Source organism: Phascolarctos cinereus, unplaced genomic scaffold (assembly GCF_003287225.1).
Source record: "Phascolarctos cinereus isolate Bilbo 61053 unplaced genomic scaffold, phaCin_HiC Scaffold_8;HRSCAF=390, whole genome shotgun sequence".
NCBI classification, from domain to species: domain Eukaryota; kingdom Metazoa; phylum Chordata; class Mammalia; order Diprotodontia; family Phascolarctidae; genus Phascolarctos; species Phascolarctos cinereus.
In genome coordinates this window covers 26,503,928-26,648,106 of record NW_027556291.1, presented here as the reverse complement: position 1 = coordinate 26,648,106, position 144,179 = coordinate 26,503,928, and the positions used below count along the sequence as shown (strand labels likewise).

Sequence of the window (144,179 nt, the reverse complement as noted above, 5' to 3'; positions counted from 1 at the left end):
TCTAGTACACAAATACCTATAATATGAGGAAGAACATGAGTGGAGCTATGAGAGGTACAAAGCCTGGTCAATTTGTCCTGATATTATTTTTGAACACATTTACTTCCTCATCTAATTGTGCAAGAGCTTTCAACTCATTTTAGATAGGAACACAACTTAAGAGTCAGTCCATCTGGCTGATGTTGGAAAAATGGTCCTACTTAGTTTTCAGTAAGGTGAACTCTTGGAATAGATGGAGTTAGAGCTGAGAGGTAGCTTAGAATAAAGCATGCCAGAGCTGGAAGGGGTCTAGAAGTATTGGAATGGCAGAGTTGGAAATGATGTTAGAGCAGACAATGTCAGAGCTAAATGGGACTTTGAAACATAGAACACCAGAGCTGGGTGGGATGTTGGAACAAATGATGCTAGAGCTAGTAGGACCCTTGGAACTGAGAATGGCAGAGCTGGGGAAATCAAATGGAGGTCGTATGATGTCGTAGCAAGAACACTTTCTGAAATCAAAAGAATCCTGGATCTACTTCCTCCAGTGTCCCTTTAGCCAAGTCTCTTCTCCTCTTCAGGCCTCAATTTCCCTAGTTCTAAAATGAGGCCCAGTTGTCCCCATCCTCTTTGTTACTCTGTGGCCTTCTTCGAACCCACCAGAATCAGAAGTGACCCCCGGCTCCATGGTAAGAGAAGGATTGGACACATTTGGCCCCAGACAGCAGAACTAGGAGTAATTGTGGTGAGGGGAGGAGGGACTACTTAAGGCAAATCTAGGCTTGAGACAAAAGAAAAACACTTTCAATATCTGGTATTCTTTTTATTTGCATAGAATTTTTATTTCATTTAGCCTTATTTTTTTTCTTTTTTAAACTTTTTTATGTTTAACATTCTTTTCTTTTTAATTTTTGAGTTCCAAATCCTCTCCCTCCCTCCCACCCTTCTTCCCCCACCCACCAAGAAGGCATGCACTATGATATCAATTATATATGTGAAATCATTTGAAACATTTCCACATTAGCCATATTTCAGAAAAAAAGCAAGAAATATAAAGAAAGTGAGAAAATTATACATCAGTCTGCATTCAGAGTTCATCAGTTCTCTCTCTGGAGGTGGATAGCATTTTTTCATCATGAATTCTTCTGAATTGTCTTGGATTGTGTTGATCAGAAAAGCCAAGTCTTTCACAGTTAATCATCATTATGACCAATTGGTGTTTTGTTTTGTTTTTCAAAATACAATAGGCTACTTTGGGAGGTGATACTAAGAGTTTTTTCTTTGCTTGCTCATTTCCTCAGTCTCTCCCCTAGTCCCCTACCAGCCTCCTCCCCATGTTGACAACTCTTAGCCTTCCCTAATGAGGGGCAGAAGTGTTCCGCTTGGAACACGGTGGAGGAGAAGCTTTGCTTGCTACCAGTGACTGATGAAGGCATTTGGTGAGGTGGGAGCTAGATAGTTCCATATCTGACAGTCTGGGACTGGTTGAATAGCCAGATCCAGAGAGTAATCATTAATGGTCCCACGTTTGCACAGATGTGTCCCAGGGATCTCTATTTGGCCCTGTGCTAATTAACATTTTTATCAGTGAGTTAGATCATGTTTATCAACTTGGAGATGACACACAGCTGGGAGAGATTATCAATACACTGAAAACCAAAGTAAGGATACAAAAACACCTAGACAAGCTGTGATGTTGAACAAAATCTAACAAGATAAAATTGGCTCATGTGAAATATAAAGTCTTAAACTTGGGTTCCAAAAAATCAATTTCACAAGTAAAAGATGGGGGGAGTCCTGGCTAAGCAGAAGTCAATTTGAAAAAGATCTTGGGGTTTTCATTTAACGTTTTTCGTTTTGACAACATGCTACAATTTGTGGGGTGCATCTGAGGAAGCCCTTACACTATTGATCTGGGCCCAGGGTGAGCTCAGGCGTTTAATCCCTCCAAAGAGGTAAAACAAAAAACCAAAGTAGAGCTGAACCACCAGGTTCTTACTCCTTACACAGAGCCCAGGCTTGGGCAAAAGGCAGAAAGGGACAAGCAAGGAAGTGAAGAGGCAACAAAAAAACCCCTAGAGAACCACCAAATGAATCATCCTAAAACAAGCCCGTATATAGAAGACCTTAAAAAAGAGAGAAAACAAAACGGAAAAAAAAAAGATATTGACATGCTAATTAGAAGAGCTATTTTTTTTTTAAAGGACAAACAAAGTAAACAAACCATTACTTAATTTGAGAAAAACAAAATAGAGAGTGGAAAAGGGATTGAACCTGTGATTTCACTGGAATAGGGGACTCCCAGGTAAGGATACACCCTATCGATAGCAATATGGGTCAATTGCTCTCAAACACTAAGACAAGGGTGGGCCACATGTGGCCTTTTAGGTCTTCAGGTGCAGACTTTTGACTGAGTCCAAGTTTTACAGAACAAATTCTTTTATTAAGAGGATTTGTCTGTGCAGTTTGGATTCAGACAAAGAGCCACACTTGAGGACCTAGAGGGCCACATGTGGCCTCGAGGCCACAGGTTCCCCACCCTTGCAAAGAGATTGTCACTTACCCCGGGTCACACAGTCAGTGTGGATCAGAAACAAGATCTGAACCCAGTTCTTCCTGGCGGTTCTCAATCTACTATACTATATTACCTCTCTAAAAAAGAGAGAGAGAGAAAAGCCAAATAATTGAAATCAAAAGTTAGAGTAAGAATTCATAATGAATGGAGAGGAAAGAAAATTATCAGAAACTATTATACCCAATTACATGCCAAGAAAACTGCAAACTTATGTGAAAGAGATGAATATTTACAAAAATATGGGGCATCCCAAAAGTCAGTGGAGTTTTAAGCTATTAAAGATGTGGATTAAAGCTCAAAACTACATTCAGACTTTTGAGACAATCTGTATAAAATACCCAGGTTAACAGAACAGAAAATAGAAAATCTAATCAACCTGATTTCAGAAAGAGAAATTAACCAAGCCATAAATGAACTCTCCAAGAAAAGAAAGAAAAAATCAGGTCCAGATGGATTAGCAAGTGAATTCTATAAAACATTTAAAGAACAATTAACTCCTATTCTATATAAACTTCACAAAAATAGAGAATCCACCTTACCAAACACTTCCTCTGAGACAAATATGCGCTAGATATTCAAACCAGAAGAGAGAAAGCAGAGGGGAAATAATTGTATCCCACATCACTAATGAATGTTGATGCAAAAATAATAAACAGAATATTACCAAAGAGACTATCACAATATATTTTTGAAATTCTTCACTATGTTTACATTAAGTTATACCAGGAATGCAGGTACGGCTCAATGTTAGGAAAACTACAAATATAACAAGTAATATTAATTAAAATAGTTTAAAAAACCTCATGATTACACCAAAAAGCTTTGCCACATACAGCACCCCTTTATGTCAAAAACACTAAGAGCATATGAACAAAAGGAATGAACCTTGATATGATTAACCAAATCTCCATAGAATGCAAAGCTAGGATAATTTATAAAATGTAATGTAAAATGTAATTTGAAATCCCGAAAAGTTTCCTTATAAAGAATGGGGCAAGAGAATGGTGCCCACTATTTCCACTATTATTTGATATAGCATTAGAAATGCTAATTGTAGTCATTAAATTTTTTAAAATCTGGGGAACAGACATAGTCAAGAAGGAGGTAAAATACCTCTATTCGTAGACAATATGTTGATTCACTTAGAGAATCCCCAAGATTCGATGGAAAAAAAAAAGAATCAAAACAAAGTATCAGGATACAAAACAAACTCCCAGAAATCATTGACCTCTCTGTATATTATTGACAAAACCCAGGACAAAGAGATAGAAAGACAAATTCCATTCCATTAAAAAAAGGCATAAAACCTTTGGGCGTTAACCTACTAAGCCAGAGGACTACAAAAACAAATAAACAAAAAACAAACCCTCTTTACAGAAATAAAGACTGGAAGAGTTGGAAACAGAGATTGGTTGCTTATGGTTCTGTGACACCAACTTAATGAAAATGCTGTTACTCTTTAAATGAACTTACAGATTCAGGGCTATATTAATAAAATGACCACAGGCAGCTTTGTAGAATTAGACAAAATAATAACAGAATTCATTTGAAGGAACAAAAGGTCAAGAACTTTGAGGGAAATAATGAAAAAAAAAAGCAAGAATGAAAGGGGCCTAACATTACCAGACCTCAAGCTATAATATAAACCAGTAGTTGTCAAAACTATTTTGTACTCATTAAAAAATAGACAAGCAAAATGCAGAAACAATTAAAGACAATAGTCTAGTGTTTGATAAGCCCAAGAACACAAATTACTGGAGGAAGGTCTCCCTATTTAATAATTACTGATAGGGAAACGGAAATACAGCATGGCTGAAAATAGATTTAGACCAACATCCTAACACTATGTACCACAATAAACTCCAAATGGTTATACAACTCAAGTATAAAAGGTCACATGATAAAAAACAAATAGAGGAGTGTGGAAGGAGGTATCTTTCATAACTTTTGCAAGGCGGGAAATTCGTAATCAAACAAGGGATACAAGGGATCACAAAGGACAAAATAGCCGATTTGAGTTATATAAAAATAAGAACTCGATGTACAAAATGAGTGTGGCTAGAATAAAAAGAGAAACCTTTGAGTGGGGAAAAGAAAAATCTTTGCATCAAACATCTGATAAAATCTGAAATCCAATGTTTAGGAAATTGAACCGAACTCCTAGACTAAGGTTCATTCCCCAATGGATAAGTAACCAATAGTCTTAAGAGAATTATTATGAACTATAAACAATCAAATGAAAGATTGCTCCAAATAATTAACAATAAAAGAAATACAAATCAACATTTCCAAGGTTTTACCTCACACTCAGTGAATTGGCAAAGATGACAAAAAATGAAAATAGTCAATGGTGGAGGCACTGCAGAAAGACAGACACACTAATAGACTATTGGTAGAGATATAATACCATCACTATTCTGGAAAACAATTAGGAAATATGGTGTTTTTTTTAAAAAAGTGATTAAATTAAGCTGTGTGACCCTGGGCAACTCACTTAATCCCGACTGCTTCACCAAAAAATAAAAAAAAAGTGATTAAATTATCTGTATCTTTTTACGTAGAGATCCCATTGCTAGGCATATAACCCAAGCAGGTCAAAGACAGAAAGGTCCCACATATATCAACATACATATTTATAACAGCATTTTTTTCGTGGTAGCAAAGAACTAGAAACAAATAGATTCCCATCGATTGGGGAACAGCAAAACAAATTTTAGTGCCTAAATATAACGGAATTTTTTTTTAAACTTACAAATATGAAGACAAATATGGGAAGATTTATATGAACTGATACCGAGTAAGATGAACAGAACAAGAAAAGCAATCTATGCCATGATCAAGAGAATATAAATGTAAGAAATAATAAAAGAGAAATGAACGCAGTGTAATTGTAGTAACTGAGCTTGGACCTAGAGAAAAGTTAAAAAAAAAGATACCTCTCTTCCTTCATCATGAAGGCCAAGGACCACACACGTGTAATTTTCTATATACTGTTAGACATGTCCAATGTATTGGTTGTTGTTGAACTGGGTCCCCACCCCCCCCCACCCCCACTTAGTTTTTATTTGAAATCTTTGTTAAAAGGGAAGACTTGCTAGGTAATGGAGAGGAGAGAGAATATATTTAGAAATGAATGTGATAGGGGGCAGCTAAGCGGCAGTGGATAGAGTAGCTGCCCTAGAGTCAGGAGGACTTAAGTTCAAATCTGGCCTTGGACACTTACTAGCTGTGTGACCTTGGGTAAATCACTTAACCCCGATTGCCTTAAAAAAAAAAGAGAGAGAGAGAGAGAGAGAGCAAGAGATGAACATGATACTCTGGAATACTGATATGAAGCATGCTGCTTGCTTCTTGATAGAGGAGTGATGACCTCCAGGTGCTGAGACATACATTTGTCCACATGGAAAATGTTTTAAGCTTATTTATTATGAGGATTGTGTTTTTCTTTTTTTATTGGGGGAAGGATATTGGTGGTGTTGAGAAAAAGGAAGGAAAAGAAAGGAAGAAAAAGGAGAAAGAGAAGTAAGAGGAGGAGGAAGAAGAGGAGGAGGAGAAAGGAGAGTCATTGAAGTAATTTTTTAAATGCACAGATGAGAACAGAAATTCAGAAGGAAACAGGCAAGCAGGACAGCTCTGAAAGTAACATGCCAAATCTAATACACACACATACACACACACACACACACACACACACACACACACACACACACACACACATGAATATTTAAGTAAACCATATATGATAGGGATTTGTAGTTTAACAAATAACCCTCTTTCTCTGTTTTGTTTTATATTTAGAAATATTCTTTTTTTTTAGTGCTCATTAGGTTGAGGATAACTTTTTAAAAAAGAAATGAATGTGATGTAAAAACAAAAGGCATCAATAAACAAACTTTGAAACCAAAAATAAGCTCTATAAACTGTCTATAATTATATGAAAAAATGTCCTAAATAGCTAATAATAAAAGAAATAGAAAATACAAACTTCTGAGGTTTTCCCTCTCACCCATCAAATTGGCAAAGATAGAAACAGTCAATGCTGGAGGGTCTGTGGGAAAACAGACATTCTAATACACTGCTGGCATAGCTGTGAATTGGTCCAACACTTCTGGCAAGCAATCTGGCAATTATTTGAGAATAGTTACAAAATGTTTCCTATCCTTTGAACCAGTGATCTCCCTTCTGGACGTGTATCCTAGGGAGGTAAAATCAAAACAAAAACAAAACAAAAAATAAAGGTCCCCTATATACCAAAATATTCACAGCAGCACTTTTGGGCTACCAAAAAATTGGAAACAAGGGGAGCGCCCATTGACTGGGGAATGGATGGACTAACTGTGATACATAAATGTAAGACATAATTAATACTCAGTGAAACATGGGAAGGCTCGTATGAACTGATGAAGAAAAGACAGAAGAATCAAGAGAATAATGAAATGTGCCAAGCACTGTACTATAGACTGGGGAGACACAAACAAAAGCAAGAAAGTTTCTGCCTTCAAGGAGCTTGCACTCTAAGAGGAGGAGACACCACCTATAGACAATACACACATATATACACTATATATATACACACACACACACAATAGCCTCAATAATTTAAACAAAAACAACACATAGAGGTGGTTCGGTGTTAGTGGATAAAGTTCAAATCTTGCCTTTGACATGTATTGGTTGCGTGACTCTGAGCAAGTCAAAGTCACTTTAGAGATAATAATGGCACCAGAGCTGTTGAGGACCCAATATATGTAAAGCACAACATAAACTAGCCATTATCGTTATTTTATTAACACAAAAAAATCACAATTGAACAATCTTGATTCCAGGAGAGCAGCTAGGTGGTGCTGCAGTGGACAGAGTGCTGGGCCTGAAGTCAGGAAGATTCATCTTCCTGAGTCCAAATCTGACCTCAAACACTTAGTAGCTGTGTGGCACTGGGCAAGTCACTTCACCCTGTTTGCCTCAGTTTCCTCATCTGTAAAATGAGCTGGAGAAGGCAATGGCAGACCACTCCAGGATCTTTGCCAAGAAAACCCCAAATGGGGTCACAGTGAGTCAGACATAACTGAAAGGACTGAACTGCCTGCCTGTCTCACAGGGGTGTCGTGGGCACGACTGAAAACGCCTCAAAAACAACAACAATCTTCATTCCAGATGATGAAGCACATTTCTTTACTCTCAGAGAGCTAGAGGACCGCTGGTACAGACTGCTATATGCACCATCAGACATAGTTGTGAGGGTAGTTTGTTTTGCTTAACTCTTTGCTTATTCTAAAGACAGAGTTTTGTGAGAGAAGGGTTACGGGAAATCGAAAAGGGATGAATTAAGAAAAAATATCAGTAAAACTTTTTTTAAAAAGAAAAAAGTATGAAGAGAAAAGTTGGATGAAGAGGAGAAGCATGAAGGGCATGGAGAGGAGGAATAACAAGAGGGGGATAAAGGGGAGGAGAAGGAGCAGATGGGGGGTTCTCTGTGCCCTGGACAATATCTATTTCTCACTGCAAGACAGCCATCTGAAATCTCATAAGGATATTCCTCAAAACCCAACCATTCTTTCTCCAGCCTGGGCCAGCCCAATCTGACAAAGCAGAGGAAGGGGGCAAAGGTTGAGGCTGCCATGCATTTTGATGTTAAAGGAAGAATATGTAGGCAAAGCACCAAATAACCTGCAAATGAGTAGGTGTCATCTTGGAAACATAAGCCTTGGTCCTTGAACATAGTAAACACTTACTAACTTGAATCATCACAAATTGACAGCCAGCCAGATCCCACACCAATACTCAGCAGGAAAGGCCCAAAGCTCCTCTTCCTCTGAGTTCCTGGGACCAGCTGCTGATATCTCCCCTCCTTACTCTCTTCTCGAAATCTTTGAAAATTAAACTGGGATGATTCGCATACCCTTCCCCAGCTGCTCTGGAGAAAGAACAAAGATGGAAAAGCTAAATGGACACAGAGAGAGAGAGAGAGAGAGAGAGAGAGAGAGAGAGAGAGAGAGAGAGAGAGAGAGAGAGAGAAGAGAGAGAGGGCTTCTTCAAACCCCAAAAGACTCAGTGGCATGGACTGTTGGGGGCAGGAGGTGGGGCACACAGACCCTGGAGGAGGAAGGTAAACAGGAGGGATTTAATCTATTCAGAGGTTAATTATGTTCACATTAAGAGACCCACTGTGTTTCACATGAAGCTGTGGGACCCAGTTGTAAAACAACAGGTTTCCAAAGACTGTGGCCATTCTGGACCCAGAGGCATGAAAGAGCATAACGCCGTTGGCTACGGCTCTTGGGCAGGGTTATCATTCCTTGGCACTGGCTGCCCAAGAGCTAATTCCTTAGAGAAAAGGAAACTAGCACAATTTACTAGAAGAAAGCTAGAATCAAGAGGCACCATAACATTTGTCAGGAGCAAATGACAGTCACAACAGATAGGTAGCGGCCTCTAGAGGGAGAGATCCCAGAGAAAGAACAAAATGTGGGGCAGACACAGGGAGCTTTAGGGAGGGGCATTGATCTGGAGAGGCATCCTTCGGCAACTCCCCCCAGTGCTGGCCCCCTCCCCCACCTAGCTCAGTACCAGAAGCAGGGGTATGCTGGAGCCAGCTCAAACTGGCTCATAAGAGCCAATTTCTAAATTTCCAGGGTGATCATTTACACCGAATAAATCAGCAACCACCACAAATCAGGACTTGATTTGTTTCCTTGATGGTCTAGATTTAAGAAAGTAATGAAGAAAATGTTAGTAATGCAGATTAAACTTTTAAAATGTGTCATGATTTTCAGAGATGCACTTATTAAACATTTGCCAGCACCTCTCTGACTATAAGCCGTGAGGACTGGGTAGCTGGGAGAAGGAAGGTGTTTCCCTGGAGGGGCCGGGGGCTTCTCTTTATTCTTTATGTGCTTGCAGTCTAGTCCTTTTTGTATATAAATAAAACTGTTCAATGTTTTATGAAATCACAGGCCTAGATTATTTTTTTGCCAAAGCCTTGAAAGCCTGGAAATGATAGAGCAAAAGTGGTTAACAGGGACAAGTAAGGAGATAGTGAGAGTACCTGGTTACCCTTGGTAAATTCAAGTTTCCTGGCCCAGAAGGGGAGAACAGCATGCTCAGATAGGGAACAAATGCACAGATATGATTGCTAAGCCCCTGTCAATGCTATCTGAAAGTTCAGGGGAGAGGTGTCATGAGATCAGAGAAGGGCAAATGATTTTCTAAAAAGGGAAGCAAGTCTGTCAACTCTAAGCCTGTGAGCTTGCTTTTGATTCCAGGGGAAATTTGAGAAGGGATCAATAAAGAGATGTTATTGGAAAGGAAGCAGTGATTACAAAGGTGTCACCAAGGGCAGGTCACGCCAGCCTAACCTTATTTCTTTTTTTGGATGGAGTTATTAAACTAGTACATCAGAGAAATGCTGTAGATATAGTTTACCTAGACTTCAGCAATTCATTTCATAAAGTACCTCATGGAACAGCTGGAGAGATCTGAACTATATAATTATATGCTTGGATGGTTGAATATACTGTTGAAAAGAGAGTAATCGTTAACAGTTTGACGTCAACTTGGGAGGAAGTCTCCAGTGGAGTGCCCCAGGGATCTGTGCTTGGCCCAGTGCTGCCGAACATTTGCTGTCAGTGACTTAGATAAAGGCTAGGATGACATGCCTGTCAAATTTACATATGACACAAAGCTGGTAGGGATACCTAACACACAGGATGGCAGGGTCAGGGTCCACAAAGATCTTGAGAGGCTACAATACTGGGCTGAATTGAAGAAGATGCAGTTCACTAGGGACAGATGTAAAGCCTTGCATTTGGGATCAAAAAATCAACTTCCCAAGGACAGGATGGGAGAGGCCCAATTTGTCAGAAAATGATCTGGACTGCAAGCTCAAGATGAGAGTCAACAATGGGATGTCACAGACAGAAAAAGCAAACGTGACCTTGGGCTGCATTCAGAGAAGCTGAGCTTCCAAGACTAAGGAGGTGGTAGTGGTCCCTCTGTCCTTGGCTCTCCTCAGACCACATCTAAAATCTTGCACTCAGGTCTGGGTGCCACAGTTGAAAGAGGACACTGATAAGCTGGAGAGCTTCCAGAGAAGGGCAGCCATTATGGTGAAGGGTCATGAGCCCAGCTCCTGCAAGGATAGGCTGAAAGACCTGGGGGTGAGAAGACTTGGGGGTTGGGGTCAGGAGGGGGGATAGGAAAGCTCTTTTCAAGTATGTGAAGGGCTGTCACGTAGAAGAGAGTTTTGACTTTGTTTGGACCCAAAGAGCAATGAATGGAAGGTGCAAAAGGGGCCAATCCAGACTCCATACAAGAAAAATGTCCTTGTGTCCAAAAAAAGAAGGGGCTGCCTGGGGGGGTGGCGGGCTCTCCCTCAAGCAGAGGGTGGATGGGCACTTGAGTTTACTATAGTGGCAATTCCCTTTCAGCTCAGGCATGGGCTGAACTCGATGGCCCTTGGGGTCCCTTCCAACTCACAAGTTCTGCTTTTCTGAGACAATGCTCCTTCTACTACCTGCCTCAGGGCAGCTAGGTGGCGCTACAATGGATTGAGTGCTGGGCCTGGAGTCAGAAGGACTCATCTTCCTGAGTTCAAATCTGGCCTCAGACATTTACTAGCTGTGTGACCCTGGGCAAGTCACTTCACCCTATTTGCCTCAGTTTCCTCATCTGTCAAATGAGCTGGAGAAGGAAATGGCAAACCACACCATGATCTTTTCCAAGAAAACCCCAAATGGGGTCACAGTGAGTCAGACATAACTGAAAGGACTGAACTGCCTGCCTGTCTCACAGGGTTGTCGTGGGCACGAGGAGAACCTTAAGGTGCTATAGACAAAGGAACTGGTATATTTTCTTTGCCTCCCTTGCTTTCTGAGTAAGTAATGCTACTGCAGAAGTAGCCAGGTAGCTGCTGAACACTAGAACCTGAAACATTTCCATTTGTGGTTCACCACCAAGAGTCCACTGGAAACCTGCAACATCTGGGCTAAAGCTTGTCAATAAAATTAGTCTGAGGTTTAATTTCCTCAAGTAGTTTTAAGAGGCAAATGTTAATCACCACTTCTTAGAGCATTAACTATAATTTCAAACATCAAATTAGAAGGGTTGCACAAATGGATAGAGAGCAAGCAAGCAAATTGTTTTGTTCTTTGCAGCAGAGGCTTAAAAATCCATGAATGTTCCATGCATTCTGCCCCAAACATCCAGAGAAGCAACAGCTCTAAGCCTGTGCAGACAGCATGACTCTGCAGAGGTTTCACATAAAGGTTAGACATGAATATTACTCTACAGTTTTTTGAAACCAGAGAAGCCCACAAAGGGGCTTTGCAAGGCCACAGGTGAAACAGGGTTCCTGCTGTGAGTATCAAATGCTGCATTCAGTCAGAAGCAGAGGCTGGGATCCTTTTTAGTGTCTCAGTTCCCAGATTCTCTATGCCACGTCAGCAGGTACCACACAACTTCAGGGATGGAAGGAAGCTCAGAGGCCACTTAATCCAGCCCTTATCTGAGTGAGAATCCTCTCAACAACATAATGGACAATGGGTCATCCAGGCTGTGCTTGGAGTGCCCCTCGTTAGCTTCTGGATGGCTCAAACTGTAAGTAAAGAAGCATTTATTAAGTGTTTACTGTGTGCCAGGCCCTGGAGATACAAAGGGAAAAAGCCCCATTGTCCTTTACCCTGCTCTGTGGGGCCAAGCAGAACAGGCCAGATCCCTCTTCTGTGTGATAGCCTTTCAAATATTTTGCTTTTTTTTGCGCAAGGCAATGGGGTTAAGTGACTTGCCCAGGGTCACATAGCTAGTGTCAAGTGTCTGAGGCCGGATTTGAACTCAGGTCCTCCTGACTTCAGGGCTGGTGCTCTATCCACTGCACCACCTAGCTGCCTCCCCTTCAAATATTTTGAAGCTAGGCCCACTCCTCCTCAGTCTTCTTTTCTCCAAACTAAACATCCCTATTTCCTTCAGCCGATCCTTAGGAGGCAGCTAGGTGGCACAATGGACAGAGCTCCAGGCCTAGAGTCAGGAAGGCCTGAACTCAAATCCAGCCTCAGACATTAATTAGCTGTGTGATCCTGGGTAAGTCACTTAACCTGTTTGCCTCAGGTTCCTTAACTGTAAAATGAAGATGATAATATCAACACCTATCTCCTAGGGTTGTTATGGAGAACAAATGAGATCATAATTGTAAAACAAATTGTAAATAATTGTAAAGTACCTGGCATGGTTAAGTGCTATCTAGACATTAGCTGTTATTAGCAACACGTCTACATCCTTCACCAAATGTGAAGGATGCGCTGCTTGAACTGAACCCAGTACTCTAGATATGGATGGACTAGGGCAGAGGACAATAGGATTACCACCTCCCAAGTCCTAGGCATCTATTTAAAAAAATTCATTTTTTTCAATTAAGGAAAATGTATTTTCTCTCCCCCTCACCTCCACTCCACTACAAAAAGAAAAGTAAAACTCTTGTAATCGATATGCATATTCAAGCAAAAATAAATTACTGCATTGGCCATGTCCAAAAATATGTGTCATGCTGTACCTCGAGTGCACCACTTCCCTTCCAGGAGGTGGGCAGCATGCTTCATCACAGTTGGTCAGTGCATGGATCAGAGTTCTTCAATTTTTCCAAATCATTTGTGCTTACAGTGTTGCTGTTCTTCTACCAAGTGTCCTCCTGGTTCAGCTCCCTTCACTCTACAGTTCACCACATCTTCCCAGGTTTCTCTGAAATCATTCTTTTCATCATTTCTTGGAGCAAACTCATATTTCATTACAGTCATATACCATAATTTGTTCAACTACTCCTCAACTGATGGGCATTCCCTTAGGTTCTAGTTCTTTGCCACTACAAAGAGTTAATGTGTGCATACATATGGGTCCTTTCCCTCTTTCTTTGATCTATTTGGGTAGAGGCCTAGTAGTGCTGTCATTGAGCACATATTAGCAACTTTTGAGACATATTGTTTTCCAAATTGTTTTCCAAAATAGCTAGGCCAATTCACAGCCCCACCAGCCAAGTGCATTAATGTGCCTATTTTCCTACAGCCCCTCCAACATGTCATTTTCCTTTTTTGCCGACTTTGCCAACTCGATGGACGTGAGGCAGAATTTCAGAGTTGCTTTCATTTGAATTTCATTAATTGTTAGTGATTTGGAACATTTTTTCCCTATGGCTGTTGATAGCTTAGATCTCTTCCTTTGAAAGCTATGTGTTCATAATCTTTGACCATTTATCAAATTGGGGCATGGCTCTGATTCTTAAACATTTGAATCAGTTCCTTGTATACACTGAAAATGAGATTTTTGTTAGAGAAACTTGCTGCAAATATTTTCCCCAGTCAACTGTTTCCCTTCTAATTTTAGCTACATTGGTTCTGTCTATGTAAAAGCCTTTTAAGTTATCCATTTTATCTTCTGTGGTCCTCCCTATGCCTTGTTTCATCATGAACTCTTCCCCTATAACCATAGATTAAAAAGACTGGAAAGGTAAGTGGGGGCTAGCTTATGAAGGGCTTTGAATGCCAAAAAGAACATTTTGTATTTGCTCCTCTAATTTGTTTGTGAAATGTAAGTCATGTATCTATTTGGAACTTATCTTAGCATATGGTGTTCAATGCTGGTCTAGGCCTTGTTTCTACAGGACTTCTTTCTGGTTTTCCCAGCAGTGTCCATTAATGGCACTAGGCCTCTTAATGCAGCCATACTCTGAATTCATTTTCTTGGCTGCCACATCACACTATTGTCTCATATTGAGCTTTCTGATCACAAAAACTCCAAGATCTTTTTCAGAGGAATTGTTGGCTAACCATGTCTCTCTTAGTTTGTATTTGCAAGGTTGATTTTTTAAAACCCAAGTGCAGGACTTTCTCATTTATCCCTGTTAGATTGTCCCTCGTCAGGACCTTTTGAATCCTTGCATCTAGCTGTGTCCCCTGCAAAGTTGACAGAAGATACCATCTATGCCAGGGGTGGGGAACCTGGGGCCTCGAGGCCACATGTGGCCCTCTATGTCCTCAAGTGTGGCCCTTTGACTGAATCCAAATTTCACAGAAGAGATCCCCTTAATAAAAGGATTTGTTCTGTAAAACTGGGACTCAGTCAAAAGGCTGCACTTGAGGACCTAGAAGGCCACACGCAGGTTCCCCACCTGTTTTATGCATTTATCCATCTCTCAAAGGTGCCAGGATTTTGTCAGTGTGTGGAATTCCTGATGTGGGAACTCCCTCACAGGATGGAGATGACCAGAAACCTATGATAGGAGGTCAATTTTAGAGTGCAGCCCGAGGCCCACAGAGGCTGGAACTTTCCACACTGCTAACATGTGTCAGAAGAGAAATTTGAACCTAGGACATCTTGAGTCCAAGCCTGGGACTGCATGCATTATGTCACCTTGCCCCCGCCTTTTTCCTAGTCATTGTATAAAATCATAGAATCCTTCTCTTCCTTCAAGATGCAGCTTCAACACAACCTTCTATGTGAAGCCTTTCATGAATCCTCTCCACACACCCCCACCACCAACTGCTAGGGACCTCCTCCCTCTCCAACTACATTCCACTTATTTAAATTCCATGTGTTATGTTCAGATAGAATGAGTATTTGCATATCCTTAGAAGAGAAAAAGAGGATTGTACATGAAACTGCAGACTATCGTGCATAGCTTGCTTTTCTTTTAAAAATAAACTAAATTCAACCTGTAGCTTTCGAAGCTGTCCTGCTTGTCTGTGCTTCTTTCTGGGAAGGGAATAAGAATTTATCTAGCACCAGGCTTGGTGTTAAGAGCATTTTACAAATATTATCTTATTTAATCCTCACAACAACCCTGTGAAGCCTTCCTTTTTGTTACCCTTTTCATATCCCCTCCTTGCACTCCCATTGTATCCCCCTTGGAAAAAAGAAAAACAAAGCCTTTGTTAAAAATATGCATAATCAAAACAAAACAAATTCATACATTGGCAGGTCCAACAATGCATGTCCTATTCCTCATCTTCAGTCCATCGCCTCCAGCAGGAGGTAACTACTCTGTATAGACCTACTTTATATTCCAATCAATTAATCAATCAACCAGTAATTATTAAGTGCCTACAATGTGCCAACCACTGTGTTAGGCATCGGGAATGCAAGTGCAAAGAATGAAAAACAAATCCCTACTCACAAAGACCTTGTATTTTAATGGGGGTAGACAAGTATATAGAAAAATACATACAGCATAAATGTAAAGTTTATATATGTAAAGTAGTTAAATATAAGGTGGCTGCTAGGAAGGGGACTGGCAGTTGGGGGATGGGGCGGGAATCAAGCAAGGCTTTCATGCAGAAGATGATGCCGAAGCTGCAGCTTAAAGGAAGAAAGACACTCATTAAAGCAGAGGTTAAAAGGGAGGACATTCCAGGCATAGTACAGCCAGAGCAAAGGCATGGAGATAGGAGACGAAGTATTAGGAGTGTGGAAAAGAGGGAAGGCCAATGTGGCTTATTTCACATAGTGTGGGAAGAGAGATTAATGTGCAATAAGGCTGGAAAATAAGTTGAGGCCAGGTTGTATAGGGCTATGAAAACTAAACAGGAGTTTTTAGTTTATTCTAGAGGCAATAAGAAGGCCCTGGAGTTTGCTGAGTGGTCTGACCACACGGTCAGATCTGCACATAGGGCAAATTATATTGGCAGCAGTGAGCAGGATGACCTGGAGTAGGGAGAGACTTGATGCAAGGAGTCCAACTGGGAAGATGTTGTAATAATCTAGCTAAGAGGTGATGAGGGCCTGAACTGAGATGGCAGCTGTATGCATAGCAAGGAGTCAGATGCAAGAGATGGGAGGAAAGTAGAAACAGCAAGATTTGGCAACTGATTGGGCATGTGGGTTGGGGGAGAGTGAGAAGTCGAGGATAATATTAAGAATATAAACTTGAGACATTGGAAATATGGTGGTGGCTTCAACATAGACAAGTTTGGAAGAGGGGAGTGGTCTAGGAGGAAGGACCAAGTTGTCTTAGACATGTTGACTGAAGCTGGGGGAAGAAGGAAAGGAAAGGGAGGGGGACTAGCTGGGGCTGGACAAGGAAGGAAGGAAGGAAGGAAGGAAGGAAGGAAGGAAGGAAACATTTATTAAGCTCCTACTATGTGCCAGGTACTGTGCTAAGCACTTTACAAAAATGCCATTTGATCCTCAAAACAATCCTGAGGCAAGCACTATTATTAGTCCATTTTACAGTTAAGGAAACTAAGGCAAACAGAGATTAAGTGACTTAGTAAGTGTTGAGCTCTTCCTGAATCCAAACCCAGTACATGGTTCCCTCACATCTCCCTAACTGCCTTTAGGCTCCTATGGATCAGGGAGTCATCTGCATAGAGATGATTGTTAAACCTATGGGAGCTGAGTGAGGATAGAAGAAAAAGAGAAGAGGGCCCAGAAGAGAACACTGGGGAATAAATGCACACATTTATTATAATTATTCTGCATATACTTATATACATACTTATCTCCCTTTTCAAGCTCCTAGAAGGCATTCATTGTATTTTTAGGCACCCCCCCACACACACACACCTCCCCAGGGCCTAGCCCAGTGCAACCAAGCTGTATGGATGTAGCAATGGATCGCCATCTCAGGAGTAACTTAAGTGCAGAGAGAGGGCTGGCTGTCAAGTGATGATTAGTTCTGGCCACAGCAATTCACAAAGACCACCTACTAAGTTGTATAGGGGTCTGTGGTCAGGTTCCTTAAATGTCCAATAATTGAGGGATGCATTCACTCTGAGTGTTCACTCATAGAAGCTGGAAAGGATCTGAGAGTTTGAGTTCAACTCTTTTCTCTTACAGATGAGGAAACTAAGGCCCAGAAAAGATGTGTCTTGCCCAATGCCACATTTGCTTTTCCTGCTGATCACATGTATTTGACTCCTGGGCAAGAAATGGGCTGCCCACATCACCTGGTGCCTGATGTATCTTTCCTCTTAGAACTGTTATTCTCTAGCCTATCAATGGGCTTCAACACTGGAACAGATTGCCACCCCTCCGTGTATTCTCATTCTATGTAATTCCTACCATTAAGGGGCAGCTAGGTGATGCAGTGGATAGAGTACCAGTCCTGGAGTCCGGAGGACCCGAGTTCAAATCTGGCCTCAGACACATGATACTCACTAGCTGTGTGACCTTGGGCAAGTCACTTAACCCCTACTGCCTCACCAAAAAAAAAAAAGATAGTAATTCCTAACCTTGTCTTTCCCTAAGAAAAATATGTTAAAGTGTTGTAAAGAAGCAGAATTGAATTCAGTGTAAAGAAAGTTCATCAACAATTAGAGGTATGAAAAAAAATCAGAGGTATGCATGAATTGCTTGAGAGGTCGGGAGTTTCGTTCTTCCAGCAAAGGCTGATCACTCATTAGGGATACTGTCTAGAGTTTCCCTTTGAGGATATGAGTTTGAACTAGACAGCTTCTGAGGTCCCTTGTAACACTGAGATTCAACTTCCAGAATATCTTCCAGAAAATCCATCCAAAATGCTGGAATCCTTCCTCTGGCTATTTCATGGGTACCAAAAATAGCAATAAGGTTATCCATGTAGGAGCCTTCACTCTTGCTACATGGTGGACCCACCTTTTCCAGGCATATGTGCTCTTGAGTTCTTGGGTATAAGTCACTGTAGGGCCTTTCCATTGCCATTTGCTGCAATTGTGATCATTAGCATCACATCATGAGTATTCATAAGCTTATATAGACCTTGGTAAGAAGGTCAGAATCTAACCTAGGCCAACAGGTTTATTCCACTCTTATCCTGAGCTCTCCACCCTAGGAACTCTCCCCAAACTAGAGCAACATGGCTGGAGGTGCTTGAGATAGACTGAGTACTGAAGTTCTATCAGATGGGTGTCAGCCCTCCTCTCATGGAGGGGATAGACCACATCCCCATTTGTTTTGTATTTCCCCTAGAGGTTTCATCGTTGTCTAACATATAGTAGACACTAAATAGCTGTTAAGTGGAATGACTGACAAACATGGGGAAAAGTGAGGACATGAACAGGAAAGATGGCACAGGGCTCTGGTATGTTCACAAGTGTTATCCTGCTAGATTTCCTACAGAAAGGAGAAGTGGGAGGATATTCTAAGATGTTCTAAGAATGAAGCGTGGGTGGAAGCCAGCAGTAACTCCACCTTCAGAGACCAAATTCAATCTGAAACTTGGGGTGGAGAGAAGAATCAAGGCTGCCTACACTTTTACAATGTTACAGATCCTCTGCTTTGCCAGAATCACATTTGGTTGGATTACATAGGTTTATGTACAATAAATTAAAGGGAATCAACTAGGTCAGTGAAGCTGCTGAGATGGGCCAAGCTTTTCCAAGGGTCACAGGATGGCCCACAATCCTCTGGACTAGAGCCTCCACCTCACCCCAGCACACTGAATCAATGACATGTATCAGACACATAACCTAGTAATGCCAAACCCTAGGCTGAAGTTCCTCTGAGGTCAAGATACAGTCAAATGGATCACAACTTCACCCCGACATCCTTTGTTCAGAGGGAGAAGTGTCTTGAGTGAGAGAACCTTTTTTATTAGCCTGATTCCAATTAAAACGGCTCATAACTTTGTTGAATCGACTGCTGCTCTTAGATTGTAAAATAGCAACCACATTCCAGACTCAGAGTCAATTCCACATTTATTGAGCACCTACTATGTGTTAGGCATTGAGCTAGGCCCTGATCTCTAGAAGCTTCTACTGTAATTGGGTGTGGTGAGGGATGCAACGTGCACATATAAATCCAAGGTAATTTGAGGGAGCACACATTAACAACTGGGAGGAGGGGGTTAGGAAAGGCTTTATTTATGAGGTGTCACCTAACCTGAGCCTTTAGGTATAGGTATAATTGTGTGTGTGTGTGGTGTGTGTGTGTGTGTGTGTGTGTGTGTATGTGTGTGTGTGTGTGTGTGTGTGTGTGTGTGTGGTGTGTGTGAAGAGGGAGTATATTCTAGATATGAGGGACAGACTGTGCAAAGGCAGAGGCAGGAGATAGAATGCCGGTAAATAGCTCATAGGTCAGTTTGGCTGGAATGTTGAGTATGTGAAGGGAGTGATATAAATGAAGTCTGGAAGGTTAAGTTGTAGCTAGATGGAGAGCTGAAATGATAGGCTGAGTTTGTATTTTATCCTAGAAGCAATTGGGGAGCCACTGTAGAGGGTCAGATCTGGGCTTTAGGAATATCATTTTGGCAGCTGTCGGGAGGATGCATTGAAGAAGAGATCCTAAAAACAAGGGAGCCAATAGTAACAGTTCAGGTAAGAAGCAATGTACAGCAGTATAAGTGGAGGTCCAAGAAATATGAAGAAACAGGATTTGCAACTCATCAAGGGAGAGGGAAGAGTCCAGGATAATAATTCCCGAAGTTGCCAACCTGGATGTGATACCTTCAAAAAAAGGGGGGGTGGGATGGAAAAGAAGCAGGTTTAGGGGGAAGATCATGAGTTGCACTGTGGACGTGTTGAGTATGAGATGCATGTGGGTCATCCAGGCAAAGGACAGCATGCAGCTGACAATGCAGGACTGGCAAGAATTATTAGGGCTGGACCTATTGATTTGGAAATCATCTGCATAAAGATGATAACTGAACCCATGAGAGTTGACTAAATCAACAAGGTAGGATTGAGGAAGAAGAGGCTCAGGTACAGAGCTGTGGGAAATACCAAAGCTTTGTGGATGCACCATGGATGATGACTGAGCAAAGGAGACAGAAGAGTGCTTAGGCAGGAAGAATAAGGAATGAACAAGGTCACAGAAGCTAAGGAGAGTATCCAGAAGGTGGCAGCTAGTGGGGGGGAGTGGTTGGTGGAGAGGGGCTGGCAAAATAGATCAAGTAGAATGAGAACTGAGAAAAAGTCAACACATTTTGCACGTAAAAGATTATTGGCTCTCTAGGTAGAGAAAGGGAGAGATGTATTTGGAAATTAATGTGATGTAAAAACAGAAAATATCAGTGCAAATGTTTTTTTAAGAGTTCCTCAGTGACATCAGTTTCAGGAGAGTACTGGGATTGCCAAGGGGCTGAGAAATGATAAAACGGAGGCAACAAAATGTGAAGATGGAAGAAATGAGTTGGGAAAGTAGATGAACTGGGAGGCAAGGATTTCTTCCTCTCTAGACCTGAGGAGAAAGCAGAGTGTATACAGACCATTGTGGTATACTGCATGGAATGCTGGAACATTCGAAGTCAAATTCTAGCTCTGACATTAGCTTTATCACTACGGGCAAGTCTAAAGCTCAGCCTCAATTTTCTCATCCCTTGTAGTACCTACCTCACAGGGTAGCTGTTTGGCTCAGATTAAATAATGTAAGTGCTTTGCAAACTTCGAAGTGTGATAAAAGCATCAGTAGTTATAATACTGAAGAAGTCTAGGAAGAAGCCAAAGTTGATGTGATAAGAAAGGCTATAAGCCAGTCACTGAATTCTGTGCAAAAAGAGTGACTTGGAGTAACTATAACAAGAATCTGGCCTGGGTAATATAGAAGAACGGAGAGACCTTGAAAAGAGGAAAGATCATTGAGTGACGGCAGCATGGAGAGGGCCTGGAAGTGGTGATGAAGAACAAAGAACAGGCCTACTGCCTCCTGACTGTCAGGGAGAATGAGGAAAGCAAGCAACACACTCACATACATTGCATAGGGTTACCATGTGTCTATAAGCAGAAGAAAATGGGAAAAAATGTAAGGACCAGATCTACAAGGGAAGTTTGTTCATTAATACAGGGGTTCCTGAGGGTAATGGAAGAGAAAGGTACCATTGATTGGGAAGAGGCCACTTAGTACTTGTACAAACTTGGAGAGGTCCCTTCTAGCCTTACTATCCTCTGATTCCCCTATGGCTCATTCTGACTGATGAGCTCTAAGGGAAAGGATATCTCTTTTTGTAACATAAATCCTAAAGGTCAGTGTGTTTTGTACCCTGGTGGCAGCTGATGATCACTACTAATCAGCCGTAGGGCTGACCCAAGACAAAAAAGAAAATGTTATCAGGTGACTCAGCTCTTTTCATGGTTGCAAATTGCTTGTAGGGATCTCACGATATGGGCAGTCCTTTCTCTGGTAAAGGTGGTGAGTCCATCATGTCTTCTCCAATTGCGAGTTTTTGGTTCACATCTTCCCATAGATCTCTCATACGGAATTTATCAGGTGGTGTGCTACAGTGCAGAATGCTGAATTTGGGAGTTCCACGCCCTGAGTTCAAATCATGATTCTTACAAGTTAGTAACTGCACAGCATGAGGCAGGTCACTTAACCTTTCTTGGCCTCAGCAGAAGGCTCTCTAAAGTTCCTTCCAGGTCTAGATCTGTAAGTCTATGATCTTACTAATGCACAGGCGGCCTTTTAACATTTAATATTCTATGGCTGTCTGTTTGTTACATCTTGTTCCTGCTACATGCCAGAGCATGGATTTTTCCAGTTGTACCTGGTTTTTACATTTCTCACACACAAGTCATCACTGGTAATATGCTACAATCTACTCATACCCAGTGGGTCCAAATAATACCTGACATTCAACATGAGAAATGCAAGCAGATAATTGGGGGCTAAGACATAATCAGAAATACAACCAGAAATACAACCTTTAAACTGTTTAAACAAAACTGAATCATGTGGCCTGTCTCAGTATAATTCCGTGCTGAAAGTAGTCCCTTGTGTAAAACCCTGTATATAGCTGGCCATGTTCTGTTATGGGTCTGTTTTGGGAGATAACCTAACCTCCAGTATTTGTTAACTCATTTTCTTTTATTTTCTACAGTTAAGGGCAGCATCTGTAGAGCTTCTTTGTATCATTATCATTAAAAAGATTTTAAACGTGGTAAATGAACCTTTGGAAATAACAGTTGGAGGCTCCTATAATCAGACTCAGAAGAGAAACTGCTCCGGGACATAATTCCCTCTTACTCCAAAGGCATGACTTTCTTTGGAAGGCATTTCAGAACCCAAGTGAAATACTAGTGACAGAGAACACAGTTCAAGTATGGGTACACTGGACCACTAAGGTGACAATACAGGCTACAGGCGATGCATGAATCATAGAATCAGTGGTTCCTTTGAAAAGGATATTAAAAATCAGGAAAAACTTGAGGAAAAGACATGAAACTGGTTGTGTGTGAACCATGAAAATGATTCATTCTTTTTTAAAAGGCCAAAAAAATTCTCAAACCTGTTTTTAATTAGAGGATGTACGCCCTTCTAACTACCTAGCTAATCAAAATGTTGGTCTAATGCTTGATTTGCAGCCAAGATGTTACCCCCCACCGCCATCTCATCTCCTGCCCCTTCCCACCCCCAAATCATTAGGACTGAGAAACTGGGAGCAATCGCAACTTACCTTCCACTGATTGGTCATCAAAAATGTGATTGCCTAATACTAACTGCAAGCACTATAATTTGCTATCACTTTACCCACATTACTGAACACTGCAAACAATGACTTTCTCTCTGAAACAATTCCAAGTTCTCTCCTCTTGCATGGATCTGTAAGGCCATACTCCCAGAGTGTCTATTTCATCATCTGTATTCTTATTCTGAGTGTGTCACTGACAAAATATCAGCTTTCTCTGTGAACTGCAGAAAGAGTTGTCATTTATTTAGTAATGATCATCTACACAGATTACCATAAACAAGAAAACTGTAATAAACGGCTTCCCTAGGTTTTTTTTTTTAAACCAACCAGTTTTAGCCAGCTTCTTTGGCTTTTAATACTGTTGTTTACTGTACAGTTTACATTCAATTCTCCATACTGGAACAGGAAAGAGCTTACAATTATGAATTCATAATACATAGTCCTGAGATAAAAGATGTGAAACAAACACAATTAAGAAACAAGTGTTGCAAAAATTGCTGCTCAGTGATACATTGAACAATCAGGAAAGCAGGGAGAAAAACATGTGAAAGCTGGCAATGAGATGGGCAAAGTTTGGACAAGTTGTCCCCAAAATACAGGAACTGTAGGACCTTTGGATACCCTTGCCTTTTAAAGCATGCTGTACTTTGAGGATGACCATCTTCAAAAATTGGGTTCTGTCAACAGCTAGAGAGAAAGAAAAAACAAAAACTTTATCTGAAGGTATAGAAAAAAGTGTGAATTCCTCCAGAGGAAAAGAGGATGCACATTTTAAGTTCATGTCTTTGGGTTGCAGATGCCAAGGCAGGTTTGTGCAATTCTAGCACTCTGATCTGGTTTTCACAGGTGACTCTTACATTTGAGCCATTCACGTTTTTCCAAATGAGCTCATTGACTCACCCATTATCAAGAAGGTGTCCAGACCACGCCTTACAATGCAGAACTCTTTCAGGGTCAGTCCAGTTACAAACTTAGGGCTCCCAGGGATGGAAGGGGATTGGCCTGGGGTATATTGGAGGTAATCCCAAGTGAAACATCCTCTGTTCAAAATCCAGATTTCAAGGCTGCAGCATATTCAGAGAAAATACTTTTTATAAAAAGCATTTTTGTCTGCAGCTCCGACTTAGAGACAACCTCCCTTTTGCTTGCTTATATATTATAATGTAAAATTACTTCACTATGGACCAAGTGCCCTTTCCTTTGGCATTTACTCTAATTACATGATTCAAAGAACCTCTTCTTTCACTTTACCTTGGGAAGAGCTTTTATGTCATCATACTGAACTATGATAATTACCAGCTGGGTTGGAGGATGGCCTCTCTGTCACTGTCCTTGCCCATTCCCCACGGGGACAACAAGGGTGGCAGAATGGAAAGAAGACTGCACTAGGAACTGAGAGCCCTGGATCCAAGTCATTGCTCTGCCACTGACTGACTGTGAAACTGGGCAGCTCACTTGGCAGGGTAAGGGGAGTAAGAGACACGATGCCAGTCATAGGGTTAAGTGACTTGCCCACGGTCACACAGCTAATAAGTGTCTGAGGCCACATTTGAACTCAGGTGCTCCTGACTCCAGGGCCAGTACTCTATCCACTGCACCAGGCTTGCTTCATTTTGAGGGACCTGAATGTTCTCATCAGGAAAATAATTAAGGGGTTGGCTTCAGTAGACCTTTAAGGGCCCTTACACCTTAAAAATTCTAAAAATCCAATGTGGCCATTGTGATACATCTGCAAAAAGAAGAGGTTTCTCTCGATTGTACCAGAAGTCTTTTAAAATTCTGGCTATTCTGTGAGAAAAGACATTTTCTTCCAAGTCATAGTTCTGACCCGAGGACAACTGCATTTTTCAGGCCACGTACTGAAAATACTGCCTAATTATCCAATGAAAATGCCCAGCAACCTGACTAATGATCTAGGATCACATCTAGACAAGCTTTAGATAACCTCTGGGGAACAAACCATCACCTACTTGCAATATTCAAACCAAGTGTCCCATTTGTATACTGAAAGATCTTACTCCAAACATATATGTGTGTATTTAAGAAAGGCTACTTCATTCCTACCTTCTTGATTATTTAACTGAGCTTTATCTTTATAGGATCATAGTCTCAGAGCTAGAAGGGATCTCAGAGACTAGCATCTAGTCTCAAATTTTGATTTTACAGATGAGAAAACTGAGGTCCAGGGAGAGAAAGTCATTTGCCAAAGGTCACATGCGGTGGTTAACACTCAGAGGAAAGATCTGAATTCGGGTCCTCTGACTTCCAAGTCAGGGCACTGTACATGTTGCTTCCCTTTCCTCTGAGCTAAAGAAAATACCCAGAAGGGAGGGCCAAAGGAGAACAAGTGACATGGAACCACTTACCACATTTCCAGCAATGTGACTGATTTGTTTGAAAAAAAAAAAGAAAAGAAAAGAAACAGTGATTTTATTTCTCAGGATATCAGTAATGCCTATGGCTGTAGAGGATGTAATGTTTGAATAACATTTTACAGTTGATTAAGCACTTTTTTCTTAATGCCAACCTTAAGAGCAGGTTCTTGCTTCACATATTTCTGGTGTCAAAGACTACCCCTTAAAGTACTGGCTTCCAGTTACTCATCTCCCTAGATTTGCTCTGACATAATAAAATTGAATACCTGATTTAGGTAAGACCCAGGTACCTATCTACTGATTCAATACACATAAATAAATCCATACGAACTCCCATATTTCCTCTTACACAATGCACATTAAAACCTTAAAAATAATAACAATTAAAATAGTCTGATTTTTTTTCTGAGAAAAAAAATCTTATTATATACAACTCTGTGTGAATTCTTCCACACTATAGGAGATCAAAAAGTTTTATAAAACGAATAATGACCATCCATGAGAATAAAAGAAGTGCACAATAGAAAAGATAGTCCAGTTATCAACTGACATAGGTATCGAAGTGTTTTGCTAATTGTTTCTAGAAGGTAAAACTTGATTACCTGTTGGGGCGCCTCCCCGCTAGAAAGCAAAGTGTGAACACATTTAATTGCTGAGCCAAAGGGAAGACCTTACCTAGAACCTGAAGTGTCAGCTGAGATTAATGACCTTTGTTCCTCACCTAGAGAGTAGGACTAATCCTCCCTGGGTTCCTAATAGTCCTTAATGATTTTTAAATGGAAGCTGCTTGACTCAAAAACCCCATCTTCCCCCTGCATAATTTCAGATGGTAAAAGAAAAGAACATTGAGAGAAAGAAAAAGTTTAAGTTTCCTTAAATCTGAACAGTTGTTTTCAGATTCTGCTGAAAGCTCTAAGAATCACCTGCCCACCTGCCAAAACTATACATTTCAGCCTAGGGCCTCAGTGGAACATCCTCCTTGCCAACATTGGTTCAAGGGAATTTCTCCACCAAAATACTTGAAACAACATAAGGTAGGTAGGTGTTTTATCGACTAGCACAGATGACCTATAAAGCAGGCCTGGAAATCTGTGGCTTTGAATGTGCTTATTAATTAGTTTTCAGATCAATGCAATATATTTCAAGAAGGCAGGCAACTATGAGACATTTTTTTCTTTTTTCTCTCTTTTTCTTTAAGGATCGAAACTCTTTTCAACCAAATTGTCAGCGTCAAGAAACTTTAAATATTTTATAGTAATGTGTAAACCCATGTGATTTAGCTGGGTATGCAGATTAACACTTTAACAAATCAATCATGGTGGGGGAAGTCAGAATGTAGAGAACAGTAAATCAGGTTTAGCCCAGTTCTAGTATGACCATCCAAACAAGTGAAAAACACTAGGAGTGGCTGGTGGTGTTTTACCTTCCAATGGTAAATGTTGGAATAAAAGGATACTAGAAAAAAAAAAGTGGGATGGCTTTTTTTTTGGGGGGGGAGGGTACAGAGAAAGGAAGAAGAATACAAAGACAGACTGAGAAAGATTGAGAAAGAAAATCCTTTGGCCAAAGAACTGATACCTCAGAGAAGAATTTTACAAGAGGGAAATGTAAGATTTTCTGCTTTTGTTGTTAAATAAATCAGGAATTCTGCTTCAGTGCAAATGTGTCACTTGAAGTTTTCTTGTTTGTTTTTTAAAGAAACAATTAAAATGCCTTGCGGAATTTAGCAGGAACAGTTTCCACAGCCTTTAACACTGTTGATAATTTCTTCTTGGAGTTTCTTCCTCTCCTCCTCTTTGGATATCTGCTGTTTCCTTGCTTCCCACCTGGGATTGTTAATATTTGACATACGGCTGCTTTGGGCATGCCACATTTCTGAATAGATGCTCCCAGGGCTGGCGAGGAGACTACTGTGGGTTCCCCGCTCAGCTATTTTACCCTAAAACACAAACAAAACAAATTAGGTCAAATAACTAATAAAAAGTGAACTTACATACCATTTTTCCTGCTAAGCATTTTGCAAGACTTCAGGAAAATATCCCCTTTCCATTTTGTAGGCAGAAAAACTGAGGAGAAGTGGGGTATTCCATGCCAGACCTCCTGGCTACTAGTCTAGTAGAGGGCCAAGTCCTGGGCACCATTTTAATTGAGAAGAAACATGTTCTAAGTGCTGTATTCTGATGAGGAGGTGGGATGGGAAGGGATTTTTAAAAGTTGAAATTTGTACACTTGATCAATAGTTATCCAAATCAAGCCTCTTATCATTTTATAAAACAGGCTTTCCTGTACAGAAAACAGAAATACCCCAAACCTGCACATGAACTTCAAAATGAAAAGATTTCTGCATGATGATTTATTTCTTTTGCTATCTGCCTGCCTTTGTTAACAATGGCTATTAACCTGAACACTACGTAGACCTGGTACAGATTCCAAAGTTTTATCTCTGGTTAATTTGCTTTGTCTTGACAGCCACTAGGCAACATGGTGGGAGACAAGATGGATGTTGTCTCTTTTCTTGCTGCTCCTGGTGCTAAGTGACAGGAACTTTACAAATATGCCTGTAAGAAACAGAAACTTGGGATCTGCCCTGGACCCTTCTGAGTGCAAGCTGGGCACTCCACGAAAGCATGATTTGATATTGCTTTTGAAATTCCTATCCACCCTGAAAACAATGGTCCATGATCTTTTCTCAGTCCAGGAACCACTTTACTGAGATACAAGACTTCATGGATCATTGATCCCCATTGAGTCCTACCCAAGAAAATAAAAAAACAAAAGACAAATACAAAAGCCATGGGAAAGTGATATTTTATCAAAGAGTAAGAACAAAGAGGGCTGTCCTAAAAAACTTTAATTTCTGTCAGAATCATGTTTATAAAATCATAGATTTGGAGCTGGAAAGTACCTCAGAAGCAGTCTGGTCCAAACTTCTCATTTTACAGTTATGGAAACTGAGGCCCAGAGAGGTTGACTTCTCCACTTAAGCAAGGATGTAAACCAAGGTCCTCTGACTCCAAATCCAATGCTTTTCCCCATACTATAAGAAACTGGCCCTCAAATCACCTGAAGGACCCCTGAGAGCCAGGGCTCCTCCAAACATGCCATGAAGTATGTTCCTCCTAATCAACTGAACATATCATCATCTTTAATATTTCAATCTCTGACCTCATCAATCTAGATATCCTCCCTCCAAAGATGCAGATTAGAATCTACTGAAGCATTCTCATTTTGTCAGACCCTGCCCTCCCCAGAAAGCCCACCAAACATGTCACTGATCTTCTGCATTATATAGATACCAATGGAGCCTAAGGGCTGTCCATTGGTTATACCTCACCCTTGCCACATGGCCAGCCCACTTCCTTTTCTGGTCAAACACCTCTCCAATGACATCCTTTCCATCACTACTCCTGTAGAATTCTATGACAGCCTACTCACTCTCATCATGTACCTCTCCACCTTCCTTTGACGAACCACAACTTTCATTCTTTGGAGATTGTATTCAATGACTTTTGGCCATAGAGTATCAAGAGAATACCGATGTAAAAAATATGAACAGACCTCTGTATGAGGAGCAGTTTGAGGGTCATTAAAAGCACTGTATAATTTCTCAATCTAAGTTGATCTACTATTTTAAGTCAATTCTGGGCCCAGTTCGTCACCCATCTATCTACAGGATCTGCCCAAAAGGTTCAACTGCATATAATTATCTGGAGGTCTTCTTTACCTACTTGGGGAGACAGGACAAACTCTTTTGAGTGGCTAAAGTCTCATTAGGAGATGTCACAATGCTCCAAGCTTGATGCAATCAGCACAATGCTAGTCAATCAACACTTCCTGTGTGTGCCAGGCGTTGCACTAAGCATTGGGAACACAAAGAAAGGCAAAAGCTCAGTCCTGAATTCTAGGGACTCACACTCTAATGGAGGAGATAGCTTGCAAACCACTAGTAAATGGGAGGTAATCTCAGGAAGGCCTGAGCAATCCAGGGAGGCCTGGAAAAGGCCTCCTGCAAAAGATGGATTTTGTACTGTCTTACAGGCAGGGAAGCCAGAAGGTGGATATGAGGAAGGAGAACATGCCAGGTATGGAGGACAGCCAGACAAGAGGCCAAGTGGAGCAATGGACTGCCATGCGCAAGGAACAGCAAGAGGGCCAGTGTTGCTACACCCTGGAGTATGTGGAAGGGAACAGAGTATAGCAGTACTAGAAAAGCAAGAAGGGGCAAAGTTGTGAATGGCTTTAAAATCCAAAAAGAATTTCATACTTGATCCTGGAGGTATTAAGGAACTACTGGAGTTTATTAAGTTGGGGTATGTGTGTGGGGGGGTGTGAGAGAGACAGACAGACAGACAGACACGGACACAGACATGGTTAGCCCTTTGCCTTAGGAAGATCCTTCTGGCAACTAAATGGAGAATGGACAGGAGTGGGGAGAGATTTAAGGCAGGGAGACCTATCAGCATGAGGTGAACAGGGCCAGCTGTGTGAGTGGAAGGAAGAAGATGTGTAAGAGAGATGCTGTGAAGAGAGAAATGACAAAGATTTGTGGCCTATTACCAGAAGCACTGGCTAGGTGCAATTTTGGAGTCTTCTCACTAAGTAACTCTTTGGTTCGTACCTCCTGGGAATATCTGAACTTGGTTCATTTTGCCCCACCCAAAATTTCCCTAAGTTTTTAATAGTTTCTCTCTCAAATTATCATATATTTACTTATGCAAATATATAAAAATTACATAAAGAGGTTGCTAGGTGGCATAGCGGATAGAGTGCTAGGCCTGGAGTCGGGAAAACCCAAGTTCAAATCTAGCCTCAGATACAAGCTGTATGACTGAGGATGTCTTTAACCTATGCCTGCCTCAGTTTCCTCAACTGTAAAATGAGGATAATAATAGCACCTACTTCCCAGGGTTGCTGTGAGAATGAAAAGTGCTTAGGACAGTCCCTGGCACATAATGCTTGTTTCCCTCCCCTTCCCTCCTCCTGTACATGTTGTATCCAACTGTGGAGGGATCCTGGTAAAAGCTAAGTCCTCTGAGGCAAACAATGTTTCATTTGTGTTTTTCTATTACTAATACCTAGCACAGTATTTCGCACATAGTAGATACTTAATAAACATTTAACAACTTTAATATTAGCATTGGAGGGGGATTTTAGAAAGCACTTTAGTCCATGGGTTGTTAACCTAGGGTCTGTGAACTTAAAAAGAAAAATTTGAATAACAGTAATTCAATATAATTTGTTTCCTCCAATCTTCTGTATTTATTTTATATATTTAAAAACATTATTCTGAGTAGTTCATAGGCTTCACCAGATGCTTGCCAAAGGAGTTTGTGCCCCAAAAAAGAGCACTCCTGCTCTTGTCCAACACTCTCATTTAAAAATACCACCACCAACACTAACGGCTAGGGTTTTATTGGTTCCCCTCCCCAAATAACCTTTATTTGGTCCCAGGACAAAGCCCTAGGCAACCTATCTGTGACGACCAGGCAACAGCTGAAGGGAGAAAGCCCAAGGATGGGATTTGAGGGACTCATAATCCTACCTTGAATCACACCTCCTTGTGCCCGTGGTCAAATCCCTTCCCCTCTATGGCCTCCTCTGCACAGGCTCTAGACAACAAAGGGGTTTGGAGCAGATGGCATCTAATTCCCCTTCCAGTTCTCAGTATCTGTTGGCAGTCTGGTACCAAATTCCAAAGAGGTATTTAATCAATCCAGTTATTGAAAGTCACATTCAATCCTAGGGTGGACCAGGCTCCCTCCCTGGGCCTCAGTATTCTCATTTGTAAAATGAAGGGGTTGGCCTGGATGGTCACTAGTAAGTCTGGCTACAATCTGGTTCCAACCTACCTTATTCCAACCAAACTTATTTTACATAGGTGGGTTCCTGTCATATGCTCTCTATATACTCTGCCCAAAATGGCTTCCTTACAATGCTCCCCTAACTACGTTCCATCTCAAGCTGTTATCAGCACTCTGGGCCTCAGCTTTGTCAGGAATCACAGTGGATGACTTGAAAACCCATTTCAACTCTGATGTTATAGTTACATATTTATTGTTGTCAGGTCATTTTGGTCGTGTCCAATTCTTCATGACCCCATTTGGGGTTTTCTTGGCAAAGATCCTGGAGTGGTTTGCCATTTCCTTCTCCAGCTCATTTTACAGATGAGGAAACTGAGGCACACAGGGTTAAGTGACTTACCCAGGATCACACAGCTAGTAAGTGTCTGAGGCCACATTTGAACTTGGGAACATGAGTCTTCCTGATTATAAGCCCAGTGTTCTGTCCACTGAGCCACCTAGCTGCCCTTACTGATACATATGATTTTATTCGATTCAAACAAACATTTAGTTGTGGGTTTTTTTTCCAATTAATACAAATCTTATTTTCTCTCTCCCCCAATATCCCTGTGGCTGGAATGCACTCCCTCCTTATCTCCAACTGTTGCAATCTTTAACCTTCTTCAAAGATGAATTCAAGTGCTACCTCCTACATAAGGCCTTGAATACAGAGGTTGTTACATTTTTGTCTTCATATCTATCCTCAGTGCCTGGCACACAGTAGGCACACAAAAGTTGGTTCAACTTGTACCACAGCAACAGCACTATAAAGACAAACAACTTTTAAAAACTCAAGAACTCTGTTCAACATAATAACCAACCAGAACTCCAGAAGACCAGCAATGAAGCATGTCACCCACACCCACACATAGAAGTGACAGACTTAGGATGCAGGTGGAAACATATTTTTTGGACATAGCCAACGCAGGAACTTGTTTTGCTTGACGTTATGTATTTGTTTCAAGAGTTTTGCTATTCTTTTCAGACCTCTCCCTCATTTGGGGGTGGAGTGGGTGTGTCATGATGAGAGACAGAGAGAAAACAGATTTTTATTAATTAAAAAACTAAATGTTTGTTGAATTGAATAAAATCATATATAACTGTAACTTTAGATTTGAAAGGGATCTTCAAGTCACCCACTGGATTGTGGTGAAGTACCAGACTCGAGATAACATGGTTAGTGAGAAGCAGAGTTGCTTGGGATCCATGAGTCCCAAATCCCAGTCCTGTGCTCTTTCCATTGCAGTGCTCATTCCACCACCTGGACATGAGTTCAATAGCTACAGTTGTTCCTGTGAGGAATGAACAAGACTGAGGCCTAGCTATAAGCAAGAGCAGCAAAATAGAGGCTCTACTGCACTGGAAACAGGGAAAATAACCCTGGGGCAAGAGTCATTTTCCACCTCTTTTCCTCACCCAATCTTTACTCTCCTGGCTGCCATTTTGGGATCCTTCAAATTGAAAGGACACTTAGGCACTTCCTTCCAAAGTAAATGTCACTATGATTCCATGCAGTAAAAGACATGGCATGACAGCAGCAATGTGATTGCCTCTAACAATCCAAGAACACAGGAGAAAAAAATTGGAAATTTTCTGAAAATAAGACTCCAGGACAATGCTTCACCATAGCAGTGTGGAGATGACCCTGGATTGTCAAAGGCTATGTTCAACCAAACACAAGCTCTGACTGACCTTATGGAAGCTGGAAATTAATTCAGTTAAATTCAATCAAAATTTATTAAGTGCCTACTAAGTGCTAGGTACTAAGGATGCAAAGACAAAAACAAAATAATATTTGTCCTCAAAGAGCTTAGTGAGTTTAAAGTACACAGATCAGCAAATGCAGCATAAAACAAAGGAGTTTGAAGAGCAAAAGAATACAACTGGGGGATCAAGAAAGGTATCATGTAGATCATGAAATCTGAGCTATTCTTTGAAGGACGTTAGGAATTCTAAGAGACAGAGTGGGGAAGGAATATATTTGAGATATGGAGAACCAATCACCTGTGCAAAGGTATGGAGGTAGAGATGGAATGTTGTATATGGGCACTCTGACTAAACAGAGGCTTCTTAGACTATGTAAAGGGGATTAATCTAACACTTAGAAAGGCGAATAGGAAGGAGATATGGAGGGCTAGAAATGCAAAGCTGAAGATTTGATATCTTATCCTAGATGTAAGAGAGAGCAGTTGAAGATCTTTTTTAGTAGGGGAGTGACATGGTCAGCTATGTTTTTAGCAACATCAATTTGGCAGCTACATGAAGAATGCATTGGAGAGAGGAGAAACTGGAGGCAGGCAGACCAATTAGGAGGCTATTTCCGTAATTCTGGTGAGAGACTGTGTAAGTAGAGAGAAGGGATAGATGGTAGACGTGTTGTGGCTGTAGGATTGACAAGACTTGTCAACTGCTAGGCTACAGAGGATGAGGAAGAGGGAAAAGTCAAGAATGACTCTCAGGTAAGTTTGGAGGACGGATGGGTTGGATGTGATGAGTCGGAGATGCATTTGAAAGACTAAGTGTGAAAAAGTGTGAACTTGCTATTAGGAAGGTTTGCTTTCTGGTTAGGAGAAGCTTAGTGTCACAAGGCTGCCTGCCAGGTGAGGAATTTTTCCAGCCATATCAACTCAAGAAGGTCAGCAGATTATTTTAGTATTAAACCTACTTACCTGTTCTGCTGCTACTAACAAACTAGTTCTGATTTGTAAAAAATTAAAGTATTATATAAAGCCTCAAAGTGGCAAACTAGAGAGGTAAGCATAAGCCTGCTAATCCATGCCAACATGATATGTGTAAGAAAGGCTATAACCACAATATCAGTGTCACTTAAGTGGCAATAATATCAAAGGGATACTTTCCAAGTTTCTAATTTAAAACATTCTGTACAGAGCACCTACTAGACCACACAACCACAAACTGGGGACAGGCAAAGTAGTCCATTTTATAATGAATGGTAATGGTGTTATGATCAAACCAATAAAATGATCTAAGTTCTCAGGTGCACAGATAACAGAAATTGATTGCATATACATATCATGTAACTGAATGCTTCATAGCACATTTTATTGGTGTGAATAAACCACAGTGGCCCATGGACCCCACCAAGTAATTTGATATATAAAAGGTGAGCAAGAATGCTTTCTCTATCTGTATACTCAGGGCTTTGAAAATCATAGGGAATTGATGGGTTTATTTGTTTGATAAAAGGGGAAAATAACAATAGAGAAAGCTGAAATGGAAGGTAGAAAGTGAGTAATGGTAGAAATAGTCCAATAGTAAGATTTTTTTCCCTCCCTTCCTCCATTTACTTATTCCTCGAGAAGGAGACAAGAAAAATGATAATAATTTTCAAAGGTCACCAATCACAACAGTCTTATGCTGATTTTCAGCACAATTAGATGGCACTATCTGAGAGCAATTCTCTCAAAAGAAATGAAACATGCTGTCACTTTTCCTTGCTTTCCCTTACAATGGCTGGGTTTGAAAATGACCATGCTACATGAGGGATAATTTTCTTTTGGGACATCAAGGGTCTAAGGAAAATATATAACATGGCAAAAATGCCAAATGCTGAGCAGCAGGTTTCATTTAGAGCTGAAGAGGAAATGGAGAAATTAATTATTATACACATTCCCAGTAGAAACTGCTTCTATCATCCTGCATTTAATGCTGTCCTGTTTTAAGTTTTGCCTTCAATATCTTGATACACAAAGAGTTATCACATTCTTTATGGGTACAGTTACAAAAAATCAGGGAATCTCAGTATTAAAAGGGACTACAGAGGTCATCTGGTCCCAAGGCCACATCTAAAAAGAAAATGCCAACAGGCAGCTAGGTGGTGCAGGGGATTGAGCACCAGCTCTGAAGTCAGGAGGACCTGAGTTCAAATCTGGCCTCAGACCAAACACCTGACACTAGCTGTGTGACCATGGGTGGGTCACTTAATCCCAATTGCCTAAAAAAAAAAATTGGGGGGGGCAGCTAGGTGGCAGTGGATAGAGCACTGGCCCTGAAGTCAGGAGGACCTGAGTTCAAATTCGACCTCAGACCGAACACTTAACATTTACTACCTGTGTGACCCTGGGCAAGTCACTTAGTCCCAACTGCCTAAAACAAATAAATAAATAATTTAAAAAATGAATGAATGAATGTAAAAAATAAAAATAAAAAGGAAATGCCTCTACTACTTAATTTGCTGCCCAAAAAAGACCTCTCAAAATGGAATTTTGTCATGGTTCAATCCCAAGGAAGGAATTGAGAGACAGCCTGGCATAGTGGAGAGAGCCTTGAAAGTAGCATCAGAGGAACTGGGCTCCAATCCCAACTCTGCTATGCTACTTACTACTCATGTGACACTGCCCAAGTCCCTTAGCTTCTCTGGGCCTCAGCTTCCTCATCTGAAAATTAAATGAAGGGAATGGGTTGAATGATCTCGAAGATCCCTTCTAGCTTTAAATCTCTCATCTTATGAGTTTCACATATTCTACTAGAACTATTTTTAGCTTATGCCTCACCATTAAAACAAACCCCAATGTTCTCAGACGACTAAACTTTGGAAAGTAATAATCTCTCACCTGATCCAGGACAATGATTTCATCTGCATCAATCACTGTTGATAATCTGTGTGCAATGAAAATAGATGTTCTGTGTTTCACTATGTCCCTCATGGCACTAAGGATATTCTGTAAATTTGGAGATGAAGAAAGAAGATAAGATTTAAAGATTAGGTAAACAGTGCATGTATGTGTACACACACACACACACACACACACGCACACACCCTTCTCACATATTTCCTAAAGGAAAGTCAGTCTAAGCATTTAACATTGCAATTAATATTTAACAACTTGGGACAATGACAAATGTCTCAACTAATCTGTGGATAGGAGTAATCACAAGAAGGAAGAAAGGAAGGCCAAACATAAAGACGATAAAGAATAACTCAAAGATTCAAGGCAGATCACATTTCTCTTTTAAAAAAAAAGTATGTATCAAAGATGCTAGAGAGAAAGGAGACTTGCTATCTTTTAGAAAAATCTTGGTCAACTGGCAACACACAGAGCATTGATGATAAACATTCTGTCTATATCTTCTCATCTAGTCAATGAGAATAAGAGTAAAAGATGATGTGTGACCCAAAGTACAGTGCACAAAAAAGCCCACACCAGCCAAAAAGGAAGGGGTAGGGGGAGATGGACGGGGCAGGGCGGCTGAGGCTGCAAAGGGAGATTTCCTTGTCCCTGAACTAAGTGCCAGTAGGAGGGGAGACTAAGACATTGTGGTGGTGGTTTTTTGGTTTTGTTTTTTTAAACACGTTAACTTTCTTTCTAAAACCATTCTGATTACTTGATCTTTCTAGAAAATGCATTGATAGCTTCTGCTTTTAAAGCACAGCTGTATTGTAGAAAAAGCTGGCTCTAAATGTGGCAAAGTAAAGACAAACAAGAAAAATACCTCCCAGATACATAGTCCCCAAGAATCCAAGTGTATTACAAAGTTATAAATTCTGGCCTACTAAATGTGGCTACTCAGAGAAAGGAGTCTGTGTTCTAACAGGAAAGGCAACCCCCAAACAGCTACAACTATGGACCAATGACAAAATGACAGTGAGAGATAATGGGGGAGGAATGGGAAGGAGTGAAAGCATCTCTTGTGTTTTACTTCACTGCCCCGGCGTCCTTACCCCCTGGAATGTTCAGGGTTCTTCACTGGGCTTCTGTTTGTGGTAAGATTCATACTGAGGGCTCCAGTCTCCAGCATACTATCCACTTGAGGAATGACTTATGGTGAGAATTTCAGGGTAACTGAGAGGAGACACATTCAGCAAGGTGGAGAACTCTGGACACTTTTCATATTATAATTTGCAGGCAATTATAACTAACAGGGCACCTAGGTGGTGCAGTGGATAGAGTGCAGGGCCCCGTGTCAGAAGACCTGAGTTGAAATCCGGCCTCAGACACTTACTAGCCTAGCATGACCCTAGACAAGTAAGTCACTTCATCCTGTTTGCCTCAGTTTCTCATCTGGAAAATGAGCCGGAGAAGGAAATGGCAAACTACTCCAGTATCTTTGCCAAGAAAATATCAAATGGGGTCATGAAAAGTCAGACACAATGGAAAACGACTGAACAACAGGCAGCTGACATGGGGATGGCCCTGATCAGGGGTCACTTTAAAGGTACAGTATAACCCTGAGTTTAATAACACATCCTATAATTAAACCAATTCAGATAAACTGTGGACCAAATTTTGTTCACTGAAAATTTATCTCCCTACCTAAAAGCCTGTTCTAACATGGTCAGCCAATAAGATTGGTAGCTTGCTCTATCCCTTAACACCAGATGTTCCCATGTATATTAAATAAGAAGCCAGACAAGTGGGGACAATTTGCAAAACAACATTCACCTATTTTCAGTTCTAGATAAGGAGATTAGTTCATGAAATTACTGTTGCTGCTGAGACTTTTGTATTTAATGCAAGGATGTGGTTATGAAGGCTGATGCAGTTGCCGTGGTAGTGTCATGACATTGGTGTCACAACATCCTGATGTTTCACAACCCTCCCTGTGAAATGAATATAAATTGATAGCAGCACTGCAGGTTACCGTGTACCTGACTTGCATTTTAGTGAGTTGCTCTATGATGAGCAAGAGGCTTTCTGGTGTGCAGTATGTCACAAGCATTTACATGACTTATTTTAATGAGTGTTAAGTGGCAACCAGACACCTCCATATGAGATGGACAAGAGGCTTCTGCCTCAGTAAGCATTGGAGGCAATTCCAACAGCTTTGGGTGAGGCAGGGTTAGGGCTGCAGCATAGGCTGTCACACGGTTCTAACTGGAGACAAGTTTGCAAATGGACTTGACATTCCTATGTCTGGCTCAATACAACTTGGCAATCTTGAAGCCAACCCAAGGAAAAGGCTTGCTTTACTCTGCTCAATGGCACCTCGTACTGACCACTTATACTGGAATGAGATCAAAACCCTAAAGGAATTACAGATACTTTACAGTGAGTAACTCCCAAGGAAAAAAAAGATAAAGCACTAGCACAAAGCAAGTCTTTACAATGTCACCCTAATTTACCTCTTCAGTAATTGAGTCTAATGATGACGTAGCCTCATCATAGAGAATGACAGGGGGGTTCTTCAAAATGGCTCTGGCGATTGCTACCCGCTGCTTTTCTCCTCCTGGCAAAAACAAAAACAAAAATAAAACAAAAAACCTCTTATGGTAGGTAAGGGATGGATACATGTATCACAGCCCCAGAATTTCCATCCATCACCAGAGGACCACCTCAACATTCCCCAGCATGCCTGAATTTAACAACACTGCTCGTTTTTAGTTACAGAATCTAAGTTGTAAATGTGAGGCACTTAGGGAGCACCTCAATTTATAGGAATGTAAATTTTAAGACAGGATTTTCTGTTCCAACAAGTAAGTAAGGAAAGTAGGGAGGGGAGATTACAACTTTGACTTTAGATGACAATGACAGAATAACAAACAGATGAACAGCTTAAGTGTTGTACTAGCAGCCACAAATAACCAGTGGCAGTATTCTCAGAAATATGGACATTATATGGTACTTTAGGTTACAGGAGAAATCCTTGATTATATTATAACAACATGCTACAGATAAAGAATTTCAATCTTAGAGAACTGATAAAACAGGGAATAGATTAAGTAGGATACCTAGAATTTTGAAAAAAAAAATGAAATTTGGAGTTTGGCGCTTTCTGTTTTAAGGCATAAATGTCTGACTAGATCAGACCAATGAGCTACAGGTTCATTTCTGTTTCTGGGAGTCACATAAAACAGTCTTTATAGTAGGAGGATTTTTCTACAATATCCTCAAAGATTAGATATATTTACTGAACATTCCTAACTTCCCTTTAGAAATTTACAATGGATATAGAATCATGTTTTTGCAAAGTTAGAAGAGAGATCCAACCTTCTCATTTTACAGATGATGAAGAAAATTCTGATCCAGAATTGCTCAGTTACAAAACTAGTTATGGCAAGGACTGGACTCAACACCTGTGTCCTGACTATTGGTCCAGGGGTATTTCCACTACATCACAGTAATATACAGTCCTGCCTGTGGACAGCATACTAAGTGTAATTTACTAATTTTTTCTTTTAAGAGCGAAGGGCCTCGGGGTCAACATTCTGAATATGGTACAGTATTGCGGATGTAGGTATAGATGGTAAAAGGGAGTTGCTCGAAAGTACAGTAATGCTAGGAAGTACTTCAAAGAGAAATTTCTAGAGAAAGTCCCTAACAATTTACTTTCCAGTTTCCCATCTATTCATTTTGTTTACAACCACAACACCTGACCACAGCCTGGGACCACCTAGGATAACCAACCAGACTAGCTAAATGAGGGCAGTCCCCACTGACACCACCTACCTTAGTCAAAACATTCTCCAACACACCAAAGCACATTCTATACAATGATTTAGCTTTCCTACCTCCTGCTAGATTCCTTCCTGAATGTCTCATATGCCAACTCTTCTCCAGAATTCTTTTTGGTGGCCGTGTGCAGACTACTGTATATATCCTTCACATTTCCTCTCCCCTCAGAACCCAGCTTTCTCTTATCTCTAGGCAGGAGCTAGCTAAGCTTCTTATTCCATTATTACTACTTTCCAAGGCTCCTTTTCTCCTCAACTCCACTGTGCCCTTCTCTTCATTAGGCTAGTTTGCCTAAGTCCTAAATTACCAAGAATTCATCTCCTCCTTAATAGGAACACTCAAGCAAAGGCTAGAGATGTTGTACAGAGGACTTCTGCATGGCTAAGAAAGCCTGACTAGATAACCTAGAATCATAGGATGTCAAAGCTTGAAAAAATCTTAGAGACCATTTATTACAAATCTTAACTTTTACACAGGTAAAAACTGAGGCCCAGAGAGGAAATTGATCTTTAAGGGCCTTTTCAACTATTAAGATTCTACAACCCTATGAAAGATAAGAGTATGGACTTCTCTTTCTCTTGAAAACAGAAGGGAGAATTTGTCTGAGTTGCATTAAGGCCCACTGGATGTCCAGTGATATGGGAAAGGACATGACTTTATACTTTTCCTCCAGAGATGTGATATTAAAAAAAAACTTCAAAATAATTCCAAGCTAGTATTATAAAGAAAGCAATATAACAAACTTGACAATGCTACACACAAATATCTTTGACCCTCCCTTCACTTACGTCCTACTCCGTGCCTCATTGTGGGGTGGAACTAACTTTGGGTTTCTGCAAACAAGGCCAGTGCAGCTCAAGTACTGAGGCTGAACTGTATGACTGTTATGTCTTGTGTGAGGACCTGCCTAGCTAAATTCAGAAAGGCTCATTACCAGCAGACTACTAGATGATGAATTTTTTCTGCTTCAATAGCTCATAAAGACTAAGACAGGGAAAGGCTATGATCACACCATGATCCTTGAAGTACTCAAGTTAAGTAGATGACTCTACTTATAAAGTTGGTAGCACCTCCCCCAATTCTTCTAGCACCTTACCCTCCAGGGTGAGGGGGGCAGTGTGAGGAGGCGAGGAAGACTATGTTTGTGGACTGCTGCATATATAATGTCAGACTTAAGTATTGGTTAGTTTTGCTGAACTCTTTTTTTCCCTCTTGATACTGATTTCTTATTATAAGAGATGGTTCTCTGGGAAGGGGGAGGGATATAGGGAGAACCATAGATAATCATCTAAAAATAAAGAGATTATCAATAAAAATTTATTTCAAAATGAGACCAAAAAAGGCATTTGCCAAATGCCAAACCAAGTCTTAATTCACTAAATCAAGAAGGAAATGAAAATAATGTTTATTTTAGGCAAAGTACAGCCCAGGCAACAGGTTCAGAAATACAAAGGTCTATAATACAGACAAGAAACAACAAAACAATCTCAATCTCTCTATCACACATGTGCTGTATATATACATATATATTCCCCAACTTAGGAAGAGATAGTGTTTGAAAATTTCATTTTTAAGCTGCATATTCGGATCTTGGTTCACATTGTATTCATGGAAATGGTGCTATAAATAGTCCACAAAAGCTTAATCCATATTGCAGTGGCCAATCAGTCAACAAGCACGAGAAACTCAAACCAAGCTCCAATATACACCCTCAAAGAGTTCACATTCTAATGAGGGAGATGTGTACATAACTGGGTGCACACAAGATGTACGGGTACATGACAAGAAACCTTAGAGGAAACGGCACTAATAGGGGCAGAGGTAGAGAAAAGGGACTAGGAAAGACTCATGTAGAAGGTCGAACTTAGGCCAAGTGGTAAAGAAAGCCTGGATAACTGGAGGCACGGGTAAGGATACTGAGCATTACAGACCCTGGGGTCGGTGCAAAGGGACGGAGAAATAAGATCTAATGGCCTATGCAAGGAATGGCCAGAAGATGGTAAGGGTGAGTAGAAGTGAGCGAAGTGTCAGAAGACTGGAAAGGTAGGAAAGGGACAAGATATAAAGAGATTTTAAGAAGAAATAACTTTATATTTGATTCTAGAGGTAACACAAAGGATGGGTTGGATGGAAAGAGATTTGAGGCAGGGAGACTGATTAGAAGGCTATCTCAATAGTCCAAGACACAAGGTGCTGAGGGCCTGAACTCGGGTGGGGGCAGTAATGAACTGAAGGGGTAGAGTCAAGGATGATAGTAAGGGTGCAATCCTTGGGAGACTGGGAGGATGGCAGTGCCTTCAACAGTAAAATGGAAAACTTTTGGAAGAGGGGAGGCTTTGGGGAAAGGATAACAAGTTCTATTGTAGACATGCTGAATTAAAGATGTTCAAAAGGCAGCTGGTGGTGCAGGATTGTAGCTTATGAGAGACAACACTAGGATTCGCTATATAGCTCAGAGAATCATCTGCATAAAGATAATGGAATCCAAGGGAACTGATGAGATCAACAAGTGAGCCCACATAGAGGGAGAAGAGATGAGGGCCCAGGACTGATCCTTGGAGGCAACCCACAGTCAGTGGGCATGATATGGGGAAAAACAAGCAAAAAACCACTGAGAAGCAACAGCAGTGGATTTGGAGCCAGGGGAGCAGAGTTTTGCCACTGTGTAACTTTAGGCAAATCACGGCCCTCTGTAAAATGAAGGGCTTTTCTACTAGGACTTCGAAGGCTTTTTGACAACTCTAGATACCCTGATCCTACGTAACACAACACTAGCTTGAGCTCTGGGTCCTAGGAGCAAGGTACTATGTAGCAAAGGAAGGAGGAGTTTTTTTCCCCTGTTCCTGAGTACATAACCATCCCCAAGAGAAAATCTAGAAATCAATAGATTTTATCTCTGGAACCTACTTCTCTCAGTGGCTCTTGCTGGCTTAAGCATCCAACTACAATAACCTTGCTCAAGTCTGCCCTTCCCAAAAGGCCATAATACCTCACATTTCTCTACCTCCCCCTTCCCCTTCTGTACACTCAGCTCCTCCTGCCCAATCAAAAACCACACTCACTGAGTACAGTGCCCATAGGTGTCAGAAAGAAAACAATCAGCCTCCATGAGACTGTTTCTTCATTTGTAAAATAGGGATAACAATAATAAAAACTGAAGTATTTAACGCTAACATCGGTATATGATGTTCCATAGGTATTTACATTTTAAGAGGCTGCTTATTAAACAAAATGGATCTCTGGCATAATTTCCAGCTGTGTAACAAAGTGAAATAAACGTGAGAAATGTGGGAGCCAATGGAACCATCCCATAGGCCGGCAAGCCCACCTGGGGAGAGTCTGTCCCTAGGCTTGGTGCCTCAAAGGTGCTGCTGCTGACCTCTGCAGCTTCCTTACACTGCTCCTTCACTTCTGAGCCCAGAGAGTCTCTCTAATTCCAAGTGTTTCATGATGGCTCCTATGGCAATGGCAGTTCCAATGGGTTACTTATAAGTTCAAAGGCTGCCCATACCATGATGACAGGTGCAATGTTTTCCATCAGATCATCATTCTCTTCCCTGCTGCTCTGCTAGGCAAATAACAACTTCAGCTTTCCCTTACTGATTATGTAGCTTATAGGTCAATTAAGAGGTAATGACAGGATCATATCATTAACTGACTCATGGTGTGTGTGTGGGGGGGGGGTAGAGGGGAAGGGCAAGACAGTCTATAATTTCTGAAGAACATATATATTTAACTTTTTTAAAATGTTGAGTTAATTAGTGTTGGTTTTGTGTTTTTGGGATGACCTAAATTCTTGTTTTGAACCCAGTCACATTAACCACCAAAGAGCCAAGAATAAATGATTTTGTTTTGTGTGGTAGGGAGGCAGGGGGGCAATGATGACACTGACAAAAAGAGAGTCTAAAAAGCAGAAAGTTACCAGAAAGCTTGAGCCCTCGTTCCCCAACTTGTGTGTTATATCCATGAGGCATCCGAAGAATAGCATCGTGGATTCCAGCCAATTTTGCCACTGCATAAACCTCCTCAGCTGAAGCATTCATGTTTCCATACAAGAGATTGTAATAGATGGTGTTATGGAAGAGAACAGCATCCTAGGGCAAATAGGGAAAAAATGTTAAGAAATCCATGACACTTAAGGAAAGATACACAAAATACTTGGAATAACAGAGAAACTGCTGGACTGTTCTTTTGGGATATGTTTGTGCTACCTGGGGGCAGAAAATTCTATCTGGCAGGTCTTATTCAAACTATAAAAATGTCAAGCATTTGTCTTGTGATGGACTATATAAAGTCTTTATTAGACGCTTCACTATAGACGACTGAGATAACTAAAGTTGCTTGACTTCAAAAAGGCAAGTATCTGCTTTGACATCTCCTAAATTTTTTTCATCTCCAAAAGGTTGGAAGGCCATCACCAAACAAGGAGAATCACAATCTTCCTATTCTTTTATATAAACAACAATAACTTGAGAAGCATTATATAGTCTTCCTAAGCATCATCATCACCCTAAGGTATGGTTTTAGGTATTTAAAATAGTAATGCTGTCATTAATACTCACACCTGTTATACTGCCATAATTAATGCTCACACTGGAAGGGAATGAACATCTGACCCAGAGACCCAGAAGCCTAACTAAACCCAGTTGTGTCATTTCATCTCTCTAAACTTCATTTTCTCATTTACAAAAAGAGAATAATGCTCCTTACTTCCCCCACACCTCATAAGGTTGTTGTGAGGAAAGTACCATGTGTTAAATAAAATGGGAGCTATTATCTCCAAAGAATTCAAGTTTTAGACACATTTAATATGGTTTTTTTGGTTTTTGGTTTTTGGTTTTTTCTTTTTGGCCAGGCAATGGGGTTAAGTGACTTGTCCAGGGTCACACAGCTAGTAAGTGTTAAGGGTTTGGTCTGAGGCCACATCTGAACTCAGGTCCTCCTGACTCCAGAACCAGTGTTCTATCCACTCTACCACCTAGCTGCCCCCTAAATATATTTTTTTTCAAGATCACTGAAGTAAAATCCACGTAGAGTCCTAAACAACAATAAGATTTGAGGCATATGGATAAAACCAATGAGACCCACATGTGTTAAGTGATTTGTCCAAGATAAGAATCTTCTGATTCTAAGCGCTTATCATGTATAACCAGTGCCATGCTGCTTTCCACCAAAAGCCCATTTCAATACCTCATCATGACATGGTGGCAGTCCTAAGTTCTCTAAAGGTTTTGCCAGCAAACACAGTTTCTGGTGGGTTCTATCAAGTTGGAAAGGTTTCAAACATGGGCATGGTGACAGACTATGTGTTTTGTCATCTGAAGACCTAGTTACACACAGAGAAATTCTTCACCAGAAGGCCAGCCAATCAGATGGTAAGACTTTTTTTGTTTTGGCCACAGAAACTAAAAAAGACTGCCTCCTAAAGCAATGAAGCATTGTAATTTGAGTAAGTGGATGGAGCCTGCACACTGATAAAATTACAAATCTTTTGACCTATCATCTTCAAAAACCATAAATTAATATCCTAGCTCCTTTTTGCTTCTAAGATTCGGAATTTTTCAAAGGTTTTTGTTGCTATCTTTTATTTTTAAATCACCTTCATTTTCTGATATATTATAGCCATCCTTTATAATGAAGAAGTTTTAAAAGGGGGGGGGAGGAAGCAATTCAACAACACTAACCAATATATCCAAGATTTAAAATTATATTGATCTTTCACTTTTGACTCCTAGCTTGGTGAGCTTGACAGAAAGAGTTGCCCAATCCCTATGAGGTTGCCTTTTGTTTTTTTTTTCAGGATCTTAGACTTTTATCTTCTCTATGAATTCTTTCTTGATAAAGAAAAATGTGAAGAACTCTTCCCAAAGCTTTCACAAGCAAGTATACCTCCCTATCTTACCAATGAACTTCAACTTGTGTTCATAGGGGGAGAGAGAAAGTCACAAGATCACAGATTTAGAGTTGGAAAAGATCATCTGGTCCAAGCCTCTCATTTTATAGATGAAGAAACTGAGGCTCAGAGAGGTGGAGAGTCTTGCTCAAGGTCATGCAGCCTGTGTATGTCAGAGGTAGGATGGGAACTTAAATCTTCCTTACTCTAAGTCCAGTACACCATGCACTACAACATACTGCTTCTCCCTACTCTTCACAGAAAAGAAGCTTAGTAAGAACATGGACGATTGCTTTTCTAACTTAATTCTCCACAAAAGTAATATTTTCTTACGTAGAAAACCACAAAGTGGTAGCCGCCAAATTATCTGGCTATCCTAGATTTTCATTATGTCTATAACTGTTCCAAATAAGTTATGACATTTGCTTGGGACTTGGAAATCTTTTTTTTATTTAGCATTTTATTTTTCCCCAATTACATGTAAAAACAATTTTTAACATTCGTTTTAAAAATTTTGAGTTTGGAAATCTTTTCAGATCACTTTTGGTTTTCTATTTTTTTGTCCATGAAATTTGACCTATAATGCAGAACAGTGCCAAGTACCTTAGGACACCCAGTTTTCATCACATTGACTGCTGCTGAACATTTACTCACATAATAGCATCTTATTTTTTTCTCTTTATGATGAATATAAGGAAAGATCACACATTTAAAAGGAAAAATGTACCTGAGGCACCACTCCTACAGATTTCCTTAGGCTCTCCAGGCTGACATCTTGTATATTCTGACCAGCAATATAAATGTTACCATTCTGGGGTTCAAAAAAGCGAAATAGTAATCTCACTATTGTGCTTTTCCTGAAATTGGGAAATAAACAGAAAAGGGGAGATAGTTTAAGTCCAACTGGCATTGGATAGACATTTTCCAAGTGACTGCAATGATGTTATAGTGGAGAAAACAAGTCACGTTGGGAAATCAATGATGCAGAATTTTCTCAAAGTTACCCACCCTGACCCACTACCTCCTACAATGGCCACTTTCTTTCCTGCAGGGACTTCAAATGATACTCCATTCAGGACTTTCTGACCCGCAAGGTATTCAAAATGTACATTATCAAAAGCCACCGAAGCTGTCTGTGGTGTAATCTGAAGGGGAAGTGCCATCTCTTTGTCCTAGCAGGAAAGAGAAAAAAAACAACAACATACCACTTTACCCACTGCTTAGCATCCAACTATGAAGAAAAATTTTCTATTTTACACAGCTAAAAAAATAAAATAACGGGGAAAGAAAAGAGGAAGAGGTAAATAGGCTTTTAAAAGACTCCCTCCCTCTCATGTTCTTCCCCATTAAAGGGCAGAAAAATTCCTCATTGAACACTGTTTCTAAGCAACTTTTTTCCATCGCAAATTCTGCATCATTCATTACAAACAAAAGAAAACCAAGTACATAATACAAAAACTTAAGTCTAAACGAAATGAACTCCAAGCAAGTCCCTTTGCATAAAGCTCCTTCCCAATATGAAAGAAAAGGCTACTATATAGTCCACTTAACTCATCTGGCAAAAAAGAAATTAGTTGGCTGAGCCAGTGAAAAGATGATCTCCCTAGTATAATTCTACTCATAGGATGAGACTTAAACACTTAAAAAGAATAAAGTACTTACTTTAATTTGTGTGTCTACCTTGAGTAGTGTAAACAGAGTGTTCATATCGATGAGTGCTTGTCTAGTCTCTCGGTATACAGTTCCCAGAAAGTTCAGAGGCAGTGAAAGCTGAAAAAGCAGCCCATTCACCATTACAAGATCTCCAACAGTAAAGGACCCTCAAAATAAAAAGAATTTAGAGGAAGAAAAGAAAGAATGAATTTAGTCAGTGACACTTGCCCAGCTGAGAGAAGCTTACTGTCAACTGTTCTAGAATACAGTTCAAAGCACAGTAAACTGGCAAACTCCTGGCCTATTCATATTTCCAAGTCTATGACTTACATTCAGCAACCATATGAACGCCCTACTATATGCACATTATTGCGCCCTAGCACAACAGTAGAGATTACATACAGAGATAATTAAGACTAGGTTGCTGTACTCCTAGAAGTTATAGGATAATTTTGTGTAGGTTAAATAGAAGACAAAATAGTTTATCATTCAAATATTATAAAACATAAAGTTATGGGAGAGATTGGGGCAAAGAGAGAAATAAAATCCTTTTCTTTTCTCCAAAAGACATAATTCAGGCATTGTTGCCTGGCATATCAGTAAGCTAGCAACACATTCAGGAACCGTAAGAACATGAGGAAGTGCTAAAGATCAGTGGTAAAGTCTTAGTTTATTTATGACTTGAACTCATGTTTGGGAATGACATACCTACTATCAAGTTTATAACAAATGAACGAAATGATGGGGATAAAGAGTACTTGCAAGAAACCTTGAAAACAGGGAAAATGAAACAGAGAAAGATGTCCAGGACTCAGAGAAAAAGCATTACTTATCTTTTATGGTGCCCCATTTAAAAAATTAGTTGTTATTGACTCCTTTGTTTTGACCATGGCCCATTTTGAATCTTATGATCTAATTATCAAATTCCATAACCTGGCAGGCCAAGAGGATAAATGAGAAACCTTGGCAGTTCATAAAAAACTCTTGTCACATAAGACCCGGATGGTATAGACACACAACACAAACAGTAAGGCCAGCTAATAGTGAAATCAATGCCCCTCTAATGTAGTAGAGGATGTAGTATTAGATTTTTTAAAAAGTTGTTAAAAAGAAAAATCTGAATTTTTAATGCTTTGTGTATTAAAATATATATCAATAGCAATAAAGATCCTACTATCTAAACTGATGCATCAATACCACAAAAAAAAAGCTGTTAAAGGAAAAACATCATAAATAATCAGGAAAACATTCCATTTCAACCAAGAAAAATTCCCCAACTATATTAAGGTTGCTCTTTGTTACATGCATTTCACAGTCAACAATGACATATGTAGCCGTTATATTTGTCTTTGTTCATTAAGGTAAAAAACAGAAGATAGAAGGTAAAGGTATCCATTACCTGCCATAATTCCATGACTGGCAAGAACCATTATTGTTGTTAGGCCAACACTGAAAATAGCATTTTGTCCAAAGTTAAGCATAGCCAGGGTAGAAGTGCTCTTCAGTGAGGCTGTCTCATAAGACTTCAAGAATCCATCATATCTCTGTGCTTCATATTTTTCATTATTAAAATACTACAGGACATATAAGGACAATTACCTTGAGAAAGAGCATATATGCATCCAACTGCCATATCAGCAAATGCAATTTGCAATCTGTATTCTGAAATCCTTGGGACACTTGCTCAATCACTGACTTCACCAGATAGAACACAATGCTATACTTTCCCTCACTTGATGAGCCTAACTTTAACCACTGTTACTAGCTGTTCCTGCATGTTATCATAGGTACACTTTCAAGATGATCTTTATAGGCCAGTAGATGTAAAAAACTCTGGCTCTTTAACATAGAGAACAGCATTTGAAAGATGCTTGAAGAACTAGCTACGTTTTCATTCTGAATCAAGTTGGTCATCATACTTTTATCACTTAGAAATTCATTTAAAAGGTGAAATTTTAAGATGGCGCCAAACTAAAATAAGGTACTCTCTAAGGAAGAGGCAACTTTCATCAAAATGATTATTCCACCACCCTCAATTGGTATTCTACAACATGCCTTGAAAATCAAGAAGCTATCTGACTTGCACTAGGTCTTAGTAATAGTGTTAAAAGTAAAGAAAAGTATAAATTCGTGCATTACCTTCACAGTTTCATAGTTCAGCAGCGAGTCTATGGCAGCATTACCTGCATCATTATCTGCCTTGTTCATTTCTATTCTAAATTTAGTTCTGTAAAACAAAAATGGGAAAAGCCATGAACAATCTGTTCCACCGAAGGAACATATCTCTAAATCCCAACTGGCTTCTGGGGCATAGCTTACCTCCACCGTGTGACTGCAATTGTGTAAGCTGTGTATGCACTCAGTGTTCCCAAGGTGACAAGTGCAAACTGGGCACCACATTTGTAATACTGTGGGAGAAAAAGAGAAACAAGAAATAGGCACTGTTCCTTGTAGAAAACAAACTCACTTCCTGTCAAGATGACTGTGTCTGAACAGGAGGCAGGCTGCTGAACTCCTGTATACCTACTCCAGCAAAATCCTGAACTTCACACCAGATCAAGTAATGACCAAGAAATCCAAAGGGAAATGACAGTGATTTCTTCTGCTCTAATACTATTTAAAAAAAAAGTCAGTCAGAAGCCTGAGGGCAATATTAAAGAGAAGGAACTCTAGTAAAGCAAGAACCAACCCAATCAGAGATGGCCAGGGACAACTCAGCAGTAGCACCTGCAACACTCTGAATCCTGAGGCAGCAGTCAGCGACTAGCCTGGTGCTGCTGAGCTCAGTGCCTCTGTACTCAGACCAGGAGAATAAAGGCCCAGGGACTCTGATGTCTCTATTTGGGGTTTTCTTGGCAAGGATACTAGAGGGAAAAAGTGGAAGGAGAAAAAAAACAGATTAAAAGAGAAAGTGGTAAACTTTACATAAGAAATAGAACCCCTAAAAACTAGACTAGACCAAATAGAAATCAATGACTCCATGAGAGTAAAAAATATTAGAACAAAATCAAAAGATTAGAGAAAATAGAAGAAAACATAAGATATATGTCATTAAAAACAAATTACCTTGTAAACTAGTTAAGGAGAGGATATTTTAAAATTATTTAAAAACCATGATATCCCCTTCCTCCTCTCCCCTCAAAAAAAGTCTGCACACTCTATTTCAAGAAATCACAAAAGAAAACTGTCCAGTTCTACTAAAACCAGAGGGGCAAAGTAAAGACAGAAAGAATCCACTGAGCATCTCCTGAAAGGCATGCCAAAAGGAAAAGTCCCAGAAATGTCACAGCCAAAATTCAGAGCTCCCACATGAAAGAAAAAAATACTTCAGGCATTTTAAGAAAGGAGTAATTCAAGTAGCAAGGAACTTCGGTCAGGACTACACAAGACGTGGGGATTTCCTTAAAAAAACAAACCAAAAACCCAAGAGATCTTGGAATACAATATTCCAAAAGGCAAAAGTTAAAGGCCTACTACCAGGAATAACTTACCTGAAAAACTGAGTATAATCCTATAGCAAAAGAATGGATCTTTAATAGAACAGAGGACTTGTAAACATTCTTGATAAAAAGACTAGAGATGAATAGAAACTCTGAAATACAAATACAAGAGTCCAGAAAAACCTAGAAAATAGGCAAATTTATTTGAGCAATGAGAAACTTTTTTATGATGATGTGCTAATATTCTAGTAGAGGGAGAAGAAACAAGGGTCCCTTCAGAACTTTAATGTCTTCAAAGGATACTGAGGGAGTTAAATAAGAAACAGACGTCTTATAAGGTGGATTGGTTCTGTTCTGAGGGTTTGAAGAGGGGAAGAGAAGAGAAGAGAAGGTAAAAGAAGAAAGATATTAATGTAGAAAGGAGGAAGGAAGAGGATCTTGCTATTTCTTATAACTGCCAGTACTACATGATAATATATAAACATGGAGGAAAGAGTGGGGGTAATGGGCATTAGCTGTATCTCACTCCTCTAAAACTGAAAAAGGAGAGCTGAAAACACAAGAATTCAGCGGGGAAATATAGCAAACTCAACTGGAAAACAATCCAAGATGGGGGGTGGGGTGGGCAGGGGAAAGGAAGCAGGAACCAGAAAAAAAGATAATACCAGTGAGGAAACAGTTACAAGCAAAACAAGCCTACTGATTCTAAAGAAGGGATTGAGGGGAGGAAGGGGCCCCACACACACTGCAGGGGAAGAAAGACAACTATAATTTAAGAGGGTGCCTTAGATTGCCTCTTAGACAACTGGAAAATGGCTGAACAAATGGTAATATATAAATGTAAAGGAATATTATTCTACCATAAGAAGTGGCAAAGGAGGTGAGTGCAGAAAATTCTACAATGGACTGACTACAAACTGACAAAAAGAAGTAAGCATAGCCAGATTCATACAAGAACAACACTGTAAAGAAAAACAACTTCTCAAGACTTTCAAATTCTGGTCAATGGAATGATCAACCCTTTCTCCAGAGTACCTATGATGAAGCAGGTTATCCACCTGTTTTACAGAGAGGTGATGGAGACAAGATGCAGAGATGCTCGTTTTTGGACACGGCTACTACTGTGGATTCATTTTGTTTGACTATGCTTAGTTATGACAAGGATTTTTTTCTTTCTTCCTTTTTTTTCTTCATGAAGTTAGTTCATGAGTAGGAGTGAGGGCAGAGGAAACAGGTGGCAGCACGTTGGGGAGGTTAGCACAGTGATGACCCCCAAAAGGGGGCCATTGCAACACTGTTTTAAAAAAGCACTAAAGAGAATAGAAGGAAGTTCAGAAAGAAGTACAGATAAGCAGGACAGTTTTGAAAGTAATATGCAGAATTTATTACATTTTTTTAAAAAATAGGATTCATACAAATTCATCTTTTTGTATTCTGCTGTATATGTGAAAATGTTCTTTTTTGGTTTAAGTTCAGAATAAAAAATAAAATTAAAAACACCCATTTTCCAACTGCAACTGAATAAAATCATTTTAATAAAAATTATGTTAAGAGGAAGATCTAAAACTGAAAAACTACAAATAAATCCAAAGCAACACCTAAAGAAATTACTGTAGGTAAAAAAAAAAAGTTCCCTCATGTAGGCTGAGAATTGATTAGAAGAGTAAAAAAGACTGAATGTAGAAAATTAGACAGCTATTTCAATGATCACAAACTGTGCCTTTACACAAAAGCCCATCTTTCCACTACCAATATTCTCCTGGTGCTGCTATATCGCTGAGAATCATGGAATACCACGCTCTCTAAAGAATCAAATTTGTGGGTGACCCCAAGGGCAATAGAAAGATTTATGATGACTCTAAGTAGGCTATGGCATGCTATCAATGATGATCTGTTTGGGAAAAGTGGCATGAAAGACACTGTTAATGACATGTATAACCAGAAAAGCTGGCTGGTCACGTACGGTGAGTGAAGGATAACAGATGGACAATCCAAGAGCTGCACTGGCACCTAAAAAATATTAAAAGAGCCAGAGGAAGGCCTCTCAAGGCACATTAGGTGGATCCTCACAGAATGAGGAGGCAGGGATGAGCTGCAACCTTCACCAATGCAGAAAAATTCCATGTATGCCTGACAAGGGGATGACCATCTTTCTAACTGCCATGGTTTCCAACAGGCCTGCACAACCTACTGCCCAAGGGCCGCTTCGGCGGGCTGAAAGCAGCTCTTGGGCCATATGTTGTGCAGGCCTGTTGGAAACTTTGGGGTTATCCTCAACTCCTCACCCTCCCTCACCCTTCATATCGAAACCTGGCGGATTTGACTTCTGCAATGTCATAGTATCTATCCCTTTCTCTCTACTCACATCACAACCATTGTAGTTCAGTTCAGGTCTCATCATTTCTTGCCTGGACTATTGCAACAGCCTTCTAATTGATCATAGCCATCAAATCTATATTTCTAAAGTACATGCCTGACCATGCTACTCCTCCCCTGATATAGCTCCAATGGCTCCCAATTGCCACCAAGATAAAATATAAATGCCTCTGCTTTACATTTAAAACCCTTCACAATCTAGCTCCAGGCAGCACTAGCTAGAGAGAGCATGGTGGCACAGTGGCTAGAATGCTGGGCCTGTAGTCACTAAAAGACTTGAGTTCAAATCCCACCTCAGACACTTCCTAGCTGTGTGAATGACCCTGGGCAAGGCATTTTAACCTGTCTGCCTCAGTTTCCTCAACTGTAAAATGGGAATAATAGTAACATATATGTGCCAGGTTCTTGAGACCTAAGGTACAAACTCTCCCTGGAGTTCCCTAGTGACTACTCACATAATGCTCCCACTCTGAAATTTGTCACATCCTGTTACCATCTCAGCATGGACACCCAAGGCAATATCTGTTTAAACATCCTCAAAGACAAGTGGTCAGCCCTGTATGGCGTCAGGACCATCCTACTATCTATCCAGACCCTGCTGGGAGAACCAACCTTGACAGCCCATTGAACATGCATATAACTGTTAAGCTCTGGACAAATCTCACAGGCTTTAAAAAGAACCTGGTGGAAACCCACGTCAAGCCCTGCCTTTGGCTGCCCAGCCTCTCTTCATTGTGGGGGTGGGGTCTGTCTTTTCCCCTTCCTCATGACCTCTCTTCTCCCTCTTCTCTCTTACGTACAGGACTCAGTATCATAAACTGTTTTCTTTTTCTTCTGATCTTCTTAAACTAAGTCTCCAGGGCAGCCCTCATCATTAATGTATATTGTTTTCTTAAAAGCTAAAAAAACATTCTGTTGATCAGTTACTGACTGATCTATATTTACTTTTCTGTGTATGTTACTCAGGTCCCCTCCCCGACACCAAACAGAACATCAGACTCTTTTAAGGGCAGGAATTGGTTTTTCTGACTTGATCCCTAATGCACATAGTTTTTCATAAAATTTGTTGAACTGAATTTAATTACTACATTGATTTTGATAATAATGTAATGAAATAAACATAAACAAAAAATTACTTCGAAGTACAAAATCTTTAGCTCTGAAATATTCAGTATGCCTAAATGCTACATAATGGCCTCAGAGGAGAGTTGAGAAAAGATATTTTCCTGCCTTCATTGCTGAAATGGGGGGCTATGGCTATAGAATATTATATATACTGTCAGACATAAGATGTGGTGGTTGGTTTTGCTGAACTTTTTCAAATCTCTGTTACAATAGGAAAGCTCAATGACTAGGGGAAAAGAAGAGGGTTATACTAAGAAATGAATATGCTATAAAAAGAAAAGGCATAAGTTAAACAAAAAATAGAAATATTCAGCTTGCTAAAAAATGCTATGAAGAGAAGCTTAGAAATTCTAAAATGAATCAAATCCTATTATTCCAAAAGATTTTAATCTTATTTTGATCTGACCTTTTTTCAATACCATTCATTTATGAAAATATCCCTTCTACCCAGAAAGCCAATCCCTATAACAAATATTTAAAAAGAAAGATTTTTAAAAAGCGATTCAGTAAAATTAACCAACTTATAGTTCTATATGGCTTATAATATATGCAATATCCCACAGAGGTCCTTGACCTCTGCAACAAAGGGATGAAGGTTATACCCCCACACTTCAAGAAATATTTGATTTAACAAAATTAACAACAAAATAAGTTAGATAATCTACTGGAGTTTGTGGTAATAAAACAGGACCTGTATACAAATGAAATTATTCTTTAGTCATAAGGGAGCACTTGGCTTTTAAACCTGTAAGCATTGAATAGCATATGAACCTGAAACAGTGAATAACTACTAAAGAGACTATATCTGATTTGGAAATAACAGTTTTTGGTATGAGTGAAGTTAGCACTTACCAAAATCCCACTGACAAGGGTCACTTCAAACATGATGGGAAGAAGATTAAATACTAAAGCACTCAGGACAAAACTGATACCCCTTGTTCCTCTGTCAATAGCCTTTGACAGAGCTCCTGTCTGTCTGCTCAGGTGGAAGCCCAGATCCAAGTTGTGAAGGTGGAGAAAGACATTCCTGGCTATTCTTCTTATGGAATTTTGGGCCACTTTACCAAATACTGCATTTCGAACTTCATTAAAAAGGGCAGCTCCGGCTCTTGACACACCATCTAAAAAAATATTGAAAACAAAAAATTATAAGGAAGGAAACATAAAATGCAAACACCCATGATAAGGATATTCTTATTCTGAACTTTCCATATTGTTGGCAGGGACACTGGAAGAGTACTAAGAACTAATGTACAGTTAGCACATTAATTAACTGGGTGGAACTAAGATTATAGATTTTACCTAACAATCCATAAATAAAAATTTACTTCACTGTGGAAGGAATCTTAAAGGGGCATTTATTATTGGAAGTTTTTGTTGTGATTTATACTTTGTTCTAAGACTTGAAAAATATAACTCAGGCTGCAGAATCTGGGAATAGATATTAATTAACATGAGGTTTAAAAACTAAACAAAACCACCCAAAAGAATAATAAACACATTAAACGCTAAGTTGTGTTAATAGTGAAAAGGTTATGTCAGCTCATCTATGACAGACTTCTTCCAGAAGAAAATTAACACCTGTAGACAGATGAAAGAACACTTACAGCCAATCAGAACTGCTGTTGCCATGGTTGCAACTGTATTTGGTGCATCACTCAAGTTTAACATGTCTCCTGACATCTGGTTGAGGTTGTCGACTGCATATTTAAACATGAAGGGAACTACTATATTCATGGCCTTAAAAAAAAAAAAGCAATTATCTATACTGTGCTGAAATATTTATTCATAAATGCATAAATATTTACCTTATATTAGTGCCTGTCATCTTATTTGTAACTTAACCACTCAATGACAGTAGGACAGTTATATCAGAAAACAATACTTAAGATTGGGAGCAGTCACCTCAGAGATTGTACTTCCCACTGACCCCAATCTGTAATATTCACTTATAATGCTATGAAAATGATTAACTGTCACTTCCTCCATAAAGACTTCCCAGTTCACCCTAACCAGAAGTGATCGATACGATCACAGGATTTAGAGCTAGAAGGAGCCTTGGAGATCACCTTAGTCCAATCTTTTCATTTTATAGTTGGGCAGCTAAAGCCCAGAGAAGTTAAGTGATTTTCCCCCAAAATCATATTGGTAGTAACTCTTCCTCCTATCATTCTTCATTTGTACCATTCTTATCATACTGGTCCAAGTCAATAAACATTTAGTAAGTGCCTACTACATTCCAGGCACTATGCTAAGCACTGAGGATAAAAAGACCTATCCTCTGCTCTCAGGGAACTCACAGTCTAATGGACTACCTTGTATTGCCTTTTCCTGTAGATATCTGTGTACATCTTTCTGCCCTGATGGACTACAAGCTCCCCAAGGGCAGGGTATCCAAGTTTTGTTGAGAGGCAGCTATGGCATATGACCTCTGACTTAGTCAAAGGTTCTGGGTTCCAGCCCTGGATCTCTTCTACCCCTGTGGCTTTTGGCAAATCTCTTCCCCTCTCAGGGCTTTCCCAGATAGACAGAGCAAGCAAACATTTAAGTGAGCACTTACTACGTGCCAGGCACCGTGCTAGTGCTGAGGATACAAAAACAAGCAACCAAGACAGTCTGGTACCCTCGAGAAGCTTACATTCTAATAGAGAGCTGAAAGCGAGGGAGTGAGTATCCATATGTGGGAAAAGGCAGCTGTCAAGAAATCCAGAGAGTAAGTTGAGGCATTGTAAAATGGGAAGATAGGACTAGACAACTTCAAAGGTTTCTTCTAATTCCTATGGTGATATGACTTTAACTTCCTTGAGTTCTTTTAACAAGGTATTCTTAATCCTCTAAGTATCAAGCACCATTCCCTGTACGTGTAGATCCATTAATGTTTCTGAATGAAAAATTGAAAACAAAACTACCTCAATATGTAGTCACGGTTCATTCAAATGATGGTAAAATTGACAATACTTAAAATTAGATATCAGTAACTGAAATTTGCTATAATAGACACTAGTAAAAAGTATAATCAACTCCAAAATACAAATTAAGCTTTTAAAAGCCAACATATGGTTGAACCACAGGGTAATCTCACATCCCAAAACTTCTACAAAGTGATCAGATAGCCAAAGGAATGAGTTTGAATTCCAGGTCTTCTACTTGAGCAAGACAGCTAACTTCCCTGGGCCTTGGTATCCTCATCTGCAAAATGGGAGGGTTGGACTAGGTATGTGGCCTCTCAGGGTCATTCCAGCTCTAAATCTATAAATCTAGGAGCAAGAGGTCTATCAGACTCACATTCTACTTGAGGAAAAATTCAATTCATACACATAAAGAACATGTGCATTTATTTCCTTTGAAAATTTATCTAGAGAATGATGCTTGGTATTATGTGCATCGATTCCTTATATGGCATCAAGAGCCAATGCGCAATAGGTAAATGGCCAAAAGAAATAACTTTTCAAAAGAACTGAAAACCATAAATGACCAAGTCTCAAGTTGCTAATAATATAAGAGAAATGCAAATCAAATAACTGCAGTTTCACCTGAAAGGTAACCCCCCAAAAAATCCCAAGCCCCAGTAACAGATAATGTTTGAGGGACGATGAGAAGACAGATCCAACTATGAGTGAAGCTGCTTAGTGGTCCAAACGTTCTGGATTTAATATGGAATTAATGAAAAGTGAGTAAAGTTTCAAGAAATCCCACTATTAAGAACATACTACAAGGAAATAAATGACAGAAAACAAAAATTCAATATATACAAAAATATTTACAGCAAGATTCTTTGTAGTAGCAACCAGCCAATCAAATCAAGCATTCAAGGTGGAACTGTGAGAAGGGGAAAGGAGACAAAGATGTGTATCTTTAGATATATTCAGATCTCTCTCTCTCTCACACACACACACGCACACACACACACGCACACGTGCATATATACATAATTTTCAGACCTAGAAGGGGTCTGAGAGATCATTTATTTCAACCTCTATATTTAATAGATGAAGAAACTGAGACTCAAAGAGAAAAAATGACTTGCGTCCAAAGTCATAGAGCTAGTATAATAAGACAAAGCTGGGATTTGAAACTAGATTCTCTGATTTCCAATCAATCAATCAACATGTATTAAGCACTTACTCTATGCTAAGCACTGTAAATAGGTGCTGGGAATATAGAGATAAAAAATAAACTACCTGTACCCAACGATCTAAATTCTAATGGGGACAATAATACATGTAACTATATATAAAATATGGATCAAAAAAAAGTTAATTGGGCATGGGAGGGCATTAGCATCTCTATGATACAGGGCAGAGTACCCTTTTTGGTATCATGGATCTCTGAGGCATTCTAGTGAAGCCTACCGACTCCACAGAATAATGTTATTTAATGAATAAAATACATAGAATTACAAAAGGAAACCTATTATATTGAAATACAGCTACCTATCTATCGATCTAAAAAGTTCATGAACCTTAGGTTAAGAAGCTCTGCTGTTAGATAGGACAGAGAGAACTTATTTTTTGTGAGCCTTTGATTATTAATATAAGGAAACACATGCTTGCCAAAGATATTTGCTGCTGTCATGCATGGAGAATGTCCAGAGCACAGTCTAAGTCAAAGTAAGATTCCTTATAGATAGACAGAGGTCTTCCAGATGTTCCAGATAGTATACTGGTTGCATCAAGCTGTGGAATACTGCCAAGTCTCCTAAACAAGAGGCTCTATAATCACTCAAAGAGTTTAGCCTAACTATCCGCATAGGAACAAACAAATAGATAAAGAATTTACTACTGTCCAGATTATAAGAAGTTCAACTGGATCTAGAGAACCAGTGTTCATTAGTGTGTGCTTACATGTGAATATATGTACACACGTACACACACACACACACACACACACACACACACACACACACACACATCCCTTGGGTAGACACCGCAGACAGAAAATGAAATGGAGGCAGGATTAAATGGAAGGATGAGAGTAGGCTAAATTGCATTTGGGAAAGTTTGCTTTTCCCTGAAAGAAAAATACATCTATTTAAACTAATATTCTCCAAGTAATTTTATATGGCTACAAAACATGGAATTCCACAATCTCTAAGAAATCAAAATCGTGAGTCACCCAAAGAGCAATGAAAAGACATATGGTAGGTATAAACCAGTTATTACCAATGATAACTTGCACATAAGAAGTGACATAAAAAATATCATTAAAGAGACATAGGACCAGAAAAAGGAGGTAAGCCAGTCATGTAGTGAGAGTAAGGGACAACAGATAGACAACTTGTGTGCTACTTTGGTACATATGCAATGTTAAGAGTTCCAGAATGTTGAGCGAACCTACCAAGGCTCATGAGAAAAGATGGACAAGAAGTGTACGGTGAAAGAAGGCATGAAAGATTTGTGATCTGCACAGTTGAAAGGGGGGCCCACATTGATGAAATCACATACTCATTGAAGTAAAAGAACACATGAAGATTCTGCAAGGCTTAAGAAAAACAAAGAAATCCCAGTTCTTGTTAACATTCCATTCTTAACACCATTCATTTTTACTAAATATAAAGCCTGTACTGACAACAATCCTAATTTTAGCTACAACTGATAGAAGCTATTTAAATCTTACCAATCGAGGCTCCAAAATAAGGTATATGAGTGTCTTAGCAACTAAGCAGGTGTTTTAGCACCCAACAATACCATTAAAGTACATAGCAGATGTTAGAAAGCTTTACAAAATGAAGCAACTTCGTGTTATGTGTGACATTGAAGCAAACTGTTTCGAACTTAGAAAAGAAAACAACACATCTACAGAGTAGTAGATTGGATTTCTGACTTTCCAAATGTAATCTAAATGAATATATGACTTCTTTCAAAGAAAAGACAAGTCTGAATACATTTTTGGTCTGATAGATGCCAGCCACTGTAAAGTTATCAACCACTGAGCTGTCTGTACCCCACCTCTTTAAATCTGAGCCACTAGACCATTACCTACAAGTTCAGATGCAAATACGGCCCCAGGTAGGAGAAATTCAGGGACACATTCATCCCAAGCTCAGTGATTCAGCGTTTTGTTCTAGACACAAACTGGACTAGTCCAATATAACCAAGCCCCCTTTACTCTGTATCCCTGCCTAATTGCCCTGTGGCCAAGCCCCTGATCTGATACCATCTTCTAGTAAGTAACCTTTAGAAGTGTTGTCTTACCTTGTTCTTGCTAGTCACACCAGCAATTGCAGTCTTCCCCCAGACTCCTGCCATAAGACAAGCTGGATATCATTCTCCATATGTTCCTCAATTCCACCCATACTTCTTTCATCTTAATGCAAAACCTTTTCAACATTTGCCTAGACTACACGAGCCTTTGAACAGCTCTCCCAGCCACTTGTTTCTTGTCTCTCTCATCTATCTTTCATATAGCTTACAAAGTGATCTTCTGCTAACCAGAAAAAATGTCACAAGTCCATGAGACTCCTAATGCAGAGTTCTGATGATGTCACTTCCTTGCTCACTTTAATGACTCCTTGCTGAAGTCAGCATAAAATAAAAACTCCTCAGACTGGCAGCCAAGATCCTCCACGATCTAGCTTTCCAGCTTTATTTCACATTACTCCTCTTAACACATTATGTTCCAGACCAAGTAGAATGCTAGCTACTCCCTGATCTCATTATTCACTCTCAAGCTCCTTTCATGCTTCCATGTTCTCCATGCGTTCCTATCACCCATGTTCTTTCTATATATCTATGTGGGGAAATCTTACTCTTCCTTCAAAGTTCAACTCAGGTGCCATGTTCTCCACAAAGCCTTCCTTCACTGATTCCTCCCCTCAGCTATATCAACACCAAGCTACAAGTGATTTCTCACCTCTCCAATTTTCCTAGGACACTGTCTGAATCGCTCTTCTTTCCCTATCACAATCTGCTTCTTTGTGTATATACCTTGCCCAGATAATAGAATACAAGATCTTTACAGAGGGCAAGGACTCTGGTTTTTCATCTTTCATCCCTAGTCCCTGGTACAGGGCCTTGCACACAATTGGTATTTGGAGAATGAATGAATGAATGAATGAATGCCCTTCCTGCCCATGCTGAAACCATCCAAACCAATCATTTACACGCCTCTGGTGTCAACCAACTTCCTGTGACTCTACTTATCTGACTCTTAACTTATTTATTGTCTACTGCTACCCTATCCTGTTGCTCTACTCACCTATCAGGACTGGGGCATCCATAAAAATGAAGGGGTTGAATTACAAGATATCTAAGGTCTTTTCCACCTTTAAAATCCTATGATGACATGATCTTTTCATTCAGTGAGGAAACCTTTCCAAAGTACCCCTTTTTACCTCAGGGAATCTGGCTAACGTCTGGCCTGCCCCACATCCCACTGGGCCTAAGTAATAACAAAGCCTGGAAAAAAAAAAACCCAAAACAGTCAGCATTCCTTCATAGCAGCATGAGATGAGATATCCTTTTAACTTGAAAATGATATCCACAATTGCTTAATCATTCTTAGTCTCGAAGAATACTAGCGCTGAAATGGGTCTTGAAGATCATCTATTCTAACCCCCTCATTTTATAGAGGGAAAACCTGAGGCTCAGGATGGGAAGTGAATTGTTCAATGTCTTCATGCTGTGAAAGCTCTTTCCTGCCACGTGGACAGTCACTTTTTCTCAGGAAGCATTTATTCTTGGCCCTCATTCTGATATAACTGAGTGAGTATGGGTGCCTCAGCTTACCTGAGGAAGACAAGCTCTTTTAGTGACTACTTCAGGAGCACTAAAGTGCTAAATTGCTATGGCAAAAACATTTGTTTTGTGTTCCTCTGAAAGCTGTAAAGGAAGTCAACAGGAAAAATAGGATGTCTGTTTTATTCCCTCTCCCCACAAAGGGAACATACAAGCTCATTCTCCCCAAGGCAAGCCTGGGTGAAGAGATAAGCTTTGTACCATGCCCTGCAAGGCGACAGGTTCAGACTCTCTCAGACTGATTGGAAAATCAACCAGACTCCAGAGGAATAACAACAAATTCTGGTGTCAACCACATTTTGAAAACCTTTTAATAAAAGTATGTACATATGTGCACAGGCACGGGAGCATATGCGCGCACTCACACAGATACACACACACCCAGTCTTTTAATGAAACATAGCCTAAAGTGACAGGATTTTATGAAGACCAGTCACTCTAGATATTGACAGCAAAAAACAAAACAAAAAAACATTTTAGTGTTGTCTGGTAAGAAACCTTCACTCCAACCTATGTTCCAATGCCTCACTCTGGTAGAGGCTTGGCAAGATTTTCTGTATATGTCATCTACAGACAGCACTTTGCCAAAAGGCTGGCCAACAATTTGGTCATAGTAAATCATAATAACCATCTTAAAAACGTATATAATTGGACTAAGTCATTAGCAGCAGCTGCTGAAGCTCTCAGCCCACAGATGGTCAGGGCATCAGACAACTGGTCAGAAGACTATAGGGGCACCCTTAACTGGCAGGACTTTGCTGCACTGTCCATATGAGATTCCAGGTAGCAATGCCAGGGTGAGGAAGAGGAGCACTAGCACACTTAGAGAGTACAACCTCAGGGGTACAGGGGGTCTGGTCACAGTTCTAGGGCAGAGAAGAGTGCTCATGACCTTTCATAGACCAGGACACAAACCAGGAAAGCAATGACTACAGCTCTCCTTAAAAAATACCACCTTGGAAGAACTGAAAATTTACAGATCCCCAGAACTAGCTCTGCAAATAGCAGCAAGAAAAAAAAATGAACATTGGGGCACTGCCTCCTCCACCTTGGGAGTAGAGCCCAACTTTAACAAAGTTAAAAGTCAGAAGACAAAGAAAACAACAAAGTCAAAACAGCTACATGCAAAGCCTTAAAGAGAAAGTGAATTGGTCTCAGGCCCAAAGGAACTCCTTGAAGAGCTCAAAAAAGATTTGAAAAATCAAATAAGAGAGGTAGAGGAAAAATGGGGGAAAGAAATGAGAGTGATGCAAGAAAATTTTGAAAAAAGACTAAATACCTTGGTAAAGGAAGCACAAAAAATACTTAAGAAAATAACACCATAAAAAAACAGAATAGGCCAAAATAGTAAAAGAGGCACAAAAACCCACTGAAGAGAAGATATCCTTAACAAGAATTGGCCAAATGGGATGTAAAAAATTCACTGAAGAGAACTCCTTAAAAAGAAGAACTGGCCAAACTGAAAAAGAAGTACAAAAGCTCACTGAAGAAAACAATTCCTTAAAAATTAGAACTGGACAAGTGGAAGCTAACAATTCCATGAGACATCAAGAAAAAACGAAACAAAATCAAAAGAATGAAAAAAATAGAAGAAAATGTGAAATGTTTCACTGGAAAAACTGACCTGAAAAACACATTGAGGAGAGATCATTTAAGACTTATTGGACTACTTGAAAAATATTTTTTAAAAAGAAGCTAGATGTAATATTTCAAGAAATTATCAAGGAAAACTGTCCTGATATCCAAGAACCAGAAGATAAAATACAAATACAAATACAATCATCTCCAGAAAGAGATCCCAAAATGAAAACTTCCAGGCGTATTATATCCAAATTCCAGAGCTCCCAGGTCAAGCAGAAAATATTGCAAGCAGCCAGAAAATAACAATTCAAATATTTTGGAGTCAATCAGGATAGCACAAGGTTTGGCAGCTTCTACATTAAAGGATAAGATGGAGTATGATATTCTGGAGAGCCAAGGAGCTAGGATTATAACCAAGAATCACCTGACCAGCAAAATTAAGTATAATCATGGGGGGGGATGAAAATTTCATGAAATTGAGGACTTTCAAGCATTCCTGATTATAAGATGAGAGCTGAATAGAAAATCTGACTTTCAAATACAAGACTCAAGAGAAGCATAAAAAGGTAAACAGAAAAGATAAATCATAAGGGATTCAATAAGGTTAAACTGTTTACATTCCTATATGGGAAGATGATATTTGTAACTCCTAAGAACTTTATCATTATTAGTGTAGTTACAAGCAGTATACATAGACAGACGGCATGGGTGTGAAGTGATTGTGATGGGATGATATCCAAAAAATTCAAATTAAGGAGTGAGAACGAGGGACGCATTGGGACACAGGGAAGGGAAAGGTAGAATGGGGTAAATTCTCTCACATAAAAGAGGCACAAAAGAACATTCACAGTGGGAGAGGAGGTAGACAATGCTTGAACCTTATTCTCATTGGAAATGGCTCAAAGAGGGAATAACATACACAACTCAGTTGGGTATAGAAATCTATCTTACCCTACAAGAAAGTAGGAGGAGAAGGGGCTTAGAGAAAGGGGGTGGGGGTTGAATTGATAGAAGGGAGGGTGGATTGGGAAAGGAGGTGGTCAGAAGCAAAACACTTCTGAGAAGGGACAGGGTGAAAGGAGAGAGAGAAAGAAAAGGATAAACAGGGAAAATGGGATCGAGGGAAATACAAAGTAATAACTGGAAAAAATTTTCACAGCAAGTTTCTCTGATAAAGGTCTCATTTCTCAAATATATAGAGAACTGAGTCAAATTTATAGGCATACATGTCATTCCCCAACTGATAAATGGTCAAAGGATATGAACAAGTAGTTTCAGAGGAAGAAATCAAAATTATCTATAGTCATAGAAAAAATATTCTAAATCACTATTGATTAGAGAAATGCAAATCAAAACAACTCTGAGGTGCCACCTCACACCTATCAGATTGGTTAATATGAAATAATATGATAGAAAGGGAAAATGACAAATGTTGGAGGAAATGTGGGAAAATTGGGATACTAAAGCATTGTTGGTAGTTTTGTGAACTTATCCAACCATTCTGGGGAACAATTTGGAACTATGCCCAAAGGGCAATTAAACCGTGCATACCCTTTGACCCAGCAATACCACTACTAGGTCTATACCCGAAAGAGATTAAAAAAAAAAAGACCTATCTGTACAAAAATATTTCTAGCAGCTCTTTTTGTGATGTCAAAGAAATGGAAATTATGAGGATGTCTATCAATTAGGGAATGACTGAACAAGTTGTGGTATATGATTGTGATGGAAGACTACTATGCTATAAGAAATGATAAGCAGGATTCTTTCAGAAAAACCTGGAAAGACTTAAATGAATTGATGCAAAATGAAGTAAGCAGAACCAGGAGAAGAGTGTACACAGTAACAACACTGTATAATAATTAACTATGAATGACTTAGCTGTTCTCAGCAATACAATGATACAATGCAATTCCAAAGGACATACGATAAAAAAAAATGCTACCCACTTCCAGAGAAAGAACTAATAGAATCTGAGTGCAAATTGAAGCACATTTTTTTAAACTTTATTTTTCTTAGGTTTTCTTTAGGGGAAGGGGGGGGGGTCTGTTTTTTCTTTCACAACATGACTAATATGGAAATGTTTTCATGACTGCACATGTATAGTCTATATCAAATTGCTTGCCTTCTCAATGAGAGAGGAAGGGAGGGAAAAAGAATTTGGAACTCAAAATTTAAAAAAATGAATGTTAAAAAAAATTTACATGCAATTGGGAAAAAATAAAATACCAAACAAAAAGAACTGTCTAAAAAAAGTATACAATCGAGGCAGTTAGGTGGAGCAGTGGATAAAGCACAGACCCTGGAGTCAGGAGGACCCGAGTTCAAATCCAGCCTCAGAAACATGATATTCACTAGCTGTGTGACTCTGAGCAAGTCACTTAACCCTGATTGCCTCACCCCCCCCAAAAAAAAGTATACAATCTGCACCCATGAATGGAGGACCTAGACACCAATCACTCCAGGGATCCTTGAAGTGCTCAAGTCTGAAAAGGCTCAGGAGGAATCAAATCTACTTGGGGGATAAAATATTTCAATCACTGAAATTTTCTACATATATGTATATATACACACACACATACAAACAAGTTCTGATTTATTTCATAAAAAGCCAAAGAATTTATACAGTGAAGGTCTTATACAGTGAACTCATAAAGTGCAGCAACTTTTCCAGGTAGGTCTTATAGAAAATGATGCTTATCATTACTTGCATCTATCTTGTCCTCCATTTCCACAGAATTACTATAAATCTCTTAATAAATATCATTACCATAAGTCTTTCTCTGTCCTTTCCAATCCATTCTAAATACTTCTGCCAATGTAATCCTATAACACTTCTTGAACAACACTTCCCACCCATTCTCTTCAAAGAACTTCAAAAACTCCTTATCAACAGATGAAATGCAACCACTATATTATGGCATTCAAGGCCCTGCAAAATCTGGTTCTATTTGCTTCTTTAATCTTCTCTATTCCCTTACACCAAACCTTCACTCCAGTATATATGATCTACTCACCATATTCCAGGCATGTCACATACATTCCCACCTTCATTGCTATTCATGCTGTTCTCTCAGCTTGGCTAAGTCGTATTCTGTAAGTCTCCTATGGAACTCAGCACAGTTTACCTCAGGTAAGTGGAGGAAAGCTACAGTACAGCAAGCTACACGTGTTTTTAGAAAGTCATCTAACCAGGTGGTTGTTTTACTAAATGTTTTCCTTTGTTACAATGAGAGCAAAGGTATGTGGGAAAGCAAGTGTTGTAAAAAAAAAAAAGTCTAAAAAAAACCTTTTTAATAGAGAAAGGTCTTTTTGATTCTAAAAAACTGAGATCATCTACATTTTATTAAGGGGATGTACCATCTGTGCCACCGGAAAAGAATAGGAGGAAGACAACATAAAGCTACCATACTTAAAAAGCTAGCAGGGATGTTAGTCATCTAGCCTGACCCTCTTGTTTTACAGAGGGAAGACCTGAGGCCCAGAGTGGGTCTCTTCTACTGTACCATAAAGCCTCAACAATCAGAAAGAAGAAGCTATGGCTGGCTGTGTCCACATTTCATGTCCCACCCTCACAAGCAGTCAAAGCAAACTCAATCACACAGTCCCAACACTCCTTAGCTTTATTTTTTTGACTACTTGGATACAGAACTTAGGGATATAACTGCAAAACCACTGTCAGTGATCTCTGAGGCATCATAGGATTTTCAGAAAGGGATAAAGTATAGATTCTACAAATTATCAAACAGTATGCTTAATGTTGAGTCTTAGAAATAGATGTAAATTGATTATTAAATAGATGGTTCATGAGTACTTATAAAGGGAAGCAGTGATAACTATAAGACAGCATGTGTTCAATAACAGAAATTAAAGACACACTAGCCAAGTTTCCTTTTATAACAATAAACAGGCAGCTAGATGGATAGTGGATAGAGTGCTGAACTTGGAGTCAAAAAGACCTGAGTTCAAATGTTGCCTCAGACACTTATTACCTATGAGATCTTGGTCAAGTCAGTTAACTTCTTTCAGCCTTCAATTTCCTCATCTGTAAAATGAGGATAATAATAGCACCCACTGCATAGGGCTGTGGTGAAGCTCAAATGAGACAATATATGCAAAACATTTTACCAACTTTAAAACATTATATAAATGTTGGCTATTATTATGTTATTAAATTGGTATATTAGAGAAATGCTCTAGATATAGCATACTTGGATTTCAATGCATGTGACAAAGTCTCTCATGATATCCCTGTGCAGAAGATGTAAGCTCAATAAGAAAAAAGGCATTTGTGTTTTTGTATCCCTAGCATTTAGCACATTATGTTACACATATGAATTTAATAAAAGTTTGTTGATCTGCTTATTGGAAAACAGAGATACACAATTAAGTAAATTTGAAATGGTTAAATAAGTAGACCCAAAGAGTAGTGCTAAATGAACCAACGTCCACCTAGCCAGAAATCCACCTAGTATAGTGCCACAAGGGATCTGTCCCTGGCCCTATTCTGTTCAACAATTTTATCCATGATCTAGCTCTAAGGTATAAATAGCATGTTTATTAACTTTGCAAGTGACACAAATCTAGAAGCAATAGTTAATATATTAGCTGATAAAAAGATCAATAGGTTGAAATGATGGTTAAATCTATTAGGATGAAATAGAAGACAGGTAAATGAAAAGTCATGGACTTGGATTCAGAAGTCAAAGTAGAAATACCAGATGGGGATACAAAAAAAAAAAAGATAGAGGGGGACAGTGTTCGATGGACTCAAAATGAGTAAACAGTTCAACATTGCAACCAAAAAAAATTAATATAATTCCAGACCACATTTATTAAGAGAAGTACAATGTCTAGAATAAGGCAAGTGATAATCTCTCTATACTAGGCTGCAGTCACACCGTATCTACAGTACCGAGTTCAGCTAGGAACACATTTGAGAAAGAATATTGGATGTGCTCCAGCTTGTCAAAGGAAGGTCATCAAGATGGTGTGGGTACTGGAAGTCATGCCATATAACAGTTTCTTGGGGGAAACTGGCGGTGCTGAGCCTAAAGACAAGCCTTAAAAACATCATTTCTGTCTGCAAATATTTGAAGGGTTGTCATGTGGAAAAAGGATCAGAATCATTCTATTCAACCCCAGAAAGCAAAACAAAGAACAATGTGTGGAAGCTACAAGGAAGCAAAATTTAGAAGAACTTCCTAATGATTAGAGCTGTCTAAAAAATGGAAGAGGCTGCCTCAATTCTCAGAGGGTAGAAGTTTTCCGGCAGAGAGGATGATGCCTTGTCAGGGATGTTGTAGGAAGGATTCATGGGTCAGATAGAAGTGAGACTACATGACCTCCAACATTCCTTCCAACAGAGATTCTTTATCATTTGAAGTACTCACAGTAATTAATCTCTTCCGTGGTGGCCTGCCATATTTAATGGCTCTCTAGCTTGTACTGCCAGCAAAGAATTGCCTAGTTTTCATCTAAACACTTCTGGACAAGCAGAAGTAAATCCCTTGTTTCTCTATTTAACAATCTCTCATCTTCTCATCAGGATAAGAAGGTGATGGTGGAAAATTGGGCACAGAAAACATGAAAGGAAGATTTGATGGAAAACAAGAAAGAAGTGAGTCAAGGACCTGGGCAATTCCCTAACATTGAGGGAACAGTGGAGCCTTTGAAAAACTTCATTAAAGTAATGACTCCTATTAAGAAAAATAAACTCAAAATAGGTTCAATATGAATGTATATGTAGAGCCTATATCAAATTGCATGCCGTCTTGGGGTGGGGGGAGGGGAGAGATGGGGAGAAAATTTGGAACTCAAAATCTTATGGAAATGAATGTTGAAAACTAAAAATAAATTAATTAATTTTAAAAAAAAAGAAAAAGAAACTACTGAATTCCAATTCCATCAACATGAATCTTTCTTCTCTACTTTTAAAAATTTTGGAAATTAACTCAGTGCATACAGCTATTTTTATTTCTCATATGAAATTATCCTTCTGGTTTAGAAATAAATGTATAAATTTCTTCCATTTGAGGAAATGGGAAAGAGAAGATTTTTAAAAAGGAGCAGTCTTAGCAGAAAAACAATCTGTATAATTGAGTGCTTAGGACATATGGAAAGAGAACTAAGGAAAAGGAACAAGCACTTATTAAGCACTGTGCAAAGAGCTTTACAAATATCAACTATTTGATCATAACATTTTCAAATCACAGTTTTGAGAAGGTAACCAATAGATTTAAATAGTTTGTACAAATAATTAATGAACAAAAGACTCTATATTAAAGACAGATAAAATTTACAAGGAATTTGTTCAATGGTTTTCTATTTAAACTATTAATTTAATCAAGAAACTACAAACCTAATAAGACAGAAAAATAAAGACTTGGAAATATGTTGCAGGATCAAATAACCTTGTTTTAAGCTGGGGGTGAGGCCAGTTGAAAGCTAGCTACTATAATATTCACAAAACAAGCCCGTTTCATCTTATTTCACAGCTCAGCTACATAGAGATGGAAACAAATTAAACACAGAAAAACAACTGACTGACACAGTCTTCAATGTACTAAGTTATGAGATGAAAGTCCCCCAGGAGTGGAACAATTTAAAGGTCTCATCCACTTTTCTCTATGTTTAATGAACCACCCGATACTAACAGCAGGAGTTTTGTGACAAGTGAAGCAGCTTTTTATTAAAATTCTTATATTAATGCAGTCTTATCACATTATATCCTACAATTTGTCTGACCAAAGGTTAACAAGGCTCCTGGACTAATGAGGCGATGTGAGTTAAAAACATTCCAGGGTACAAATCAGTTTTCCCAATTAATGGCTTTAGGAACTACTGCAAAGAAAATACATTCCTTTCTCAGAAAAGGTATATTTCACTACATTTTTTAAATCAACACAATACAACTTTGGAAGCAATGCACTGAGATTTTAGTTAAAAGGAAAAGGGTAGGAAGACTCAAAAATCGAGCAGACTGGCATTATTAGCATAATTAGAGGGACAAGGATAGATGAAACCTTTAGTTAATGAGAATCAGGACACATAAGCAAGTCTGCCTCAGTTTATATTATTATAGCATTCCAGAAAAGCTGAATATAGATCAAATTTCTGTAAATTATATCTTTCTTTTAACTTAAATCCCTAACTCAAAGATATTTTGTTTTCACTTCTCATTGATCTCTAATACCATGGGATTTTAGCACTTTATTTTTTGTTTGCAAGTTAAAAAAAAAGTCACTTCAAAAAATTAAAAAATCAAGTATATTATAGGCCATTTCATTGTTCACTTTAATAATCCTCAAATTAAAAAAAAAAAAAGGAAAATACATTCAATCTGACACTCAAAAAATATATTGTACAATGATCAACTGTAAATGACTTAGCTATTCTTAGTAATACAATGATCTAAGACAATTCCAAAGGACTTAAGATGAAAACATGCTATCCACCTCCAGAGAAAGAACTGGTGAACTGAAAGGTATGAAAGTGAATGCAGATTTAAGCATACTTTTTTAAACTTTAATTTACTTGGGGGTTTTTTTGTCTATTTTCTTTCATAATATGACTAATTTGGAAATGTGTTTTGCATGACTGAACACATATAACCTATATCAAATTGCCTGTCTTCTCAAGGAGAGGGAAAAGGAGAGAGGGAGAGATTTTAGAACTCAAAATTTTTCAAAATGAACATTAAAAAATTGTTTTTACATGTAATTAGAAAAAAATAAAATAGTAACAACAACAACAAAAACTACCTGATTAAAAAATGTATACAACAGCATTGGAAACAAATGAAGTATACAAGATGAGTTGTGGTCTCCAAAATTGAAAGAGAACAAGGAAAAAGAATAAGTGAAAGGTAGCATGGTTTTATATGCCAAGTGTGAAGCTTGGGCAGAGTTCAAATATATATATATGAAGATATAAAAAAATTACTGAGGCCATTAGTTGGTGACACTATGCCACTCCTCAATCTATGCATCACTCTCCTTTTTCTGTTTCCTAAAATCACAGTATTCAGAGCTGGAATGAATTTTTAAAATCTAGTCTAACCCTTTCATTTTACAACTGAGAATACCTAGAAAAGGCATCGACACACCTAAGTGGCTTAGTGCATGTACAGAGCACTAGATTTGGAGGCAGAGAGACCTAAACTGAATCATGCTTCAGATACTCACTAGCTGTGTATCCTTGGGTAGGTCACTTTAACCCACTCAGTCTCAGTTTCCTCATTTGTAAAATGGTGGTAACAACAGGCATATCAAGTATTTATCAAACTGAAAAAAATGACATCACCACCAGAAGTGACCTAGCAAATTAATCTTTTTTCAGACTCTAGTACTCAAAGTTGAAATGACAACTTAATAAATATATTTCTGTGATAGTTTTTAGACAAATCATATTGGATGGATTCAATTAAAAAGTGTCTTATAAATGTTAAGTAGCACCTTCATCATTTACCTTTCAATTTATACTATAGAAGTCATTCTTCTCAGTCCATTACTCATATTACTGCTTCTTGAATTAGTCCGTTCCTTGGGGAATGAAGGGGTATGATTGAATTGAAAGAATTAATCTGGAGTAAGAATTAATGGCTTCATTCTGAAAATGTGATAGATGCCCTGGAGTGTGGCTAGGAACTTCCTTTCTTTTGCTTAGTTAAAGGATTATTTTTAAAATGTGATGAAGGGGTTTTTTTTAAATAAAATCTCCTTTCTAAGATTCATCCCTGTTGGAAAAAATTTACTTAAGATTTAACTTAAACTTAAAACATACTTGGAGAAATAAAGTACAATACAAAATTTTAAGCTAGTAGTTGGATAAAAAAAAATTCCAATATTACCTAATGCAGAAAATATATAGTAAGTAACAGATCCCTAGCATTCAGCACAGTGACTGGCACATAGCAGGTGCTTAATGAACACTCATTGATCAACTGATTGTTATTTACCAGCCAACCTACTAACAAGCTTTTTACAATGTACAAAATTCTCTCAAGTTCAACAGAGCAACATGCCAGTAACAGGGTTTGAAAGCACCAGGTAACCACCACTGCACATAGTACAGAGGAGTCAACTTCATCCTGAAACTGTTTACATGTTAAAGCACTGAGTCAGGGTACTAGATTGATTGGACAGAGATGACATAGTATAGTGCAAGAACACTGGGCCTGCAGTCTAAAGACCTGGGTTAGAACCACCAGTCAGACACTTACTAGAGGCAGATGGCGGCAAGGCAGATAAAGCACTGGATCTGGGGTCAAGAAGAACTGAGTTTAAATCTGGCCTTAGATTCTCTCTAGCTACGTGACTCTGGGCAAGTCATTTAATCTCTGTTTCAGTTTCCTCATTCTGTAAAATGGGGAAATAGCAGGTACCTAGACCCCAGGGTTTTTGTGAGGATCAAATGAGATAACATATGTAAAGTATTTTGTATCCCCAAAAGTCCTATATAAATGCTAATTAGCACCAGCTGGAAGATTTTGGCTAAGTCTATTACCAGCCAACCTACTAACCTCTCTAGGCTTCAACCTGCTATATCTACTTCACTGGGCTGTTATGAGGAAAGTGCTTCATATTTCTTAAAATGCTATAAATATGAGCTATTATTATTATTATTACACATCAGTAACATACTTGCATTGCTGCCCAAAATTCTAACAGTAGCATCAAGGGTTTAAATAAAGACCCTTGGTGTTGAAACATGGATATTAAATATGCCAAGATCAATGCAGAATCTGGGGAAAGAATGACTAGAGAGTACACTTGGGCTCTATGCTCCCCCAAACACTCTAGGCTCAGTGGAATGCCCAAAAGTTAAGAAACGGCAACAATAATCTTCCTCTATGGCACTGCTAACACCAGTAGACATAGTCTATGACATTGTGCTTTGTTTTTTTCCTATTTCAAAAGGAGTTAAGCATATTGTCTAAATGTTTGCCTTTCCTGCATCTATCTATTTGACAAAATGACACTGGCTTCCATTCTGTAGGCACTTAACCTATAGATATTTTAGCCACCTAGAAAGTCAGCTTATGGCTAAGGTCTCTACCTTGATAAGATTTTATTCCCAATCATTTTGCTCTGACCAAAACAGTTGTTTTGTTTGAAGAGCAAAGGAATCTACACTTTGGAGCATCTGAACTTATTCCTTAAAAACAAATCTCATTAGTCCGAACTCCTCCTTGTGAACAACTTCATCAGTCTTCTAATCTGTTCCCCTTTGCTCTACACAAAGTCTAGAAAAGAATAAACATAAATTTACCTGTAACTCACCAGTTACTAAAATGCTAAAGGTTAAATGGCCACTCATAATTTGTCTGAAAGCTAAATACTAACTGTATATAACTTGTATATAAAATACAGAATTGCTTTAAGTATGGTGCTGACTGTAATATTATTACCAGGGTTCAAAACATTGCACTGTTAGTTATTGAAATCAGACTGCTAGAATTCTCCTGTCCCTTGGACTTCAACAAACAGCCTGCAGCATGGATTATCTGTCTGTTGCTTGGCAACCTGAGGAAAGGCTAAAGTAGAGCTCACAAGCACTAAGTACTAAAAAGGGAGATGGAGGAGAGGAAAATGGGTCCCGGCAAGGAAAAATAGGTGGTCCTAGTGAAGAAGTAAATAAGAAATAACTTTGAAGACAGAAAATGTTTTATCCAAATATTTCAAAGCAGCAGCTAAAGGACAATAATATCTTATTTATCTAATAACATTTGAAAATGAGCTATATTATTCAAGTTAATTTTCTAGATAAAAGAAGCTTACACCTTTCAGTCAAAACTTTGGGTTTTTTTATAGAACTCTAAGACACATGTTATACTTGGTCTGCTGTCTCAAACTGAGAGTTATAATATGATATAACCTTTTCTGATGACTCACAGTATTTGTCATATAGACATCTCATAATAAAGTGATCTACCTTGTAATAAAGTGATCAATCTACAAGCATTTATTAATTGTCTAATGTGTCAGGCCAGCTACAAACACAAAGAATGAAACAATCCCTACTTGAAAGGAACTTACATTCTAACAGTGAAAACAACAGGCATATAAAGTATTGTTTGTGCTCACTTCACATCTCTGGTCGAGGTTTTCTTTTTCCTCCCTTGGTGTTAAACTGTCAGCTACATCTCTTCATTGTCTCTAATAACAGATTTAACCACGCTTCAATTTGTTTTGTCTAATCTATTGTGAATTAGGGAATGATAAAACCCAGAGTTTATAAAGCCTCTGAAAATAATGTGCATGGGCTTTATTACAGCTATTGCCCTTTGTCAGAGTTTGTGACTGTGTTATATAGAAAGCTGTGTGTGGCTCCTAGATGCCTAACCACCAGAGAGGGAGTTTACTCCCTCTAGGAATAATTCTGACAGAACTCATGTAAATAGTCGTACTCCTCAGTGTCACCTATATCATGGGCTTCCCATCGCTTGCAGCTAGCTGGCCCCTGGTTATGGATGTTGCAGAGAAGCCTAGCCGATTTCTGAGGTCTCTCTCAGCTCTAATTCTCTGATCCCAAGGGCTCACTGCTAGAATGCAGCAGGGAGTTGCTAAGTTACAAGAATAGCCACTTCAAGTCCATCTCTCTTACCTTTGCACTTCCTAATAAGCCCAGAGAAATGGCAACTCGAACTCGCAGATCAGGTCTGTCCTTTGGCCATACATACGAAAGCATTACTTTTAGGATTTTTTGGGTATCTACATCTTTTAGCTGTTTAAAGGAAAAAAAAAACAAAAAGAAATATTAAGATGTAACTTCAAATGTAAATATGCTTTAATATTTGAAATATTTGCACAAATATTAGGTAATTTAAGGGGAACAACACTATATCACTTATTCTGAATCTAAATCCAGTATTTTTCAAAATACCAAAACAATTTTAGGAAACGTAAAGCTATTCCAAAACATTTTTTAAGCTCAAGGATTTCTCTTAATTTTAAAAACTGAAATACAAATCTCAGATCCTAACCTATTCTAGAGAAGCTCAGAAGGGAAGGAGATTATCTTCATTAAATCATCAGAAAATCATAGAAAAATGTCTCCACCTTAAAGCTTATAGTCAGAAATATTATACTTTTGTAGTTATTTTTTAAATTTTCTTTTTATTTTCAATTAAAAATTCTCTCCTTCCCCTCTAACTTACCATCCATTGAGATGGTAAGAAATACGATATCTATTATATATATGAAGGCATACAAAATATATTTCCATATTAGCTGTCATCCTCCACCCCTCCCAAAAAAAGAAAGAAAAAAATATTCTTCAATCTGTATTCCAAGTCCATCGGTTCTCTGTCGGAGATGAATAGCATTTTTCATCATGAGTCCTTTTAATTTATTTCATATTGTCATTTAGAATACTTCAAGGTCCTAAGTCACTTCTCACAATTCAGCAGCATTAGGACCTAATACTGGCTAAACAGAGCCAAGTAACTGTGTAAAACTAAACATCTTCAACAACACAGCCTGCCAGCTGCACTCGTCAACCCTGACCTTAATCCAATTTGCTTCTTTAAACTCAAATTTTCATCACCTTTTCCTCACCAGCCCCAATAACCTCAACAAATCACTTTATTTTACTTTAAAGTATATGAGCATAAATGAAAACAATCAAAGACACATAAACTGGATATACTAAAATTGGGGTGGAAGGAGGGAACATACTAGTATGTATTAAAGCAATGACTAAAGCTATCTTTCAGGAAAAGGTGATAAAAGTTACTTGATTTCAATCAGTTTTTTTCCATTAAGAAGAGAAAAATATGTACTACATAAAAGAAACTCATAAATTGCACATAGCCATTTTCTGCTTGTAGTTTCACAAACTATATTCAGAGTCTATTTTTGTCAGTTTGCTGAGTATAGACTGCCATAAATAAGATCAATGTCACACTGTATTGAAAACAGAAGAAACTACAGTCTACTGCTGCTTTAAAACCTTATGGCAGCATTAATATTAAATACTGAAATTATGTTAAACAAAATTAAACCAAAAATATGTGTGTGTACACATACAAACACAGGTACATTTAAGAGATACATAAGAACTCTAATAAGTAGGTAGCTGTTTCTTGGTAAATAGAAGGGAACTATAATTTTAAAATTCATTTTTCCAACCATACTATTACTAAATGAGTATCATTTTGGTGCATTTAGAACACAGACAGGGACATTTCAATTGCTTAAGCATTTCCTGAGTATTGTAAGCCTTATTTTTCTTGATGAATCAACAACAAAAAGCCGCTGCCCTGCAGGGCTACGGGAAGCTCTCTCTCTTGTCAGGATCTCCTACAATATACACCAATAAGGACACAGAGATCTTATGGCTAAAAGCAAGAAAATTATTCTAGTTGGGTTAATTGTGCATAAAATGTCACCACTTCATTTAACAAAATGGGTTCCAAAGTTGTGTAATTACGCATTATGAATCCATTAAGCTATAAAGTACATGACTTCAGTTCTAGTTTAGGTAAAGTACAAAGTTTGAAAAAAAATAATTTCTCCTTTTTAAGCTAAGGCCAACTCTAAATCCAATAAATGAATGGAGGGCATTTTTAAAAAAAATTCATATTCTACACTCCCACCTTCTTTTATACATACATACATACATACATACATACGTACATACATACATACATACATACATAGCTCAGGAAATCTATAAAAGGAGAAAGATGAAGAAAGGGAAACTAAGACTTTTTTTTTTTAAAGATATGGCTTTTGATAGGCACTTTGAGAGACTAAAGGATATGGTTTGGGGACTTTTTCTTTAAAGAATTCCACAGCAATTTCTCTGATGCACAAAAATAAAATTGGTGGAATAAACTGAAACCACCACAGTTAATTCCTTGGCCTTGTACATCCAAGAGAATACTAAAGAAATCCAAAAATGGGGGGTGGGGGGGAGTAAACCATTAATATATATATATATATATACACATACACATATATATATATATATATGTATGTATGTATAGGTAAAAAAACTCTCATTTGACTCTCACAACAACACTGGGAGGCAGGTGGTATTATACGCAATTTATTGGGACAGAGGTTAAGTGACTTGCCCAAGGTCACACAGCTAATATGAGTCTGAGTTAGGAGTTGAACTCAGGTCTCCCTAACTCCAAATACAGCACCATGCCACCTATCTGCCTCTAGAAAAGAAAAAAGCAACAAGTCTAAGACTAAATTAGATATCACTGTCTAATCAGCTCATTTTTTTCAGTTCAAACTAACTAGAAAGCAAAAATAGAAAATGGGTCATTTTCAGATTGAATTCTTAAAAATAAAAATAGAGGAAAGGGAAAAGTGGTCAAAGGTAGTGGCAAGAAACTGGATTCTTTGCAAAACAATGAGTAGGCTGGAGGAGCTCTTAATCGTTTGCTTTTAACTTAGCCTACTAGTAGAAGGCTAGGTAATTTCTAAGTAATTCTGCTAAAATCTGCCTTGAGGGCAGGGATTGTCACCTTTGTATTAGTATAACCACTGTATAACACAGTAACAGGCACAAGGTAGGCCTAAATACATCATCATGTTTGTCGACTGATTTATATGTAAGCAAGGAAGTGAGCAACAGGCATTTATCAATCAACTACTATGTGCCAAGCATGTGCTAATAAGAACTGACGATACCAAAAGAGGCAAAAAGACAGTCCCTGCTCTGGAGGAGCTGACATTCAAATGGGGGAGACATGAAACATACAGCATGAATTGGAGGTAATCTCAGAGAGAAATCACTAGCATTAGAAGGACTGAGAAAGGCTTCTTGTAGAAAGTGTGATCTTAGCTGAGACTGAAAGAAGCCAGAGAAGCCAGATGAAGAGGGAGAATATTCCAAGGATGAGGGACAACCAGGAAATATATGTGGAGTAAGGAGATAGAGTGAATTATGAGAGAAACAGAAAGGAGACCAATGTCACTAGACTGTAGAATAAATTGATGGAGGAAGGTGTAAGATTAGAAAAGCAAAAAAGAGGCCAGGGTATGAAGGGCTTTAATAACCAAATAGAGGATTTTATGTTTTATTCTAGAGGTGATGGGGGCCAATGGAGTCTACTGAATAGGAGAATGATATGGTCAGACCCATACTTTAGCAAGATAAATTCAAAAGCCGAGTGGAGTGGGAAGGTTATTGCAATAGTCAGGTGTGAAGTGATAGGGGCCTGCAGAAGTGTGGTTTCTGTGTCAGAGGAGAGAAGGGGGCTTATATGAGAGATACTATCAAGGTAGAATGAACAGGACTTGGAAACATTACGTGGGGGAGAAGTCTAGGGTGACATTGAGGTTGTGAGCTCAGATGACTGGGAAGAGAAGTTAGGAAGAGAGGAAGGTTTTAAGAGAAAAGTAATGAGTTCAGCTGTGGATGTGTTGAGTTTAAGATGTCTATGAGATATTCAAAAGGCAGCTGGAGATGTGATATTGAAGGTCAGAACAGAGGCTAAGGCTGGATAAATAGATCTCAGAATGATATGAATAGAGAGAATAACTGAATCCATGGGAACTGGTGAACCGTGGGAGACACCCCCAGTTAGTGGGCAGGATTCGGATGAAGATTCAGCAAAGAATACTGAGGAGGAGCAGTCAGAAGGAGGAGAATCAGGACAGGGGAATGTTGTGAAAACCTAGAGGAGAGTAGCGAGATGAAGAGAGTGGCAAAAGCTGAAGTCAGGAAGGATATGGATTGAGAAAAAAGTCATTAGATTTGACAATTAAGAGATTAATGGTAACTTTGGAGAAAGTAGTTTCAGTTAAATGATGAGGCAGGAGCCAGATTACAAAGAGTTAAGAAGAGAGAGAGAAGAAAGGAAGCGGAGGTAACAATTAACCTTAACAAGGCGTTTAGCTACAAAAGGGAGAAGAGATAAAAGATGATAGCCAGAAAGGATGGATGGATTCAGTGAAGTCTTTTAAGAAAGGGGGAATGTAAATTAGCCTGAGAGTCTTTGAATTTCCCATTCTATATGTTGGGGGAGATTACTTTTTTTAAAGTTAGAAAAAAACCTACAATATTGATGACTATATTAATTAAGAGATTATGTAATCCGACTACCCCACTCTGTAAAAATAGACACTAAAATGTTTTCATGAACAGACTTGCAAAAGAACGGAACTATCCTTGCCATCCTGTTGACACAGATACAATCACAACAGGATCTCTATAGGCACCTATTTTTTGTTGTTCTTGTTGCAGCTAAATGGCTTTAAATTTCAAAACTAGCTGGAACTGACACTTTAAGCATCATTATCAGCTGAAAGAAAAGCTGGCAGGCACCACGTTAAATTGTGGAACAGAAACAGAATGTCAAGTTCTAACCCTAATTCCATCGTGTTTACATGAAGAATAAATTGATAAGAATAGTCTTAACTATATGTTGCTATTAAAGCATCTTAACTATATGGTGCTATCATTTGCTAGCTTTAATCATAAAGAACTCAGAATTTCAATTCAATTCAACAAACATTTGTCAAGCACTGACCATGGACAGGTTATACAAGTACAAATGAGACAGGTCCCTGACCTTAAAGAGCCTACAAGGTAAAGGAAGCTAAGGCACGTACATAAAGAACTACACTACAAGGCTGAACTTAAAGGGCTTGCTTCAAGAGTCAGCTCAAGGTGCTACCTTTTTGATTCCCCAGACTGCCAGCGCCTTGCCCTCTGCTTTGTCCTTATCTTGTATATATCCAATATGTGGACTTTGTATATAGCTACACACAAGTATATATCCTCCCACTTTTTCTTTGTATGCCCTGTGCTTAGCACAGTGCCTGGCATGTAGTAAACACTTAATAACTGCTTGTTCATTTTTTTGTTATTGATTTATTGTATGGTTCTCTTTTTCTGTTCTACTCTATCATAGTTGATCCCCATAGCTTCTTAGGAGGAAGATACTACTAGTATCAGAGGCATTGAGAGGAGAGACAAGGAAATGATTCTCCAACTTAGCCCTTTTCACAAACACTCACAATGCTCTAGTTCTGTCTGGATGTGGAGCTCAGCTGAAGGAGAGAGAAAAGGATTAAGAAAGTTGACAAAAGAAAGGAGAAAGTATACTACCAGTGCAGTATGGATCTACTCAAAAGAAATAGAGTGAAAATCCAGCCTCCCAAAAAGGAAATGGAGATCATTATGTTAACTCTGTCCCACTAACAGGCCAGACTCTACATAACACAACAGTGGTTCTACTGCTTTATTTTGTCTACATGATTATAAAGAGATGGAAGATTTACCATCTACTTTCAGTAGATCCTGGCAGCAGATCAATGGATCTGCAGTCTGGAGACCAACGTTCAAACATTGGCTCTGCTACTTCACATTAGCTGTATGACCCTGGGAAAATCTAGACTTGAAGACCTTCATCGGTAAGATGGAGATAAGAACCACTGAGCTACCCACCTCACACAGAATTGTGGTGAAGGAAGCACTTTCTGAACCCAAACACATAATTTAGACCTGGAAGGAACCTTAGAGATTATCTAGGCCAGCCTCCTCATTTTACAGAAAAAGCACCTGGCATTGGCCAAAGTCACACAAAAATAGCAGAGCTGGGATTTGAATCCATATCCTAAATACAAGTCTATTATTCTATTAGATCATATTAAGTGCTATGTACGTGTGAGCTATTATTATAACTAATTCTACACAAATAAATTAATAGATGTGGGAAAGAAGGGGAAAATTACATTAGGCTTCAAAACAAACAAACCAGTGGAAAAAAAAACATGCCATAAACCTTACCTGAATATGTTATGACTAATCAACCACCTCACTGACAAGGATGGGTTCAACAACCACCAATGTGATATTACAAAACTAGAAAGTTTAAGCTGAAAACATATGGACCATCAACTGATATTAAGGCCTTATCTAGACAACAAACCTCAAATCTGTGGTTTAGCAATATACAAAAAACTGTAATTAACTGGACCAACCACATTTTTCTAGTACAGAAATAGCATAAAAAACTCTTAATTATGCATTTGATACATAAAGAGAATCATGAATAGGAATTCCCAGCAACATTTATTGACTTCCTCTTACCCCTTCCTTCGGGTCTGTGTGAAGTCCTCCTCCTGCATGACCGTGCCAACATGTTCTCTTTTCTACCAATGGCCACGTCTGGCAAGCCTGGTTGAATATGACACCAATCAGTTCATGAGTTATTCAACAATCTCCTATTTCAGAAATGCTCAAAGAAACCCATTCTTAGAAGCTGGCTTGGCTAGCCTAGTGAAATGATTATTATTTAGTGGAATTTGATTCAAGTTCAAAACCTCATTTCCAAGGCTTGCACAATAAAAAGGATACCTTCTAAAACTGTTCTTCATCTTAAAGGATCTATTAATAATAAATAATTATAATTAAAAATTAAAAACAATAATTTTAAAATAAAGATGATAATAATAATAAACAATTAACAGTGTTTCCTATGTTCCCCATCTATGTTAATACTTTCTCTAACAGAATGCTCAAATGCTTATACTTGATTGTAGGTAGTATGGAGGATGACAGCTGAGCTGTTTATACTTCTACTATGCTAGAATTATTTCTGAAATTCTCCCAAATCCCCTTTCCTCTTCCCATCCTCAAATATCCCCCAAATCCCCTCCAAAGCAAAGTACAGCATAATCCAGAAGACAAGAAGTAGTTTGTGGTTGCATAAATTATATGTGTTTCTTTTGTACAGTAAGTTGTTATAGGAGAGGCTGAATGCTCACTATGTTTAATCAAGAAGTCCTACTGCAATATAGAAATATTTCTAGTAATAAATTCATTTGAACAAAACTCCACTATAACAAAACAATATGTGCGTGTGTGCGCGCGCGCGCGCGTGTGTGTGTGTGTGTGTGTGTGTGTGTGTACACACTGCTTAAAATAAGTGAGCTACTGGCTGAGGTTTAAAATGTGCTTATTCAAGGAAGCACCAAGACACAGTTGAAAAGAGTCCTGGATAAGCAGTTACAGGACTCAGGTTGGAAGCTGTGCTCTGACATTTAATAAATTGACCTTGGCCATGACACTTAGCCTCTTGGGACCTCAGTTTCCTCATTTATAAAGAAAGAGGTTAGATCAGATGAGCTCTAAAGTCTCTTCCAGCTCTAAATCTTTGCTCCTATGACCTTGGGCAATTCCCTTCACTTTTCAGGGCCTCACTTTTCTCTTCTTTAAGATCAATTCTAAGGTCTTTCTAACGCTATATCCTATGATAAACTAAGATGTGTGAAAATGATGTGACTTGTAATGTCTCTCATAAAGCCTTTTACCACTACAGTAAAGCTGATTTAGCATGTCCCAATTGGTAAGCAAGCTTTAATAAGATACATGACCACTGACTATATCCTACTTTTCAAGTGGATTTCTCAGTTTACAGTGAGTGTATCTGATTTAGCATCAATTATTTTCCCCTATTATGGGATCACAGAATTTAAAATTGAAAGGACACTTAGCTGTCATCTAGTCCAACCCTCTCATTTAAAGATAAGAAAAGTGGCGCAGAGGAGTTAGGGACTTGCTCAAGGTCACAAAGATGGTAAGTATCAGAGTCCCGACTCAAATCCAGATACTCTGCTTTGAAATCTAAGCCATGCTGCCTATCATTATTGTTCTCTAATTGATCACAAACTCCTTGAACAGGAATTGAACTTTGTAATTTCTACATATTAAGAAAAATAACAGGCCTTTGAAGTTTGTAGAATTTTCCTCATAACAAATCCATAAAATTCTTGAGAGGTTGGAAAACTGAAGTCAAAGAGAAGTGACTTGCCTACAGTCTAATGAACTAATAATTAGTAGAACTCAAATTCAAAGCCAGGTCTTTGGGCTCCAAATCCAGTGATCCTTCCATTATCCATGCACATATATACTGAAGAACTTTAAGTTTAAAAAGAAAGACAGATGCACAAATTTCCCAATAACACTTGTGAATCAGTAAGGCACTTTCCCGCCTATTATAAAACACTAAAGGGAGTTGAGGGGGAAGAGGGTGAGTGGGGCCAAGGATCAGTGTAATAAAAGTGTTCCTCTGATTAGAAAAATACAAAAATAAAGCGGGGGGGGGGAAACACATGAGACACAGCCAAAACAGTTAATCTTTTTGTTTCAACGTTTAAAAAGAAAAGCATTGTCACAACCAAGAACACTTCACGAAAGGCATGAAATTAATTACGCCTCTGCAGTAGCCACAATTATCAATAATTCATTAATCAGAGTAAAGTGCTTTGAAAACACAAATAAAGTTCATCATACTACCAGTTTTGAACCAACAAGAAGCTATAACTCAAAATTAGTTACTGATTTTGGGATAAAAATTAGGGTGTGTTTTATAAACAGAAAACATAGAAAAGAGATTTTTAATCTAATGAAGTCTCCATATAACCAGTTATCCCTGAAGGCAGAGGTAACAAGTGATGTTATAGGTTCAAGTGAAAACCCAAGATCAACTTGACCTTCATAAAAGGCAAAGGGCAGAGAATGAAATAACATAGCAGGGCCTCAAACAACTCAGTTATGAAAGAGGTCTCTTTTTAAATACTAGCTTCAAAAGCAAAGGAGTTAGGATTTGGATTAGCTTCCAATTTGGGGGCTCCCTTCCATCCAGAAAGTTCACCTATGTCTTTTTAAAGTACTGGCAATTGTCTCGAATTGCCATTCATTTCCCAATAAGTGAAACCAAGATGCAAACTCAGCAGCTTATGTGGATTCTAACACACTGGCATTCTGCGTCAGTCACTTAAAAAACTCACTTCATTCCATATATCACATAGAAACCACCAGGATAAATTTGAGTGTCAACAAACTGCCATTACATTTATAAAAGCTTTCGGAACATGTTATTCTAGTTGGCATTGATTTTGAGAAATTCAGCAACATTTCTTAAGGGGTTAAAAGGTGGGAGGGGGAGTGGCACGCTCGAGCGCACAAACATACACACACACACATACACACAATATTTCAGTGCTGATTTTTTTTTCATTCCCAGGGGCAGAAATATAACTTCCTATTCATCTCTGAAGCACTTAGAAAACATGAAAAGGGAAATTATATGAGAGATGTAAAATACGCAGCATAAATTGGAAAATGCTCTAAGGGCTTGCACTTTTCCCCCCAGCTGTAACAGAGCAGAAAAGACTGTTTAATCTTACCTTTGTAATCTCAAATAACTGTCTTGAATGGTGTGTCCCAAAATGCTTCCATGAGGCTTGTCTGAATGTATCTGAAATCTGTTCAAGGGAGAAAAACAGATAGGACAATTGATCAATGTTCAAAGAATATTTCCTTTATTTTCCATAAAGCAATATAAAATGAAAGTCACAAATTATTTTAGCCTGGTAGTACTTTGGTAAACTAACTTTGGTAAAATAGAGTAAAAAGAAACAAAAAGTTGGTCTTGAGTAAAACAATTACTTCACTAACTGAAAGTCCCCAAGAGTATGTGCTTGTGAAGCAGCTCCCCCCAAGGTTTCCAGTTTGGGTCTGTTTTTTCTCATCCAGGTCCCAAAGTCATCTTCTCTTTCTGACACTTCTCCACCCCTTTTGTTGTGTCATATTGTTGTTGTTCTTTAGTGTTTATTACCTTTATGTCCCTTTCTGCTCTGGCCATAATCACAATTTCTGCTTTCAGCTTGTGTTTATCAACTCTGTCAGGTTTTTTAAAAGAAACAGCTTTTAGTTTACTTTTACTTTTACTAATCTTATATTTTCATTTGCCAATTTAACTATTTCTTTTCTATTTTTCAAGATTTCCTCATTTGTGCTTATTTTGGGGTTATTTACTGATTTTTAAAATTGCTTAGAGTATATTTTTATTGATCCTGTTAGGTTTTATGTCACCAGCATTTCCCAGCATATCCCATCCCTGTGCCCTTCTCAGAGAGTGACTCCTTATAACAAAAAGGAAAAGAGAAGGGACAAGGTTTAGCAAAACTAAGGAATCTAGAGAAAGTTTGACAGTATCTTCAACAATCCACAGTTAGACCTAATTTTTGACATGTATATTCATGACATTAATCCTCTGTTTTTCTATTTTGGTAATTTATATGATCAGAGACATCTATTTTCCTATAAAGACTACTTTAGCTACATCCCTGAAATTGTGGTATGATGTCTCATTAGCATTCTCTTTTACAGTTATTGTTTCTATAATTTGTTCTCTGACTCATTATTCAGGATGTCGATATCAAGTCTCCATCTTTTTGCTTATGTTTTTATTGTTATTATTACTGTGCTATGGGCTATAAAGGATGTCACTATTAATGTTTTTAACATTTATTTCTTAAATCATAATTTCTTATATAACATTTATTTCTTAATCATAATCTTATATAATAGACATAATGGCATGCCAAAAAAATAATGATTTCTCATTATAGTAGATAGCTAGGTAGTGCTGGACTTGGATTTAGGAAGAACTGAATTCAAATCCTACCAAAGACTCTAGGGAAGTCACTTAACTTGTTTGCCTCTGTTTCCTCATCTGCAAGATAAGGATAACAACAGCACCTACCTCCCAGGGTTGTTCTGAGGATCAAATGAGATAATATTTGTAAAACACTTAGCAAACCCTAAAGCACTATACAAATGCTAGTTACTATCACTACTGGGCCAGCTAAGATGGTACAGTGGATAGAGCGCTGGGCCTGGAGTCAAAGGGCATATACACAATTTTTTAACTCTTTGGGCATAACTCCAGATTGCTCTCCAAACGGTTGGATCAGTTCACAGTTCCACCTACAGTGTATTTATTAGTGTCTCAGTTTTTCCACAACCTTTCCAACATTTGTCATTTTCCTCTTCTACCATTTTAGCCAATCTGATAGCTGTGACACGATATCTCAAAGTTGTTTTAATTTACATTTCTCTAATCAATAATTATTTAGAACATTTTTTATATGACCATATAAAGCTTTGATTTCTGCATTGAAAAACTGCCTGTTTCTATCTTTTGACCATTTATTAATTGGTAAATGACTCATTCTTATAAACTTGACAAAGTTTTCTATATATGCTATGAGATCTTTATCTGAAAAACTTTATAAAATTTTTTCCCCAATTTTCTGCTTTCCTTCTAATCTTGGCTACATTGGTTTTATTTGCACAAAATCTTTTTAATTTAAGGTAATCAAAATTAACCATTTTACACCTCACGATGTTCTCTATTGCTTGGTTATACATAAATTTTCCTCCTATTCATAAGTCTGATAGGTAATATGCTCCAAGCTCTTCTTATTTACTTATGATATCTTTACATCTAGGCCATGTATCCATTTTGGTAAATGGTGTAAGATGCTGGACTATACCTAATTTCTGCCCAACTGCTTTCTAGTTTTCCCAACAATTTTTATCAAACAGCAAATTCTTATCCCAAGACCTTAAATCTTTACATTTGTCAGATTATAGGTCTCAAACCCATCTATGAGTTAGAAGGATGTCTACCCCAAGCAGTGTGAAGACTTGCCCTGGAATGGGCGGATGAGAACAATTTGTTCTACCAGTCATGAAGGTGGCTGAAGCAGGCACTGTGGAGCTCTTAGAGCTTGGTCAGACATCAAAATCATCCACAGCATCCCAGGCCATCATCAATTGTCTAGACTTTTGTCTTGCCAATAGACTTTGATGACTCTGGAAGAAAGAATGAGGCTGAGGACTTTACACAACTCTGCCCCATTTAAATCAATTCACTTGCAAGTCAAGACATCACCCCATGAAGTCATTAATCCTCTTCAAAAACAAAGGACAAACAACAACAGATTTCCATTGGGAAAACAAAAAAATACTTATTTTCTGAGCAAATCATGCATTGGTCTTAGATGCTTTTCAAAACTAAACTCTTGTGGATAGAGCCCCGGCCCTGAAGTCAGGAAGACCTGAGTTCAAATCTGGCCTCAGACCAAACACTTGACACTTACTAGCTGCGTGACCTGGGCAAGTTACTTAACTCTAATTGCCTTAACACACACACACACACACACACACACACACACACACACACACACACAGAACTGAACTCTTAAGATAGCAGAAAGTCAGTCATGTCTGACTCTTTGTGACCTATTGTCACAATTCAATTCAGATTCAATTCAGAATTCAGCCTGACACTGGGCTGAACAAGAAGAGTTTTGAACTCTTGTTCCTGGAACAAGAGTTAGCTGGGCCATAAGGAAATCACAGTTGTGGAGTGAGAGAAGATACCTTTATTAGCAATTCTCACGAGTATTGGGTGTGTTGCCTCATTGGAATCACATACCTATACAGGACCAGGAGCAAAGGGTTATATAGGATTACTTGGCTTTAACCCCCAACCTGTCCCAACATTCCATTTAACATCTGTGTTTGCAATGCAATATCTATTGTTTCTATAAAGTCTATGAAAACCAATCTCCCCCTCACCTTGTTTACATATTTGTGTAAACCAGTAAACCAATAAACCAATCTCCCCCTGTCCTGTTTTCTTATCAGTTCTGTGGGAACCAAACTGTTAGCATTTCTCACACTATGGATCATAGCACACTAATGCTGTCCATGGGGTTTTCTTTTTTTTTCTTTTTTCTTTTTTTTAGCAAGGCATTTGGGGTTAAGTGATTTGCCCAGGGTCACACAGCTAGCAAGTATCATATGTCTGAGGCCCGATTTGAACTCAGGTCCTCCTGACTCCAGGGCCTGTGTTCTATCCGCTGTGCCACCTAGCTACCCCCTATCCATGGGGTTTTCTTGACAAAGATACTGGAGTGGTTTGCCATTTCCTTCTCTAGTGCATTAATGCAAATAGAGGTTAAGTGACTTGCCCTGGGTCACATAGCTAGTAAGTGTTTAAGGCCAGATTTGAACTTAGATCTTCCTGACTCCAGGTCAGAGACTATATCCACTGAGCCACCTTGCTGCCTCACTTCAGCATCCACGACCAAGATCCAAATCGTCAGTGTTTCAAAAATATCAATGAGGTGGAGCCAACATGGCAGAATGAGAGCTAATAGTTTTGTCTTAACTCTTTCACATTCTTCCCTACAACAACCAATAAAGAACACCAGATCAAATTTTGATTGGGAAAGCCAACAAAAAGTCACAGTGAGTCTTTTTTTTTCCTAGCTTAGAGCAGAAAAAGGATCCCAGGGGACCCCGTGCCCTTGTGCTAGCCCTGGCAGCAGGAACAGGTATCATTTTGCTGCTCTATTGCCCATTACCTAGTTTCAAGTCACAGGCAGAGAACAGTGGTCATGATCATGAGGGAGTAGTGGCCTGCCATCTGTGAGGAGCAAGGAACAACTTCCAGAACCATGACTGTGAGGCTCTAAACCCAACAACAGAGAGGAGAATCAATTCTAATGTTTAGCCCTGCATCTAAACCTGCTGTGGAAAAAACCTGGGCAAGAAATCAGAGAGAGCCAGCAGTTGAGTCACTCTAAACCTGCAGAATCTCCCAGCAGGGTAACTGTGAATAAGTCCAGGAGCAACCTATAGAAACTCAACTACACAAAAAACGACTCCACTGAGTCAGGAATTTGCAGACCACATCTTATTGTTAAATAGCCCTCTTTTAAAAAATCACTATTGCTAATCTCCCTTCTCATTCCATTCCCTCTAATTAAAAGCTGAAAGAAAACCTCTTGTAACAAATAGTATAGTCAAGCAAAACAAATCTGTGCAGTGGCCACGTATGTCCAAAATTCTATGTCTATGAACTTGTGTCCATCACTACTTCCTTGTTAGGAGGTGGGTAATCTGCTACTTTATAGGTTCTCTGGAGACAGCACTGATCATGCATTGATTAGAATTTTTAAAGCTTTTGAAGTTTTTCTTCACAGCGTTGTTGTCCTTGTAGAAAATGCTCTCCTAGCTCTGCTTATTTTACTCTTTGTCAGGACTAGACAGCTTTGAAGGTCCCTTCCAGGTCTGGATCTATGATCCTATGATAAACAGAATACAGCAGAAAAATTACTAAGTTTGGAGTTAGAGGACCTATATTTAAATCTTGGCTTTAGGATCCTGAGTTGCTGATCCTATGATCTTAAAGGTCCTTTTCAGTACTAACTCTTGTGTTCCAATAAACTCCCAATTCCCTCAGGTGAGGTGATTCCCTCCTTCACCAATCTCTTAGACCTCTTTATCTAACCTCTGTTATAAACTTCTATTATTCTAACCTGTATTGTGTGTGTGTGTGTGTGTGTGTCTCATCTTCCTACTACACTAAATACCTTGAAGGCTAGGATTTTAACTCCGTGAACCCAGCATCTGGCCCTCTTATAATGGGTGCTTAATATAACTGTTGGACTGAATTCCTCATCAAATAATTCTTCTCTGCAAATAAGACTAAAGCCATAATTCAAGAGTTAGAGAATTTATATAATATCATAGCCTCTTAAAAAAAAAACAGTAAGTTCTATGAGTTAGGCTCACATCAGTCCTACTGCATTTTACCAATATCACATATTTAATTAATTTTCTTTCAGGTAAAACTAATTGGATAGCAAGCACCAAGTAACATCATAAAAAAATGAAACTGAATGTATTTTAATATACAGGAAGATTCAATATTGATGTGGTTCCTGAATCAGTTGTCTGTGTGTAATCAGATCAACCTATTAAAACCTAAAACAAAATTACTATAAAACTAAAAGATATGGCATGCAATTGAAACAACTCAATACAACCCATTTAAACAAATTAATGAGTGAAAAATGAATAATGGACAGTAGAAATGACACTGACACCAATTATGTTAAGTTTATACAAAAAAAAAATGAAATATGGATCAATTAACATATGAAGGAGACAAGAAGAATGCAAAGAGAAGCTTATTAAGGCCAAAAAAGGGTAACCAAGAAAACATCAACAACTAAGCTGCAAAGAGGCGAATTTACACTTGATGTCCAGTAATATTTGCTAAGAATTTGATTGGTCCAAAAGTGGAATGGCCTGCTTCATGAGGTAGTGAGCTCACTCTCCCTAGAGATCTTCAATTGCACTTGTTGACCATGTTATAGTAGGAATTCCTTTTCTGTATAGGTTGGACTAGATGATCACTAAGGTCCCTTCCAGCTCTTAAATTTGCTGACTCTGTAACCAGCAACCTATACAACCACTTTCACATCTATACAAAATTTTCATGACACATACATGTATGAAAGTGCCTACTCCCCCTCAAAAAAGACATAGCGCGCAAAGGCAATAACAGTCAATCCTCAACTTTGAGAGGCACCATTCCTCTAAAACAGCCTCACAGTCAATACATTGAACTAGGGGAAATAGTGGGTCTGGTTCCCACAAGCACCAAAAACTGTAATCTTTCACTAGAGATTGCTGAAAATACACATTTTTGCATACAATTCTTCATAACAAAACATTAATTCTAATGACACGCACTTTTCCTAACACAATAACCATGAAACAATCCATAAAATGCAAAGGAGAGAAGAGGCAGCACAGGACAGAAGGGGAAGGGCAGGGGCAACAATGTCAGAAGACCCCAGAGATTTAAAAAAGAAAAAAGAGAGGGAGAGGACAACACCTACCCTCTCTCATCTCCCTTTCAGTACCATGGATGAAGTTTTCTCCGTTAAAACCCATAATTGGATTGAGTTCTGGCTTCTAGTCAGAGCTCAGAACTCTGGCCAGGGGAAGTGGGCTGTGCTGTTCCACCACTCTCTGCCACTGGGGAGCCTGGGGTACAGTGAGAGGGCGAGGTTGACCACCATCTCATTTACCCACAAACTTAGCTCCTTTTCCATTTTTCCAATTCCCTCAATTCGCACTTGAGAGAATTCTTTAGCACTTTCTGTCGCAGATTCAGGAACACTTTTTACGAATACTTCCTTCCTTTTTGTGGATATAACAAATCGATTCCAGCACAAAGTTTATCTAACATCTTTATTTTCTCACTAAGCCACATCACTGACTTTTGCATGCTTGGGCTTAGAGCCCAAAGGACGCACATTACCCAGTGAATGCACAGGGAGCTCTTTACAACAGTAAGGTGAACAAACCCAGTGAAGTACCTAGTTAGGATACCAGCCACTCCACAAACTTGCACTCATCACACCTCTCATTTTTATCTCTGCTGCACACAGTGTGTGTAGTTGCCTCAAAAGTTAAATGCCCAAATGTTGAGGATTGATTGTAATTCAATCCTGACCCACTTAAACAAGTTATTAATAATGAAAAATAGGTAACTGACATTAAAAACATCAACACCAATTATAATAACCTTATACAGAAACTGAAATGTGAATCAACAATCAACAACAATATCTCCTTGCTATAACAAGGAGACCAAAAGATCCTGAAAAGAATTTCAGTCAGCAAATATTGGATATACTTGACAAAATGGGAGATATGGTAGCCAAAGTAAATACTGCTTTCAAATATAAATTCAAGTCTAAAGTCTTATGAAGGATAATGGAGGACTATGTAAGACTCATGCACTAAATTAAAACAACTCTAAGGTAGCACTTCACACCTATTAGATTGACTAATATGACAGAAAAGGAAAATGATGAATGTTGGAGGGGATATGGAAAAATTGGGATGCTAATGCATTGTTGGTGGAGTTGTGGACTGAATCAATCATTGTGGGGAAAATTTGGAACTATGCCCAAAGGGCAATCATGTATACCCTTTGACCCAGCCATACCACTACTACTTCTCTATCCCAAAGACATCAAAGAAAATGAAAAGGACACATGTGTACAAAAATATTTATAGCAGATCTTTTTGTGGTGGCAAAGAATTGGAAATTGAGGGGATACTCATCAATTAGGGAATGGCTGAACGAGTTGTGGCATACGATTATGATGGAATATTATTGTGTTATAAGAAGACTTATATGAGCTGATGCAAAGTAAAGTGAGCAGAATCAGGAGAACATTCTACAAAATAACAACATTATTGTAACGATGATCAACTGTGAAAGACTTAGCTATTCTAATCAATACAATGATCTAAGACAATTCCAAAGGACCCATGAGGAAAAATTTATCTACCTCAAGAGAAGAAACTGATGAACTCCAAGTATAGAATGAAGCATAGTTTTTTTCATTTACTGTATTTATCTTTTTTTTTTTTGCAACATGGCTTATACGGAAATTTTTTGCATGACTTCGTATGTATAATTGATATCACATGGCTTGCCTTCTCAATGGTAGAGGAGAGGTTAAAGAGAGAGAGAGAACTGGGAATGCAAATTTTTAAAAAAGAATGTTAAAATAAAATATATTGAATAAGAAAAAATAAAGTATAATTATTTTTAAAATAAAATGGGATAAAAAAACTCACGTGCTGATGACATCCCCAATGAGGCCATTAATATAAAACAAGCAGGTTTTAATAAGCAATAGTGTATGGTGGTTCACACAACTAATTAAAAGATTTGAGTTATTCTGATGTATGTATACTGATAGAATATAAGCTTGTAGAGGGCAGAGATCTTGCATCACTAGTGCCTAGCAAAATGACTGGCACATTGCAGGTGCTTAATAAATGCTTGTTACTTGACTGAGAACACAAAACTGCACTATGCGATTTGCTGATTATGAAGAAGCATCTGATTCAGTAGAATAAAACACTGCCTTAATGGCTCACTTCTAACAAGATGTCTCTAATCCATAAATCAAAATCATTTAAGAAACCATTAACAACAGAAACAACTTTGTTCGATGATCCACTAATAATACACATCAGGCAAGGCATAAAACAGGGACATATGCTTGCCAAAAATGTTTTCCACTTTAAAAAACTGTTTGCCACTGTAATGGAGGAGATCTAGTACAGAGTTCAAAGTGAAGAGAGATTCCCTGAGGATGATGAAGTTCTCCAGATACTTCTCCATATGGATGACATTTTTGCTCCCTGCACCAAGCCCCCAAGGACTGCAAAGCCTCCTAGAAAAAAATCTGTAATCACTTCAAAAAGTTTGAACTGACTATTCACAAAGAAAAAATAATATGGAAAAGAACATCTACTGCCCAGATTACAACATACAATTAGATGGAAAGTCCATCAATATGTATACCTGGGACAAAGAGTACAAATGGGTCACTATTACAGACCAGAATTAAACAGGAGGAGGAGAATTGGCTAGATTACCCTTAGGAAAATGCAAAGCTCCAATGAACCTAAACTTCTGGGGGAAAAAAAGGCCCATCTTTTTTTCTTTTAACTTAAATAATACTTCTTTCCCTCAATTACATATAAAAAATTTTTAACTTCATTTTTTAATATTCTGAGTTCCAAATTCTCTCCCTCCCTCCCTTCCATGCTCATTGACAAGGCAAGCAATTTGATATAGGTTATACATGTGCAATCATGTAAAGCAAGTTCCATATGAAGTAAGTGAAAAATGGTATGCTTTGATCTATATTCAGACTCCATCAGCTCTTTCTCTAGAGATGGATAGCATTTTTCAACATGAGTCTTTCAAGATTGTATTGGATCATTGTATTGCTGAGACTATAGCTAAATCATTCACAGCTGATCATCATACAATATTGATGTTACTGTGTATAACGTTCTCCTCGTTCTGCTCACTTTACTCTGCAGCAGTTCATGTAAGTCTTTCCAGGTTTTTCTGAAAGTATCCTGCTCATCATTTCTCATAGCACAAGAGTCTTCCATCACAATCATATACCATGACTTGTTCAGCCATTCCCAAATTGAGGGACATCCCCTCAATTTCCAATTCTTAGCTACCACAAAAAGAGTTGCTATAAATATTTTTGCATAAATAGGTCCTTTTCCCTTTTTTAAAAAAATCTCTTTGGGATAGAGATGTAGTAGTGGTATTGCTGGGTCAAAGGGTATGCACGATTGCCCTTTGGGTATAGTTCCAAATTTTCCCCCACAATGATTGGTTAAGTTCACAACTCCACCAATAACGCATTAGTGTTCTATTTTCCTACCTCCCCTCCAACATATCATTTTCCTTTTCTATCATATTAGCCAATCTGATAGGTGGAATGTGGTAACTCAGAGTTGCTTTAATGTGCATTTCTCCAATCAATAGTGATTTAGAGCATTTTTTCATGACTATATTGATAACTTTGATTTCTTCATCTGAAAACTGTGTGGTCATATCCTTTGACCATTTATCAATTGGGAAATGACTTGTATTCTTATAAATTTGGCTCAGCTGTCTATATATTTGAGAAATGTGGCCTTTATCAGAGATATTTGCTGTAAAAAAAATTTCCCAGTTTTCTATTTTCCTTCTAATCTTGAGTACATTGGTCTTGTTTGTGCAAACCCTTTTAAATTTAATATAATCAAAACTATCCATTTTAAGAAAGGCTGAAACTATAAGCAAACTAGGAGAGCAAGAAATAGTTTACCTGTCAGATTTATGGAGAACAGAAGAACTTATGACCAAACAAGAGACAGAGGACATTATGAAATACAAAATGGATCATTTTGATTACACTAAATTGAAAAGCTTTTGCACAAAGCCAAAGCAACCAAGATTAGAAGGGAAGCAGAGGGGCAGCTAGGTGGCATAGTGGACAGAGCATTGGCCCTGGACTCAGGTCAGATCTGGTCTCAGACACCTGACAATTACTAGCTGTGTGAGTCACTTCAGCCCTTTGCCTCGCCCCCCCCCCCAAAAAAAAAGGGAAGCAGAAAGCTGGGAAACAATTTTTACAACCAGTGAAACTGAACAAGCTGTGGTATAGGAATGTAATGGAATACTATTGTTCCATAAGAAACAATGAGCAGGTGGACTTCAGAAAAACCTGGAAAGGCTTACATGAACTGATGCTGAGTGAAGTGAGCAGAACAAGGGGAACACTGTACACCATAACAGCAACATTGTGCAATGACTAACTTTAATAGACTTAGCTCTTCTCAGCAATGCAAGGATCTAAGACAACTCCAAAAGACTTATGATGGAAAATGCTACCCACATCCAGAAAAAAGAACTAGGGAGTCTGAATGCAGATCAAAGAATGCTATTTGCTCTCTTTTTTTTGTTTATTCTTTCTTGTGGTTCCTCCCATTAGTTCTAATTCTTCTTTACAACATGACTGATGTGAAAATATGTTTAATATGAATATATATATAAAGCCTATATCAGACTGCATGCCATCTTGGGGAGGGGAAAGAGGAGGGAGGGGAAGAAAATTTAGAACTCAAAATCTTATGGAAGTGAATAGAAACTAAAAATTCTAAACTAAAAATTAACTAATTAATTTTTTAAAAATTAGGATTGTCCAAATGGAAGCTAATGACTCCATAAGACATCAAGAAATAATAAATCAAAGTCAAAAGACTGGAAAAAAATTATCATTTATATCTCATAATGCTCTCTATTTCTAAAGGTCCATATTTTTAACAGCATTTTTCTATCAATGTTGCTATCTACCAGCAATACGTGAACCACAACAGTCTTGAAAAAATTGAAAATGAATATTATGTAGGGCAATAGAGACGAATATGATGGCTGTTAGAAGGCTGTAACATACAACTAACCAATAAAGAATTTTGCATAACAGCAGTAAAAGATTCATCAGGGAAATGCATGATCAAAAAAAAAATAAAATAGGTTGCTCACACAATTAAGACTAGGGATAACAAGTGGACAGGGTTAGCAGACAGGAAGGGAGGCCTCCAAATGTTGGATGGACTATCTTTGGCAAACTTATGGGAAGACACAGAAAAATATGAGATAGGCAAGCATAGATGGGTTGCAGCATGTACTCGGAGGAAAAATCCAAGTTGAAGAAATTAAAGATTCATTTTAATTTAGCTATTATGAAAAATCTCATTCAGAAATTCCCATAGTAGTTACTAGACAAATGTTTTCATCTTGTTTACAATTTGAGTTTTCCGGTTCACATTAAGCTCACTGGTCGTGGGATTTACAAAGTTACCTGCTCAAAGAACAAGGTCACAGTTACTGGTAGTTTATAACAATTTCTAAACTCTTTAATACAATAGAGATCAAAAAGACAATTACACAGTCTACATTTCTGAATTTAAATTGGAAAGAGCAAAACGATGTTTACAAATATCTATAGTGCATTTAATTCTGGAAGATTATTAAATAAACACATGCAAATATTGCCATTTGGTGACCATGAATCACTTCTCTGAAAAACCCTTGTCAAAGTACACATTTTACTACATCAAACACCACATTTAAGGCCTTAAAGAAAATTTCAAAACAAAACAAAAAACTTACAACTATATAACCTACTTTCAAATGCTAAAGTCTAAAAGAGATATCATTTGGACCTAAATTCCTAACTCTCCAGACACTGGCTTAGTTTCTTAAAAAGGTGCTTGTAGATACAGCAGAACAAAGACATCTTAATTTAGGTTTCACAATTTCATTACTTGTATGGCAGCAAAAAGCAGAGAAAAAGGAAAGACTGGCAAAGGTTGAAGGAATCCAGAACATCTAGCATGCCTTGATAAGATAGTTTAAAAAGAAAGGTGTTGAATTCAATGTTCTCCCCAGTTTTCTTTCTTTTAGGACGTGAGCAGAGAGCCCAGAATGTGCTACTATGACCTTACTCAATGCACTAACCATCGCAAGACTTCAGATGCCTCTTGTGTAACATGAGAAGGCAGAACTAGATAATCTCTAATGTCTCTCTTCTAGTTCGGAACCCAATGCTACATGAGCAACCAATTAGAAATGCTGAGCATACATGTATATTTTAACATTATAATAAAACCATTAATTTGACACACTTAATGACATAACTAATTATTATTGTGCTACATCGTAATTAAAGTTTAAATAGTAGGGGACCATAAAATGAGAGATTTAGATTTGGACAGGATATTAAAGGTCAAAGAGTCCAACTCCTTCATTTTACAAAGGAAGAAAAAAGAAACCAGGAAAGTTAAGTCACTTAACCTAGATCATATGGGTAGTAAGCGACAACATCTGAATATGAACCCAAAGACAGCAAATTGGTGGTGGTGGTGGTAATAATGGTAGTGGTGGTAGTAGTAGTAGTAGTAGTAGTAGTAGTAGTAGTAGCAGTAGTAGTAGCAGTAGCAGTAGCAGTAGTAGTAGTAACAGCAACAAGAACTAACATTTATATAGCACTTACTAAGTTCCAGGTACTTTACAATTATCATCTCCTTTGATCTTCACATCAACCTTGGGAGGTGGATGTTATTATTATTATACCCATTTTATAGAAAAGGAAACTGAGGCAAACAGAGACTAAATGACTTGCCCAGGGTCACAGAGACAGCAAGTTTCTGAGGCTGATTTTGAACTCAGGTCTTTCTAGCTCCAGACCCAGTGTTCCATCCAATGTGCTACCTAGCTGTCCCACATGGGGAACAAAGCTGACTTCCACAAACAGCCCAACTGGAACACTTCTAATACCTACTTCCAAACATGGCACAAATGGAGAATTCTAATACCAGCATCAACATATGGTCCAAATTGAACTGTTCTAATACTTGCTTCCACACATGGCCCAAATGTAATAATGCCAATTCCTCATACCACAGAGGGCCCAATTAAAACAGTTATAATACTTGCTTCAACTCATGGCCACACTAGAACAAATACAATACCTGCTTCCACTTTTGGTCAGATTGTAACAGTTCTATTACCTGCTTCTACACATAGCACAATTATAATAGTTCAAATATCAGGTTCCAAATGTGGTTGAATTGGTACAATTGTAATACTTTATTGCAAACATGAGTCAATAGGAACACTTCTAATATCTTCTTCCAGACAAGACCCAATTGGAATAGTTCTAATAATTGTTTTGAAATGGAGAAAAATGGAACAGTTCTAATGTGTAATTCAACAAATGGTCCCACTGGAACACTTCTAAGACCTACTTCTACAAAGGGCCTAAATGAAACAGTTCGAACACAGGCTTCCAAAAACGGAATAATTTGAACACTTTTAGTATCTGCTTCTACATTTGGATCAACTGGAAGCATTCCAACACATGGTTCCACACAAGGCCCAAATGAAAAAGTTCTAATACCAGCTTCAACACGTGCCCAATCAGAACACTTCTAAGACCTACTTCCTCTTAAAATTCAATTAAAACAATTCTAAAACATGATTACTTACAGGGGGAAAAAAGAATAGTCCTAACACTTTCTTCCATATGTGGTCCAAACAGAACAATTCTAATACCTGCATCTGCACATGGCCCAAACAGAATAGTTCTAGCACCTGTTTCTGCACATGGTCCAACAGTACCTATAACTATATCCACTCATAGTCCAAACAGAACAGATCTAATACCTGGTTCCATACAAAGTCCAATTGGTACAATTCTAACACCTTCTTCCAGATATAATCCAATTGGAACTATTCTAATGTCAGCTTCATTGGAACACTTCTAGTACCTCCTTCCACACATGACCAACTGGAACAGTTCTAATGCCTTCTTCCACACAGGCTGAATTTGAATAGTTCTAATACCTGCCATTACACTTGATCCAATTAGAACAATTCTAACACATGATCCCTTAAATGAGGGGGAAAAATAGTTCTAATACATTCTTCCAAATGTGGTCCAAATACAAGGGTTCCAATAACTGCTTCCATGCATGGAATAGCTTCTTCCACATGTGGCCCAAATGGAATAGTTCTAATAAAGCCTTCCACACATGGTATAACTGGAACAGTTATAATACCTGCTTCCATACATAGCCCAATGGGAACAATTCTAAAAGCTGCATGATACATGATCCAATCAGAACAGTTCTAAAACATGCTTCCATACTTGTTGTAAAAGGAACAGTTCTAACACCTGCATCCACAAATGGCCCACTGGAACAATTCTAACACCTGTGTCCACACATGGTCCAAATGGACCAGTTCTAACATCTGCATCCATGCATGGTCCACATGGAATTATTATAATACATTCTTCCACAAAAAGCCCAATTCGAACAGTTCTAACATATTCTTCCACACATGCCCATTGGAGCAGTTCTAACATGTACACGCATGTATGGTTCAACTGTAACAGTTCTAACACCTGTGCCCATGCCTGGTCCATATGGAACTATTCTAATATGTTCTTCCATGCATGGCCCAATTGGAACAGCCCAAATACCTGCTTCCACACTTGTCCTAAATGAAACTATTCTAACACCTGCTTCCACATTAGGACCAACAGTTCAAATACCTGCCCAAATGGAACAGTTCTAATATTTCTGTCTATACATGGTCCAAATGGAACTGTTCTTATACCCAAAGTGCTATAAAAACCACACATACCCTTTGACTCAGCAATACCACTACTACTAGATCTGTATTCCCAAATAGATTTTTTAAAAACCTAAAAGGAAAATATTTATAGCCGCTCTTTTCTGGTGGCAAAGAATTGGAAATTGAGGGGACGCCCATTAATTGGGGAATGGATGAACAAGTTGCAGTATGTGATTGTGATGGAATACTACTGTGCTGTAAGAAATGACAAGCAAGATGCTCTTTAAAAAAACTGGAAAGACTTAGATGAACTGATCCAAAGTGAAGTGAATAGAACCAAAAAGAACACTGTCCAAAGTAAGAGCCACACTGTATAATGATCAACTATGAATGACTTGGCTCTTCTTGGCAATACAATGATCCAAGGATCTTTGGACTCATGAGGAAAAACACTATTCATATCCAGAGAAACAACTGATGGAGCCTGAATGCAGATCAAAGAATACTACTTTCCACTTTAGCTTTTTGTGTGGTTTTTTTTCCTTATGGTCTGTTTCTTCTTTCACAACATGACTAATATAGAAATACGTTTTATATGATTGCAGATATATAACCTATATTAAATTGCTTACCATCTTAGGGATGGAGGAAGGGGAAGGAGGAAGGGAGAAAATCTATAACTAAACTTTTTAAAAGATGAATGCTAAAATTTGTCTTTATATGTAAGTGGAAACACATAGTCAAATGGTAACAATTCTAATACCTGCTTCCAGACATGGCCCAAATGGAACAGTTCTAATACTGGCTTCTACATGTTGCCCAAATGGTACTGATCTAATAGGATCTTCAACAAAAGAACCAAATGGAACATTTCTAATACCTGCTTTCACACATGGCCCAATTAGAACTCTTCCAATATCTACTTCCATACACGGCCCAATTAGAAGAGTTCTAACTCTTGCTTGCACACATATCACAACTGGCACAATTGTTAATACCTGTTTCAACATGTCCAAAATGGTACTGTTCTAATATGTTCTTCCACAAAAAGACCAGTTGGAACACTTCTAATACTTGCTTCCAAATATGGTCCCTGGCCTTGGAGTCAAGAGGACCTGAGTTCAAATCCAGCCTCAGACACTTAACACTTACTAGCTATGTGACCCTGGGCAAGTCACTTAACCTCAATCACCTCACCAAAAAGCAAAAACAAACAAAAACAAACCAAAAAAAAAAAAACATGGTCCCATTGGATCAGTTCCAATAACTGCTTCCAGGCATGGCCAAGTTGGAACTATTCTAATATTTGCTTCAACATATAACTAAATTAGAAGCATTCTAACACCTGTTTTCACACATCTCAAATGGTACAATTCCCATGCACGGATCCAATTGGTACAAGTGGAATACCTGCTTCTACAGATACACTACACATGTACAAATTGGAACTTTTTTTTTTTACTTGCTTCCATGCTTGGCCTTTATAGAACAGTTCTAATGGCCCAAATGGAATAGTTTTTATACCTGTTTCTACAGATGGCCCCATTGTAAGAGTTCTAATATCTGCTTCCATTGGAATAGTTCTAATACTGCCTTCCAAAGGTCCAATTCAAACATTTCTAATATCTGCTTCTACACATGGCCCAAATGGAACTGTTCTAACTCCTTCAACACCTTTACCAATTGGAACATTTCTAATACTCAAGTTTCTAAGGGACATCATCATCTCATTTTGGTGCTGTTGTCTGTCAGGAATCTGGGGTCTATGAACACATATACTCGAGACACCATTGACTAAATTACTTTCCTAATACCTAGTTCTAAAATTACAACATTTTAGAACTATAGCAGAGATATATAGTGGCATAGTGGATGGAACACTGGCCCTGGAATCAGAAAGACCTGAATTCAAATCCAACCTCAGACAGTAGCTACGTGACCCGGATTCAGTTACTTCACCTCTGTCTGTCTCAGTCCTCATATGCAAAATGAAAACAATAATAGCGTCCACCTCTCAAAGTTGTTCTAAGAATAAAATGATAATATTTATAAACCTTAAAGCACTGCATAAATGCTATTATTAATATCATCATCATCATCATCATCATCATCATCATCATCATCAGCTTGGTCCTAAGAGAGGAAAACCTTTGCAGAGGAGTTGGAGCCTAATATTCCTCTTTCTCTTCCCTCCTATATATATACATATGTATACATGCACGTGTGTGTGTGCACGCACACACACACACACACACACATTATATCACTACTCAAGAAGACTTCATTTAATTACTGTTTCCCACCAAAGAAAATCCCACCACTTAAACCTTAATAGACTTAATCGAAGAAAAGTATTCATAATTTGAAGATAAATGTCATGGAGGTGGGGAGGTTGGAGGGCACCAAAGCTATATATTAAATAAATTCCAGTAAAATCAACCTGAAAACTAGAATATTAATTTATGTAGCTAATTCAAATATTGTCATCTTCTTCCAGTTGATTCATTGACTGGAAAAGGTAAGGATACTTCTCCCTCCTTTTTTGGTTCAGTCGTTTTTAGTCATGCCCAATTCTTCATGACCCCATTAGGGGTTTCCTTGGCAAAGATACTGGGAGTGTTTTGCCATTTCCTTCTCCAGCTCATTTTACAGGTGAAGAAACCGAGGCAAACAGGGTTAAGTGACTTGCCCAGGGTTACACAGCTTAGTAAGTGCCTGAGGCCACACTTGAACTCATAATGATGGTCTTTCTCACTCCAGACCTGGCACCCTATCCACTGTGCCACCTAGCTGCCCTTGCTTCCCATTTCCATTTGCAAATTCTCCTTAACAATGGTGGGTAAACTCTGTTGCAACCTCTCCTCCTTTGAGGTTCACACTATTCATACTTATCACTCAATCTGGATCCTGGTAGCCACTGCCTATCCACTCCAAGGACATTCTCCTTCCTCTATGAGCTCACAGTCTTTCTCTCCACCACTGCTCTTGCCCTCATACTAAGGACACTTCAACATACATATTCATGCTCCCTTAACCACCCTACCTTTCCAATTCCTTGCTGTTACTCTATACTCATAACTTACTCCTTCACTCCACCTAAACTTCACACAGATTATCATAACAATGATGTTGCTATGACCCAAATACTCCAATTCAAAATTTACGAACTCTGAAACTTCTTTATTAGATCAAAAGTTTTTGTTAATTCTGTCTTTCTCTATAACTTACAAACTTTTTATTGTCTTCACTATGATCTCCAATCTCTCCATCCCTCAGTTCATTCCCAGGCCATGACCCTACAAACTGCACTCTCCTCCCTTCCCTATCCCCACCTGTTGGCCAAACAGTTCAACTGTGTACCATCCTCTACAGCTGAATCCCTATCCCCTTTGTCCTACTGCAGATTGTGCCTTTCCAAACCCCAGTCTTGTATTGCTCTGACCATCTGCCACTTTCATTCCTATTCATGTAATACTCAATGGAGTTTAAGAAAGTCACGAAACCATGTTACATAATCTTAACTGGGCCCTCATTGCAGCAAGGCAATCCTTTTATATTGCCCTAACAGATCCACTCTTCCACTCAACACAATAGCTATTCCAAATCTTTTCACACCTCCTCAGGCTTCCTAAAGTACCCCTTTCCATTCTCTCTGTCAAGAAACTTGTCTCATACTTCGCTTAAAAAAAAATTGAGGGGCAGCTAGGTGGCACAGTGGATAGAGCACCAGCCCTGGATTCAGGAGGACCTGAGTTCAAATCTGACCTCAGACACATAACACTTACTAGCTGTGTGACCCTGGGCAAGTCACTTAACCCCATTGCCTAGCCAAAAAAAAAAATTGAAGCCATTCACTGAGAACTCCCTCTTCTCACATAACTCAGACACCCCACTAACTCCTCCTTCACCCTCTCACATGAAAAGATGGCCCATCCTCCCTAACAAAGCAAACCTCTCTACATACATCCTTGATCCTATCTCCTCTCACCTTCTTTAGCAGATTGCCCCCATTATCATCCCCATTCTAATTTTCAATCATTTCCTAACTACTGGTGCTTTCTCTGCTTCCTACAAACAAGGTCATGTCTCCTCTATGCTTAAAATACCTTTACTTAAATCTGTCCATCCCTGCTAGCTATTACTCTATATTTCCCGTACTTTTTTGTGGTTAAAATCCTTGTGAAAGCCATCTACAATTTGTGCCTCCATTTCCTTTCCTCTCACTCTCAACTCTACAATCTGGCTTCTGACCTTATCAATCAACTGAAACTGCTCTCTCTAAAGCTCTCAATGATCTCTTATATGCCAAATTTAATGGCCTTTTCTCAATTCTCATCTTCTTTAATCTCCCTGGTGTTTTTGACACCCTTACCATTACTCTCTTCCCCTAGATATTCTCTCATTTCTAAATGTTCAGAACATTAGCCTCTCCTAATTCTCTTCTTACCTGTCTCACCACTACTTCTCAGTCTCCCTCGCTGGTTCTTTATTCATGTCATGCCCGCTAACTACGAGTGCCCCAAGGCTCTGCTGTGGGGCCCTTTTCTTTTTCCCTCCCTTTATATACTATCTCCTTTGGTGTCCACACTATCTCCCATGGGTTCAACTGTCACCTCAAAGTGAATGATTATGGAGGGAGGGGGAGTTAGTTCTAATCTCTACTAAGCTCCAGCCCAGCATTACCAACTACCTTACTAGACATTTCAAACTGGATGTTCCATAAGGAACATGTCTCAAACTTACCAAGCCCAAAACAGAACTCATTTTCCCCCCAAAACTCTCATCTCTGTACACCTTCCCTACTACTACTCTAGAGAGGACCACTATCTCCCCTGTCTGCCAGACTCACAAACTCAATGTCATCCCTGACTCCTCTCTAGCATTCACCTCACATATTCAGTGTGTTTTCAAATATTTTTACGTTCACATCTTCTCCCACCTCTTTGTCTGATGTACTCATAACTTCTTGCCTGGACTATTTCAGTAGACTTCTAATTGCTCTTCCTACTTCAATTCTTTCCTCACTCAAATCCATCCTCCACAAACCTGCCGAAGTGATTTTCCCAAAGGTCAGGTCTGACCATGTCACTCCCATACTCAATAAATTCCAGCAGCTCCCTAATTACCTCCAGGATCAAATAAAAACTTCTTTATTTGGAATTTAAAACCCTTCACAACCTGATCCCTTCTGACCTCCCAATTTCTTATACTTTACTCCCCCTCCACACACTCTATAATCTAACTAAACCAACCTCTCCTTATTGTTTCTCACACATAAGTCTATTTTCTGACTTTGTCTTTGCACTGACTCTCCCCTGTGTGCCTGGAATGCTCTCCTTTATCACCTCTGACTCCTAGCTTCCCTAGTTTCCTTCAAGACTCAACACAAATCTCACTTCCTACATGAAGCTTTTACTGGTTCCTTCCCCTCTACCCTCCAGTCTTTTCTCTAACACAGGGGTTCTTAACCTTCTGTGTACCATGGATCTCACCAGCAATCTGGTGGAGCCTATAGACTCCTCAGAAACTTTTTAAATGCATAAAATAACATTCATAGGATTATAAAAGAAAATAAAGTTTAGTGAAAATAAAGATGTAATTTTTTTCCCCATCTAAGTTCACAGACTTCTTAAAGTATAGTCCATGGATCCCAGATTAAGCTCTACTCTAAGATTACTTTCCATTTAAACGATTTTACATGTGTGGGTATGTATATACACACATACATATATATGCACACACATGTATACATATATGTATGTGTATGTATATATACACGACATACATACACATATGCATATACACGTACATATATATAAAACATAGTTGTGTACATGTTTTCTGCCCCATTGGAATGTGAATTCCTTGAGAGCAGACCATATCCTTTGTCTTTCTTTGCATATCCAGTGCTTAGCATAGTGCTGGGCACATACTAGACACTTAATAAATCTGTTTTGGGCTTTCTTTGTATCTTCAGTACTTAGCACAGTGCCTAGCAAACGCTTGTTGGCTTACTAATTAAAGGGGAAAATAACATCATTTCGATACCAACAGAAGTCATTCCTATTAAAAAGCAAGACTTAAGCACCTTTATTCCTGTGAGACTAATATAGAGATTTTTACCAGTTCACTGAAATCTCTGACAATTGCTGTTACTGAAGGATAAAAGAAATCCTTCAGTTGAAAATGTATACCCACACCTCCACAACCCCCTTAGTGTTTTATCACAGGAAGGAAAAAGCCTTGTTGTTTCAAAAGGCTGAATGGGAGATTTGTACATATCTCTTCTTTTTTTCGGCTTTCATGAAAACCTGCACACTTTTTTCATATTTTTAACTTGGAAAAGTCAAAGATCCCATGTTGCTAGTGGAGCAACACATGAAATCTGGAGGGAAAGAACACTGGAATCAGACTCAAAATACCTGAGTGAATTCTATTCTCTGCTAGAACTGACTATTAATGGCTGAACTGACTATAGGAAAATTACTGCCTTTAGTTCTCAAGGTAGAAATCTAAGCTAAAATCATTATTAGAGAAATGCAAATTATAGCAACTCTGAAGTTCTACTTTATACCTATAAGACTAACAAAGATGACACAAGAGGAAAATGACAAACACTGAAGGAGCTGAGGGAATGTGTGTGTGTGTGTGTGTGTGTGTGTGTGTGTGTGTGTACTAATGTTCTGTTGGTAGAGATGTAATATGGCCCAGTCATTCTGAAAAGCAATTTAGAACTATGACAAAAGTTACTAAACTCTGTATATCCTTTGATCTAGTGTTACCACTACTCAGCCTATACCACAATGAGATCAAAGAAAGAGAAAAAGGAATCATATGTATGTACAAAAATATTTATAGCAGTTCCTTTTGTAAGGACAAAGAACTAAAAACTAAGGAGGTGTCCATCAATTGGGGAATGGCTGAACAAATTATGGTATATGAATGTAATGTATGATTTTTGTGCCATAAGAAATGACAAAGGGGCAGCTAAGTGGTGCAGTGGATGGAGCACCAGTCCTGGAGTCAGGAGGACCTGAGTTCAAATACAGCCTCAGACACTTGACACTTACTAGCTGTGTGACCCTGGGCAAGTCACTTAACCCCATTGCCTAGCCAAAAAACAAACATAAGAAATGACAAAAACTTTTGAGAAAACTGGAAAGCAGTTTGGCAGAAGTTGGGTACAGACCAACATTTCTCTGTAAAAACTCTAAATGGATACACGACTTAGATATAAAAGATGACATTATAAGCAATTTAGAGGAGCAAGGAAGAAATTATGTTTCCAATCTATGGATAGGAGAAGAGTTCATAAATATATAAATGAGAGGCTCACAGAAAGTAAAAGATTTAGTTACACATATAATCCTCTTTCACTTAGCACAGTGCCTAGTACACAGTGAGCATTTAAATGCTTGTTGCCTATTATTGTTTCTCCTTTGAACATGGAAAAACTCACTTTATTTGGTTTATTTTTCTTTCTTTCTTTCTTTTGGTGAGGCAATTGGGTTTAAGTGACTTGCCCAGGGTCACACAGCTAGTAAGTGTCAAGTGTCTAGTGTCTGAGGCCATATTTGAACTCGGGTCCTCCTGACTCCAGGGCCAGTGCTCTATCCACTGAGCCACCTAGCTGCCCTTGGTTTCTTTCTTTCTTTTTTTTTTTTTAAAAGGAAAAGAAAAATTTTTTTTAATCACTGCCTCTCTCTGGGCCTGTTTTTCTCACCTGTAAAATGAGGGGTGAAACTAAGGTCCCTGTTGGCTGACAACTATATGTTTACTCTGAAATACAAGGCACAAGGCACCTACCAAATGGAAGCAATAGAACAAGGACTCTGGATATTAAAAGGAGAGAGAAAACAAACTTTTGAAGCAACTGCTTTTAAATATTACCTTAAGAGGACAATGAACAGCACAGAGAGAATTTTCTTTATCATATTAAGAGTAATTTAATGAGAACAAATTTTATAGTAAATTAGATTTTTCTCCCACTGTGCTGGCTTATTGGAACCCAAGAACTTTAGAAAACTGGTACTACCATTGCTGGCCCTGTTGTGTTTGTGCACTGAACAGAGACGTTATCGCACATTTCACACTGCATCTGGAATGCTGAGATAATGGAAAAAGAAGTTGAGAAAGTGGAATTGGACCTATTTTCTGCTACTTTACAGTTTCAATTTCCAGTAATTTAGACAGTCTTGCTCTTTATGGTTTACTAATGTAGACTGGGGAAAAAAACCCCAAGCACATTTCTTAACTCAGTTCCACTTTTGGGCCATTCACATCAGTAGCAGGTCTGCCACTTGGTTTAGTTATGTTTTTCTGTAATAGTCTCATTTGTGTTTGCTGCTTTTTATGGATTTGTCAGGCTGCCACTGATAAGTAAATTACCTCAAGAATTACACTAAACTCATACAAGATAGCATGTTCATCTTCTTGGGTCATGCTGCAAAGCTCACTATGCAGGTCATATCCAATACACCTTGATTTCCTTTATAAGCAACCCAACAAAGTCTGACACCAGACAGTCTCTCTGACAGGAAAACCTCAATATACTTTGCTTCCATGAGAGGTCTGAGACAAAGAAAATGAACACACAAAACCAACAACAGTACTCATAACAGGAACTAAAGGAGCTCCTTCTTCTGTAAAGGATGGAAAAGGGGATCTTGAAAAAATATTTTAATTTAAAATCAAATAAACCTTGGCTTATCGTGACCCTAATTCTAATATGCCCAAAGTCAACTACTATTATCGGTAAAGGCAACCAGTGTCATTCTGGGCAACATTTGGTGGTGTTCTAGCATCCTCTGGCCTAGTAGATGGATTATCTTTCTTGTCTCTCTGCCATCTACTCACCTTCTGAGGCTCCTCCTCTTTCTACTCTCATTGGTGGAAAGTATCATTTATATACACAATCCAAGCCCTGCACATGGCATTCAATGGTGTGACTGGAAAGAACAAAAACAACAGAAAATGGTCAAGCTTACCACCAAGAAGAGATGAGGGCCAAGACTATGTTAACGTGTTAGGTAGTTTTGCTGAACTGGTTTTTTTTTCCTTTTCTTTTTTATTTTCTGTTACAAGGGATGGCTCACTGGGTAGGAGGTGGAAAGAGGGACATACCAGAAATGAAAAAGTTAATTAAAAAAAGAATACACAGCTTTTCAACCACTACCACCACTCCCCCCAAAAAACCTATTGTGCTGGGGATGCAAAGGGTTCAGATCCTTGTTCTTCTACCCATTACCTATGTGACCTTGAGCAAGTCACTTAAGCCCCCTGGACCTCAGTTTCCTCATCTGTAAAATGAAGAGGTAGAACTAAATAGCTTCGGAAGTTTCTTGCAGACCCTATAGCACTTTACTCATAACAAACTTAGTTGGTAGGTATGGAAACTATTATTATCCATTTTTGACACATGAGAAAACTGAGGTGTGTAGACAAAGTGACTCGTATGCCATTCATATAGCTAGTATTAAAATCCAAGTCTGCTAACTCCAAATGTGGTGGTTCCTCCCATTCTGTCAGGCTGCCTCTCTAGTTTTCTTCATCTACTATGGTTACAAATGTGTTACTACTCTATGACTTGAGAATTTAGAAGAAATATATTTAAATCCCAGTTCTACAAACTGCTATTTGGTATGACCTTGGGCAAATCATTTAACCTCTTGAGCCCTCAGTTTCCTAATTTGTAAACTGAGAGGGTTGAACAAGATTATTTCTAAATGCTCTGATGCTATGATCATATAAGTAAAGCAATGAACCCCTGACCACATATCCAACAGGTACTTGATAAAGAACAGGACTGTATAGTTATTAATAATATTATAGCCAAATCTTGATAAAATTAGCTCCTCAGAAGTGAGATTGGCGCTTTAATCCTCATGTCTTAATTCTGTAACCTCTTGTTGATCCTAAGTCACCTTGAGGTTTAAAGATATTTCAGGTCCTTTTCAATATTCTTTCCAATTATCCTTCTAAAAACAAAAAAAATGGACTATTATTTAGTTCATAAACTTGCTAAAAATCCTTGTTTTAAAGTAATTCCAACCTGAGTATTTCTAGAAACATTCTAAAAGATATCTATAAGAAAAGCCATTTTGAAAATGAGTACTTCTAGGTTTGAAACCTGAACAACTCTTTTCTCTAAACTGTCACACTAATCCTTCCTGCTCTCATTGTCACTACCCCAAAACTTGAATAAGTGCCGATGCACAAATGTTTTACATATATGATGATTCTCGGATCTCTGTTAGTAGAGTTCCAAAATCGAAAATGCACGTACATACAAGAATCCCAGCAGGACAAATGTTACAGACCAGCTTAGTATACAACGAGATGTAGTGGGAAGAAAATTTGATTTGGTGTCCACAAACCTGGGTTTAATTACTAACTCTGCTTTCTACCTGTGTGTGATCTTGACCAAGTCTCCTGCCCTCAGAGGTCTTAGTTTGTTCATCTGTAAAATGAACTAAATGACCTCTGAGATCCCTTTAAGCTCCAGATCAGGAGTTCTTAGACTTTTTTGTGTCCTTCTAGCAGACTGGTGAAACCTATGGACCCCTTCTTAAAATGTTTTTAAATAACAGAAGGAAATGCTAAATTTCAGCACTGGCACATAAGGCAGCTAGGTGGCACAGAACCTGGAGTCAGGAAGACCTAAATTGAAATCCAGCCTCAGACACCTGATAGCTGTGTGACCCTAGGGAAGTCACTTTACCTCTGTCTGTCTGAGCATCCTCATCTATAAAACGGGGATAATAAAAGCACCTACCTCCCAGGATTGTTGTGAGGATCAAATGAGAATTTGTAAAGCATAGTGCCTGGCACAGAGTAGATTCTATATAAATGTTAGCTATAAGGTGGATCCTTTATGAAGCATTCATGAAAAGCCCCAGACAAGACTTTTACAAAATGAAAGGGCATAAATGAGTTGCTATCTGCACATATGAAAAGAGTATTCACATCAATAAAATTGTAGGGGCAGCTAGGTGGCACAGTGGATAGCACACTGGCCCTGGAGTCAGGAGGACCTGAGTTCAAATTTGGTCTCAGACAGATAACTGTGTGACCCTGGGCAAGTCACTTAACTCCACTGCCTAGCCAAAAAAAAAAAAGAAAGAAAAGAAAGAAATCGTAGATCCATTAATGTATCAAAGTTTAAGTACATCAGAATACAAAGTACCATGAGACTAGGGAATAATCTATTCTAGTTAGGGAGGATCACAGAAGCCTGGGCCTTGATGCAAATAGGCATCAAAAAATGTTAAATGTTGTTGTTATAACTGATACCACCAGTTTACATTTTCAGTGTTTTAAGGATTACAAAGTATTTTCCTTATAACAATCTTTGTGAAGCAGGTGTTGTTAGTATCTATATTCCCATTTTACAGATTAGTGAATTAAGGCTCAGAGAGATTTGAATGACTTGTCCAAGATCATACAACCAGTACCTTGATTCAAACCAGGTCTCCTACAACTCCCAACATTCTTTTCACTATAAATCCTATTCCCCCCCTTTTTGGTTCCCAAGACCAATATATCCTCTTAACCCTCTAATGAATATGGTGTGTGTGTGTGTATATATATATATATATATATATATATATATATATATATATATATATATATATATATAAATGTGAAAATAGAAGCTGAGTATAAGTGGCCATTATCTATATCAACTTCACCTTTAACATTTTAATTTCCTCTAACATTTTCACTTTGAATTTGCTACTTGATTTAGTCACTTCCCTTTCCTGGACCTCAGTTTCCTTCTTTGTAAAACAAAGAGATTGTTCCCTCCAGCTCTAAATCTATAATTTTATGTATGAATCATGAAGATTCCACACACCTTTTATGGTAAACATCCCCTTCCAAATGCCATCAAAACAGATATATCAGCAATGTCACAATCCTGCTAGACCTGAAAATTGTTAACCTCTTCACTGATAATCTTGGCAATTCAACATTTTTTGTCTATTTAAAAACAAGATGAACAACACACACACAGCTGCATAAATGGTGACCAATTCCTTTCAACAGAATAAATATTGCCTTGTAAAAAATATAATATGCACTTACCTACTTAAAAAAAATAACAAAATGAATGGTTATATATCCATGTGGTATATTTTAACTAGCTTCAATATATTTAGGAAGATTAGGAGTTTATCAATAATGGGGGGGGAGCACTTAACAATTTTGGCACATACATAGTAGGCACACAAATCTGTTTCTTGATTTCTCTTGGTATACCCACAGAATATCTGCCAACCTTTTTCATTCTATAAATCACCACTAAATTGTAGTGATATACACAAGAACAACAAGGAGGAAAACAAAGCAGAAGAGGGGAGAAAACAGAAGATAAATGAGAAAAATTCAGGCCATTACCACATATTTGGATCCCTCTAATACTTAAATGCTGTCTTCCTGCCTCCAGTATCTCCCCCTTCCTATCTGTCCTACACATGACAAATTAATTTTCCCAAAACACACACCTTGCACATAATTTCCATAAAGCACAAATTGAAAATACCATACACGCCTGGCAGCCTCTCCCTCCACCTCAATGGCTCGTCACAGAGCCTCCATTTAAGGAGGGCGCTCAGGCCAGTCATGTCTCACTCCTTTCCAGGCTGTAGTCTGGACTTCCTCTACTATGTTCCCTGGGGTAAATCTGTCTCTTCCACTGTCACCCCAACACTTTCAGCTTCCTTTTATGTGTTGTCTTCTCCCCCCCAACCCACATTAGAATGTAAGATCCTTGAGGACAGGGCTGGTCTTTCTACTTGAATTTATATTCCCAATACTTAGCAAATTATAAGCCCTTAATAAATGCTAGCTGACTGACTGACAGACATCTGTGATCAAGTCACTCTAACAAAGAAACTTTTAATAGCCCTCCATAGCTATTGCCCTCTACAACATGGCTCCAAAAGGTCTTTTACCCTGTTAACAACTACTTGACACAAGGCCTCCACTTTAGCCCACTTGTTAACTATCACCTGAACGTGCTTCTTGTTTACCTAGCTTCACCTACTTGGCATCTACCTCTCCCTCCCCACATATGGACGGGGAGTGGGAGGTGGGGTGTCAGAAGGCTTGGCATCTACTACTACCTCTACCACTTTTTTGATATCCAAGTCACTTCTCTCTGGGACTGTTTCCCTGTTGTAAAATGGGCTGGATTAGAGAATATTTATTAATGTCCTACAGATGTCAGATGATGGGGCTCCAAAGACCTCTCCACTCTCAAGAAGCTTACTTTCTAATAGAGGAGACAAGCTTTCGTGTGTATGCATGTATATGTACATATATGAATAATATATGAATACATATGAGGAAAATAAATACAAAGTAGTTCAATATAAGGTTGTTTGGGAAAGATATGATCTCAAATTTCCCTTCCAGCTCTGACATTTTATTATTCACATGATTATTCAACTTTGTGAAAAGCAGCTACCTTGGATGCCAGTTAAATTATTGGTTAAGAAGGCCCTCAGAACACCACCTAAGAGTAAACCATGACAGAATATTGCCTTAAATGAAATGTGCAGTAAACATATCCTGTCTTCCTACCTGACTACCAGTCATTTGTTCTAGTTACTCCATGCTAGGCATTTGGTCATAGTACAAGGCTTTCAAAACTTACTGATGCACTTCAAAACTTTAAACATTGTTTCTATCCTAACTCCATTCTAGAAATTGAAAGTAAATGTATTACAGTTTAGCACAACATCATACAAATGAATACTATGTATATTTCTAATGTTACAAATAAAAAATGGCTACCAAAGATGAAAGGGTAAACACTGGTGGGATTTAAGTCCAGATTGAACAGGGAGAAGAAAATTCAATTTGCCTCTAAATTCCATTTACAGTTTGCATACCTACAAACCAAGCCATTCAAACCTAAAAGTTATATAAGGATTTTATAAAGACAAGTATAACTGATACAGCAATGATTTGGGAAATACTTCAATTCTGCACTCCACCCACACAGATGGCAGCCCTTCCATACCTTAGCAGATGGTATTCATAATTTATGGTCAAAAAAATTCATTACCCTAATAGGCAACCCTCTAGTGATGGATCTCCAAACTTCAGTAGACTAGTCCTCAGATAATACCATATCTGTGTTCCTTTGGCATAGTATTTAAAAAACCCCTAGGTCATTTCCATGGCATAATATGGCACATAGGATTCACATAAGGAGTTTATAACTTTTTCTGTGTCATGGATCCTTTGGCAATGCAATGAAACCTATGAACAATTATCAGAATTTTTTTTTAAGTTTCTAATCGAAGGAAATGCTAAATTTCATTTAGAAGTTAATGGGAAAAAGAAGTATTTTTTTTCCCATCCAACTTCACAGACTGCCTGAAATCTATCCACAGACCCCCTAGTTAACAACCGTTGACTTAGGTGGAAGTTGGAAAAGTCAGCTGAGTTTAAATATCACAAATAAATTACTTAGGCACAGACAAGTAAATCAAATAATTAAGCTCAGTCATAGCTCGGTTTTCATGGCTTTCAAGAGGCCTAAATCAAACCCCTAATATTATTTGAACCTAGTTTTGTCATTTAATTCAGTTTGGTGCTGTTCATGTATCCATTTGCACAATAATAGCTACTTTATTCCAGACTATGACAAAATTATATCTATCAAGGGCATTTAATCAGAAGCACTGAATGAAAAGCTAACCATAAATAATTTACTACTTCTGAAAGTACAAGTCTTAAATGATCAAACTAAAACAATATTCAATATTTCCCAGGTGAATGCTCATATTTTAAAAGGTGATATTCTCACACCACTCAAGATAAATGTTTACACTTCTCTTGTGTGAAATTCCTGCTCAGTATGACTAAATGTTAGGCCTGATAAAATTTAATAAGCCAGAAAATATGCTTATTTGTGAAGCACAGACAGTCCCCAACTTACAAACAGGTTATGTTTTTTAAAATTCAATTGTCAATTTTTTGACATTCAGAATATATTTTTCCACAAGTGTGAGGGAAGGGTGGTAACTTCATCATTGAAGGAACTGCCAGTCTAGAAACTCCATTCACAATTGATGATCTGCGACTTGTGGTTTTAGAAGAGGAATTCTTAAATTGGGGGGAAGAGGGGAGAATCGATCCATGGATAGATTTCAGGTGGTCTGTGACTTTGGATGGAAAAAGAAAATTACATCTTTGTTTTCACCAATGATTAAATGAAATTTAGCAATTTTCACAATTAGGAATTTAACAGGAAAAGAAAACCCATTATTCTGAAAACAGGTCTATAGGTTTCAGCAAACTGCCAAAAAGTCCATGACATAAAAAAGGCTGAGAAGCCCTGTCTTAGAAGTTTGTCTAGAACCCTGAGGGGCTAAGTCACACAGCTAGTATGCAGCTAAGGAATTTTCCAGACCTCTAAATTAGACCTCTATTCACTATACCATACTACCTCTCTTCCAAAGATAAGAAATTATAGATGATGATGAACTCCTGAGTCTAGCCCTCTAAAGCTTATATAATTGAGACTTGTATGGACTGATGCTAAGTGAAGTGAGTAGAACCAGGAGAATGTTGTACACAGTAACAGCCACATTCCTCGATGACTGACTTTGATAGACTTAGCTCTTCTCAGAAACACAAGGATCTAAGACGTCTCCAAAAGTCTCATGACGGAAAATGCTGCCCACATCCAGAGAAAGAACTATGGAGTCTGAATGTAGATCGAAGCACACTATTTGCTCTTTTTTTCCTTCTGTTTTGTTTTGTGTTTCTTCTTTCTTGTGGTTCCTCCTATTGGTTCTAATTCTTCTTTACAAAATGACTAATGTGAAAATATTTTTAATAGGAATGTATATGGTGGAGCCTATATACATCAGATTATATATCAGAGTGCATGCCATTTTGGGGAGGGAGGGGGAGAAAATTTTAAACTCAAAACCTTATGGAAGTGAATGTGAAAAACTAAAAATAAATTAATATTTTTTAAAAAGCCTATATAATTGAAAATATAGCTAAAATGGTACAAATCATAGTTCTGAACCCAAGTATCACCCTCATCACAAAAAGCATTACAAATGGCTTTTCATAGTGTTAAGTGAATAAACTGTGGTCTTGAAATCAGAAAAGCTGGATTTTCATCCCACTCTGCCATCTACCAGGTCTCTGACCACTGGCAATTCACTTTCCTTCTCTGAGCCTATTTCCTTATCTGTAAAATGGGGATAACTTGCCTTCCTTACCTTACAGGATTTTTTAAGTGGACTGCTTTGTAAAACTTAGAACATTATATAAATGAGTAGTTAATAAGAGGTACAGATCCTGATCATTAACAAGGCACGAAGAGTTCCCTGTTCCACTAATACATTGTTGGTAGAGTTGTGAACCTATCCAACCATTCTAGAGAATATGAAGCCATGCCCAAAGGGTATAAAACTGTGCATACCCTTTGATTCAACAATACCACTACTAGTTCTGTATTCCAAAAAGATCATAAAAAAGGGGAAAGGACCCACACATACAAAAAGATTTATAGCAGCTCTTTTTTGTGGTAGCAAAGAATTGGAAATTGTAGAGATGCCCATCAATTGGTGAATGGCCGAATAAGTTGTGGTATATGAATGTAATGGAATACTATTGTTCTATAAGAAATAATGAGCAGGCAGATTTCAGAAAAACCTGGAAAGACTTAACATGAACTGATTCGGAATGAAGTGAGCACAACCATAAGAACATCGTACACAGTAACAGCAACATCGCACAATGATCAACTATGATAGACTTAGCTCTTTTTTTGTTTGTTTTTTAGACAATTAGGGTTAAGTGACTTGCCCAGGGTCACACAGCTAGTAAGTGTTAAATGTTTGGTCTGCGCCACCTAGCTGCCCCTAGACTTAGCTCTTTTCAGCAAGACAATTCCAAAAGACTTGTGATGGAAAAAGAACTATGGAGTCTAAATGCAAATCAAAGCATACTATTTTCATTTTTTTTGTTTTTTGGTTTTTCTTTCTCAGGGTTTTTCCCTTTTGTTCTGATTCTTCTTTCACAACATGATTCAGGAAGAAATATGTTTAACATGATTGTACATGTATAACCTATATCAGATTTGTTTGCTGTCTTGGGCAGGGAGAAAGGGAGGGAGGGAGTAAAATTTGGAACTAAAAATCTTACAAAAATGAATGTTGAAAACTATCTTTACATGTAATTGGAAAAAAATAAAATACTACTATTGGGGTTGGGGGGGGAGATATTCCCTGTTCCCTGTGGATTGCACACTCACTGCAAGTGTTTGCCACTGTCATGGAGGATATCTAGTGCAGAAACCAAAGAGAAGGATTCATTATTGTGATGTCCTCCAGATGTTCCTGTTTGCAGATGGCATTGTGATGATTACATCAAGCCCTAGAACCCTGCAGAGCCTCCTAAATGAGATTCATAACCAGTGTAAAGAAAAAATAATTCTGCCTAACAATCCACACAGTAAAAAGCAAGCATAGCTGAAGAATGTCTATTGTCCACACTATGATATACAATTGAATAGAGTCCATTAAGCTGATCCGTATGTATGTATGTATGTATGTATGTATGTATGTATGTATGTATCTATGTATCTATGTATGTATGTATGTACATACTGGAGTTGGACAATGAGTTGGGCCCAGAAATGAATTGGAGGAAAAGAGCAGGATAGATTGCATTTGGGGAATTGTGTAGCACGTTCAATGACCTCAAGCTGCCCTCGAAACAAAATCTCATCTTTTTAACACCAATATTCTCCCCATGATCCTATATAGCTATGAATCATAGAATAGCACAATTGCCAAGGTATCAAAACTGCAGATCACCCGAAGGGCAACAGAGAGACAAACAATGGGTGAAAATAGGCTACAGCGTATTTCCAACAACACAAGAAGCAGTCTAAAAGAAATATCAAAGAGATCTATGAGGAGAAAAGAAGGTGGGTCAGTCACACGAGATGAAAAATTAACTGATGAGCTGAAATTGGTGCCAACATAATGTTAAAATACCTAAAGGAAGGCTCCAGCACAACAAGTGGAAAGACCCTTGTAGAGGATTTCCAAGAGGACAGGAGCCACACCAGGTGAGAAGGCCTGGAAGAGCAGTAATCTACACCATCTACAAGAATACCACATCAATTAGATCACAGATCCACATACCCTTCATAAATATAACATTTATAAGACCACGACTACCTGCATTAATATTTGCTACAATAATATCAGTGGCTCACATACATGTCTATAGAACTTTAAGATTCACAAAGCATTCATCTTCACAACAACCCTATGAGGTAGGTAGTATAAGTATTATTATTCCCATTTTACAGATGGACAACTGAGGTTCAGGGAGGTCAATTTTTCCAGGCATAAGTTAGTCACAGAACATAAATTCAAATTTGTTGTCTCATACAGGGTTAGGGTTAGGGTTAGGGTTAGCACTTTAAATTTTATTTTTAAAAAGCTTTACATATTTTACCTGGTTTGATTCTTCTAACACCTCGGTGAAGTAGATAGTAATTCAAATCAAGAAACATTTATTAAGGGCCTGCTATGTGCTAGGCCCTTTGTTAGGCACTGAGGTTACAAGGACCAAAAGAGTCCCTTTTCGCAAGGGGCTTATATTATCTACAAAGCAAAATACAAAGAAAAAAATGGGGGAAGAAGGAGGGTACTAATAACTGGCCTTATATAGGTGTCGACATTTTAGATGAATCTTGAAAGGACATGAGGATTCGGAGACACAGAGGTGAAGGCAAGCATTCCAGACATGGAGGACAGCCAGAAAGGGAAGAGAAAGAAGTCAGCCAGTAGATGCAATTAGCTCAAAGCAATGGCATGTATTAAGATTGCAGAGCAAGAAAAATAGCTAAACACATTCCCCCAACTTAAATCTGGGGTATGCTCTCCCACAATCCCATAGGATTGGAGAATGTGTGAAAAATCTGCATGCTTCAAGGGGTATCCTGCCAGCTCCCACTCCTAAAACTACGGCTCACAAGTTCCCAGAAGAGTCAGTAGACAAAATTAGCTCAAAGCAACAGTTTTCACTAAGAAAGCACAGTAGAAATAGTAGTTACAAAACATTCCCCTACAAACCTGGGACACAAATCTCAAACACTATCTGTGGAAAAGTGGACACAAGTGTACAATGGTAATGAGGCACAGAGTAGGAAATGTGACGTCACACTAGCTCTGGAACTCATCCTAGTGTCCTGTCATCCTGGTTGGTGAGTGATTTTGTCTTGCTATATCTAGGCCAGCTCTAGCCACATTTCACTCTACTCCCTGGCCACCTGGCTGCCTGCATATTCTCCTCTACCACAATCCCTTTCCAGCTCTGGAACCATAATCTGGATACTCTCCTATGGCCCCATTCACCATAACTTTTGAAGCTAAAATAATCCATGGTTACTGATCTCCTTTGTATGCTGTCTTCTCCATTAGAATGTAAACTCTTGTGCATACTTTTGACCCAGCAATACCACTACTCCATCTGTACCCCAAATAGATAAAAGAAAACAGAAAAGAACCTATACATACAAAACAATTTCAAGCAGCTTTTTTTGTGGTGGCAAAGAATTGGAAATTGAGGGGATGCCCATCAATTGGCAAATGGCTAAACAAATTGTGGTATACAATTATGCTATAAGAAATGAGGAACAGGGGGCAACTAGGTGGCACAGTGGATAGAGCTCTGACCTTGGAGTCAGGAGGACCTGAGCTCAAATCTGGTCTCAGACACATAACATTTACTAGCTGTGTGACCCTGGGCAAGTCACTTAACCCCAATTGCCTCACCAAAAAGTGAAAGAAAGAAAGAAAGAAAGAAAGAAAGGAAGAAAGAAAGAAAGAAAGAAAGAAAGAAAGAAAGAAAGAAAAGAAAGAAAGAAGAAAGAAAGAAAGAAAGAAGAAAGAAAGAAAGAAAGAAAAAAAAGAAAGAAAGAAAGAAAGAAAGAAAGAAAGAAGAAAAGAAGGAAGGAAGGAAAAGGAAGGAAGGAAAAGGAAGGAAGGAAGGAAGGAAGAAAGAAGGAACAGAAAGGTTTCAGAAAAACCTGGGAAGACTTAGATGAACTGATGTAAAGTGAAATGAGAAGAACCAGGGGACCACTGTACATAGTAACAGCAACACTGTATGATGATCAACTGTGAATGATTTAGCTATTCTCAGCAATACAATCTTCCAAAATAATTCCTAAGGACTTATGATGAAAAATGCGATCCATCTCCAGAGGAAGAACTGATGGCATCTGAATACAGGATGAAACATACTTTTTTTTAGAACTTTCTTTATTATTCTTGTTTATTTGGTCTGCATTTTCTTTTGAAATATGGCTAATACAGAAATGTTTTGCATGATTACATATGTCTAATCTGTATCAAACTGCTTTTTCAAGAAGAGGGGAGGAGAATGAGAGAAAATTTGGAACTCAAAATTTTAAAAAAGAATGTTAAAAATTTGTTTACATGTAATTAAAAAAATAAAAAATTATATATTAAAAAAAAGAATGTAGTTCTTTAAGGGCAGTCAGTGAATGTCTTCCCTTTTGTATTTGTATCCACACTGATTAGCACACAGTGAAGGTTTAAAAATTCATTAATTAATTAAGGGACAGGTAGACCAGTTTAGCTAGAATATATGAATGAAGCATAAAGAGGGAGTAATGGCTTGTCCATTTGGAAAGGCAAATCGCAGCTAGACTGTGAAGGGCTATCTATGCCAAACAAATACTTTATATTTACCTAGACACAACTGGGAGCCACAGAAGTTGAGTACAGGGGTGACATGATCAAATCCGTGCTTTAGGAAGATTCTTTCAGCAGGTGTATGTAAGGTTTGGAAAGGGGTCAAACTGCAAACTTTGTAGGAGGATATGACAAAAGTCCAGGTGACATGGTAAGGCCATCTAAATTGGTGGCCACACGAGTAGGAGGGAAGGAGTCAGACAAGAGAGACATAATAGAGGGAGAATCAACAGGATCTGGCAACTGAATAGATAAGTTGGAGAAGAGTGAAGAGATGAAGACGATTTCAAGGTTATAAACCTGGGTGAATGGTCACTAGTACAAGCATTAGTAGCCCCCTGTTTCACTGATGAGGAAACTAAGGCCTATAGTGACTTTCTTGAAGCCAAATAGCTAGTGAGCATTAGAGGTGGAATTAGAACCTAGCTTTCCTGAATGCAAGCTCAGTGATTTATCTACTACACCACTCTGCTTCTCATAAGAAGGATATCTGATAACATGTACTAGCCTGCTTATATCCAACATTCTACAAATTAAATAAATCTTTCATTTACACTCCTTGTCACCTTTACCTGCTCACTTAACAGTTTTAGAACAGATAAAGGCAACAGGACACAGAAAATCAACACTTTGAGTCCCAACTATTAAGCCTTGGCCTCTAGGTATTTAATGGGAGGGACAGTGGCCAAGTATATGCACTCAACTAGTGTCTTAATCGCCATTATCTGTCACTGCTTTTTCTACGAGTATCTTCATAAAATCATAAAAATTTGAGCTGGAAAGGTCCTTACAGATTAAGTCTAGTTACAGGATCACCAATAGTTAGATCTGGAAGAAACTGCAAATTTTCCTAATTTTCCAGAAGAGGAAACCAAGGCCCAAGTATGGGTAAATAACTCGTCCAAGTGTCACACAGGCTATCTAGGGACAGATATCTCTTGACTCTCGATCCAGTGAGCTTTCCATTGTATACAGCCTTACTTATTGCAAATTAATTTTCCCACAACTTAAACTGACATTGTATTTTTTATTAGTTTGACCACTTACAGAAATTTGATTTATGCTACTTACATCAATTATCTTAATTAAACCTACTGTCCTTTATTACTGAGCACAGAATTTTAAAGAATGCATATGAAAATACCAAATCATACTAAGCACTACTCCTGGTTTTTATAATTATTCAATATATTTTCAAATTGTAAAAAGGAAAAATATCTTCAGACACCTGGGCATCTATAATGTGCTGGGTATTTATTGTGAATCTATAAAGATACACTTTTTTTTAAAAGGCAATTGGGGTTAAGGGACTTGCCCAGGGTCACACAGCTAGTAAGTGTCAAGTGTCTGAGGCCAGATTTGAACTCAGGTCCTCGTGACTCCAGGGCCGGTGCTCTATCCACTGCGCCACCTGGCTGCCCCTAAAGACAGACTTCCAAGTCTATACGCTTCTAAGGGACAAAGACCATGTAGTTCATAGGGGACATATTGAGAATGAGGCAGGTTATAGTATCATAGGATCAAAGATGTTGAGTTAGAAAGGACCTCAGAGCCACCTACTCCAATCCCTCATTGTACAGATGAGGAGATGAAATCCCAGAGGGGTTAAGTGACTTTCAAGTAACAGAGTCAGGAATTGAACACTGGTTCCTCTGACTCTAAACCTAATGTTCTCTCTCTCTCCATCACACCATTTGGTAGGTAGGGCTTCTATATCACAAATGCTAGCTTGTATTTGGGAGGTTTGTAGAGTGTTGAAGAAGTAATTTAGTTTGGGTCAAGTCTTTGTGGTTTCCCTTTTCTAGTTATGAAACTGAGTTTTTTCACAACTTCCCCCTTCCGTTCCTAAAGTTCTATTAGCAGGTGATCACATCAACATTTTCCAGGTCTGAGCATAACTGTCACATCCAGAATGCAGTTATACTTCACTTCCCTCCCCCAAGGTAGACAATGAGGTCCCAATCCATAGAGCTTATAGGAGTGGGGAATTTTTATTACTGGCACACATGGCAGGAAAGAAACAGGAAGGAAACAAGTATTTATTAAGCACCTATTATGTGCCAGGAATTATGATAAGTGCTTTACACATAGTATGTCAATAACTCACATATGATGGTATGTTCTATATGATGCAACACTGCTGGAAGAAACAAATCAACATTTTTTAAGTGTCCCAATAAGAAGTCCTCTTTATGACTGCATACCCATGAGTAAAAAAGATCTTCTGCAGAGGAGAGCAGGAAGACCCAGGATGGGTTTCAGTCAGAGGCTCTCAACAGAGAAGACTTTTCTTAACAAAGCTTTAACTAGCAAGGGGTGAAAGGGGCTTTGCCCAGAGTATGGGGTTGGGGGGAGGGATGAGGACACTTCCACACTTTTTCCCTGTACCCTGTAACCCCCAAGAAGCCCAGAGCACAACAACTCTCACAGGACTCTTTGGAGCGAACAATTATGCCGGGATAAGATTATCCTCTTCTCTGCTATTTGCCAAGTGTAATTGAATTCACTGACTTCCCAAGCCCACTGGTCATCTCTCCCTACTCTGAAAACCTAAGGGGTTCGATGTCAGATGTTCAGATATCATCTACTAGCTTGTATTGTTACCTACTTTACCCACCTGCTGTGTTCTGTCTGCCAGACAGATTGTAAGATCCTTGACAGCAGTGATCATTATTAATAACTAGAATTTCTATAGAACTTTACATAGCACATATATACATAAATATATATGTATGTATATATTGACTACTTCAAGTCACATTCCAACTAAATATGTTGGGGGGAGAACATTTCAAACTACTGCCCTCTTAGAAGGTCACGCATAGGACTTTGAGCTGGAAGAGACTTTAGAAATCTTGCTTAAAAAAAATACACACATACATATACACACACACACACATATAAAATAAATAAATAAAATTTTAAAAAGAAAAGAAAAGAAATCTTGCTAAGTATCAAGGAAGTAGGCTAAAGCCATCTAACCTACAAGCTACTATATAGCTGCCAATGCTCCCCTTTTTCTGGTCATTAACCAGAGGCTATAAAACTAGCAGAAGAAAAAAAGGGAGCTTTCCATTCTTCTCCTCCTTTTCTTCTTTTCTCCCCACCCTACCCTATCCTCACCCCTCCACAATATTTGCTTAAAGAACCCAAAGCCCTTCACAATTTGGTTTTCCTTTTTTTTTTTTAATCTTCTAAATTGCACAAAGCCTCTCATTTGAGTAATGAAAATAACAAAATTCTTGAGATCTTTGTAGCTCCCCCCTCCTTTGGTTTGAGTTCAATACCTCTTAATTAAGTACTTCTTAATTTAATCAGTGTGTGCTAGCAACTACATTTTATGCATTTTGACAAGTCTATTTAGGGACTGAGTTAGACTGGATTAAGAGTACCTGAATTTTTTTGAAAAACAGACCCAAAGGTTTTGAAGTTAGAGATTTAAAACCTCATATTTCTAATATTGAGCCTGCTGTAGAGCTGATCACTGTTGCTGGCTGATTCACATGCAATGCAAGCTTGTTTTTTAACATGTTTGAAATTCTCTAAAGTAGAGTGAAGAGTCAGCTGCATTTTTATGAATCGATATGATTTTTTTCCTTAGCTGGTGCTGCTTTTTCGTTTGTCCATCTTTGGAATTCATATGGGTTAGATTCATTTGCCCTCCCAGTTTAGGTTTTAAATATGAAGTGTAGCACACAAGCTATCTTCATCAATCACTTTTCAAAAAGTGAAAGTCAGCCTGGTCGAATAAGAATAAAACTGAATTTGGAGGCAAAGGACTTGAGCTTTCTGGATCACTACATGTGGGATTTAGCCCTCTCTGACCATGTTTCTTCATCTTATCAAAACAAGGCAGCATGGTGAATGAAGTGGAAAGCTCACTGCATGGGAATTCAGAAAGCTAGGGTTTGAATCCCAGTTGGCACTTACTACCTGTGTGACTTTGTACAAATCGCTTAATCTCTCTGGGCCCTAGTTACCACATCTGTAGATGAGTGCACTGAACCAGATGAAGCTCATTTCTCCCTCTCCATGTATGGCACTATGATGGTAGGGAGTCTGGACTAGGTGATGTCTAAGGTCCATTCCAGCTTGAATCCCATGTGCCAAGAGAAGCTTGAAAGACATTATCAAGGATAGGTATGACCAGAAAAGATGGGCCAATCATGAAGCAAGATAAGAGACTGACAGACCAAGTAGAACATTGGTGCCCTTAAGATTAAAAAGAGGAAAGGTATGCAAAATGTTGGGTAGATTCTCAATGGAAGATTTATGTGAAAATAAACAAGAAGTCACACAAGTTAAAAATCTGTAAAACAGGAGAGATACTTGTGCTACGTTATAGGATCTTGGTTGTGCCTGCACCAACAAAAAAAGTACCTATGAAATTGGCATCTGTCAGGAATGTCAGAACTGTACCTCAAAGATCATCTAGTACAATATTTTCTAGCCCAAAATATACTACAGACCAATAAACTATCTAAATTCTTTTTTAAAAAATCATCCTACCTTTTACAACCTCAACATAGCAATTCTTGATAGTTAAAGGGTTGGAGGTATGGAGCCAATGATGGAAAGTGAATACAATGGAAAGGAAGAAGAGGAGAGGAAAAGCTGTGTTAAGTTAGAAGGTTTTAATTAGTGAAAGGTCTTTGGTAGTAAAAGTTTTGTTGAATACTAAAACTTTGTCACAGGGATCAGAGATTTGAGAACACTGATTCCTTCCAAGCCCATCATTTTATACATGAGGAAAACTGAAGTCAAGAGGAAGAGCAATGACTTGCCCAAAGTCAAATAGTTGGTTAGGGGCAAAATTGAGGCCATAAGCCAGTTCTCCTGATGTCCAGTTTCATTTTTTTTTTGGCATGTTACCATTACATTTATTCTCTACTCTCTAGCCAATATTAATTGGCTACCTTCATATTAGACAGTAATAGGCCTGCATTTGGAGATGGGAAAAGGGCGTCACAAGATAAGTAACTAGGAGGAAGCCACGAATCCCAGGAACCTAGCCTTTAGGAAAGAATCTCCTGATTGGAATGGTGGGAGGGGAGAAAAAATGGCAGGAACAAGACAGTATGCTGGAATAATTGTTAAAGAAGCTTCTTAAACATAAAAAAGCTATGTTTGCTTGTAAATACAATAAAAGATGAGTGTTAAAAGTTATTATTGGTATAAGTGATATAGTAGAAAGTTGGGCAGACCTTGGAGTAGAAGAGGCCTCGGTTCACAGGCTACTTTTGATGTTCACTGGCTGTGTGACTTGAGATAAATAACTTCATCTCTCAGTGCCCTAGACAACTCTATAAAGCTATAAATTACAGCTAAGTTGCCTATTTGCACAGATGAAATCATAGTCCACACAAATAAAATTGTCAAAGCAAATACTTCTCAAAGAGAACTCAACCATGAGAACAGAGCTGTCCCCCTTTCCATAAAATGTATGTAATGATGAATAGCTCAAGTACAACCTGTAGTCATGGCATTACTATAAACCTTGAATTTTAATATCTTATTCCTCAAGGTACTCTGTCATTATAAGTTAATTTTCCCCTCAAAAGACACAGTGCTAATGAAGTGACTCAAAGTTTGCAAGACAAGAAAACTGTGTGTGTTTTGACTATTACATTAAAAAGCGATACTCGATGACACTATCCCACTGGGGGGATTGTGGCATGGCCCAATATCTAATATGAAACAGATGCTGACAAGAAAAGGGTATAATGGCCCAACTTGAAAAGCTATCCAAGGTTTTGGGCAACATAATCTAACTACAGCTTCACTGAAATACACTTTTAACCTAAAGTTTACTTTTAATTCAAAACACAGAACAGTGACATAAATATGATTGATCTTTTGGTCTTCTCAACAGTCCCAGAGGCTTCCAGATATCCCACTTAACAGCCTCACCAATCATGAATACAATAGGTGATTTCACTTACACAGTTCTGATACAGAATCATAGCAATGAAAAGGTCCTTGAGGATTATAGAGTTCAAACTCATCATTTTACAGATGAAGAACTTGAGACCCAGAGAGAAAACCTGATTTTCCCAAAGGTCATGTAGCTAGGAAATGGCAGAATGAGGACTCGAACAACTCCTGGTATAGTGTTCTCTGCAGTATACCATGACTTGTTCTACTTCAGCTAATGTGAGGATCAGACTGAAAATAATACCTTTGAACCTTCATCCATCAGCAGCTAGTAGAAATGAACTCCCTCTTGAACCAATTAAAGCTCCTATCCCTGTCTACAAAGTCACAATGAACATCAACATTATGGATGAGATGAAACTAGGATGGTAGCAAAAACAATGGATTTCTCAGGATTGTTTTGAGGTTCAAATGAAATAGCATTCATTAAGTGCTATATAACATTGTCAGACTCAGGCACTTGCACTGGGTTTTTTTGCTAATTTTTTTTGGAGGGGCACATGGGAAGGTTCAATCTGGAGGTGGGGTTATTTTAAGGAGTGACTACAACATAAAACCAAAAAATTAAAATTAAAATAAAGGTTTTTTAAAGTACTTTTAAAAAATAAACTACAAACTAGCAATAGATTTGGAATCAGGTCTCGATTAGATTCCCAGCTCTGCCACTAACTACTAACTTGGGTGATCACTTGACCCCCCCCCCAGCTTCATTTTCCTTACCTGGAAAATGAAGCATAAGACTAGATGATCCCTAATTAGGCTCTCTTCTAACTCCTGAATTTTATAATTCTATAAATAGCAGCCAAATGGAATATATCTAGGATAAGCATCCTTTAAAAAAGATGAGGTACTTCAGTGGGAACATCCTATACAACCCAGAGTAGTGAGAGAATCCTTACTCCAGAGCCAAAAAGGTCAAATGCCAATCACAAGCAAATGAAGAAAGTTTACACTCAATTGGCTCTGAAATCTCAACAATTCAGAAGTTCCTCCAAATGATAGAGATGGCTCTCCCTGTCCATCTTCTGTGTCTCAGTATAGGGGGCCCACTGAACATGCTGGAGGCTTTCCTTAATTTCTCCTGAAGGAAATTTTAAACTGACTATTAAATATGCCATCAAAGATTTCTTGGATTATAGTAAAGATGCTATGAAGAAAGTATACGATGTAAATAAGCTCCTTAAGGTCAGTCTGGTAGCTAACAAAATTTTAACTGCTGTAATGATTTCCATAATATCTGGTATCTGCATGTCAACAGCATTTTCTTATTACGTGTGTAAGGATATGACTTTGCTTCTCAGAACTTTGTATTTGCAAGTGCTATTCTTCCTCACTTTAAAGAATGTAAATGAATCAATGCTGATTGCTATCAAGTATTTATACATAATTATATTAATAAGTAAGGCCTTTATCCCCTTGACAAGATCTTTGTGCATTGTAAGTTTATTTCCCCCTTCACCCAAGGAATCTGAGTTAGCATTTCAAATGCTATTCCAGAATTCCAAGAAAAAAAAAACACCTCTATAAAGCTTTTGATTCCTCACTTTAAAGAATAATAGCAGCTAATTTTTAGCATTTATAAAGCACTTCAAGGTCTGTAAAACACTTCTTGTTGTTCACTCATTCAAGTTGGGTTCGACTCTTCATGACCCCATTTGGGGTTTTCTTGGCAAAGATGCTTCAGTGGTTTGCCATTTCCTTCTCCAGCTCATTTTACAGATGAGGAAACTGAGGCAAACAGGGTTAAGTGACTTGCCCAGGGTCACACAGCTAATAATTGTCTGAGGCCAGATTTGAACTCAGGAAAATAAGTCTTCCTGACTCCAGGCCCAGCACTCTATCCATTATGCCACCGAACTGTCTGAGAACAACCCAAAAGATTCTCCTGGCACTTGCCAAATAATTGACACATATCCTGTAGGGGTCAACTGTCTCTGGATTTTTCTTTCACCTCTAAAACCAAGCACGGTCTCTCCCTCTTTGCCCCATAACATCTGGCATCATTCATAAGAACCTAAACATTTTCCCTCATTAACTACCCTTGAATAAACTGGGAAACATCCCATTCCCCTACCCTCACCCCTCTTAATCAATTACTTTGTTCAAAGACTCCCCAAGCATAAACCTGGATGTAGTGGTGGTAATGGATAACATTTTGTTCCTGACCAATCACCATCCTGAACCTTCAAAAAAGGAAAGAGCATCTCTAGCACATGTCAGAGATGGCCTTTTTCCTACACAAAAAAAGGAAAGCCAGACTACAGTGATTTATTCAAGAAATCATTCATTACGATCAAGTAGGATTTATATCAGAGATTCAAGGACGCTTCAACATTAGGAAAAGAATCAGTATAATTAATCATATTAAAAATCAAAACATCCAAAACCACATGATCATCTCAATAGATGCATGCAGAAAAAGCCACAAAGTACAAAATCCTTTTATGCTAAAGACTCTACAAGGTATAGGCATTGAGGGACCTTTTTATAATGTGAAAACCATCTATCTAAAATCAAAAGTAAGCATCATAAAGAACAGGAATACACTAGAACCTTTTCCAATAAACATGAGAGTGAAGCAAAGTTAGTCATTCTTCCCACTATTATTTGATATAGTTCTGGAAATGCTAACAACAGCAATAAGACAGGCACAAAGGTAGGTAAAGGGGAGACAGAACTTATTCTTATTTGCTGATGAACTGATAGTATACTTGGAAAATCCTAGGGAATCTGCAAAGATATTAATTGAGAAAAGTTTCAGCAAAGCTGCAGGCTACAAAATAAACCCTCAAAAATCAACAGCAGTTCTATCTGATAATAACAAAACACAAGAAGAAATAATAGGGCAATCTCATTCCAAATAACAAAATGCATAAAATATCTGGGAATCAACTTCCCAAAGTACACAAAAGACTTGCATAGATTCAATTACAAAGTGCTTCTTAAAAAAATAAAGAACATTGAGAGGATGCCCATCAATTGGGGAATGGCTGAGCAAGTTGTGGTATATGAATGTAATGGAATACTATTGTGCTATAAGAAATGATGAACAGGTTGACTTCAGAAAAACCTGGAAAGACTTGTATGGTCTGATGCTGAGTGAATGAGCAGAACCAAGAGAACTTTGTACACGATAACAGCCACGTTGTGTGATGACTAAGATTGATAAACTTAACCCTTCTCAGTATTACAAGGATCTAAGACATTTCCAAAGGCCTGGTGATGGAAAATGCTACCTACATCCAAAGAAAGTACTATGAAAGTTGAATTGCTATCATTTTTTTTCTCTTCTGTTGAGTTTCATTTTCTCTTTCTGATGGTTCGTCTTATTGGTTTTAATTTTTACTTACAACTTCACTAATGTGAAAATATGTTTGATAGGAATGTAAACGTACAGCCTATATCAGATTGTATGCCGTCTTGGGGAGGGTGGTGGGGAGAAAGGGGGAGAAAAATTTTAAACTCAAAAGCATATGGAAGTGATTATTGATAAATCAAAATAAATTAATAAAATTTTAAAAAATTTCTTTAAAAAAGAACAAATTCTTCTTTAGAACATGACTAATGTGAAAATATGTTTAATAGGAATGTATATGTAGAGCCTTTATCAGATTGCATGCCGTCTTGGGGAGGGGGGAAGGAGATTTGGAACTCAAGGGCTTGTGGAAGTGAATGTTGAAAACTGAAAATAGATTAAAAAAAAAAGAAATAAAGAACAACTTAAATAGCTGGAGGAATATTCAGTGCTAATGGTTAGGCCGTGACAATATCATAAAAATGACAATCCTACCAAAATTAGTTTACACTTGTAATGCTATGCCAATCAAATTACCAAGAGGATACTTTCTAGAACTTGATAAAGTAACAAACATCACTTGAAAGAGCAAAAAATCTAGAATATCAAGGGAAATGATGAAAAGAAGTAGGGATGAAGGGAATAGCACTTCCAGATTTCAAACTAAAGTAGCAATCATCAAAACCATCTGGTATTGGTTAAAGAATAGAGTGATAGATCAATGGAATAGAGTGGACAAGGGAAAAATCAGACACAACAGAATTCAATAACCCCAAGTTTGATAAAGCAGAAAACATAAATTATCTAGGAAAAATTCCTTATTTGATAAAAACTGCTGGGAAAACTGGAAAGCAGTCTAGCAGAAATTAGGTTTAGACTAACATTTTACACTCCACTCCACAATACATTCTAAGTGGATATGCAACCTTAATATGAAAAATCATACTATAAAAAAATTAAAAGCAGATCAGATCATATACGTCTCACAATTATGGGTAGGAAATGTATCCTTAACCAAAGAAGAGATACAGGTAATGACAAAAGATAAAACAGATAATTTTGATTTACACAAAACTCAAAAGTTTTTGCATTGACAACATTAATGCATCTAGGATAAGAAGGGAAGTGGTCCGATGGGTAAAGGTTTTTGTATCAGGTTTCTCTGATGAGGATTTGGTATCTAAGATACATAAAACAATTAATAAATATGTAGGTAGATTAATAGCCATTCTCCAATAGATAGGTGGTCAAAGGATATGAATAAACAGCTCTCAAAAGAATTGCAAAGTATTCACAACCACATGAAAGAATGCTCCAAATCACAATGTAAATGAAAAGAACAAAAATATTTTTAAAAATCAAAAGTGAATATAACAAAATTACAAAAATCAAACAAGACTTGAATGGAGAGATATGAGAGGACACTCCCAATCCCTTTTGCAGAGAAGGTCCACAACTATTACACACTACATGTTTTCAGACTTTTTCAGTGTATCTATCTATTGTGCTGATTTTTTTTCTTTCTAAAAAAATACTATTGGTCATTGGGGATGGCTGGGAGAGGGAAGGGAAGGGGAAGAGATACTTGGGATAACTATGATGATGCAAGAAACAGAAGATATAAAAAATTTTTTTTAAAGAGAAAGCTAAAAGGCTATCTTTGAAACCACTCAATCTGGGGAACTACAACATACGATCATCTCAATTTAGATACAGATTCAGAGGCCAATAGCATTTCACTCCCACCTATAACTGGCTGTAAAGAAGATCCTTTAATAAATCTTCTTCGAACATGTGTTCTCTCTTCCCCTTCCCAAGGAGGATGCAGGGTTACCACATAATTACTCATTTGAAGAGGTATTTGCCAAATGAGGAAGCTGAAATAAGAGAATTTGATCAAGGCTCCTCCTCATTTTTAAAGTTCTCAAAATTAAAGAGCTTTCATTTCAGTTGTTGCAACAAATTGTCCTAATTTAGGCAGGAAATGTTTTTCATTGTCTGTGAACCCCCATAGCTTATCAGTCTTGAACAGACAAACTAAATGCTTAACCCTTAACAACAACCACCTTGGAAATGGTGCTCCTGCTTTTGCCTTCAGTGCCACTGCACTGGACAAGCCAATGCACTTCACTGACTGTGGCTCTGTGCATGGAAAATTCCAAGAGGTGAATGCTGCAACAGAGTCCTGCTAGATTCACAAAGGAGGATCCTAGAGTATTAATGTTAGCTTCACCAGTTTCAGGGCATGGCCTTGTGATGGGTTATCCTTCTACTCATCAGGCTTAGGGATAGAAAAAGTATGAGTGGCATCAATTGTCTCACTGAAAAAAGCAAAACCTTTAGCTACTTGAAAAAACTGTCAATGAAGAGTGAATATCTTAATATTAAATTGGTAATGCAGGAGGAGCTTGTGGATGACAAGAAAAAAGTCTCTTTTCTGCCAGCAGATCCCAGTGCAGACAGTGTAAACTAATGAGCTATATCACAACAATATGTCTGTCTCATGATGAGATTAAACAGGAATGGGAGATGGGTGGTTGGAAAAGGATGAAACCTGAAACCAGCTCACTTGTGTCATAAGAAGAAAGGAATTTCCAGGACACTGCTCTAACATATCCAGAATCCAGTTCCCTGCCAGATCAAAAGCCATCACAGCTATACATTACACTCCATAAGATGAGGAAAAATTGAGCCTGGGGAACTGTCTTCATTCACTATGGGAAGGGTCTAAGGAAATGGTTGCTTTGAGGTCCCTAAGAATATAGGATTGAATCATAAGGTTCAATTTCAAGGTTCAATAAGGTTCAAACTACAGTGGTACTAGTGGCATATTAGATCTCTAAGTTTCCAACCTTCAGTGTGTCACTGTAACACTCCTGTCTAATATCTGGTGTGACTACCTGGCCACAACACCTTGCTCCCTGTGCCCTGTTCTTATATCTTCCAGCATTCTCTGAATGGCCTCTGTTTCCTTCAACCAAAGAACTCTGTTGCTAAATGAATAGACATCGGTTTCAGTGGCTGTTGAATTATTGCTTTAATTTTGCCCTTTGTCTTGGGTGGTATTTACAGAACAAATAAATGTATGATTTTTAGACAACTCCAAAAGATTCATGATGGAAATTGCCATTCACACCCAGAGAAAGAAATACAGAGTTTGAATGCAAATGGAAGCATACTATTTGCTCTCCTTTTCCTTTGTTGCTTTCTTTTACTGCTTCATTTTGATAGTTACTTCCATTAGTTCAAACTGTTCTTTACATCATGACTAATGGGAAAATATGCTTAATATGAATGTATATGTGGAGGCTATATCAGCTTGTGGAGGGGGGAAGAAATGGGAGGAGGAGAAAATTTAAAACTCAAAATCTTGTAGAAGTGAATGTTGAAAACTAAAAATAAGTTAATTAAAAAAAAGAAATGTATGATTTTTTTGCACAAATTTATGGTGAATATACAGCAGCATATACAGACTGAGTCTTTTTCAACCTTATTAACTTGCAACTTCTCTTTAAGCACCTGGAAATACTCTTTTGAATAAAGCATTTATAAATCTTTTTCAAAATAAAAAGAAATGTTTGTTAGATTGGATTTGGTGGTACATTTTCATAAACCTGTAATTTAAATGTTGATAAAAATAAATCCAATTTTTAAAATGTACCTTTCAAGATAATGATTCACTGTAAACAGAGACTAATCTAGTGGAAAGAGCACTGGACTAGCAATCACTAGCAATTAAAAATCATCCCATATGAAACGCTAAAAAAGTTATTGACCTTAAAAATCAAATATTCCTCTTGAAGCATTTCCTTTTATTAATAAGCTTTTGATAGCTAAATTTTAGACAAATCTCAGAGTTTTTCTGTAAATGTAAAGTGACTAGAGTTCTGTAGAATGAAGTTGAATGTTCCAAATCACTAATAATAATGTAAATAATAACAATAATAATGGCTAACATTTACATGGCACCTACTATGTGCCAAGCACTTTACAAATATTACCTCAGTTGACAAATCAAAACAACTCTGAGGTTTCAACCCATACTCAGCAAACTGACAAATGTGACAAAAGACGGGAATAGTCAGTGTTCTAAGGATTGGGAAGACAGGCACATTAATGTGTTGTTAGAGCTGTCAACTGGTTTAACCATTCTGGAAACCAACTTGGAAATACACAAAGAAAGGAACTAAAATGTCCACACACTCTGATTCAAAGATTCCACTGCTAGGCATTCACCGCCAAGAGGTCATTGACAAATGAAAGACTCCATATACACAAAAATATTTATAATGGAATTTTTTCTGGAAGCAAAGTAGATGCCCATCATTGGAGGAATGGCTAAATAAATTACTACATGAATGTAAAGGAATATTACTGTGCTGTAAGAAATAATGAGCATCTAAATCACTATTGATTAGAGAAATGCAAATCAAAACTCTGAGGTACCACATCACACCTATCAGATTGGCTAACATGACAAAACAGGACAACGATAAATATTGGAGAAGATGTGGGAAAATTGGAACACTAATGCATTTGTTGGTGGAGTTGTGAAATGATCCAACCATTCTGGACAGCAATGTGGAACTATGCCCAAAAGGCTATAAAACTGTGCATACCCTTTGATCCAGCAATACCACTTCTAGGTCTGTATTCCAAAGAGATCATAAAAATGGGAAAAGGACCCACATGTACAAAAATATTTATAGCAGCTCTTTTTGTGGTGGCAAAGAATTGGAAGTTGAGGGGATGCGCATCAAGTGGGGAATGGCTGAACAAGTTGCGGTATATGATTGTGATAAGATACCATTGTGGTATAAGAAATGAGGAGCAGGCAGGCTTCAGAAAACTCTGGAAAGACTTGTATGGACTGATGCTGAGTGAAGTGAGCAGAACCAAGAGAACTTTGTACACAGCAATTGTCATATTGGGTGATGACTGACTTTGATGGACTTATCTCTCTTAGCAATGCAAGGATCTAAGACAACTCCAAAAGACTCATGATGGAAAATGCCATTCACATCCAAAGAAAGAACTATGGAGTCTGAATGCAGAAAGAAGCACATTATTTGCTCTCTCCCTTTTTTTTTTGTTTCTTCTTCCTCGTGGTTTCTCCTGTTGGTTCTAATTCTTCTTTACAATATGACTAATGTGAAAATAGGTTTAATATGAATGTATATATAGAGCCTATATCAAATGCGCACAGTCTTGAGGTGGGGGAGGAGAGGGATGGGGAGAAAATTTGGAACTCAAAGTTGGGCAGCTAGATGGCACAGTGGATAAAGCACTGGCCCTGAAGTCAGGAGGACCTGAGTTCAAACCCAGCCTCAGACCAAATACTTGACACTTACTAGCTGTGTGACCCTGGGGCAAGTCACTTAACTCCAATTGCCTAAAAAAAAGAAAAAAAGAAAATTTGGAACTCAAAATCTTATGGAAGCGAATGTTGAAAACTAAAACAAAATAAGTTAATTTTTTTAAAAAAGAAACGAGCAGGATGAATACAGAGAAGCATGGAAAGACATGTATGATGGAGAGCAATGTAAACAGAGCCAGGAAAACAATATACAAAATTACTATAATAATATAAATGGAAAGAACCACCACCACAAAAGGACTAAAACTGAATGATACCTCCCAACATTCCCTTGCAGAAGTCTAGGTCCAGCAGAGTGAATCACTGCATATAATGTCATTTTTTCCAATGCATTGATTGATTTTACTGAACTTTTTTTTTCCTTTTCTTTAAAAAATTCTTACAACAGAGCTCTCTGGGAAAGGGAAAAAGGATACAAAGGGAAATCTAGGAGATGTAAAAACAAAAGATATCAATAAAATCTGTTTTTTAAAATGCAGTTTAGTTACTCAGGACCTTTTTATACAGAGCCCTATACCAAGTTTGAGTGGGAAATAAAAGAGAAGGCTATGAGTATGACTAGGAGTCATGAGAGCTGGGCTGTCATGCATTTATCACTCTATTTTCTATGCAATGACATGTACATATATACCTTTATTTGTGTACATTATCACCCCTACTGGATTACATGCTCCTTAAGGACAAAAAGCCTTGTTTATTCTTTTATCTTCCTGATCTCTGAGCATAGTATTTTGCACAGAACAAGTACTTAAATGTTTTCTGAATTGAATCCTACATAATGGTAGGTTAGTTAGATCACTTTGTATATGAAAATAAGTACAATGTAATCAAGGAGAGGCAGGAGTACAGGTTTCTCTTCAAAATTTGGAAACACAAATTTTTAGAAGTCACGCTGTGAGATGATCTGTAAATGGGTTGACATGACTGAAGTAACTCCCAAATAAGACTAAATTGCAACTGATAAATGATTGTTATGAGATAATGTCATAATCAGAAGAAATACAGAACAAGGATAGTTGAAGAACACTAAGTACTTGTTGATATATGTATATATATAGGCCCAGCTGAAGGGTTATTCTGAATAATAACCAATAGCTAGCTCTCCAAAGGGGAAAGGACAATTTTTCACAAGTTCAGAGATTTAAAGCTTGATGGGACCAGGACCTTAGAGATTACATAGTCCAACCCCTTCATTTTACAGATGAAGAAACTGAAACCCAGAGAGGTTAAGTGACTTTGGCCAGCATTACATAGGTAGTAAAATAAGTTGCTGAGCTGAGATTTGAACCCAGGTTGTGTGACTTCAGGTTTGGTGCTTTCCACTGGACCCCACATGTAATTTCAATCCAACAATCATTTATTAAGCACCTGGAATGTGCAAGGCAATGTGTTAGACGTGGGAGATGGGGGATTGGGGTCCTAGACCTGTGATTTCACTGATGTAAGGAACTACTTTCATTCAGATTTCAGAACCACAGGCAATTCCTCCTTAACATCAAAGTGAAAGTGTCAATGATGCTATTCAACTTTTTGCATGAATCAAAAATATGGTCTGAATAGCAGCTCTTTTAAAACGTTTTGGTCCACCAAGTCCTTAAGGCTTCCCCAATAAGAAATAAGATCATGTTTTAAAAATACATACCATGACACTTCAAATCCTGCAGTTTCCAAATGCTAACATCTCATACACCTGTATTAACCATATTGCACCAGATAAGCAGGTGCTAAGCATTGTTCTTGGTCTTCCAAATGAAAAGTTGAGTAAAGCAGAGAGGTCTACCTAATTCTTCCAACATCATACAGCAGTAGGGCAATCCAATACAATTCAGGTTGTTTCCTTCTATTCTACCTCTTCTGCTATTTTTAAAGATCAGGTGAAGAGATGTAAATTAGATGATAAGATAATGAGTTGATTTCTAAATTTGTAGAACATGAAGAGTAATCATTAATAGATCAAGATCAACTTGAAGGGAGGTTTCAAGTAGAGTGCCACAGGGATCTGTCCTCGGTTGTACACTTATTTTTTTTGGAGGCAATCATGGTTAAGTGACTTGCCCAGGGTCACTGAACTAGTGTCTGAGGTCAAATTTGAACTCAGGTCCTCCTGACTCCAGACCTGCACAACTTGGCAGTATGTAGAGGCCAAAATTAAAACAGGTTAAATTTCTTCAGGCTACAGATAGATTTTTAGCAGCTCATTTTCCAAGTAAAGGTATAGTTAATGATTAAACTATTTTGCAAATAAACCATATTAAAAAGAGGGGGGAAATATATATATATATATATATATATATATATATATATATATATATATATATATACACACCATGATTTCAATATTCTTGATAAAATTATAACAATACCTGGGGTTTTAACTCTTCAAAACTTGAGAAGCTGAGTGTCCCAAAGTGTTTTATAAAGGCTTGAGTCTTGAACTTGGAGTGAGAAGACCTCTGCTCTGCTACCTGTGAGACCCTAGTTAAGTCACTTAACCCTTCTAGGTCTCAGTTTCTTCCACTCTAACAAGAGATAACTAAATTATCTCTAAGATTCCTTCCATTTTAAATTCTACAACCAAGGTCCTGGACAAGTCACTTCACTTATCTCTGGGCTTCTTCTATCTCCTAATCTCTTGAATGAAATGATCTCTAAGGTTTCTTCCAGCCCTAAAAGTATATGACTCAGAGCAGCTAGGTGGTGCAGTAGATAGAGTTCTGGCCTTGGAGGACCTGAATTCAAATCCAGCCTCACACACTTGACACTGACTAGCTGTGTGACCCTGGGCAAGTCACTTAACCTGGATTGCCTCACTAAAAAAAAAAAAAGTATATGACTCTAAGTTATAAGCCCCTAGAAGGAAGGGAGAATGGGCCTTATATCCCATCCCTTTATATTCACAGGCCCCAAGCACACAGTACATTTTTTTTATTCTAAACTTAACAAAACACCAAATAAAAGGGGCATTTCCAACATACATAAAACAGAAAAAGATCATACATGAAACTGCAAATTTCTATTATATGCAGCTTTCCTTTTCTTTTTAAATAACATTAAATTTTTTCAAAATATTTTTATTAAATTTTCCCATTTAAATGTAAAAAAATTTTTAATATTCCTTTTCTAAAATTTTGAGTCCCAAATTCTCTCCCTCCCACTTGCCCCTCCCCTCTCTTTAGGAAGGCAAGTAATTTTTTTGTATCAATTATACAGTTAAATATATATTAAATTCAATGTGTAACTTTCACAGTAGTCTGGCTTGTCACACAGTACACTTCTTTAGTACACCAGTGAGTCAATGACTCTGTTATCTCAGCAACGGGACATTTCTCCATCAGTAAAGATGGCAGCCTACCCATGATTTCTTGCGTGATGCTTCCTGTCTACATTTCCACAGAGGATTGATCAAATGTGATTGAGTTGAGGTCTTCCTCTAGGACAGCAGTTCTTAGCCTGGAGTCCAGAAACTAGTTTTCTTAATATTGTGATAACTATTTCAGTATAATTGCTTTCCTTTGTAGTCCTATGTATTTTATTTTGTGCATTTAAAAACATGATTCTGAAAAAGGACCCCTAAGTTTCACCTGACTGGCCATGACCCAAAAAAGGTGAAGAAGCCCTGCTCTATATCTTTCTACATTTTGTGGTTACCAGTAGTATGGCATTCTGGCTAGTCATTTGTCATCCTTCTTGCAACATGACCAGCCCCACCTTCTTTTCCAATCACAATCTAAATGTTTATTGATCATTTTGATAGAATCAAAAATCAATTCTTCAACTAATTCTTCAACTCAAATTCAACAAAGATTTTTAAATTCTCTACAATGTACAGGAAACAGTCTCTGCCTCTCACAGAGTTCATGGAGGGGGGCAGTATATAATACATAAGTATAGTACAGGAAAACAGACTAGGGTGGATCAGAAAAGGTTTCACAGGTACCCAAAAGAAGCCTTGAAGAAAGACAAGCATCTGAGAGGCAGAGATGAAGGAGTCTACTCCAGGCATTGGGAACAATTTGCACAAATATATGGAGGTGGCAAATAGAATGTCAAGTCCAGGAAACAGTTTGCAGGCCAGTTTGGTTGAAACATAGACTCGAAGGAGGCAGTAGTATAAAACAAGGCTGGGAAGGCAGTAATCAGTGTGGGGATACGAGGGAAAAAAACTGTGGGGGGAGAGCTTAACAGGGGGAGAGAGAGGAATACATGTATGAGCAAGTATGAGTCAAAATAAGATGCCATAGATGAAAAGAATTCTAGGAAAAAATTAGGTGGGAGAGAACCCTTTTAGATGGGGAAATCAGGAAAGACTTCGTGGCATAGTAGCTGAGCAAAGCCTTGAGGGAAGGGAAGGGAAAGAAAAGACTTTGGTAGGCACAGATGAAAGAAGAGTATATTCAAGAGAGGAGGAAATGGCTTATTCAAATGCACAGCAGCAGGAGATGAAGTGTTGATTTTTGAGGTGTCCTTTTGGTTTGGAGTGCTGCAAATAATACAAAACAAGACAGGAAAAACAAGGTGGATGGAGTCTGATTGTGAAAAGCTTTGAATTATTCTACGTATTATGCTTAGGTGCCTATGTATTTCCTCTAGTTGTGGGTTCCCCTTACTGGAGGTCAAAGGATGAACATTTCAGGTAGGCTGAAGAAGAAGAGATTCTTTGGGGTCGGATGTGACTGCTGAGGTCCCTTCCAATTCTGAAATTCTATGACTCTTTTTGAGCCTGCATTTTATTCTAAAAGTAGTGATTTTTGAGAAGAGTAAGTAGAGTTTTTTGAGCAGGAAAATGACTTCATCAGATCTGTATCTTAGAAATAATAATGAGGCAGCTATGTAAAGGATAGAAAGGAAGGAGGAGAGACCAGAGGAAAAGAGAACAGTTAAAAAGCTATCAAATACAGAACATTATGAAATGCAAAATGGGTAATTTTGATTACATTAAACTGAAAAGCTTTTGCACAAACAAAGCCAATGCAACCAAGATTAGGGAGGAAACAGAAAACTGGTAATTTTTACAACCAGTGTCTCTGATAAGAACCTCATTTCTAAAATATATAGAGAACTCTAAGTCTAATTTATAAGAATACAAGTCATTCCCCAATTGATAAATGGTCAAAGGATATGAACAGGCAGTTTTCAGATGAACAAATTAAAGTTATCTACAGTCATATGAAAGAAATGCTCTAAATCACTATTGATTAGAGAAATGCAAATCAAAACAACTCTGAGATACCACATCACACCTATCAGATTGGCCAACATGACAAAACAGGAAAATGATAAATGTTGAGGAAGATGTGGGAAAATTGGAACACTAATGCATTGTTGATGGAGTTGTGAAATGATCCAACCATTTGAGAACAATTTGGAACTATGCCCAAAGGGCTATAAAAATGTGCATACCCTTTGACCCAGCAATAGCACTTCTAGGGCTGTATCCCAAAGAGATCATACAAATGGGAAAAGGACCCACATGTACAAAAATATTTATAGCAGCTCTTTTTGTGGTGGCAAAGAATTGGAAATTGAGAGGATGCCCATTAATTGGGGAATGGCTGAACAAGTTGTGGTATATGAATGTAATAGAATACTAATATGCTATAAGAAATGATGAATAGGAAGACTTCAGAAAAACCTGGAAAGACTTGTATGGTCTGATGCTGAGTGAAGTGAGCAGAACCAAGAGAACGTTGTTCACAGTAACAGCCATGTGCAATGACTAACATTGATAGACTTAGCCCTTCTCAGCAATGCAAGGATCTAAGACATCTCCAAAGATCTCATGATGGAAAATGCTATCCACATCCAAAGAAAGAACTACAGAGTTAGAATGCAGATCAAAGCATACTATTTGCTCTTTTTTTTCTGTTTTGTTCAAGCTGTCTTAGGGAGGGAGATGGAGGGGGAGAAAAATTTAAAACTCAAAAGCTTATGGAAGTGACTGTCAATAAATCAAAATAAATTAATAAAAAATTTAAAAACAAAAAAGCTATCATAATATCATCATAATGAAAAGTGACAAGAGCTTGAATCAGAGTAGGCAGTGTAAATGGAGAGATGTTAAAGAAGTAAAATTGAAAGAAATTGGGAACTGATTAGATGTAGGGGGCAGGGTAGAAGTATGGTTCAAAGATTATTCTGAGTTTTGAGTGCTGAAGGATGGCATTACCATTAATGGAAACATGAGGGTCAAATGTGAGGGGGGAAATTCCATTTTTGTTGGGTTTCAGATGTTGGTAGAATATGCAAGTGAAGATGTCAAGCAGACAGTTGGTGATGCAGGGCTTGAACTCTTCAAAGGGATTAGGGTTAAGATATATATATATATATATGTATATAGATATAGATATAGATATATATGTGAGAGTCATCTGCTTAGACTTGATAACAGAGCTCTAAGGAAAGGATGAGATCACTAATGAGAGAGCATAGAAAGAAGAGTGTATAGGACACAGCCCTGGGAGACACCCATACTTAGGCAATAGCAGGACCACAATGAACCAGAGAGGACCACAAGGAACCAGAGAAGTCAGGTAGGAGGAGAACCAGGAGAGAGGACTCTCACAGAAGCCAAAGGGGGTATGATAGGGTAACAGTATTCAGAAGGAATACTGTGAAGAGTTACAAAAAGGTCAGTGTGATTAAGGACTGAAATAAGGACACTGGATTTAGCAATTAAGAAGTCACTGTTGACAACAGTACAATAAAAACTGAATGCTACAAAATTACAATGACTAAGCTTTGTCCTAATGATTCAATTCAATAAACATTCATTAAGCAGCACCTACTATGTGTCAGGCACTGTGCTAAGCACTGTGGATACAAATAAGGAAAAAAAATCTTGGCCCCCTGGGGAGTTGATCTAATGAGGGAAGGCAACACACAAAAAGGAAGTTGAAAAGCAGAGAAGGGGGAGGACCAGGGGGTATTGGGCCCAGTGGGGCACGTGATTCCTTGGAGTAGAAGCTAAGCAGGGCAGCTGATGAAGAATGGAGTTACTAGGAAAGTTGGCTCTATAAAAGAAGGATATGGGAGGAGTTTAGTGCTCTGTTCTCCAATCAGAGGATGAATTGAGAACATATAGAGTATCCAAACCTGAGTCATTCTTCTCCCAAGATAAAATTTCTAGTGATCAGTTTACCTTGGGGCCAGCGAGGAGAGTTCACTGGGTTCACTGGAACATTATGCAATGTCAGACTCTTTTTGTAGGATACTTAAGGTTTTTTTTCCTTCCCTTTCTTTTTTTTATTCTTTATAAGGGTTAACTCTCTGGGAGGGAATGGAGAGTAGGGAAACAGTGGGGAAATGTAGATGGTTTTTTTTTAAAGTATGAATAAAAATTTATTTAAAAAAAAGAGGTCAATGCTGACCTTTGAAAGTAGTTTCAGTGGAGTGGTGGATTGGAGACCAGGTTCCAAAGAACTGAATAAAGTAGCTAGGGAAAAAAGTAGAAAGCTAAGAGTCTAACATTGAAAAGGAGAGGAGAGAGGATAGTTTAAGAAGATAGGAGCAGAGCGCAGGGAAACTTTTACGGACAGAGGAAATCTAAATATGTTTTTAGGTATCTACTTCTAGGATATATTTTGTTACAATTTAACATTTCTAACAATAGAAGGAAACTAGAATATGCTCTTGTAAAACACTTAAATTAGTAACAATTCACTCTATATTTAGAGAAAATGACAAGGCTAGGGTGCAAGTACATTCCCTAGCCACAATTTCATTCATATTAATAACCCTCAGACAGAATAAATGGCTCTATAGTTTCAATACACACAAGGCCTCGGAACTTCTTAGGCAGAAAGGACAAGCCATAGCCAGATTGATAGGAATGGGGGGGGGGGAATCCCCCAGTGTGTGAAGGCAGACACAAGAGCTACAGGATTTGAGCCTCGCAGTCACGGAACACAGCCAACGAGAGTTTCAACCCAATCCGTCATTTGTCTAAAGGTCGTTTTTATTACGTCTCGATTTAAAAATCGACTTCCACCCTGAGTCGCTGCTTGGGGGTACACAACTTCTGCATCCCGTTACTTACTCTTCGGAAGCAGCAGGCAGTTCGCCAGTCTGTCGGTTAACACCTAGGGGCGAACATGCAGGAATGTGTTTATCCCCTTTCTTAAATCAGGAAAACGGAAGCTGTGATGTAATGGAAAGGGCGCTGGATCGGGAAGAAGAGGATCTGGATTCAAAATCCACCTCAACTCCTCATACCTGGGCCGCCCGAGGCAAGTAACTTACTAAAAGTTGGGGTTTCGGGTGGGCTGGGAGCGCTCCCGAGCCCACCCATGGCCCGGGCTGGCCCCGCCCAGTTCGACCTCGGGGAGCCCACGGCTGGCACCTCCCCTCCTTCCGGCCGTGCGCTCCCTCAGCTCCCCAGGCGCCGCTCACTGACCCCAGAGCTTTCCGGGCTCTTCCCGATGAAGCGGCTCGGTCACCCGCCCCCCAGCGGCGCTCTGGCCCGAGGCCTCCAGAGGGGTCGCCGCCGTCCAAGCCCCTTCCCCCCCAGTCCCGGGCTTGGCTGCCGGACCCCCCTGCCCAGTAGTCTCCTCAGCCAGCCATGTGGCCAGGGCTCCTCACCTGATAGGCTCGGCGGCTCCCCGAGCCGCCAGCCCTCCGCGGTCGGGTCACGCCGAAGCCGGGGCTGAGGACGGAGCCCAGGGGCCGCAGCAGGGCGGCCGAGAGCCGCTGCCTTTGAAAGGCGGCGGCAACGGCCGGGGTACACGACACCAGGTGCGCCATCTTGAGCGGGGACAACGGCGACTACGCGAAGAATTGTGGGATAGTGACGGGTGAGCCGCGGCCCCGCCCCTCGGCTACCTTAACTACCTTAAGTTACCTCTCTCGCGTCCTCGCCCGTTACCTTGGACCGTTGTTCGCTGGCCCGCGGGCCGGCTACTCGGAAGCGGAGCGGAAGCGCGCTCTCGGCTGCCCCCGCCCCCCCCAGCCTCTTTCCGGAAGCCTGTCCCGCTGTGTTACCCTCCGGACACCCCCAGGCTCCGCTTGGCGACTTTTCCCGCCTCTAACGGCCAGCCGGCTCCCGGCCCCCCCTCCCCATTCTTATCTTTCATTGCCTCCACACTCTGCCACTCTATCGCTCCTTCCACATGCAGCCAGCCCGTCAACATTTATTAGGCTTTCACTGTGTGCTGACCCAAAATGAAACCGTCCCTGCCCCCCAAAGAGCTCACACTTTGCATGGGGTGGGGGGAGTGGAGAGGTGTATTCACTAATAAAAGACTAAATAAATATGGGGCACTTCGGGTCATGCCGAAGTCGAAGAAAGTTGAAGTGATTTGCCCGTG

General features: G+C 38.5%; 1 protein-coding gene across 4 annotated transcripts; it reads right to left on the bottom strand.

Moving 5' to 3' along the window:
* Positions 1-23,138: 23,138 nt before the first annotated feature.
* ABCB7 (ATP binding cassette subfamily B member 7) lies at positions 23,139-143,796 on the bottom strand. 4 transcript variants are annotated; one of them, XR_002320349.2, is made up of 17 exons: positions 143,455-143,794; positions 84,511-84,588; positions 81,410-81,496; positions 74,957-75,076; positions 55,640-55,772; positions 54,885-55,153; positions 49,411-49,499; positions 49,231-49,318; positions 48,491-48,665; positions 47,101-47,258; positions 46,447-46,610; positions 46,166-46,295; positions 43,468-43,639; positions 38,216-38,319; positions 35,706-35,813; positions 23,817-27,230; positions 23,139-23,603 (listed from the first exon to the last, which is right to left on the bottom strand). XR_002320349.2 is itself a non-coding variant. In XM_020964519.2 (16 exons), the coding sequence occupies exons 1-16, from the start codon at positions 143,614-143,616 to the stop codon at positions 27,015-27,017; spliced, it is 2,253 nt and encodes a 750-aa protein (XP_020820178.1). In that variant the 5' UTR covers positions 143,617-143,794; the 3' UTR covers positions 23,139-27,014. The 4 variants fall into 4 exon arrangements, 1 of the variants encoding a protein (XP_020820178.1); XR_013483679.1 differs by lacking the exon at positions 23,139-23,603 and adding an exon at positions 30,834-30,970 and having other exon boundaries at positions 27,142-27,230; positions 143,455-143,795; XM_020964519.2 differs by having other exon boundaries at positions 23,139-27,230.
* Positions 143,797-144,179: the final 383 nt, after the last annotated feature.

Coding starts and splice junctions, on each gene's coding strand:
- ABCB7 (XM_020964519.2), bottom strand. CDS start 143,616: ATGGCGCACCTGGTGTCGTGTACCCCGGCCGTTGCCGCCGCCTTTCAA. Junction 46,611..47,100: donor AGGTAGACACACAAATTAAA/GTAAGTACTTTA, acceptor CTTTCCTGCTAG/GACAAAGAGATGGCACTTCC. Junction 46,296..46,446: donor GTAGGAGGTAGTGGGTCAGG/GTGGGTAACTTT, acceptor TCCCAATTTCAG/GAAAAGCACAATAGTGAGAT.